The following is a 144,179-nucleotide window of genomic DNA, read 5'->3' as shown; positions in this document are numbered from 1 at the left end:
ATCATCGCTCATGTTTGTTTACAGCCCGACGACTGACATTTCACTCACTCCAGGGCTTAATAAAACCACGCACGTGCACATGTATAGTGCTCATGAAAACAAATTTAAAAATATACACTAAAACATGAAAACACACACACACCGCACACGCTTATTATACAGTAAATCCAGTACTTGTGTGATAAATGGCTTCCCCATTACAATAAAGGAATCAGCTCTAACAAGCCTTAAGCGAACAAACCCAGCAGACACACGCACTGATAAAAGCCTCACATTACAACACAATCAAAGTGACACACACAAATACACACACGGCCTGTGATAATCGACATTTCTATTAAAAAAAAACAACAGCTTCTCCTCAGCTGGAGATATGATGCACTGCAGTTTCCTGGATGTGTTGGATGTGTTTGACCCTGACGACCACGCAGAACACGGAGGGCTATTTACATTTTTGTTTACACGGGTTATCAACACAATCATGCTCTATTATCACATCTTCCTCATCTCATGTGTGCCAAATCTGACACACTTACCATGTAAGGCTGGGTGATATGATCGTATGTGAACATTGGGGTGTATAGTTTTATCAATGCTGATGATACCAGTTCTTATTCATACTGCTACTCTTGATAATTTAATCAACCAACCACTGCCTTTTAGGATATTTTATGATCATATATTCTAAAGTTCTAACTTAAGACTTTTAAGGATACATAGGAACTTTCATATTTTGCCAGCTGATGTACGAGCTTCATCTAATTTGATTTTATGCAAATCTGCTGATCCAGCATTTGTCATGATGACAATTTCTGGTATAGTAAAACATAGGCAACATCTGTGGCCTGTGCTGACGGCATCACATTGCTAATTCAACTTGTGTTCAATTAGTGATCACCGCTGTAATGATGTAATCAACATCGTATGCTTGTCCTTGGAGCCCCCAGTGTCTCTGCTGAGCTGAGGGTAACATGAGGTCGTTAGAGGTGGGACAGGGGAACGTTTTGTTCGTTTACCAGAAAGTCCACGTATCTTTTTAGGGGAAGAAAGATTAAAGTGGAATCGAGACCTAAATACAGATATGATGGGTGATGCTGCACCACTCAGTCAAAAGTCACGAAAGAAAGTAAATAAATTGAATAAATGTAATCGGAACAAAACACTTAATGATTGTTGTTCTGCAGGTATCAATAGTTTATAATCTCTCTCTAGTAATTACATCAAGGTTTTGGACAAGGGCGTATTGATACTGGGGAGTTCTAACCTGAAGGGGAGTCTCCCAGGAGGCCTTTCCCCAGTGGAATGAGACCTGGAGGTCGCAGAGAGAGAGCTTTCTGCATCAGCAGCCTGGATGGGTCTCCAAGCAGGCTGGAGGCCTGAGGAGGAAAGAAAGGATGAGAAAGACAACAAAACAGAGGGAAAATCTTATCAGACCCTCCTTCCCATTTTATGACCAGCAGCTTAGTAGATTTAGTGTAATCCGGCCAACAGACCTGCAGCACCAGAACCATCATCTAATAAGGAAGAGAACAGTCAGTTCTAATCCATACTGGCCTATGGAGTACAACCAAGAAGTCAGAAATAAACTCTGACTGGAAGAGATGTTTAAATGAATGGAATCAATAACGCTAAATGCTCTTTTTTTGGATACAGAACTGTATATTGCATGAATATATTAGAGAAGCCAGACAGAAAAAGATGAGGATATATGCAAAGACAGATATAATTTTATTTACCTGCTTTTGGAATCTCAACAGTTAACATCCAGTTTGAAAGACAACATAAAATATCCCAGAACATCAGCCAACACTTAGCTTTAACTGTAACTTCACCATAAAAGAAAACACTTGAGATGTTTTAAATGAAAAAAAAATGAAAATCAAAAGGAAGCAGGAGAAACCTGAAGGCCCTCCTTTCAACAGAGAATCATCTTTTAGATCACATGATTGAAGGTTGTTGGATTTCACAAGTGCTTAAAATGAATATGTAAGAGCAATTAAGCACGTGCACAACACTATGTTTTACTCTCACCACTAACCCATACAAATACCCCCCTACACACACACACACACACACACACACACATACACTTACGCTGTTGATACGTTTGTCTTTGATGTGTAGAAGCTGTTGCTGGGCGAGCTGCATGTGTAAGAGGTTCTGAAGAACCAGTCCATTACCAAGCATAGCGCTCTGCAAGGGAAAGGAAGACCCCATGTTTTAAAGCTCACATCAACACACACACACACACACAAATTGGTAGGGTTGTGACCTGGTGGGCTTTTCCAAGTGTGAGCAGAGCCGTGGTGAGTGGAGGTCTGAAGAATGGCAGGTTGGTGTGACGGCCGTACTTCCCTAAGACACAAACAATGAGGACAACATTTACAGGTGCATCTAGTTGGATTTTCTATTTTTTGTTTATAAATTTCCACAACATTGTCTCAGCTGGCATTTAGTCATTTTTCGCACCTTTTACACGCACGCACACACACACACACACACACACACACACACACACACACACACACACACGTGTGAGCGCAGAAGTAAACTAATACCAAGATACAATTTCCCCACAACACGAATGCCCTCCCTCGTATAAACATCCACCAGTTTTTCAGACACAGTTCAAAAGATGCATAATCATACCAACAAACAAAGAAAAAATAATCAAGACAAGCAGCATCCGTGCTTTCAGAGTAGCGGGAGTCTCAGGACTTCAACATGTTTCAGTTCCACAGAGTACACACAGTAAAATACATCTATCTAGTAGTACAGCCTCATGTTACGTTTTCCCAAATGAATTTAGAAATATTCATACAGAATCTTGCAGGTCACTTAAATACATTTGTTGGTTCTATTCCTTCCTTCCACACTAAGAATGAAATACAGATTCTGATCATCACGATCGTTTGAATGCTGGTTGGAAAAAATATCAACACAGCAGATAATTTATTATGTATTTTAAATAAAAACGTGCCAACATTTTTCTCTCTTGAAAGTATGGCTATGATTATCAGGTTTCCTCTATTATTCACTCGTGACTCTATTGATGGCAGCCTGACACATTAACAAATACTCTGTATTCCATACATACTCTGTGTCATTGTGTCAAGGACTCAATAAAGTGAAAATTCAGAGAAAGAGTCTATTTATCTGCCTGAGTGCCATTTTTTTCAATGTGTGATGTATATTTACAAAAAGTGCTCCCACGGCTTCACGTCTCACCTTCAGTCCAGAGCCAACATAGGCCTCAACAAACCAAGTACACACCTCCTTTCTTTGGTTTTGTGTGTTCCTGTTACTTCTCGGAATCATGAGACCACATCATAATAAATGCCAGTGTCAATGCTAATAGTAGCTTCCTCCAGAATAGGTAGAGAAAGTTTAACATTTAATCAAGGCCCTAATTTTAGACTTTAATTGTGTGTGCTTTCTTTAAGAGAGCTCCCCCATCTCCCATCCTCTCTCCTTCCTGCTCTCATTTGTTCCACCGATGTCACACGATTTCATTTTAATACCTGATTAGCCATTAATCAAATAATGAAGCCGTCAAGGAGGTGATTGCAGAGGATTGGAGGGCCTAACAGGCATGGATTCTCAGCCAGAGGAACTTTTATTACATCCAAGCACCTCAAAGCAAAGATACCGCTCCAAGATTTCTGGCAGTTAAGAGAACACTGATGTTCCTTCAAGTTCCTCTCCAGACAGAAAAGTTTTTTTCTTTGTACCTTCTTGAATGTTTGAGTTTCACTCTGTGGAAGGAAGCATGCAGAGCGTAACACACCAGAAGGCTGTTTTTGTTCACTGATAAAAGTGAGCATTCCTCTGTGCTCACTGAAAATGTAAATATTGAGGAAGCTGATCATGGACCAATATTGAGCCGCCACATGTCTGATATGGAAACCAGAGGATTTCTAGAGTACAATCATTCATAATTAAACTCATGTCCAGCACATGGAAGAAGAAGTACGAGCCTTTGTTGTGTTGACGGTGAAGTCACGCATCTGTGGCTTGGTTTATTTATACACTGCTGACTTTTAACTTGTAGAACTTTCATTTTTATTCACAAATCATAAAAGGGATGTTTATCTTTCTAACAGAGATGAATATTTTCTGCAACAATCCACAGTATAAATCTCACTGGCTTTTGGTTGAGGGAACCCATAGAGATGCTAACTTGCTATTCCTGCAGTACAATCCTAAAGCATCTATTAGACTATCTTTGTAAAATTCATACATCTTTTGAAGGGATCTGAAAAATGTTGAAAATAAGTCTAACATCTAAACAAACAAAAAGCTAAAAAGACATCAGCTTTGGTCAAAATACGTCAGTTTTGAATACTGCGGTTTTTATTTATTGTATTTACAATAAATAAAAATAAAAAAGAGGTTCTTAAGTTTGACAAAGAAAGTCTTAACTCACAAGTCGACCTACTGGTTTCATTTGCCTGCAGTCCTCTGACTCCTTCTGGGAATGTATTGGTCATATTCAACCACTAATATCATCATGTACTTCCAGTTTTAATTGGATACATTTCTATATTCTTGATTATCAACAGTTTTGTTACATGATATTTTGATGGGAAAAATTTGAGACATTTGTTCATTACACATCAAGTGTGTGTTTGTGTAGTTTTACCATCATTGTGGGAGTGTGTCGAGAGTATCATGATGGACTACAGCATTACAGCGAGGCAGAGGGGTGGTTGCCAACGTTGCCTGTACTTATCATTGCAGCCTTTTTACCATCCTGCTGTTGCCATCTCCGTAGTTTGGGAGACTTTCTGCTCTCTTAGTCACACCTTCACCTTCAAGCAGGTGTGTGACATCTCCCTTCGAGCCCGCTGATCTGTATCAACACATCTCTAGTGCACTCTGATCTGTTTATGCCCCCGGTCATACAGTATGAAATGACCACGTCATTGTAATTGATCCCCCCAAGCCCATAGTCATCAATGTGCTCCTGGAAGGCTTCATGCATGTTGCTGGTGGATAAGAGAAGCAACGGAAAGAATATTGGGAATATTTCAAATTCAGTTTGTGTCAAAAATAATGACTGTGTGTCTGAACATTGAGCTATACGACATTCAGCCTGAAGCATCACTTGTCACTATGGCTCACAGTCTCACCTCCTCTCTTCCCAGTGTGGTACGGTCTCATGAGGATCTGCAGGGCTGCAGGGTTTGTCATACTGGTCAACAGCTGGGCCAGATTTGGTTCTGGTAGCAGCCCTTTCCTATTGCTCAGAATCTGGAGGAGAGAGAGAACACAGATACAAACACACACACGGAAGTTGGAGTAAGTCTGTGCATCGTATATGTTTTGATCTTTTCATTAGGAGCTCCTGGTGGCTGTTGTAACGATTACATCAGTTTACATCACCAGGATGTGTCAGCAGAGAGAGGGGAGTTGATCTGAGAGACAAAAAGAAAGAAAGGACCGAGCAGTTTGAAAAATGAAAAAAAAGGAACAGAAGGGGGGGGGGGGATGTGAAAAAAACGAGACAAAAGAGAAAGCCGGGAGGAAAAGGTGATGTGCGTTTTGGGCAGCAGTCAGAATTTCAATCAGAATTTGACTTCAAATTGGTGGATTCTTACATCTTTCAAGTCTGATTAATCCAAACCTACAAAGTCAAGAACCAGAATGAACTAGAAATGAAGAGAGAAGAGATTACCCTGCCAAGGTCAATGCAATACTTCTTGAAACATAAATAAACATGTCAACAATTTTATTTTTATGAGAACTTCTATCATCTTGACCCACTATTTGCCAATATTAGTGACAGGTGTTCTAATCTTAATCAATATAATCAGTGAATCTATTTGGTTTTATTTTACCTGTTCTCACAACAACACAGTTCTCCAAGCGGATATATTAACAGAAATCCCACGGAACTTTGAAACAAAAAAAAACACCTCAATTGCTCAACTGAAGATGAAATTCACATGTTTGCTTAATAATCTCGTCTTTGCTGATATTCTCCTCCCTCTCCATTTGTCTCTTTCTCTTTCTATGTCATTCCTCAACTGCTCTTCCTGCTGAAGGCTCTCCTTCGTTCTGCCTCGTCTCGTCTTTCCAGACAAATTGGTCTGATTGGTTATCTAGTCATGACTCATTTGTTTGGATGAGTGAACTGAAATTAGCATTTACAATGAACACCGCATTGAGTCAAAGGCAACATGAGGAAGAAGTCCAAGGTTGTGTGTAGTGAGATGAAGAGATCAATCAAATCGATTTCTAGAAGTGATCTGACATTAATATTTCATATGGAGCTGCTGATCGTGAGTGTGGAAAACACAGCAGGATCCTGCTTGAATCTCCTCAAGAAACAAGCCTGGGAGCCCGCAGCCCCGCAGCACAAACGGAGGAGGCAAAAACACCCCGGTGTAATTTAGGAGTTTGCTTAATATACAGAAGGAAGGATTCCCAAAACTTTCTGGTAAAATGCTGCCCCCTACTGAATGGGAGTGACGTGCTAGCTTGCTGACATCAGTTACTAATGGCATCTCTAATGAGTCTTGGAAATGTAGCGTGTTGCGTTCGTGCAAACAGTAAAACTGACATTTGCTGTGACGTGAGCAGAAAGTCTGGGAACATAATCATTCTCTGCTGTCTAGCACTTAACTGAAAGACACACTGCAAGGCACATTCCTAAATAAAAATTCAATCACTCATTATCTTGCGGAAATTTAATTCAACAGACTCAACTGAAATCCTATTGAATTAGTCTGCGTCAAACGGCATGGAGCAGCCCTTGCTCTGGTGGATCCTCGTCAGCAGTGACAGTGTGGTGTCAGTACTGGCTGGCTGGCTAGAAGACACTGCTATTTAAAACAACATTAGCAGGATGGTGATATTTCCTTCCCGTCTGCCCCTGAGCCACACAAGGACTTGAGCTCAACCTTGTTTCCTCCCTGTCACATCCTGAAGAGAGAGCATTACTGATGGGGATGGAATGGGTTTGACTCTAGCCTGTCAGCCAGAGAGGAAAAGCAGAGTGTAGTGCAGATTGTGCGTGTGTGTGTGTGAGTGAGACAGAGAGAAACACTAGCGTTGAACAATGCTGGTTGTGGCTGACAGTGTCTTTCAAGGGAAAAGAGTAGAGGTGGAGGAGGAGGAGGAGGAGGAGGAGGAGAGCTCTCTCATTTCTTTTCCTTCTGCTGGAGAAAATGTCAGCATGTATTGGTCTGTTTGGCTACTGGCACAAAATCCAGCTACACACCCACACACTGACACACAAACCCTCACATGCCAGGGAGGTAAGAAAGCTGCAAAGAAGGGAAGGCGAGAAGTATCGCGTAAGTAGAAAGAGAAAGAAGGATGGAGGGAGAAGAGGGGAGGAGGGAGCCATCTGGTCCTCTGCGTTCACATTCACCAAGTCCAGAAATGAGAGAGTTGCCTCGAGAAGAGCGGTAGCAGGGAGCGGATCTTGATCTCTTTTCTGAATGTCTTTTATTAGCGACTCACATTTACTGCAATAATCCTAAAACATCCTGAGGGTGCTAATATAACCTTGTAGTTCTCACAACCTCAAATGTTTTCATCCTTTTCACTGCAGTTCAGAATCTCTGGCCATTCTGGTAGTTAGAAGACTTTTAGGATATGCTAATTTTCTCAAAATATCACAGTTTATGGAACTGCATAATGACTGGAAGAAATGATGTACTATTGGTCCGAAGGATTCATTGTTATCTTATTTTGTAAGTGACACTTAACCCAAAAAATTTGACTGGTTTATCAATTACTCAAAATTCGATTTCATGAATTCAAACCCCCCCCCCCCCCCCCATGACATCTTGGAGAAACCATCATTCGGAAAACAGAATGATACTTGCCGCTAGAAGCTAAAGGAGTTAATGATTAACAACAGCAAAATTGTAAGAAATGTCGGTTTGCAAACTCTCAACTGTATCGTCTGGTATAATCACACTTTTCATTATACACTTGAAACTTTACATACACTTCAATTTTAGCTGAACATGTAAACATCCCATCCCAAACATCACCACTGGCATTTCCAAATATGACTCTTTGAGCTGTTCCTTTCCCGTAGCGGTACTTCCACCTCCATTTGGAGTTGATGTAAATACAAATGAGAGTTCCAATCACTTGTTGGAAAAAGCCATCACTTGTTAACCTTCAAGGGTACATGGATTATATATAACCTGCTACTCACAGGCGCTGTTCTTAGATACAAATGTAGCCGGCAGTCCAAGTTTCACGGCTTTTGCAATCAAAGTCAATCACACAGTGAAGTTTGAGTGTGTACGTATCGAACTGAGGCAGAAAGATTTGTGGCAAGAGTGAGCACACAAGGTGCTTCATCAGCAATGTCTCTCAACCTTTCCAGTTTCTTTGTGCTTGTGGAAAATATCTAGGACGGCACATCTGGAAATACCTGCCAGCCCCAAATGGTCTCTCTCTATTCCACACGTACAAATCTCTCAAAACCTTGTGCTTGACAAGCAAGAGCTTTGAAAATTGGACAGCAGTCTACTTTTGTATGGAAACCCTGACACCAGTGAGTCCCAGGTTATATATGAATCCATGAACCTTCATTTGTATTTACATCTTTTGTGTGTGTGTGTGTGTGTGTGTGTGTGTGTGTGTGTGTGTGTGTGTGTGTGTGTTTGTGCGTGTGCGTCTGCTGGTGTGCCTCTACTTGAAAGTTTGTGTGTAAGCGTCTCATACTGCGTGGTGGGCTGTGACTGTGGATGATTCCAGGCAGCAGGAGACAGTGGAGGAGCCTAATCAGACGATTGAACTATAATTATCATGTCAGCGCCTCTCTGCCACCAAGTTGTGTAGGAGGGAATACCACAGCTACAAGTACTATTTCTGCCACAGGGGTTTCATGCATGTGCAACATTGTCAAACCTCACTACACCTCAGAGCATTGAATGCGCAAAGACTAGTTGGCAATGGCTTGAAAAATAAATGCACATGAAAGCTTATGAAGTGTGTGTACAGTTAATAAACTGCTGCCCGAACCATAGCGTCTACAGCCCTGTCCACGGGTGGTATTGACAAGCCTCCTGCTGGAAATTAACAGCGGAAGAGAAAGAAATCAAAATAATGCAAGGTTGGTTTGTATTCCTGACAAAGCCACGCCAGATGTTTGATGTACCTTTAACGTATTATCAGCTCAGACGTTGTGATAAAAAGCCCCCTTCCCAGCATTCATCAGTGGTATTTCTGCTTTAACAAAGGAGAAAAGCTGATGAGGTGGTCCTTCAGTGTAGCCCAGGAAGCATTTGCATACACGTTAATAAGAGAATTTAGCCCAGACGACCTCTGAATGTATTCAACAGTGATCTGACCTCAGGATCCACTCGATCACAGTGGATCTTACCCGGTCTGAATAGGGCCAGACACCAGGTTCCGAGGTGTTCTGGACCACCATTTACAGCAGTTGTCTGTGTAAGTGGGAATTCAGTCATTTCAAATGCTGTTGGATTTAGATGAAGAAAGAATATCAACAAAGACAACAGAAGGCGATCCTAATTTCTACTTGAGCTCTAATGACTGCACTCACTCAGTCTTTTAACATTGATTTCAACACAATTTCTTCTCTCCAGCATCTATGGGTTTGCATTTTCTTTGGATTTAATTTCTGTATGAAGGTCAAACCAGACTGTAACATAAAATGGTCTGTGCTTTCCGTGTGTGCGTCATACTCACCATACCCTGGGCAGCGATGAGCGCAGCCAGGGTGCTTCTCCCTGAGGTGCCGGGGGTACAGAGTGACAGACGGACCTCCTGTCCTCCCACCAGTGTCCGGTCCATCTCTATAAGCACTGCCTCAGCCTGTTCGGCACTCTCATACTCCACCACACCGAAACCTCGCACTGGGCTGCCCTCATCCTGAGCCAGCTGCAAGACAGGTGAGAAAAAAAATTTGCATTCAGTAATGACAAATTATTTTTTAAGTCATTTTAATTCTTACATTATCAGGGGAGATCATAACTTAAGTACTAAGCTGCAGAGTGTGGAATCCTGTAGCCACGGAGTATGTTGTATGGATGGAACGAGAGCTCTACAGCTGACAGTTCAGTGGCTTGACAAAGGAAACGTTCCTTTAGTAATCTGAGCAGGGTGGTACCATCTAATGCCAGATTCATTCCTGCTTGCCTGAACTGTCCGAACACCATCTATGGTGGTAATGGAGTCTAGGATAGCTTCCCTGCAGTTGTGTTTCTCAACAACATCACGCTCATGGAAGTCCTGACCTGTAAAGTTCCTCCTCTACATTATCAGTGTCCTCATAAAGTCTGTGGACATGCTCGTTATTTTGGTCGTCATGATAGAAAGCTTCAGTGTGACTGGCTGTGTCACCGCTTGATTTTCTTCCCCTCTATGAGATCTGTAGCTTGAAATTTGACACTGTTGAAGACAACGATAGTCTCATTATCATGAGGTTGACTTACACAAGCTCGTTATACATCCTGTTTACATGTTTGATTGGAATAAAAAGCCTGTCTCTAAAACACAGAATAATTAGCTATTCCCGGTATTCTGAACCAGTTTGTTCCAACTGGCAACAATTAGGGAGGAACCAGATGTCCCTGCCTCATCCAAAATAAACTAAATAATGACTCCAGATGAACCAAAGCATTTACACTACCAGTGATTTTAAATAAATATAATGCTGCTTTGAATTCTCAGCCATGCTCAAAATCCTATGCACCACTACCTTTATTCTATCCTCAAAGAAATCCTCAGCACAAGCAGAAATGTGTCTATTTTTGATGTCTGCCCCAAGTTCATGGCTTCATCCTTGAACGGTAATAAACTGATAAATTCATTTTATATGTTTGTATGAAATAACCATCCACCCAACAGCAAACCTTCCAAACAGTCAAAACATATATATCATACTGATGTGCTCCAAAAGTCCCCATCAAGAAGAACTTACAGACAAAACTGAGGTCAAAAATGTTACAAGAACCAAGACCTTTCTACTTGGAAGTTTGTGTCTGTGTGTCTAGCAGACAGTAGTTGATAATGTTGTTATGGTGGCAGTAAAAGAAGCTTATCTCAGTTTCTTTTGTCAAAAGGGATAGATCGAAACTGACAGGATACAGGAGATACATCCTACTGCACTTCCTGCTCTGCCCCAGGGAGAAGCTCCACCACACATAAGAGGCTTCTGCTGGTAAGTATCAAAAAATGGTGACATATCTGAACTTAGCTATACTGAATCTTCCACCGATTCAACAGCAACATACAGTGAGTCCTCTTGCCTTGTGAGAACAATGTTGGCGCATTTTCTTGATGGTTACTGATCAAGAAGCGGGTCTCTCTGGGCCAGCAGTTACTTCTGACCAGTCGCATCGCTTCAGAGGAAGATTGCTTTATCTGTCATGAACATTCAGTCATTTCCAGTTTGTATGGAGCAGCTAAATAATGCAAGCGGACTAATAGCTTGTAGCTGATGGATCATATTAGGTACTGACAATTGCTAAGAGCTAATGGCTTATGGTGGGTGGCCCAGTGATGCCACAGTTAGAACTGTCGCCTCACAGTGAAAAGACCCCTGGCCAACTTTATGTGCACAATCTGTGTAGATTTTCTCCAGGTATTCTGGCTTCTACCCACTGACAAAAAAACATACGCACTAAAGGCACCAGCAATGTACTCATTCTGACCATCCATGAAGCCATGGACGCTTGACTCCCATGAACGGCAGGTAGGTGAGTGAGGTGGTAACAAGCCCACAAGAGGTTAAATATCTGAGAATCAGTCAGTCAGTGGCTGGCTTCATGCGGCTACCGGAAATCGGGTTTCCTACTGTGTGAATGCTTCCTGTGCACAATACATTATACCAGCCACAAAAAGCACCATGTTTCAGAAGATTTGTGATCGCAATTACACGTTAATTAACATGTAACAACTTACAAAAGGCAATCATATCGGATGTTTTTTTTGCAGAAATCAACAGAATACAAATTGGTACAAGACAAATGTGCTGAGGCTGAGCACTGACGCCTGTTACCATCAGCGTTCAATCAAGTGGCCCTCCAATTCTTTCCTCCACTCATTTGTCTGCTGTTACCTCCGGTCTGAGTAGAGGATGGCTGGAGAGAATGAGGGAGGAAAATGGATATATGTGTGGAGGAGTGGGTCGATAGGCTATTATCATCAGCATACATTAAGCAAACTGTATGGAAATGACCACTCTACCACTTCAGGAATGGATGGATGGATGGATGGATGGATGAAAAGGAGAGAGTGTGGAGGCCAGAAGGGAGAGGGGGGGAAAAACACCAGTGATTGACTGACTGATGGGTGCAGAGAATCAGGGAGGTTGATGATGGAGGATATTAACCAGAAAAGACAAGACAAACAAAACCTTGCAAATGATGTTTAACTTCAACAGAGAAGACTTTTGTGAAATTTGGTATTCTGAAAAATATATTTATTCTATATTACAATGGATTCACAAGCTATCATCAGCTTTGTGTGTGTGTGTGTGTGTGTGTGTGTGTGTGTGTGTGTGTGTGTGTGTGTGTGTGTGTGTGTGTGTGTGTGTGTGTGTGTGATTACCCATACAAATCCTTCTGCAGCTGCACTCACACTTTAGGAAAAATTCCATCTCCATTCAGACCCACACCAACAATCTTAATCAGGCAGGGACCCATATCAGCAACTGCTGATTGAACATAAAACATTCAAGGAGATTCAGTGCGCCATGAAGGAACAGTGTGACATAATGGACCTGGTTTGAGGACTGTGCTGTTCTTTAAGTGGACTGAGACGGACACATCGCAATAGATAAATTGTAGCAAAATGATTACAGGAATTAGGAATGGTAGATGCCACTTTCATGCAAATATGCAAGTAATACCACAGCCTTGAGTAGATGATGATATGACAGCGATCCGTTCCTCTGCAATTATGTGTTTTTTTTGTTTTTTTTTAAATGTGTTCATAAAAATTTAAGAAAATTCATGTTGGTTGTATCATCAAAATCAGGCCTGTCATAAAAAATATGTCATAATTTATGTAAAGAGGGAAAAAAGTAATTACTGAATAAAACAAAAAGGTGCTGTATATATTTTGGCTGTCAATACATGGACTTAACTTGAGCATCCTTGCCTGCCAGACAGCACAGATGGATCCCAGTCTATTTATGGCCTGTTTTACTGCAGGCTTTCTACTGCTAACCCTGAAGTTACTCTTCTTTTTAATTCAAAGCCACCAGACATCCATTCATTCAGATAAGTCTGAATGCTTTTGACCTACCAGAAAATGAAAATCAAACATCAGGGATTTTGAAGGTCACATCTCAATGTTTCAATAGATCAAAAGGAACAAGCCTCTCCTGGCCCCTCTACTGAGGCTGCAAAAGCGTCCCACATCCCTGACAACACCCCTACCCTGGCCCAGGTCTGGATCTATTCCACAACCATTGTTGTGCAAGGCCCACCACCTGGCTCTGACTGCTGCTTGTGTATAAACACTCAGCAGCAGATTACAGTGCAGCCCCATTCTTGCAGTGGAAGACAGAATACTTTCAGGTCTCCGAAAGCAAGCGGGGAGCCGGCAGCTTTAATGTTTGCTGAACCAGAAGCCTGGGTGTGGGAGGACTTTGGGAAGGTCATGGAAAAAGAGTCTCAGGAGGTCCCTGAGAGGTTCTGGGAAAACCATCAGACATTTTAGTTAAGTGGAAGCAAACTTGATCCAGGCTTGTTTTCAGCAGGGCAGGAGAACTACTGACCCTGACTGGGGGTCATATTGTGCCATGGTCAGTGGAACACTTGACCCAGTCATGGCACCATATCCCTGATGGAGGTCTCTGAGGTGGTGTTGAAGGCTGACAAGCTCTCTCAATGTTGCATGGTGATTTGGGACAGTGGCCTGTGGACTGGCACACCAGAATGATGTGGTACTTTTGGCTTCATAAGATTGACCTCCAGCATTTGCTGGGGCATGGGGGTGTAACACTGTGAAGCAGTCCAGTCTGTGCCTCCAAATCTGAGGCCATGGCTTTGGGTTGCACTGTGGTGATTGTGGAGCTGAGCTGGAAAGTACAGCTCTGGATTTATGTTAGGTAGGTAGGTATGGAAAGAATAAGACAGCAGAAATAAGTCGGAAAAAATATGTCTAGACTCAACCACATACAGTTACAAGATAAACAATTTCATAATAAACGCTTAGTTTCCCCCCCAAATGCCTGCGTGTGGATGAATGCAGAAACCAAAGCCGTTAAACTGGAAACCAGAGTGTCTGACAGCTCCTGACCTCCAGTCAGCCATGAAATGCTGACTAAAACACTGATGGGACTGAGACGCAAAGGAACACCCCTGTCAGTCTGTGTGTGTATGTGAGGAAAGAGGAAAGTTTAAACGGTCATGTCATTTTTTTTTTCTGAACCGAGTGATGAGGTCACGTCATACATGTCACAGCTGTCTATGAAGAAAGGTACAAGACGCAGTGACGACTTGAACAGAAAAGCCCCTAATGAAGAGTGGTGAACGAGTGGGAAAGAGCAGGTGTGTTTATGAAGGAGAAGAAGACTGAGGGGTGGAGCATGTTATATTATATTTTCTATTGGTCTTAATTTGAGAGGGTGTTTTTGCTCTCTGTCATCATTACAACATTAATTGTTGCAAATATGAAACACTTTAAATCCTGGTCACCATTTCACCCCAACTCTCCTTTCCCATCTCTCTCAGTCTGTCTCCGTGTTAGACCTGACCCCTGTCATAATTATCAGAAAAACAACTCCATCCTTTTTTTCTTTTCTTTCTTTTTTTAAAGGTCTGGCATTCTCAGCTCCATCCTTTGTCCTCCCCTTCATCACATCTTAGCTTACCGCCTCCATCCGGATGTCCTTCCCTCTAATATGGTTGACATTTTTACCCTCTCCTCCCTCCACCTTCCCTGGCTGACTCAAGCTAAAGAGCTGCCTGGAGGGCCCTTTCATGGGTAGCCGATTTATAGCTCTCAGGGCCAAGACTACAGGTTAAGTGCACTTTGAACAGAGGTAAAGTGACAACAAGGCTGCCAACATGCATGGTTGAAGACAAAGGTTTATGTAAGAGAGGCCAGCATCAACAACAGCAAATCATAAGTAATGGCCCAGGACAAATGAGCATGCAGACCAAGTGGACCAGCTTCTTTTAAATATAATGGAAACATATAACCAGGCTCCTAAAGGATCTACATATCAAGAAATGGAAATATTAGCATGGGTCCATGATGAAAATAAAAAGACCATAAAAAGATCCTCCAGAGTCCCTCATCCTTTACTCATCTCCTGAGGTCTCAATATTGACATTTCAGTATTTTACAGCTGAGTAGTGACAGCGCACTGTGGTTCCTTGCATGTTAAAGCCATCACATCCCAGGAGAATCACACCTGAGAAGCTGGCAAACTGTTGCTGCAGACAAAACACAATCAACTGTTGAGCTTCAAGGGGATGCAAACTTTTCCACAGCAACCCACAATGGCTCTGCTGTGTTTTCTTACACCTCTAGAGTAAGACAACACCAATCCATCCATCCATCCTTGCATGCATCGTCTATACCGCTGGGGACCTATCCCAGCTGTCACTGGGAGAGACCTGGGGTATCCTGGACAGGTCCCCAGTAGCAGGACAAGAATTAATGTAAATACATATATAGATATTCTAAATTAAGCTAAATAATCAATTGTACATTTATGCCAAAGTATGAAAACACAGTTTCTAAATATTTTAAAACAAATGCAGTAGGAAAACACTGGGCCACACACTAGCCGACAATTACCGATTTGTTCCTGAAAAAATGTAATGTAATACAAACAAATTGTATCTTCTATCGACTTACTGGTTCAACTGGTTCATTGCTGCCAGCCTCAGCAGCCTCCCACCCTCAGCTGCTGGGATGTGATTTCATGTTTAGAGACTGTTGAGGTTGAGGTTGACACACCAAACAAAATGCTGCGTCTTCATCTAACGCAGTTCCCAGTGACTGTGGTTAACCGACTGTGCAAGATAACTAAACTCCATCTTTACACAGTATGTAGTAGGGCTTAAAATGACACTGGATAGTCAAAGGGTGAATACGTGGTTACTCATTCAAAAATCACCTTCAACGTTTTACTAGAACTGTCTATAACATTTCTGTGTCTTTTATTAGTGTTGAGGGTTTCATAGGCTTTGTGCGTTAAGTACATGCTGAACTGCAGTAATGCGCGCACACACACACACACACACACACACACACACACACACACAGGCACACACTGTACAGTACATAAAAAAAAACACTGAACCATAGGTCAAAGCCTGCTGGCTCTGCAACAGTGAAGCAACATGAGCTTAACACCCACAAAGCACCACGGGACCAGGATGATGTGGTTGTATTGATTTCTATGTGGGAGAGGGCCGAGGGGTGGAGCTAAAACTGGAAATGCAGGAGATGACAGATACCCTTTGAGTGATGTCTAAATGGGCATGTGGGGGAGGAGTGGATGTAGCAGAGCAGGATGCTATGTAACACTGCTGAACTGAGCAAGTAAGAGAAGAAGAAGGACAAAAAACAAAAGAGTGGAGTTTAAGGGTGGAGCTGGTGTCAGCAGCCACACCTCACCATGGAAACAGTTGCTTAGTGATAGTGAGAGCGTGGCCAATAGGACGATGACCCTTAAATTTTGCATCAGCACCTATCGATGTTCAATTAAACATGAGAGTGAAGAGGGAGGGAATTGTTTCAGTGAGGGATGAATAAAAATTTCCACTGAGATACGAGAGGGAAAATGAAAAGCAGAATTTGAGAAACTAAACTGATCGCCTTGGTTTCCCATCACAGACATGAGATGACCTAAGTCCTCTCCGAGTATCGTCTCATCTTTGTTTTTTGGTTAAGAAGGGAGTTTTTCACTCATGTTTACATCAATGCGTCCGTAGCAGCTGTCCTTTTGGACGGGTCCCCTTCAATCCAACTCACAAGCGGTCAGTTGCCACTCACGAGTCGCTGCCAAACTATGTATCTTCTCATTCACAAAAGTGAGCACTCTGCTTTCATTTAGATTTAATGTTCCCACAGGGAGGAAATGGAATGTAGATTTGAAACTCAGTTGGGTTTATCCTTCCAAACCCTCTGGCTATAATTATGCAGTATTCACAAAAAACAATTAGAGCACTTTTTGGCCAATGTTTGTTCTGTGTGTGTGTGTGTGTGTGTGTGTGTGTGTGTGTGTGTGTGTGTGTGTGTGTGTGTGTGTGTGTGTGTGATCATACGATAAGTTGCTCATGTAACTGTCATGATGGACAATATGAGAAGCAAAGAAGTGCAGCTGTACCTACCTGGCAGAACACCGGTTTATAGGTTTCCGAGAAGAGTTGGGTCATTTCTTCAGAGTCACAGAGGTCCAACGGCAGCCGGTCCACACACAGACACTTAGAGTGCAGGTTCTCCTCCTGGCTAAGCTGGTTGACATCCATCCACTGCACCATCAATGAGCGATCGCCCTGCACAATCAGAGAAATGCGATCAAATCAAGTCATTAGGATCCTAAACTGTTTCCAGAGTCCTTCACCACATCATAAGCCCCAGCGATGCATTAATTGAAGATAAATATGACTTGATCTGCTTGTCTACTCTCAGCTCTGGCAGCCAGCTTGAGCTAGACCTCCATCCATTGCTTCTGTCCGTTTTCACTAATATAAGGTCAGTAAAACTTGACTTCAGCTTGCCTACAGATCCAACAAAGTGTTTTTTTTTTGGCCTTTTTCTTTTTTACACTTCAAACTTTTTTCATGTTCTCACACTAATTTAAAACCATATTTGTACTGATTAAATGCTCTAACCCTAATCAGTGCAGTTGTCCTCCACTCTTTTGATGACTGGACTGTTTTGGGTGTAGACGTGGTTAAATGACAAACAACCATGTCATTTAAAAATATGTAAGTTCATCTTCAGTTATTTGTTCAAATTAAACCAAATGAATCATGTCAAATCTTTCAAAATCCCTTACAGGAGCATTTTCAGGGGTCGGCATATTAATAAAAATAAAATCATAACCCGTTCGAATAAACTCAAATGCTTTTTATCATCCTTCAGCTCCATCTATCTTCTTAAATTACTGTAAATGTAGCAGAACAGCAATAAATACTCAAACAAGTCAAGATTGTTGTAGCTACTCAAACGCACCAGTGGTCGGCCCAGCAACTCAGAACGTGCCCGAGAAGCAGAGTCCTTCTTCATGTATTCAACAAACCCGTATCCTTTGGAGTGGCCCGTCAGTTCGCTGTACACCAGGAAGGAGCGCTCGATGTTTCCGTAGGAGCGTACCAGCTCTTCAAACTGCTGGGCGGTGAAGGTGTGGGGCAGGTTGGTGAGGCAGAGCAGGGAGTCTGTAGGCTGCAGGGTGACGTTGATCAAGCGACCCCGGACAGTGCTGTGATGGAGGGAGCGGATGGCATCCTGAGCCTGGTCCCCGTTCAGCAAAGTCACAAAGGCTGGAGGAGGGGACATTATGGAGACAGCGACAAGGGGAAAAGACAAGACGACAAAAACAAACACAAAAAAAGATATGCACAGACATAAATGGACGGGGACATGTGAGAGACAAACACAAACACACACAAACATACATTTAAAGCAGACATTGAAGAGCATGTAACAGGTAGACAGAAGTTGGTGGAAAATGCAAACACACAGTCAAAGAACATGCACAAAAAAAAAAACCTCACATGGAAAGCAAACCAAAGAAATGACCGGCCGAATGTGGCAAAGTGAAAAAATAAAATACGATGAAAGAAAGTTTTGGACGTGCAAACCAAAATATCAGACAGACAGACAATTACACAGAGAGAAAGACAACACATTAGCTAGAAAGCCAAAAAGGAGCCACTATGTTGGGGGGGGGATGCACCGTGACACACACATACACACCTTATCATTTACATCGCTACCACTGAACCAGCTTGACTGTGATACAGCAGGACCAACCCCAGCCACAGTAATCCTTAATGTTTCATTTCTCATAAAGACGATTCTTTCCAATAAATACCCCTTTTCCTCAAACGCTAACCTTGGGCTTCATTTCAAAAAACAGCCCTGATTATGTTCAAGTTGGACATGGACGTTGCCTCATTATCACTGTGAATACAGAATCTAATTTATAGAAGGTTTCTGGTGAAGAGGCAGAGTGAAAAGATGTGAAAACTCTCCTGTCCTTGTCTTTCATTTCGAACTGATTTCTTGTACAGATTCAAAGGGAAGAGGAAGCCAGGTTCATCTTCTGACCACACCGATTTTTAGCTGTTGTCCTTAGAGGCTATTCATAGACCATATTAAGCCTGTTGCACCCCCAAAAGCAGAAAGCCCACTTTTGATATTTTATTCTACGTTAAAATCAATTTGTCGATCAGTGGAGAGAAGAAATTCCGCAAGGTCGAAAAATAAAACATAGCAAGGCTCCATTAAACGCACTGAGAGCAGTGCTGATAGGTTTGAGTGGAAGGGCAGCACACAAAAAGCCTCAGACATCACGAATGATACTTTGACCTCAAAAGCTCAAGATGATATAAAATTATTCTTCCACCGGCATAATTAAGAATAATGATAAAACATCCCTGGTTTGATTCATTCCAGAACTGTTATTACATGTTTCGCTGGCTCCCTCCATGTTTGCCAAACTATAAAAAGTTGAAAACGACTAAAATGCTGTTTTACCTGCATCAGTATTCACGCAGGTGTCAGCTGAATTGAGGCCATCAAATCCAAATGCACCAGAACAATATCAGCTGTGCAGAGAGCAGCTGTGGAGGCAACTAAAAAAAAACATCTGTAAACCTCCCCTGACCTGTTCACTTCTTTCATCCTACATCAAAGCTTCTGTCTACTTGGCAGCCCCTCAAAACACAGACAGACGGAGTTATCAGACATAATGTACAATAGATCAATGCATGTAGTTCTTGGTTTCAGATAAACTGCACAGCTTCAGTAAACATCGGCATTTATTACTGAGCGTACGTTCATATGAGATGGACAAAAGTTGGGAGTGTTATCAGGGGAAATATTAGCCCCCCCCAAAAAAACAACAACAACAACAATGGGAGCATCTGTTCTACAGGTGTTTGTTGTTTTTTTTTAAGACAGAGAACATCTCTGTAGGCAGACCTGAAGCAAGATCAGGATCAAGCTCGCACAAAGGAAATCCATCCCTGCCTCGCTGTATCTGTGCCATCATCTATTGGCCTGACTGTATTGTCTTTTTTCTCCCTCTCCCCGCAGCCTCTCTACGTATTGATCTCTATGTATTGTCTTTTTATGCCTTTTCTTAACCCTGTATTTCTTCAAATTTATTGGCTCTGGGCTCATCTCTCTCACCGCTTCTCTACTTGGTTTCTCCATTTCAGCGTGCCTCAGATACCGCCTCCACCCAAATCAATTACCTCAAAACGCCATCTATTACTCATGCGCACACACACACACACACACACACACACACACACATGCTGGGTAATGGATCTCTTACACCAAGCTGAGAGCCTAATCTGGTTTTAACAGACGGAATGCACTAACTGACATTACGAGGAGATGGAGTGAATATTGTTTGCGTTCGGGGCTGTAGCGCTCTCACATTCTACCGCCTGTAAAAAGAGTAGCCAGAGATGTGGCGGCTGCAACGACGTGAAATCCCGCTCGGTGTTTCCACCAACAGCGAAAGAGAGAACTCAAAAACTCTTGAATAGCTTAGAAATTAATCGTATTCACGGCTTAACAATCAGAGTTTGTGCTCCAAAGTAAACTTTGCAAAAAAAAAAAAAAAGAAAAGAAAAGAAAAATGGACGAAGCTTTAAAGAAAGAAAAAATTCACAAGAGCGGCAGCATTTTAATTAAGGGTCTGTAATTCTGAGCATGTCGATTATTCCCCATGTTCCTATGAGGAGTGTGTAGGGGCACCGGAACAGAAAAGAAATCTTCTGTCGAAATCACCTCAAGGGCTGCAATTCTGCTGCCATGTTCCCCATTGAAGGAGCTAATTAAAAACAGGGGAGTTGCAAACGACACAGCGGACCCCTGAAACTCGAGGGGCCAGTCCTCACGCTGTGTGCAAGGTGGTCCTGCGTGTTTCATCTGAGCCCCGAGGCCAAGATGAAAGTCTCAGGTGGAGAGGGTTGTTTGACTGAAATAAACAACTAGCTTGGTCTGACTCTAATCCACGTGTGTCATCATCTTCTGATATCGCTGATGACTTGGAATTTCAGGCCGGTGACAGGAAAGCTCGAAAGTAATAATCACGTGAAGTTATTTGATGGAAAATATCGGGTTGAAACCAAAAAACAAACAAACAAACAAAAAAAGTTCCTCATTTTTAGTTTGTAACAAGAAGCAGGTTATTGACAACAGCAATGAAGGAGTGATGAGTTCGTGGTGTGGTTTGAATTATTGTTTATCAAAAAAAATCCCTTGTAGACACAAAACATTGGAACCTTTAGGAGGAGATCACTATTTTCATCATGCGACACGGAGAGTTTATAGAATAAAGTCACAGATGTGAAACTATTCGTCCATCAATGAGTCAATTAATTTTTCCTATTCAGAAAAATGTCAAATGTTTTTTCTTTTTGGCTGAAATACCTGGTCGGTGATGTCACTGTTCACCTTCATGACAATTCATTGGAGCTACTACTCTGACCACAGGAGTCTTGCGAACACTTCTCTATTGATATGTGGCTTCTTTTTCCCTCCACACTCAATGATGCAGCCCACCAGATGCATAAAATTACCAAAAAATTATGCCCTGTATGTATAAAGAATGAGAGCATGATTGCAGTACAGAATGCAGCAACACAATTGTCATTTTATTTTGTTCTATCTTGTCTTCGTGATTGTTGGATGCCACAAATGTAATCGAAAAGTAAAACCTGAATTTATGGTCTTGTCATTTTAGTCAGATAACAGGAAAATACATCTTCCTGGCATTTTCAACCAGTACTAAGCTGGTCTAAGCATAGTCTGACAAGCTGGGAAGGATGAGCTCTCTGCATCTGTTGCTTTGTTTCTATATATCCATTTCTCACGCGTACACGCAAGCAAACACACACGCGCGCGCACACGCACGCACGCACGACACACCCCAGTGAGCATCGCAAGTCTTCTGAATCATCCAAACAATGAAGCCCCCAAGGATGTTCTTATCTGAGATGAAAAATGTATAAATCCTCAGATCACAGCAAACATCCTCTTTGAAGGGATCACAGCTTTGATCTGAGGGGCTACCCAAACATTTACATTGTCTAGAAACATTATAAAAGTAACAACAGAACCAAAGAAGAAGGGCCCCCTTTGACAGCCTGTGCTGAGGCACCGTCGGAGAGTGCGTCAATAAATATAAACCAGAGAAACTGCACTCAATCATCTATGACACGGCCCTGATTGTGCTTCTTAGTTTCTGTCGCAGCGAGAAAAGCCCTCATCCTCCTGCATCTCTGGGGCTCTTCTCCTCCCAGACACTCTCAGCTGCCGTACCTACGCGAGTAAACACTTCAGATGAGCCGCATCCTCTCCTTCTCTCTCCAGTTTGCCCGTCATCCTCAGAGCCTTTTGTCTTCTAACACATCGGACCTCCCACACGCTCCTCTTCATCATCACCACCTCCTCCTCTTGATTCTGTTCACTCTTATCTCTCACTCTTCCCGTCCGCCACTCACCCCACAGGGCCTCAACTTGAATCCGGTTCCATCACACACCTTTGGGATTTTGAGCCGGCATCGTTCTAAAATGTGTACTTCTTCATAAGATATGACTAAGGCTTCATCCTCGCCATGTAGTACCGGCACCTAAGCACACATACTGGTAACAATTACAGCGAAATAACAAAACAAACACAACACAGTGTTAATGCTGATTAACAGTCTGATAACAGACTGTCTCACTTACTATTGCTGATCTACATTCACTGCTGTGTGAGTGACAGAGTGCTGTGGTGAAAGCTCAGCAACATAGTTTAGGAGTTGATGTCCTCAGTAGGAAACGGCAAAGCACTCAGAAAGCGTATTCCTTCACACCGGATCCAGACGCGTTCAAGACGCAACAAGTGTGAATAGAAAATGGCAGTGGAATGAACATTGAAAAACAAAAAACAAAAAAACGGAATGTAAGGAGGCTCCTGAAACCATCACCTTACAGTGCTAATATCGATAAGATTGTAAGAGTTTGTGTGGATCCTGCTGGAAGTTCAACAATGGGCTATTGTCGTTGTTTGCTCTTATCATTAAAGGTGCTGTATTGTGAGGTATAGGGGGATGGTGGGAGGATGTATAGTTGGATGGTGAGATGAAGGGATGAGATACTTAAGAGGCGATGCTGAGTGGATCTAACACTCGGCATCTCCTCAACCATCCTCCCACTCACCCGCCCACAGCCGCATTGTTCACAATGCGCCTGTGCCCCTCTTTCTCTCTCTCTCTCTCTCTCTCTCTCAAACATTTGTCTCTAAAAATGGATGAACAAATTTGAATGTGAGGGTTTTGTTTTTTTTGTGATGGCTAAAATTTAAATGTAATTTCCATACATTTGAATATATGTTGAAACTACCTTCAAATGAAATTCAGGGCAATTATTCCAACAGCCTGTAGTTCGATTAAAGCTCGGTAAATAACAGCGATTATTAATTTAAACTGTGCTTAGAACAATGCTCCTGCTGCCTGCCGGTCACTGAATCAATAATTCATCATTTATTGAACCTTCCAGTACATCTTGCTATCTGTCATACCAGCTGTCCCTCCCTACAACCGTCCAGCCTGTTTAGCATTCGTCATTCATTCTTTCATCTAAACCTTCATCCTCTTTACACCAGTCCTCCACATCTGACCAGCTACATCTTGAAATGTTTGATCTACCACTGCCGTCATCTTTTGCTTACTTGCAGGACTTCTTGTCACCTCTTCACTGAAACCGCCCTCCTCTTCCTGACTGAGTATATATAAAAAAAATAAAAAATACCGTGTGACGCATCCATACGATGCTTAACATCACCTTGTGACCAACCAAGTTCCGTGAACCACCAGGTATGACCACTATCAAAAATAAAAATACGGATTCAGAAATGCTTGTTAAGTGGATATTGTAGGCCTCACCACAACAGCAAACAGAATCGCCTCAACTGAAGAGCGCGTTGCTGTAATTTGTCTACCTGCTTAACTGTCAAGACAAAGATCTGAGCCGCACCGAGGGGGGCCAGGAGAGCTGTTGAGTTCAATAGGTAAGTTACATTTTAGTACCCATAGACCAATATACGTTTTAGTACTCCTGAGAGATACATGTATTAGTTGCTATTTTCTTTTCAAGATCCATGCTATGAATGTACCGCTGCTGGAACATGGATCTTAAGGTCTTTGCTTCCATTTTTCACAACATTGGTCCAAAGGTATAAATCTTTATTGCTGTGAAAAGCCCTTTCGTCTCTTAATGTAAATCACTTTGTGAGCCTATAACTGTAAAAGGTGCAATATAAACTGTACTTACGCACTCACTAACTTACATTAGGGGGATTTTAGAAACCATATATTTATTGTTAGCGTTGTGGTTCATGTTCTCGGTGAGGATAGCCCTTAAAAAAAAAATCTCTCCATTCCAGCTTTGATCCACAAATTGGTAAACCAAGTCTTTCATAAGTGCTTGTGACACTATGTGCAAATGAACACAATACCAACATCTGCCGAATTCAATTTGGTCCTTTTTTAATCTTCAGCTCTGTCACACCTTAATGCACATGACCGCAAATGTCTCACTCGACTGAATTAAAACTTAGATAAACACCTGTGAAACCAGAAGGTTCTCTTTTCTTTCTCGAAAGAAATTCCCCCAGCACACTCACAGCCAAAAGGCGTTTACAGTATTGCGTCAGTGTGTACGATAAATAAAAGCTTTTCTAATGACCAACTGATGATGTTTTCATCCTTTTTCCTTCAAAGAGAGACAGAGTACAAAGTAATGCAGTGCAAAGAATAATAAAATGTCATTTTACATTCAAACTATACACCATGTAGAGGGAAGGTACTGTATACTTCCTCTTTTGAAGAACAGTGAAGTAAAACCAGCTGCATTTGTGTCTTGGCGGTCAGACAGTTCTTGTAAGCTCTCCTTATTTGTTGCGTGTTTATCATAAAAAGTAAGAAAGAAAGCCCTGATAACTAATACTTGACTCAAAGACTCAGACCGCATCAACGCCTGCATGTCTGATGAGTGATTTATGATGTGTGTGTGTGTGTGTGGTTGTGTGTGTGTGTGTTCTAGTGTAGGTTTAAGACTGATTTCTGCATTTTCATGTCCACTAAAAACAAAATGGCTAGTGAAGAGAACCTGGATTAATGTCTCACAGACTCAGCGTCCAACCAAGTTTAAAGTATGGTCACATAGTTCCTTGGGTTCTTGAGTTACAGAGCTTATGATGTCACAATGAGGTTGACCTTTGACATTTTGGAAAGTAAATAATCCCAAATGTCTGAGGGAGCAAAAAATGAAAAATAAAAACAACTTTTCAATGTCATACCACATTCAAACAATTGATTTTAAATGGCAACTACATACCTGCATAGAAGCAAATTCAACACCTACGTAAAAAAACAACAACAACCTAAACATAAAAATATTCAAAGAATATAAAATTGCCAAAAGGTGTCAGTAAGTGAGATGTGTCCACTGAGAGGTTTTGTTGAACTCCATAACAGCTGCTAATATAAGCACACGCTGCCAAACTCTCGTAGCATCCAGCCGGTGTGGTGTCTGGGATGAAGAGGGGGAAGTGTCTGGCCCTGAGGGACTTGGCCCACAATGCACTGCTATATTGGAGTTCTTTAAGTTCCCCACAGGACACACTTAGTGACAGTGACACTGTGCATGTGTGTTGTTACTAACCACTGTGCATTTGAACAATGACCTACAAGTGCATCAGCGGGGATGCCTGCTGGGATATTAGTGCCACAAACTGGCCAATAATCATCTAAATCATTCATTGGTTTCTGCAGCGAAGGCACGGAGTTTTACAGTGAAATGTATTCATTATCAGCCTAGTGTTACTTTTCAGTTTCGATATTTCGATCATGGAGTTTTGATTTTCTGTATTGCTAAATGTTTCCGCTCAGCGTGTCCATGCAGATTCTCCTGTATTATACTTGCTCAACACTATTTTTGTTATTTCCTGCTTTATTTTAAAATCTCTCCTCCCCCGTTCCTTGATTATCTTTATAAATCCTACCTCTGTTTGTTTCCCCGCCTTCTGTGAGTAAGCGCCTCTGTCTCGTCAGGGCAGGCTTCCTTGTCATCCACAGCCCTGTTCGCCGTGTCGCTCATCCTATCAGCTCCCTCCCTGCCCCTTTTGTTCTGTGCAGTGTTCCTTTCTGTCTCAGTCATTTTTTGATCATCAGTGATGCAATATTACACTTACACAATATTCATTTTACATTGATACAGTTACAGCAAAATTGCATTTCGTGTGTTCACGGTGAATTAGAATTTTTATGATGATCATTTCACTTTTGGGAAGAGTCTATCAGTGCGACGCAGAGATTTGGAAATGACGTGGCAACGACCACATCATCAAACACCACCAGTGACCGTCTTTAGGGGGACTCTTTGTCCTGCGGTAGACATTGTAGAATTAATAACAAAGCAGTTAGTTGGTATGACATTACAATCATGCAGAGGTTTACAGGATATGTCACAGGAACGATAAGGCTGCTCCCAGTGTCGTCTATTGTTTCATGTGTACTTCTCAGGTATTACATAATTACAGCCTCAACACAGACAGTGGCCTTGTTATGAGCAAAAAAAAAAAAAAACCCAACCAAAAAACAAAAAAACAAGAAAGAAACAATAAAGTTGATGGGAGCAGTCAAAGGAATGAGAACCATCACAATTATCATCAACATCTCCACTCTCGGAGTCATAATGAGGCTGAGGTGTGTGTTGGGGGATGCTTTCACTTCATTGTATACCCACAGTGAAATGGGCCCCATGAATGCTGTTAGAATTGAGGAAAAAAAATGGATCCACACAGACACAAAAACGAAAGTACACAACTGTGAAACATGACATATTCAGTCTGACAGCAAGAGGTACAGGAACACGGGATGTGTGTGTGTGTGTGTGTGTGTGTGTGTGTGTGTGTAAGAGAGAGAGGGAGAGAGCAAGAGAGACAGAGAGAGATCAAAGATGTCAGCTCCATCACATTTGTGTGGCCTCTGCTCATTTACATTTAGTGATTCATGAGGAGACAGATGGACAGATGATGATAGGGAGAGAGAGAGAGAGAGAGAGGGAGAGAAAGAGAGAGGGGGACAGAGCGGTGACAAGCTGCTGTCCAGGGAAGCAATTAGATCAACTAGACAGACTCTGCCGCTGTCACTTAAGACAGGAAGATGGAGAACAAAAAGAGAAAATAGAAGAAGAGCAGTGTTGAGTCTCATAATGGTTCTGTTAGCTGGTGTTGAGCAGTCCTGGGAGAACAACAAACACACACAGACGCAAACAAAAACTCACAAGTGCCTTCTTCCACTGAAGAGGCAAACCTCAACTCCAATTACTAATGCCCTAATTTGAATAACTGCTCTAAATGTGTGGTGAAACAGAAGTCCTGTCACACGAGTGGGTTGAGATCTCGGAAAGATCCTTTTCAGCGTTTCAGTGCATAATTATGGATGCTGACATGAGTTAATAATAACAATAATGACCTAATCATGTTGTGATGTAAAAAAAGAAAAGAAAAGAGGAAAGGTATTTTTTTTTCAAAACCTTAAAAAAGTCACAGTGATATTTGATATTAAGTAAAGCAGCAGCAAATTATTATTTGCAAACTCTGGAAAACATGTTTTTATGTTTGCTTGAGACAGGATTTGGCAGTTGTCAGAATAGTTATAGATTTTCACAAACTGATTTATCAACCGTTTCTTGCTGCTCTACCAGGAGTATCTAAATTGCAATACGTATGTAAAGGATGTGTCATAATACTTCAACAATAATCCAAGTAGTACATTATTTACTCATAAGAAGTGGGATATTTAAAATGTGAGTTTATGTTGTTCTGCCTAAAGATTCGATGTCTTCCTCAGATTTTTTAGGAGGAAAATAATGTTGATTTTTATATTAAGGACCTCTTATATAATTGTGGCAAAGCATTTCGTGGCTCCTCCCAGTGTAAGAATGAAATGAAGAAATTCAGAACGAACTGGACTATTCCAGATCTCAAAAACAGCAAAGAGACAGAGATTTAGGAACATTATTACCAAAGAAAAACAACAGACCAACAGAAGCACTGGTATGCAAAGACAGAAATATTAATCTTTCAAAAGCGGTGGTGGAAGACAAAGAGAGAATAGCTTATTGATGCACACCTCAGAAAGAGGCGAACAAAAAAGAACAAATAAGAGCTTCATGATGACCCGAGACAAAAAGAAAGCAGAACAATTCTGGACACTGATGTATGGTCCTACCACTCAGTGAGCATCAGCTTTACCATGAGTCCATGCGTGTCGGCCAGTGTGTGTAGTTATACATCACACACACAAACATACACGCACACGCACACACACACACACACACACACACCCAAAGTGACAGTTCAGTGTATTTTTTTGCCTGCATGTGTGTTCGTGTGTTCTTCATCACTGAAGTGCAGCGACAAACACAAAGGGCTCCATTGAAAGGCTGGATTCCCAGCATAACCCTCACCATTGTGTTCCAGATCCCCAGCTCCACAGCACTGTCAAACTAGTACACATACCTCTGGACTTGTGCTGCGCTTGGGACCGGTGGCAAAAAGCCAGGCCCACTATGGCTGGTTGTATAGCTGCGTGGATGGATGGACAGACCGCTGCTGGTTTCTAAAAAAGCTGGCAAACAGCTTTGTCAGCCTGTCTGCGTGTACGTATGTAAACGTGTGCATCTGTGGAGCAGCCTGTCCGCCATCCTGATGGTCAGAGTAGCAGCAGAGATCTGAACGCATGCCTCAAAGTTTACGGTACAATCTCAGATTTATTAACGATCTGGACTCTAAATTGGAGATTGATCAAAAACAGACAGTGATGCTAGTGCAAGAACATTAGCATTAGCAAGTAGTAGCTGCGACCCAGCCACTATGGCCGCTGCTGAAAACAGGGGTTTACAGATATCCAGCAATTCTAAATGATCACTGTATTGTAAGAATATGAATCTATGATACAGAATGATGTGCAAGTGAGTGAGGGGAGGCATTGTATGTGGGCATTGCTCGGCAAAGCTCAGAATCTTAGCTTAGTGCTTAGCGCACGCAGACATACACACATGCACAATAAACAACTCATCAAAATGGCCACAGGATAAATTTGTGTATCATATTGTTTCATTCGAGCAAGTATAGCAATATTTTGTACTATATTTATTTTGTCCCACCCCTAATATATGCCAGTACAAAGTGATCTTCACATAAATCTTTAGCTGAGCCACGCACGTGTCACGAGTGCACAATCAAATATGAATAAGTGACGAGAGAGGAGTTATGATAGCTCCCATCATGTAATCAGTGCTCTACAGAGTTTCTTTACAAACTGGAATCCATCTGCAGCGGCAGCCAAACACAAGAAAAAGACAGCAACATGCCCCCCCCCCCCACGTCAAAACAATCAATATTTTTGTTTTACTTTCTGATGGTTTTCTGAAACTGTCTTGCAAACATTCCTTGAATTACTCCAGCTGGGGATCGCTCCCTGATTCCCTTAGTGCTTTGCATTAAAGGAGAATAAAAAGCTCAGTCAACCCACTCAAGGGCATTTTTTTTTCTTAACTTAAGTGTGTTTAACTTTGTGATTTTCTCCTGTGGATACAATACAAACTCAGAACCTGCTCAGAATCAAGTGTAGCACTGATTTCTGACAATCTCTTGAGTCCTTAATGCTCGCGGCACTGCTGAGTTCCACTATATGATCGCAATGACACTTACAGGACTCAGAAAGTAGATGTGGGCTTGTTCTTCTAACATTTACCTGCTTAAAATCAAACATGCACAGGCTATAATAATGATAAACAGTCCTGCACAATTAATTTACATATTGTCTCAAAATTCCAAATGTTACTTCCAAATGATCGATTTTTTTGGAGCAGGTAAAATGTTTCACAACACAGGAACCACCGGGGTGTTAAAATATGCCCCAGTCTAAAGTTCACCAGGCAAGCGGGAGCATGATTGTTTGGTACAGTTCCTGGCAAAAATGACATCACCAATTTCATATTTTTAAGTGAGGACCAAAGGCTGTCTAACGGTAGAGGGGCTTCAAATTGCTCATGGTGAGAATGACTGAAAGGAAAGAAGTTGGAGTTAGAATGGTGAGAGGACTGGATACCTTTGAACAAGATATCTTGGCTATAAAAAAACTGTTTTGGTTAAACATCAACAGAGCAGGAGACACATAAGGAGAGAAGGACAAACCAGAGTGTGCGTGTGCGTGTGTGTGAGTGTGTGCGTGTTTGTACGTGTGCATGCTAGGAGGATGGGCGTTCAAGGAAATATCATTATTAGCTGAGAAGTCGAAGCAACAGCCTGAAGCAAAGCCACAAATGGAGACAGAGATTCACACAAACACACACGCACATTAACACTGATATGTGCACGGAAGGGCACACTGAAAGACTCCGACACATAAACACTCCCATCAGTATGACCTAATAAGTCCAACAGTGGAGGCTGGCTCAGTGAACTGATATGGTCATGAGGTGCAGAAGCATGTCGACACTGTTCCAAGCAGTACAATTCAATAAGAGCAGAGGTCAGAAACAGGAAGCCAGGAGAGGTTCCACTAACTAGTTACCAGGCTGTCACGTAAGAATAACAACACCCCAGAGTAGAGGACAACAGTCTATCATGGTGGTCTCCTTTACTACACACAGGAAAGGAGGTGAAAATTGAGTACCATGAGTTACTAAAAGGGTTGAGTGTGGCTCACATATTTCTATTAATATGATTATGGACACACTGTGGGTTTTTATTCAGGAATGGGACATTTAACTAAGTTTAATTTTCAACATGGGTTACAATTTGAATGAAAGGAGTCAAAGTCAGAAGGAGGCAAATCCTCCCACTCTTTTAAAACACTCAAGAGACACACACTCACACAAACACATCATGTCCCATTCAAAACTCCCAAGTGCCCAACTCGGGGTTTGAAGAATTGTCCTCTTTTATGCACGCTTGACTGGGCTTTTGTGTCTGCATATGTGATACACTGAGCTCAGGGAATACGTGCGCATTTCACACCAATTATAAAAGTCTCTCTTCACACACAAAAACACAAAGACAATCTCTGCTCCCTCGAGGAATGATGCCGTTTTTGGATATGAACTTGCTTGACAGCAGTGGATTCTTGAATACCAGAGGTGATGTTTGGTGATTAAAATGTAAGATTACTTTGTATCACCTGTGGAGTATTAAGGTCTACTCTATAGTGTAGCCTATTTATACTAGAGGTCTGTAATTACCCTTTGTTTTTAAAAATAAACAATAATACATCATCTATCAATAAGAACAAAGTTTTTCCATGTCAGACCTCATATTCTCTAACGGGGTACTTATCTGTTTCACCCTGAGACATTCTGGAAGATTAATTTGAACTGAAATCAGGAACTGAAACTACTGCATGGAAATCCTTCACAAATTTAACAGAGGCAACTTCAATTCCCTATGTATGATTAATATTTCATTGTGTGAATATTGCAAAGCCCTTGGGCAAATAACAACAGCAGAGCGCTATGTAATACGATATAAAACCCAGTTTTATATTGGGCTAATTTGACTGATAATGCGATAATTCTGCTATATTTCTTCATCACAATGACAAAAACACAGCTTTTATTTCCAAGTATTGCAATAAGAAATGTGCCTGGGGGAATTTTTCTCTATAATCAGAAGAATCCATTTACAAGTGGAGGGGTGGGCATTCTTCAAGTGTTCCCAGTTTTCATTTGAGGAAAGATCTCCTCATGGAACATCACTCTTAGTCAAATAATTCAACTTCATTAAAAATTAAATACTTTAATTCAACCTAGTGGAGAGACGTGACTGACCCCGCTGACCTGCTAATCACCACATCACCGAACTGAACAAATTACATCCAAGCAAGCTACGAGATCTACAGATTACCTGACCAGAAGAAAGCTGATTGTGAGGCAATTCTCTCCCGAAGGCTCAGGGAAGAGACTGAGATTGATTATAGCGAGAATATCTGCCTTCCTTTTTTTTTTTTTTTGTGCCTCCGACCATCCTCATCTCCTGCTCTAAGCTTCTGCTGAGATAACAACAACCCACACCAATCCAACGTTGGCTCCTGATTTGCTCTCAAACCCTTCATGGACCTGAATGTTGACCCAACATTCATCTCCTAATCACATACAGTGTTACTTCAGTGCACAAAGGGTGGGGTGTGTGTGTTTTAGTTTTATTTATTTATTTATTGCATACTAAAAAGAGGGCAGACCTCATCGCTCCGTAAAATATCTTTTATTTCCACAATAGCTTCCAGTAACGGTCTTTCTAGTAAGCAGAGAAGCGTATGTGGGAGTGTATCTCCTTCAGCAGGAAGAACATTTGATGTTGTCAAATATACTGACTTATTGAATCATTACATCTTGAACAAATGTGATTTTAAAAAACAAAACAAAACATCAGCTTTTTTTCAAGCCAATAACCTGTACTTATCATGCCATCCTGGCTGCGCGGCACCACCTACAGACGATCAGCAAGCACGCTAACACAGCGCAAATCTCTGCCCAGCTTCAACTGAGCAAAGATCAAATAGCCTTTAATATTCCAGACTGTCATTTTGTGTCCCTTAATCAACAAGAGGTAAACACACAAATTCGTCTTACTGGATTCTATGAATGAAAGGTTACATTTCAATCTCAAACCCTCCTGTGTAAGCAGAGTCATGTGACACCTACAAGAACCAATGCAGAAACGCTCCCATCCAAGTGTTTTGCAGCAATAAGCTTGAATAATCACACGGATTTTGCTTGCGTGCAGGGGTTTGAAAAGCCTTTAAGAAATCAATGTCACAGAAAAAATAATTACGCTTTTAGAAACTAATACTGTTGGAAATTCTAAAAAATCTAATCTCTTATTATTTCAAACTAAATTGAGTTAATTTTCCTATTGACTTTTTTTTTTCCAATTTTGAGTTACTCTCTTCAATTTTTTAAGGGAAATATTAAAAACAATTTCCAGAGAAAGAAAGAAACAAGCCCTGCCGGTGTCCTTCAAACCACCGCTGCCCTGACAAAAAGGAACAATAATAAAAATAATTGAATAATTTCCTTGTGCGTCACTTAAGGCTCATGCTGACACACATTTGAGTGTTTGAATAACTGTAGATGATCAAAATAAAACCCTTTTTTACTTTTCAGGCATTATCTTCAGTGCCTGGATCTGGATTTTTTTTTTTATGGCATTTTTGGTCATAATTCTTAATTTTGTATTCTTTTTTTCTCTCTCACAATGGACGGTGAGTCTGTAAACACTTCTGGCTCATAAAAACAGAGTCTGTAGGTCTTCATTGATTGCATCTTCTATTTTTGATTCTATGCTAATGAGTGCCCTGAACACTGCAGGAAGTTTGGCCTAGAAATTTAAAATCTGAACTTTTTGACACATTTCATCTCCTCCTCTTAAAACTGTTTCAGCGGTTGCCTTTACTTTCCAAGTGTTTTTGGGACTTGAGGAGAAGAAAGGGACAGAGGAAGGAAGGACGGAGAGAGTTAGTCAGGCTGTGAACAGTTGGTTGGAATGATGTCATCCGGCTGCCATGAAAACTGATCCAATGCCTGCCATGTCTCACACACACAAACACAGACATACTCACGCACGCAAACACACATCCAACGCTACTCTCCAAAACGTGCAGAAACAACTATGAATAGCAATTTTCAGTATGACATTACATAAACACACAGGCAAGTATACATTACCGCAAACACACACTGTGAAAGTGTAAACCTGCAGGACCCGAAGTTGGACACGCGAGTGGGTTTGGTTTAAGAGGGGAGGCGAAAAGCCAGGGGGATACTGGATCAAGGCAAACTATTAAATCCCTCAGCACGCACACACACACATGCACACACACAGCAACAGGCTTGAAATCAATCTTCTCCACCTCTAACTGAAGCAGTCGGGGATCTCCCAACACATGCACATACACACAACCAGACACACCAGAGGGAACCCTGTCTGCCAAGGCTGCATCCCAACCCAACATCCCTTTGGTGCTGATCTCAGAGAGGTGTACTTTTGAGAGTGTCACCGAGTTTAACTCTTGTTCCAGCAGGAGCTCGTCCACATCCAGTCAGACAAGACACACTCCAGCAGTGCTCAGGAATTAAACAAATCCCAAAAAAGGTTTATTGAGTTTCACTTGGTATCTCAGATCACGAGGAACTCCCTGATGGTATGAGCTGAAGTAAAACACACATTTAATTAGAATCCCTTGAGCTTATTTTTTTGTCTTTTTTGAAAACAGAGTTTGGGACTGGAGAAAGGCAGGAAGCTACTTCACCTTTCAGCTTTTATTCTACTTAAGAAAACAAAATGTCAAGGATGTCGCACCTCAGTGTTCCTCCCGGTTGTTTAATTCACCGCTTTTAAAGATCTGATGGAGCGCCACTTGACATAGATGATGAGAAGTCGCTGCAGCACACCGCAGTCACATAGCAGTTTAAATTCTTTACATTTGCCTGTTTTTGTGTGAATCCTAATTTAAATTGGTGGTATTATATGCAACTATGGTTTTAAATCTATTAGCAGACAGTAAAATCATGTTTACAAACATTTTTTGCTGCTTTCCCCCCCTATATTTCTGGTATTATTCCTACTTTAGGTAAGCAACTTTTGCTACTTGACACAACAACCTCACACAATGCCAAACATCTGTGGTAGTGGAGAGACTCAGCTCCTGGCATCCATCTGTATTTCACACCGCAGCAATGCAGAGATGTGACAACATATGCAAATAAGCTATTCCCTTTCAAAAATGTTCAACAATACGCTAAGATCTAGTAGCCATTTGTGTTAAGACTCCACTCACTCAAGATCTAACTAGCAAATTTTGATGAGGGAAGGTATTTCACTGACTTCCTGGTGTTTCTCAGCCTGTTCCTATGGCTACTCCTCCTCCCTGGACACGGATCGGCAGCTCCTATGAAGAGCTAGCGAGCTGTGCCGACTTACAAAGCTTCCTACAGCCACACTCCTGCTGCATCTTCAGAGTCTCGAAGAAAAAAACAACAACTCAGACAATATAACCTGGAAAATTTAATTAAAAGAAAACCCTTTCTGCCTATGTCACTCTCACCTAAGGTCACTGACAAAACTCTTTGAAGATGTTTGTATATTCCTCTGCACCTTAATTTAATGAGCTACTCAGACAAGTCCTTGAAATGAAATGAGAGGTATGTGGCTTGAGTGTAAGGGGACGATGAAAGCGATGGGGAACCCGAAATGAGCAAAGATAACGCAAAGGGGAGACAGCAGCAGAGATCACGACAGTGTCGGGTAGCAGCTTCTCAGGAGGAATGAAAGACAGAGAGATAAAAAAGCATGAATTGAGACAGAAAGCGACAAAAATGTTCGGCATTAGATGCAGAGGAGTGCAGTGATATCACCTGCATCACGAGGGACTAGCATCACAACAATGTATGCTAGTGATACTAGGAATATGAGATTTGTCTTCAATACCTCGTCCAGAGATTGTAAACCTGCTAGTGAGCCATTGCAGGCACCAGAGAGCTGCTTCTCTATGTCACCGTGTGCCATGGTGGATTTTAAATGTTGCTCCTGGCTCGGCGAGCTTACACTGGCATCCAAACAAAACTGGTCCGAAGCATTGCTGTCATGATCGCTCTGAATGGGAATTATGTTAAAGATTTTTTCGTTGGCTGAGATCACATTAATTGCGCTCCCAGCCCTCAGGGGCAAATAGGTTGTGTTGGTTTTGGTCTAGAGCAGGTTTCCCTCGGCCAAACCACTTCTTTGGCTGTCAAAAGTGGTTCAAGAATAAAGCCAGCCCTCAAAGGGTTAAGTAACACACGATCCCTGTCCCAGTCCTCATAACACATCAGAGCTAAACAACTGACACTACCGCAATGGTGTAATTAGCAGAGTACAGTGGTTGCCGGTCCGATGAGGGCCTGTGTTTCATCAGACGCTCATTTGTTCTGAAACACCATTAACCTTTTGGACAGGCTGCTGCTTTGATATCTCAGCCGTTTATGCCTCCCCTCTAACTCTTTTCAAAGCGTTATGTTTCAGGTGCTGACTGCACAGACTAAAAATAGGTGCTATGTAAGATTTCCCTGGAAAGGGACACACTGCAGGGTCAGGGGGTCTACTCTGATTGTGTCTATGTGGTGGCTGGGGGAGTGAGGGCACTTTACTTGTGAGGTTCGACAGCTATGGAGGGACCAAAATGGAACACGTCGCAAATTGAAAGTTAGGCATTCAGTAATGACGGTTGGGGAATACATTCAGTTGCTCGTAACATGTCCAACAACAATAAGGACGAGACAGGGCCAGCTGGCCACAACTGCCGGGGGGGGGTCCTGTCAATCTAACCGCTCTTCCCCACTCACTAGTAAACCCATTCAGTCTCACGGCACACAAAATTATCGAGGTATTTTACAGAGATATTGAGTGAAATCCAACTATCCAATATGGCTGCAACGGGAAATTAATAATAGTCATGAAAAAAAATGACAGGAGTCCAGCTTAGACCACGTAGAACCCTGTGACATTTAATAGGATTTAATGAAACGGGTCTACAGTGCTAACATGAACACCAAAAAACAGGTTTAGTAGTTACAACTACAATATCTAATAAAATAAATAAATCTGAGGATAAAATGTCCTACATAAGGTCAGACCTTTATTTGTGTACCTGGCCACCATCCTAAACCCAACACTACTGGTGCCCTGAAGTCACAGGTTCACTGGATTCAGAGACATCCCCTCTGCAGAACATGCGTTACACTATAACAGTGCAGTTGTAATGGATGTGTGATGCTGCATGTACACATCAAAGAACTGATAAAGCAACGTTAATGTGTGTTTGCTTTAGAGAGAGTTTTACCTGTGCCTTTGTTACGATCCACGAAGCAGTACTTCAGTTCATATTCTTTCAGAATTTCATGGACCTCCTATGAGGAGAGAGGGAGAGAGAGAGAGACAGGGAGGTCTTCAGCCAAGACGCCACCAAAACACAGGATAAATCTCACAGTCAGAGCGAGGAACCAACACCTTCCGAACACTAATGGATTGATTGATTCACATACTGATTCAACTAATTTTTTAACTTGATGACAAACTAGTTGATGGGAGACTTCCCAATTGCACTAATTGTCTGTAATGGGTAATTTTCTTTTTGTTAGGATAAAAAGCTTTCTGCTGTCTCATGCAGCACTCAAGTCCAAATAAGACACACTCACACGCTGCAAGTCAAAGAAACAAACCTGGAATTTGATTTTAAAAACAAAGAATGGAGAAAAATCGTTGTCTTTTAGTGACAGTAAGTGATGAAGTGAGACGTCAGAGAGAGACGAGACAGCGTGGTAAAATGTGCGCCTCCTGTCTGAGCCTTAATAATTCCAACAGACGCTGCTAGCGGTTTGGCAGACACGCACCTGCATTGACAAAAATGTCTATAAGCAAAACAGGTCGAATCTACTGTGAAAACATATTTTAAAGAGGTGCATCGCTCAACACATCGCCACCGTGAACGGATCACTTGGGCGAACAGTAAACCAGTTGTCGTGTCATCACTGAACAGACGCGTTGGACTGGCGTTGTTCTATCCTGAAGCGCAGCCACGCTGAATTCGTCCTGATCAGAGTATTGTGGTTGTATAATCTGCCTTCTTCTAACATGATCTTTTCCACTTCCTCCTACTTCCTCCTACTCTCTCGTTACGTTGCTTTCCAGTGTTGTTCTATGCAAAACCTTTATAGTTTTGTGTTGAGCAAATGAAAAGGTTTCATATGTATTGTGCTTGAATGTGGCAAGAAAAAAAACCCCGATGCATTTGTTCTACATTGTCAGCTAATTTCACAATAATAAAATCTCTTTTATTCACTGTCGGCTGATGCTGGCTATGTTACTGTGCGTCAATTCAATGTTGAAAACAAAGGAATGAACTGTAATGGATTGCATAAAATGATCACATTTTACCCGAGAGTGTTTAGAGGGCCTCGTTGTTCATGACTATGGATGAGTGAGTGGATATTGTTGTATGTATAAATATTTATATTTCTATGGCGTCATTTCAGTCGGAATGTAGGCATAATGAATGGGTCCGATCATGACTAACAGGTCAACTTGATGGTTCTGGTTGCGTGTTCTGGAAACAGGATGAATGGAAAGCTGCGACCAAGGAAGGAGAATGTGAAAGCAACTGAATGGGTGGCCATTTTATGTTGAATATAATGTCTCCTGTGTTGGTGAGTGAGATGCAGTTTAGTGTTGGAGGATATTAAGAAAGTTTCCAGTCATTGACATTGGTGGTGACTAATCGTGGATCAGGAGAACGAAGTTCCAACACTCTTCTACCAACTCCACCGACTGATTAAGAGATTGATTTTACCCTCTTAACAGTATTTCAGTGCAGGCTGTTCTATTAAGACAAAGCAAACCGAATCTACATCAGTCGAGGTGTTTCTAATATGTACACATCTCCCTTTTCCAACTGACTACCCACCGTCCAGCCCCCTCATGTACTCAGGGAGCAGACACGTTCCATATCAGTGAAGGCCATGTAAGGCAGCCCACACAACATCAGCTGGCTAGCCTTTAAAATCACTGAGCTCAGAGAGAGAGAGAGAGAGAGAGAAAGGGGAGGGGGGAGCGAGAGAGTTTTTTCTCCGTCCATTTCTTGGTGAAAGCACATGGTACAGGTTACAGACCTTCAAATTGAAAAAAAAAGAAAAACATGCTGAAACAGACTAGGAAAATCTCAGCTTCATCAAATCTTTTATCTCCAACCTCTTCCTTGAAACCACTTAAAACTGCCAAACCGGGACGAATTTTTTCACGGTTTTTCTACATCATAAATCATTTTACTAAAAAAAAATAAGAACACAAATTTTGAATTTACGTACGAAAAACATTTCTAACAACTTAACTCAAATTTTTTTTTACTCTCAGTAGATTTAAGAAACTATGTATCTAAAAAATAATAATGAAGACTGCAGACAGCTGTCATAAGATCTTTAAAGACAACACTACTAAGGCATATACAAAAGAATGAAGCAGCAATAATGTAGATTAAACCCGGCCTGTGTTGATGATTTATGAACAGAACACAAGGTGATACTGGTAACTCTTCCTAGATATTACTGGTTTCTCCTCCTCTTGAACTGATTTTGAATGTATTTTCCACTTGCCGCTTAACCTTCACCTTGTTTTCTTGCACGGTGAAATAAAAATAAACCTTAAAAAAAAAAAAAGTTTTTCTTTCATATTTTCTGGAATATACATCGCAGAACCACGAATGTTGGAGCTCATCGACTATCCGGTGTGCAGACACTGACAGTGGAGAGAAACTGGACGACCCGCAGACATGCCTCCCTCCTATGACACTGGCGTTCTTTTATTACTTTACCTGTGCTTTCGTGTGGTTGAATTAAGCTAAAAGTTTGTTTTTCACAACACTGGCACTTAACAAGACATTATAAATGCTATTTTTAGGAGTTTAAACAGTCTCTGCCGCACAATTTACCAGATGAGCAAACCACACTGCTTGCTGATGTTTTCTTTTTTAATAATATTCCAGTTTGTTTCGCCCCATTTCCTTTTACATTCCATTTGGTAATGATCTTTTACTTTCACTTCATTCCTTCACGCTGTTCTATTATGTTCTAATTTGTTTCATTGAAATTTCCGCCAAACTACTTGAATAGAATTCTAATTAACACTTCCTAACTGATGTTTGCAGCCACTGGGCTCAGCACACAGACGATCTGGACAACCTGCCAACACCTGAACTGCTTTAGAATGACCATGATTTCAGTAACACACACGCTGACATTTCATCGCATCTTAGTGACGCTGATTCAGCATTTAAGGTTTTGACAGATCATATCATATATCACACGTAGGCGGAAGGATAAGCTGTTGTATTTCCTGTTCAAGGTCGTTTCATTACATCTTCCTACTTGCTACATTGGCATCACTCTGTATGCCATTTCGAGTCCTGTTCTGCTACGCTTTTCCCTCTGTGGGGATGAAAACCCGACTATTCCAGCGAGTCTGATCAGTTTCCCAGCATCAAAGCCCAGGGCCAATTCCTGTGAGGACTACTGCTGTGAGACACACATGCCCTTCAATAAGGCAAACTGCCCTGGGAGAACAAGCCTGATAAGGAATGTGATAGTCTGCCCCTGATAAGAGACACTAGCACATACGCAGCATAGCAGCTTCAGAACAACGACCAAGGTAGCACACTGTCAAAACACCGTTATTCACTGACAAGTGGCTGTACTGAGGGTACAGTCAGCTCAACGTTATTGCATCTGTTTTACTGGTACTGCTAAAAGCTGTCAAAGCTGAAAGCACAGCATTTTATTAACGCCAAACCATCTTTAGGATACACAACACAGCCCGTACAATAAGCGTATAATACAGTGCATCGTCCATACAGCTAAATCCAGAGATGGTTCGAAAATGACACACAGAAACAGGAATTTCTTTAACTTTACTTCCTGAAATGTACTCTGCAGCTACGGCATCATGAGTGTTAGTCACAGTGAGTCTGAGAAAAAAAAACAACCTGTCAAACCAACACAGAGTCATTAGGGGACTTTGGTCAGGGAATATAGACCCAAGAGTGGAAACTAAAAAAAAATGACAGAAACGCAACCAAGAAAAAAGGATTTGGCGTGAATAGCAGCATCATTAACTCATCACATATTTGCCCATCTGTCTAGTAAGTTCATCGGTCTAAAACATTGCAGGACACTTTGCTCCGATGTAGCAACGGAGTGATGAATTAGCTTTCACTTTTTGTCAGTCTAAGTCTTTTGCTTCATTTGCTTGCAGTCATGTAGCAGTAAACACTGTCCTAGAAAAGTCCTTTTTAGTTTGTCACATTTGCGTTGTATGCCATCTCCCCACATTGTTTCACTGGGAAGGACAATTAGGAGTCAGTGTCATGTACGTCACTGACAAAAGGTAAGGAGCATGAGTTTGTGAGCGGCCATGCGCAACAAGCATGCGTTGAGATATCCCAAGGCTTTATCAAGCGAAGATCTGGTACTGGAAGCTAGTGCTGTGAGCTCTGATAGGAATCATACACACAGACTCCCAAAAGGTAGGAGAAACTGCTCAAGAGATCCCCTTCAAACCGGCTCCTCTGTGTCCAACTCTATTTAATCCCATTTGAATCACCCCAGAAGTTTAAATTAAACTTGAAATACTGTACAGTTGTTGGACTACCATCATTTCAATGCACCAGCCAGTACCTGGTACCTGTCCCTGCACTCACAGCTTCTACTGTCACATCCCTGCAAATGAAGAGCAAATGAGACAGTAAATTACTGCTCAGCGACTCTGACAGTTGTTTTCACACCTTGATTTGACAAGATAGCAACACATTAAGACATGGCAGGTGACAATATTTTCATAAACAGGTCAATGGCGAGACTTCGCCTCCATGATGTTGTCTTTTAGACGAGTGCATCCACAAAAATCCACTTACAGACACCAAACTTTCCAGTCTAAACTGGTAATTTCCAACATTCAGATTCTGTCCTGGAAAAGTAAAGAAAGTTGGCACATATTAATCAGAAAGTCCTTCTTTTGCATATTAAAACATACAATTTCAGGAAAGCCCTGCAATATGAAACTAATTGTGTTCATGTCAGTGATTTCCATTGATGGAAAGTTCAACCCTGGTCACCCCTGTTTCTCTGAAAAGTGTTCCTGCTGATGTACTTTGTAAGTCACCCTGTAGTGGCCCACATTCTACTGAGCAGAATACAGAAATGTGAGGTGAGGCAGCCAAACAAAAATGATTATATGCGCTACAAAAGAGAAGTCTGACAGTTCTCATTCATTAGACACACACATTGTCCTTTTCTCTTGCAGTCATAAATGAGATGGCTAACAAACAGACATGAGGCTTTTGGGAGAAGTGAAACAGCTCAGTTCTGGGTGAGTGTGTGTGTGTGTTTATGGAAGAGAGAGAGAGAGAGAGAGAGAGATGGAGGTAAAGGGGGATTAGGGGAGAACCACGCTCTGCATGGCCTCCTTACTGGCAGTAACACTGTCCTTGACCTACTGATGGAGTGATACACTAGAGGGAGAGAACAGGAGATGAAGTCCAGGTCTGCAAGCAAGAACAATGCTATGTTCACACTCATTAGCGCGTCCTTAAGCGTCACTCTGCATATCCAACTAAATTATTATCACTCATTTCACACATTTTCACACCCTGTCAGAGCTTTAATGCCATCATGCTTTTTAGTGGCGCTGTACTTCTACCAGCAGAGAAACATTCTGTGTTTCTGAACAGACTAATCATGCTCAGTTCAAGCTCGACATTTTTAACACGGGACCCTACCTGAGTAAGGCTTGATCTTTCATTGCTCATTTACCCTAAACCGGACCTTTATGCACTCCCTCTTTCCATCTTCTTTCTAAATAAAACAAGCCATTTTGTTTCCAGTTTCAGCAAATGAAGGTCTTCGGTTCCTGAAGCAGATAACCGCATTATCCATGGCAAGCTGACGTCAGGAAAGAAGAAAGATAATTGGAAACTGAGTCTTCAGAGCAGTCTGAAGAGGGAGCTTGTTCTTTTACATTTGTATACTTCAGGATTTGAAACTAATGCCACCTTTACTATGAATATCCGACTATAAATAAACGACACATATAAAAGTCTCTTCCAGACGACACGATTGCTTGTGAGTTTCAAACCCACTAAACCGAAGGAGTCCTGACGTTACAGGGTAATATTGCTTACTTTATTTTAGCAGTTACTCCAGCATATTTGATCATATCCCACTACATGCATTGTGGTATTAAACAAGAATATTTCTCCACTTCCATGTTACTAACACTATCAAACACAGATAAGTGTTTCACAAATGTGCTAATTGCCATCAACTGCGGACAAACATTAAATTACCTGATAAGACATTTTAATCTTTATACAGCCATTACACGCAGTGGAAAGTATGTATAAGTATGACAGATCCCCCTTAACAGTCAAATTACCAAAGCTTGCCAAATACATCCTGGAAAAACTGTCTTCCCTATTTTGGGTGAGCCAGCCAGTGTGTTCACGTGTGTGTTCACACGTGTATGTGTGTGTGTGTGTGTGCGCGCGCTTCTATATGACAGGTGGCTCAAACCGGGCGCAGCACGGATCACTGGCCCATCAAAATCCTGCCAGGGGAGCTTCTTAGAAAGCATGCACACCGGCATACGGCATTGGAGGAGGTATCTATGCAGGAGCGCAGCAGAATACTGTAGACATCTCAGTCTTCTTTTCATTATCAGGCCTGAATGATATGAAAAAAAAGTGTTTTTTTTTCATACAGAACTAGAGAGGAGGAATTTTTGCATTTAATTTTCTCTCAATTTTATGTTGGTTTCATTTATCACTATTCAACTAGTAAGCAAGGTCAACAACTTGTTGAGGATAGGTGCTGCACGTTTTTAAACCAAGTTTTTTTGGGTGGAGGCTGCACGGTGGTGCAGTGGTCAGCACTGTCGCCTCACAGCAAGAAGGTTCCAGGTTCAAGCCCCAGCTCTGCCACGGGATCTTTCTGTGTGGAGTCTCCATGTTCTCCCTGTTTCTGTGTGGGTTCTCTCTGGTACTCCAGCTCCCTCCCACAGTCCAAAGACATCAAGAGGGGACGAGGCTGATTGATACTCTAAATTGACCATAGGCGTGACTGTGAGTGTGAATGGTTGTCTGTCTCTATGTGTTGGTCCTGTGATGGACTGGTGACCTGTCCAGGGTGAACCCCGCCTCTCGCCGTAGACGCTGGGATAGGCTCCAGACCCCCCGCGACCCTTAACAGGAATAAGCGCAAGACAATGGATGGATGGATGGATTTTTTGGGTGCATTTGCACAACTTATGTTTTGGATGGCGGGCAGCACGGTGGTGCAGTGGTCAGCACTGTCAACTCACAGCAAGAAGGTTTCGGGTTCAAGCATCAGCCCGGGGTCTTTCTGTGTTGAGTTGCATGTTCTCCCTGTGCCTGCGTGGGTTCTCTCCACTGGTGACCCCTCAAGGGTTAACCCTGCCTCTGGCCAAAAGGCTGCTGGAATAGGCTCTAGCCGCCCCCCCCCCCCCCCCCCAACCCTTCACAGGCTAAGTGGTAGACAATGGATAGATGGATGGATTTTGAGAAGCTTTAGATGACTACAATCACGGCTGATATCAGGATGAATACATATCAATTGTTGTTGTTTTTCTACAATGACATAAAATAAGTTAGCACAACAGGTGGACTATATCAATGTAAACTGGATCATAATATTTTTTCTGATTTTTTTTTTTTTTTTCATGTACCGGTAATATAAATGGGGATGAAAGAGGACCATGAAAGGTTTTGGTGTGCAGTGTGCAGGCTTGAGTGTCTGTCACGACATTTACCAAAAAAAACAAAACTGAATCAAGTTACCTCTAATTACATTTTTTTTTTCTTATGAGTCACAATATACTGGCGTTCACAGGAATAATCAAAGCTCGACATTTTGGTGTTTTCCATTATTCACATTTTTCTGAGGTCATGTTTTTAAGCCTGGAGCTCAGAGAGCCGTCCATTTGTCATCTTTCAAATACTAAGAGTCAGAAAGCTGAAAGCTGCGAAAAATTGGGGATTGTGGGTGGATCCATGGTGCAATAAATAATCAGCCATCAAGTATGTATAACCCATCAATCAGCAAACACGGCTTCGCATCGATCTCTCCCCCCTGGCAGAAGAGCATCACAGACGTGCGTGCTGCCGCGGCGGCTGCAGCCCGGTCAAACCCAGACTCTGTTCTTCATTTCAAACCACTTATGTCTTTAACAGAGAAGCTTCTTGATCTGATTTCAGTGGGCTGATGGAAGCAGGTGGCTTGCCTAGAGACAGGACTGATACTGCTGTCAGCCACTGTGACCCAGCCCCCCCATCAACACCCAACCATCGCAGCTTGACTTTGGCCCTGAAGGTACGGGGCTCAGAATGGAGGTTATTCTACCCACAGGGGCAACTCCTCCTCACATATCCTGCAAACCTTTGGCCAAAACAACATTTTAGGAATACGCTTTATTTTGGTTTGAGTGACTTTGAGTGGCTTTTAGTACCACGTAGCCGGAATTTGCCATTTAACATGAATGAAAATACTTTGCAGGGGTTAGAAAATAGGAGTGAAGTATTTGAGCTGCATTTATCAGCAGTTCAAATCTGTGTGTGACTCTGACATGTTGAAATACGATACATCCCAAAAGATGAGAAGAGCACTAAAAATTTTTTTTTTTAAATTTATTACTACGAGAGATGTATTGCTGCAATCTCGCCTGTTTTTGACACGTTCCAACATTTTCCAGGATTGCAAATATCACACCTTTCAATCAACACCAGGTACCATTTTAAGTCATGAGGCAGTTTGAGCAGACAGAAGCATCATCATAGCAGCAGTCCGAGATTCGCAGATTGGCAGAGAACCTCCTACAGCTACCCAATGGATCACCAAACACCAGTGCGTCAACAGGCTGGATTTTTTTTGAATAATTACTGATAGAAAAAATAAATAAATAATTTGAAAAAACTATTAAGATCAATAACTAAATAAGCTTCACATTGACAAAATCATAAACCGTATACTAACAAGGTCAGAAATCGACAAACATATTGAACATATTTATTTGATGTACAGTGTAAAAAACATCTGCAATAAATGAAGTTAAATTGCTCCTACCCTACAAATGCGCATGACAATTACAATTCTAATCTTGTAAATAACAAAGTGGCAGGTTAACTTAAAACACAGTTAAGGTACGAATTATTAAAAAAAAAAATTGGCAGTTCTTTGAATTAAACAAGAAGCAAATACTTGTACTTGAACTAATTTGATCATAATATTCAGTTAAAGTACAGCAGTAACAACCAATAATTCAGCAAAATAATGGCAAGATTAAAAGAACAAACCATGTAAAAATAAATCTGCCTGTTCATTTGTCTCAAAGTATCCTCCTTCCTTCCCAGTAACGAACTTCACCAACTATATAATTGGATCGTGTAGATGTTTTCTGCTTGAAGAAGTCGATTAAGATGATAAAGACATTTTGACAAGCAGACTTGATTAATAGATGCAATTTGGGATAAAAGAAAGTTTACTTTTCTTTTTCCAGAAAAGCTTACAGTGATGACATTTTTGTCTTGTTTTGTTTTTTTTTTGTCTCCCTTTGACAGGATGACAGTTGCCATTGTTCATTGTGGGCAGAATAAAACTCCCTGAAGTGATTTATGAAAATAAAATACTGACATGACGATGGATGGGCTCATACTGTTAATTCTGAATCTGCATCAGCATCCTGAGGAGAAACTGAACTTCATTCGTTTGGAGACTCTTTTTCTGACCTGGCGGCGTTTACTGTTGCCTTCTGCTCTCGGCTGGCACTTGGCATGGCTTAGTCATGCAATTCTCATCAGAGCTCCGAACAGAACAGCTTGGGACTGCAGTCTAAGTCGTTGACTGAGTTATGTAGGAGGTAAGTCGTTTCTACCTACACTTCTCAACACCTTTGTCCAACTCTCCAGGCTTGATTGCCCCCACCAAGGAAGTCAGGGGATCTGTGCCATTTGTCCGTCTGTCACTTCGCAGGAATTACCGATGCACCCTGAGAATTACGCTGATCCAGAGAAGAAGTCAGACGGGGTATACTAGGCCCATCTTTTCATGCAATAAATCCTATCGGTGAAATATGCAGAATGCTTGGCCTGCAAAAGATGGAACACCAGAAAGAATGTGGAAAGGGAAACATCTGGAACACACACGCGTGCAATCAACCAGTAAGCAGATGAGGAGATTCTGAAATCCGCCATGGTCAATAGCCGTAGACGAGAGAAACCCACAACATTCAGATCGTTTGAGAGAAAACAACTGATACCACTGTTGGATAAGGGAGGCTGACATCAGGTCCCAAGGAGAGTAAACCTGGATGATGGGGTAAACATATTGCCTGACACCTGGAATGCAGTCCTCTGAGGAAAGCAGGGGGCATTGACATCATACCAGCACAGGTAGAAAGACAAAACCTGTGCCATAAGCTGACAGGACACATCCCAGCAGCATCACATGACTCTTCTGAGGACTTCTCCTGAGATTTTAGAGGTCAAGAAATGTCAATGTAATGTCTATTAAGAAGACTAAATAGGTGTTGGTGGAGGGTACCGCTTGGGCCAAGGAAGAAACGTTTCTTTTTGGTACAGATCCCTTAAACAAGGCAGAGGGGGCTTTTTTTCTTTTTTTTATAACGGGTTTGTTGATAAGAGATACCTCAGGAGAGATATGGGCGCTCTGAGCGCTCTATGGTACGGTGGCCCTGAAGGTAAAAACAAAAAAAACAAAAAAAACACAACAACTTTTCAGAAAACAAATTATTTCAGAAAATACATTATTTCATAAAAGACTTAATCATTTTAAGAAAACATGACATTTGACACGACAATAACGTCAGAAAACACTAATATCTGATAGACGCCAATGACATTTCACCATACACAACATTCCACAAGCCTCAATGATATTCCACAAAAATCTTTATCATTCAGTAAACACGATGAAATTTCTCAAAACACTTAAAAAAAATGAAGAAAACACGACAACATTTCAGAAAAAAAAAAAACAGTATTTCAGATAACGCAACACCATTTCAGATTACAGAAAAGGTCGTGACAACAATTCTTGTCTCTGACTGGACAGAACCCAAGTCGTAGTTTATTCAGTGCATACAGACAGAGGAAGGCTAAAAAAAATACATGGTGCTGTGACTGGTTGTTCCACTGCCGGTCAAGACATGACTCTTTGTGATTGGTCAGCTATGCTACGTGGCTTTATATGTATGTCTTTTATCAAATTCATCAAATTATAACTTAATAATTTCCATCTTATCTTCCATTTTTTTCCAATTTAGCTTAATTTCGTGCCAGGACACAGCTAAGTGTTACGTAGTAGTAACGGGAAATGACACTGCACTGTCAGGTTCTGTGCGATCAAAAAGAAGTTTGTCCCTACGTTTTAAAGAAAATGTTAGAGTGTTTTGTAAAATGTCATTGTGTTTTTCTGAAATGTTGCTGCGTTTTGACAAATGTGTCTTGTAAAATGTCATTGTGTTTTATGAAACGCTAAATGGTTTTGTGCAATGTTGAAGCGTTTTGTGAAAATCTCGTATTTCGTGAATGTGTTTTTTGAAATGTTAGCGTTTGGTGAAATGTTGAAGTGTGCGCAGTTGGATTTTTCTGAAATGTCGTCGAGTGTTTGATCTTCACGACCACCATGCAAGAGCATCCTGATTCTCTGTGCTGCAGCTATCGCCTGAGCGGAGGCTTAAAAAAAAAAAAAAATAGGGAATAGCAATGTCACAAGAATGACAATACTTTGGTTTAAATGGCAAAATTCTGCCTATCCTTCTGAATATTTAGGTCTAATTTGATACTGCAACACTCCAATGGGTCTTTCCTTGGCCTATGCTTCATCCCGAACAAGTTTGTGAAATTCAGCGAAGTATTTTTGGGGGGTAATACTGCTAACAGTCTGACAAAAGGCAGCGAAGGCGTTTGAACAGGTGAGTCTCCGATGCTTGTGGCATAATTCCTCCAGAAACATCTGCAAAACTTCAAGGTGAATAATGCCACAGCTGAACAGCTAAATCCCAACAACACGCGTGCACACAGGCGCATAAATGATGAAGGTGATGAAGGCTGCCCACTGTCAGGAGGGGCGGATTTCATGAGCATCTGTTACTGACATACACTCAGCGTGTAAGACCAGAGGAGGAGGAGGAGGAAGGAGGAGAAGGAAGGTTGGAAAAAAAAAAAAAGTGTTCCAGCTCATGCTGCATTGTTATGAACCTGAACACAGACAGACACAAACGCACACACGCACATGCTGGGTGTTCAAAAAGAAACATAAATAAATGTGTGTACAACATGCATCTTGCACTTTATTCATGGAAACTGAATAATTCAAGAATGTAGCAGAAGTCCTTGAGAGTAATCACCCCCTGTGAACACACACACACACACACACACACGCCACTACCCACATTTATTCTGCCTGCTTGTGGAAGCTACACACATGATTTTACACCGCTTGCATGAATCTATTAAGGAAACAAGGAGGAAAAATTGAAATTCTGCACCAGAACCCAACCCCTAGTACTTCTAGTACTTCCTCCAGCTTGTTAGTTTGTGGTCGGCTTCTGAAGATGAAACTGAGGAAAAAGTAGGTTCCAAAACTCAATTGTAACTCATTTTCTGGCAGTGAAAATACAGAGATTTGTGAAACTCACACCAAACATAACGTATTTTAGCTTGAAAAGCAACAGACAATATATACCATATTTCATATTTTTTGGTTTGAAATTAACCGCAAATTCCACTGATTCACAGATTATATCAGCTCAAAATGTCTGATAACGACAGATGCTGAAATAAAATCTGGCTGTTCAGTTAATGTTCTCTATTCAAGTGTCACACCAACATGTGTCCACAGCTGCAGCCACAACTGACACCTGAAAGCCCACACATTGCTGTGTCATCTGGCCATGGCAATATTACACTCGTCTGCCGAAGTGGCAGTCATCCCAACCCTGCCGCCGCTGCCGCCACAGCGTCATAGCTCCTGTTGCAGTGTTTACCCTGCACCCAGTTGGAGAGAGAGAGAGACAGCAACTACACGGATCAAGCCCTTTAAAACTTGAAGCTGAACTAAAGTAGCAGCAACAACGATATTTCATCATTGATAACAGCCATGGTCCTGATCCAAAAGGAATCATATCAAGACATTCAAAAGATATCCCGGTCAAAAACTAAACATTCTGCCAAAATGCTTTTCTCTACATGCAAAAACTGCCCAACTGTCTCCAAAGGGCAAAGCTCTCCCTTCGTCATCATTTAGCTTTTTGTGTCACGATGAGGCTTTTCTGCTTTCACATCGTTTATTAGTGATCGAATAGACGGCTCACAATGGGGGTTTTTTTCTTCCAAAAACCATTGGATCACCTGTGAAAGGAGGGGTAGGCTCCCCGATTTCTATGTACTTTTTGTTATAATGCCTGAATTTGTCACAGTGTCTCGATGGTAATCAATTAACTATGATGTTTAAACAAGGAAGCATCAAAATAATACATAAGGAGTGCAGCCCCAAATTTACCTCCACCCAATCAAAACCCGCTACCAGTTACAGGAGATTGGTTGGAACCGTATAGCTGTCCATCAACAGCCTGATTGGGCAGCTTCCGTCATACGGCTGAGACCGGGAAGCCTAAAGTGGGTATCAACGCCTTGTTGGATCGGTGTTGGGTAAGCAGCATCAAGGAGGACGAGCATGGATCCAGAAGAAAAAGGTCTTTTATAGAACAAGCGATAGATAAGAGGGAGAAAAATAAAAGGCTCGGTGCAACGCGGGTGATTCTTGGGGATTCATTTGCTCACTGGAGGAGTCTATACGGACACCCAAGTAGCAGCCTTTTGTTTGGACAGGTAAGAAACCCATTTGCCAACTTCGCTGGCTCGCTACAGAGGCTACATTTGCAGTAATTTATTGTCAATTTAGGTTGTGAGCTAGAACAAAACGCTACGTCTGATCTTTTTAGTGCCATATTTTACCGATTTATCATACCTTGTTGCACTGCTGGAAACACCTCCACAGTTATTGACCTTAACATTGCCGTGATACAGGGGAGCTAGTGTTATGTTACGTAGCTTGGTATGCTAGATACGTGTGGTGGAATGGGTTGCTAGAGGAAGGAACACGATCATATATCTGGAGCAATGCCACGGCTTCCTATTCTGGTTCACCAGAGGGTTTTAGGGGGAGGGCGAGTGGGAGCGAGGAGGGAGGGTACATGATTAGAATATGATTCACAAAAAAATGATTCAGAGAGATTTATGCCATGTTGTTTGTATGTCTTGTTTCTTTTGTGAAATTAAAGAAACGAAAATAAAAGAATACTCAAAAAAAGAAAAAAAGACGAGAACAGGCGGCACCACCCCACCTCTAACATTCAATAGGAATTTATGAATTGAATAGGGTTGCCTCTTCTGTGTTAAATGGATCAGACTCACTTGCCAAATATCTTGCAAAAGCCGTTGTGCACTCGACCCATCTGTGATGCCATCCAACTGTTTTTACACCTGTTGCAGAAGCTGCCATGGACGAGGATTGGCGAGGCGCATTCGCGGCACTCATTTTTCCGCGGTTTAGAGGCCTCGGAGGGATGGTGAATCCGCAGCATTAACGCAACTCTGTGACTGTCAGCATCATTCGCTTCATATTAAACTTGACTCAAAATGGCAGGCTGCATAAATAGAACACATTGATAAGAGCAGTCATACTGCAATGTCAACAGCTATATAAAAGCAACGTTTCATCCACATCTATGTCAGCTATAATCCATCCATCCATTTTCTACCACTTTTCTTGTTAAGGGTCGCAAAGGGGGCTGGAGCCTATCCCAGCAGCCTTCGGGCGAGAGGCGGGGTTCACTCTGGACGGGTCCGCCAGTCCATCGCAGGGCCAACACATAGAGACAAACAACCATTCACACTCACAGCCACGCCTACGGTCAATTTAGAGTATCAATCAGCCTCGTCCCCTCTTGATGTCTTTGGACTGTGGAAGGAAGCTGGAGTACCAGCGAGAACCCACACAGGAACAGGGAGAACATGGAGACTCACCCAGAAAGATCCTGTGCTCCAGGCGGGGCTCCAACCCGAACCTTCTTGCTCTGAGGCAACAGCGCTGACCACTGCACCACCGTGCCGCCCCATTGGCAAAATAACCCCCATCAACACGGACCAATTATTGACTTGGACTACTTCCGTTTTGTTTTGTTTTTTTTTTACATCATCACATTGCTCCTTGCTGCTGACTCAACCTCCCATGTTCGCTGCCAGTCAGTGAAGAAACTCCTCCCACCATTCACACGCTTGGATGGTAAGTCTGCGGCCTCCATTTAACAGGATTAGAGCGGAACACCAAACTCGAGTCACTACCTCTACCATTAAGACTGCAGAGGCTGGTGGGAGACTTGGGACTGTATCGGGTCAACATCTGTGACAGTTGGGAGGATCTTCCCTCACGACTGAGAAGCGACCACTGCGTCCGAGTCAACTCCTCATCAATTGGAGAATATCTCCAAATGATGTCACCTAAGGTTGAAGGGATAAAAGATGCAGAAGTCTTCACACTCCACAATGAGCGATGGTGGCAAACCAATGACTGACACCACTCAGGCCATGTCCACACTTTTCTACAGCTTGTCAATCAAGCCGTTTCCCCAATTTGCCTTCCTGCCTTCTCAGCAAACAAAAGCTGATTACAGATCCAAAATGAATTTGTAGAGTTAGACCAATGATGGAAGCTGGTTCAGATTTTGAAGAATTCAGATGCAACCCACACATTGGACAGTGGATTTGTATGTGATGAAGTGCTATTCAACATCACTCTGAACAGCCACTCTGAGAAAATAATGAGACATCAGTGGAAAAATGTCTCCGCCACTGTTTCAATGCCATTCGCTTACTGTCCTCCAACCACTTCTTCTGGTCCCTTTTGTATTCTCATTCTGTTCCATTTGTCTCTCAACCCTCTTCTACCCTTCCCTTCTCCTCCTCTACCAAAACTCTTATGCCTCCCGTCTCTTTCTCATCGCAGTTTTCGATGTCTATTCCCACCCCACCCCCCAATTCTCTTGGAGATGAGGGCTGCCAGCAGGGCTATATATCTGACACAGAGAACCATGAACTCCACACACACACACACACACACACACACACACACGTCCATACACACACGCGCACAAACATCTCTCCAATTTGCAATATGGTGCTCTCTAATGGGGCAGCGGCTGTGAGGGCAATGGTAGATGGAGTCCATCAGACAAGTTATATAAGACGGTGCCGACGTCTTTGCTTCGCCATAAATCTATAACCTTATGGAAGCTACAGTAATATCAACAACTGTGCTATAAATAACACTGGACTCCAGTTCAGGACCAAGCAACAGTGGCAATTGCCTTAAAGCCCTGTGCAATATAAAAAAATATTAACTGGTGTGTTGGTGTGACTACTGCATCTGACAACAGGGCTGCAGCAGCACATGATGTTTATGACTGATTAATCCTGATTGTGCTGGTAAAAGAATGAACAATTTAAGTTATAGGCAGGAAATAAAATACCCATAACCTGAAAGACTTATAGTTACAAAGAGAGAAGCAGCAGATCCAAATTCCTGGGAATGCGTTCATGTTCATATCTAAGGGCTTTCCCGATTCATCAGCTGTCAAGAAAAAAGTGAGAGAGTCCGAGAGTAGAGACGCCGCGTACAGCTGTGCTTGTAATTACTCTTTTAATGCGCTCACAAATCAATTTTGCATTATCTTGAGAAGGCTAAGGTCATTTTATTGCGGAAAACAGGCAAATTTATCCAGATAATTCAAGAAATTTTAATTTTATCCTCTGCGGGCTGCATTATTATTTTTTCTCCTCGATTGTAGCCTCTGTCCAAGCGGTCCTGGTCGCTGCTCCACCCCCTTCGCCTCAGGGTCCACAACCACACGCTTCCTCCGTCAAACGAGGAGTCATCGGCCGCATCTTTCCACCTGACAGCAAGAAGTTTCACCAGGGGGGGACAAAGCACACGGGAGGGGGGAACGGGAGATTTGCTGTTCCCCATAGTTCCTCTCCTCTGAGGAAACACCCCACTTGACCAGAGGAGGCGCTAGTGCAGCAATCACCTCACTACATCTGACGAGAGCACAGATGGGGATTCTTTATCTCAAGAAAACACAAATAATTCAGTTTATTTTGTGGTCTAGAGGCCAGGGCCAATGATTCTTTTCATCATCAATTCATCTACCTATCAATTTTCCTGATTATATATTTAATCGATAAAATGTTGAGAAAATTGCTCAAAATAAGGTTTTTGCTCTTCAGACAGCAAATCTAGATATTTAAGAGTCTGGAGGCAGCAAACCTTTGATGTGTTTTTAAGTTTAATAAAAAAATATTTGATGTGAACATTTTCTTCAATTGAATAATCAATTAATGTTTCAAGGTTGTTGTTTTTTTCCTCCAAAGCCTGAGATGTTGATGTCCGTATGTGATATTTGCATTGCTAACCAATATTTTAACTGCAACTGAAACCATTTCCAGTCACTCAAAAAAAAAAGAAGTGTGTTTTAATATTTTTACTGCTCAAAGCAGACAAGATAATCACCCTGAGGGGGGGAAAAAAATCTAAATAAAAAAAATAACTAAAACAATGAAATTAATATTTGGAGCTCTAAAAACAACTACTTAAAAAAAGAATAATTACAAACATGGCCAAGTGTGGCAGTTCTTGGCTCCCGTACCGGAGCAACACAACCATTTAAAACCACATCAATGGCAACATTTAACCCCCCCCATGCAATAACGTGCGCTTGACGCGGCTTTAAGTGCTGGTGATGTGGTGTGAAATGTTTCCTCCAGGATCTTCTTCTCTCTGAACAGCTGCCAGAAGGCTGAGCTCATATCAGTTCCACAGTATCAACTCGGTCCAAGCAATATCAGAGGGTCTGAACTTCCCCTTTAACTGGACAGATTTATGTGGCACATCCAGCCGGCTCTGCTCAGCCTCACTAAACATATCACACTGGCTCTCAAACATGAATAATGTGGGGGGGAAAGAAAAAAGGAAAGAAAAGGCAGAGAGGGAGAACTTCCACTTCTGTTGGTCCACCTGATCCAAATGACTCTTCAACTCTGTTTTCACATTTCTAACACAAGCTCCTCCACTCTCCCCTGTTCCCCTCACACACAATGATCAAGCCGAGTGCCTGCTGGTGCTGCTGGTGCCGGGTGTCTCCTTGGCACTCAGCCTCTCTAAGAACATTTGGTGCAACGAACCCCGGTAGGAATCAGCACCTCGGACACGCTGCATCTGAAGGCTGCTGACACCCGAGTGATGAACGACACCGAGGAATAATAAACGCACAACCTGCACAGGTGAAGTTCAACCGGGGTTTTTTTTAGGGGGGGGGGGGGAAGAGGAAGTTCCAGTATGTTGATGAGGAGAAAGTCCACACGGTTAAACTAACATTAACACGTTTGGGTGCCGAGTCACGCTGGAAAACAACTATCCGTTGACTCCACAGTTGTTGTTTTGTTTTGGTTTGGTTTTTTTGTAGCGCCTCTCACTCGAAGTGAAAACTGTCAAACTATGGGGAGATGTGATTTAAAAGTATAAGTTTGGCTGCATCGCCCAACAGGTCTCTATTACCGCGGATTTATCCTGACAGTGCGACGGTTAGTGAGTGAAAACTCAACTACGCAGCTTCGCTCTGCAAGCCGAACTTTTACTTTCTGAACTACCTGGTTGGTGGTGTCCGGCGGCAGGTTCTTGATGAGGATTTTCCTCCTGTTGCTCAGCTCCTGGCGAGTTTTGGCGAGCCTCCTTTCGATTTCCTCCGGCTCCAGGTCCGGCAGGTCGCGGAGGCTAATGCCCGGCTCCGAAGGCTGTGACCCCGCTGCCGCCACCGCCGCCGCCGCCGCCGCTTCTTCATCCTCCGGTTGCTGGCTTTCGGGGCTGTCCATCTGCGGGGAAAGTGCGCTCTCCCGGGTAAGAGAAGCGTGAACGCTCGGCGGCTGGATGGATGAGGCTGCCGCCATTTTGGATGGCTGGGAGAAAAGTGTGAGGGGAGAGCGAGAGAGGGAGTGCGAGCGAGCAGGTGGGAGGTGTGGCGGTGCTGGTGGAGAGAAAGAGTAATCATCCCGGGTGGAAGAGAAAATCCAAAAAACACACACACACACACACACACACACAAAAATAGCGGCTTACACAGAAAATGTATTGTTTTATTTCCTTCACTGTAATTGTTACATACATGATCAAAAAAATTAAAATTTTGAACTATTTTTTCTTCCTCTGCTGTCTGAATATCTATATCTATATCTATATCTATATAGATATAGATATAGATATAGATATATAATATATAGATAGATAGATAGATTTTTTTTTCCCTCCCAAAGATGCAAACTTGTAAGCTTGTGGTCCAAGCGGTTCGTGGCTGCACCTCGGACTCCTGGCGACCCCACCTGTCTGATGAATGTATAAAAGCCAATTAAGATTCCTCAACGTGGCCCAGATACGTTCAAACAAATGTTTTTGAGTGGCTGAATGAGATTGCTTTTTTGTCTCTCTCTTTTTTTTTTAAGGAAACTAATTTTAAATCTGCCTGAATCATGTATACACATTTTATCGCAAGACTGTGTGCATGAAGGTGAGGCGGGGGGGGCTGTTCATCAGCTTCTAAACGTATTGTCCCTGGGGGAAAGTTTGTCTTGCAGCCAGGACAAAAGGAAAAATATCAGCACCCAGACATGATAGGTCACTGAATACTTGAATATAAATGCAAAACCCAGAGTAAGACATCTCTGGGACTATCATCACCAGTGCAGAGGATGAAGAAGATCGTCTTCCTCGTCCACATGTTGAATCTAACATGTCATGTGTTGTCTCAACTACCATTTGGACCCCTCAGGACCGGTGAATCTAAAGAACATGAGTACAAAGACAATTAGTTATTTTTGTTCTGTTGCCTATATTTCTTCTTTTGGTCAAAGGGAGAAAGAGAGCTATTCATTGGAGGGTATCTCTGAAGCACCAGAGCTTTCCTCTTCTTCGTGTGCATAATGTGACCATGAATGGCTGTTTGCCGTGTCTCTTTTCTACCCAAGTCATCCAGTGAATGCCAACCCAGCAGCCAACCAAGCCTGCTTGCCTTCCTGCCTGCCTGCCTGCCCACCGTGGGTGGAAAGCTGCTCCTGGCAAACAGAAGGAACAGAGCTCCCTGCCGAGTCCTCACAATGCCTGTGTAGCTTCCGCAGGCTGCATGAGTGGCTGATAGACATACACAATGTATAATCACTCACACTGGATACATTCACACTCATGTAGGCACACTAGCATGTCAGGAAGCACACATCAACCCACTTAGGAAATATTTAGAGTGCGATTATGCTGGGCCCTGTAAGAGACGGCGAAATCAACCCCCATCATCCAACCTCCATGTTCTCTCTCTCGCCATCTGTGTGAAGTGTTTCTTGGCAGATCGGAGTCCAGACAATCACAGTTGTCAGTGGGTGAAAATGATCTCACATTGCCAAGTGGTGGAACCAGTGTGACTGAGACACAAGAACTGTACATGGGCTGTTTGTATGAATGCTTCAATTAACAATGTCCCAGTCCACTCTAGAGAGTTAGGGACAAAGAAAAGGGCATGTATGGGAGAATCTTGACCCGAGGTAATGGAAAGCCAGCATGTTTTTAATCTTTGAAATATACTTTATTGATCAGTTTGGTTATGCGTTGTATTGGATGTGCCGAAAATCTCCTGCAAATCAGAGATGGAAGCAATATTTGACCAAAAACACACTGAAATATTGTAAATTACGTTTTATTCCGTAAAAAAGAATGCAAAATATTTCCTTTTTTCCCCAGACATCTCCAATCTGCGCATTTGTGGCTTTTTCGTTTGTCAGGCGAACAGCGAGTAAACTGTATATCTTCAGGTTTTGTACAAAACAAGATCTTGGCACATGTTGCCACAAGCTCTGGGCCATTACACAGAATCAATATTTGCTATTAAAAAAGGGAAATAAATGAAAGATAAGGTGATAAGTAATGTAAACGCTTAGAGGCAGCCCTAATGAAGCGTTTCTGATAGATTAGCCAGGATCTCTGACTCCTGATCAGCTCGGGGTCATCACGTCACCGCAATTAAATGAGCTGCAAACCAAAGCCGTGAGCCCGTGTGCTCCGGGTGCATGAATCCCACATGCGTGACATGATGTTTCAAGAATAAACCCTTTTGCAATCTGATGAAACAAAGCCTTTTTGAAAGAGCTCCTGATCTAACTACAGCCCATGCAGTTGTCAGTGCCGGCTGACAGATTGGGGGACATGAATCACTGAGCAGTGGTTCACTGACAAGACAGCAAGGAGTTGCCTGTCATTTGTGCAGGCTGATTTTGGAGATGCATGAATCACTCCACTAAGTGCTAAACAGTTTCCATGAGAGAACAATTAATTTGTTCTCACAGTCCCCTGGCAAACAGTCACGCCAGCACCACGTTACCGTCAGAAATACACACATTAACTCCAACGGCCTGCAGCTGCTAAACACGGTTATACACAAACCGTATCTTCAAAGCGTTTCAGCTTCAACCTCATAACGGTGGTCGATGCTTCACAAACCAAGAGAAAAAGAGATGTTAGTCCCTCTCTATTTAAAACACAAGAGCTCTGCTGGTGCTTGAGCGTGTCAGCCAGTGATTCACAGCATTTTGGAGTGGGTGGGAATAGAGAGGAGAAGAAGAAAGCAGGAAAATGTTTGCCGCTGCTCGCTGGGACTGAGAGTGTGAGGGCGTGGGTGGGAGAGTGGCTGAACGGGCAAAGCAGGCACCTGGGATGAGCTCGGTAGGCGTGAGGATGGGATGGGAGGGGAGGGCAGGAGAGGGATGATGAGGGGGGGCTGAACCCTAAATGGCAAAGTGGTTCTTGTGTGGGAGTTGATGGTGAACAGGTACACTCGTGTGTGTGTGTGTGTGTATCCTGTATGGTGCTGCAGCGTGATTATGGACACCTCTCACTCTGCAATTGTGTGTGGAGTGCAGGAGGAGGAGGAAATGGACTGTAAGCTCTTGCTCCTTTTATGAGCCGGTGCTCTGCAGTCATAAATGATCACCGATGCAGCGATCGGTTATGACTTCCTTTTAGCATGAGGAGACGAAGGGACATGTGACCTACTAAAAACAGCTGACCTGGACACATGGGGACAATATTTGCCTGCTCAATTCATGTCCTAATTACTGAGCTCATAAGCATACCGCTGTATTGGTGTGTGTACTTTTACCTGGCCAGCGAGTACGATAAACTTAACTTTTGACTTGAGCGCCCCCCTTTGCTCCCTTTGATAGCACTGCTCCAGTATTGGCACTTAAAATTCGGTTTTTAGGTTAATTTTGTGAGAAGAATAGGAAAGGAATTTAGCTGCAAGCAGAGTTGATTTTATCATCTTGGCAAATTTTGCTGCAGGGTTCAAGTTACATTGTCAGCAGTTGCAAGTGTTTTCCACACATTTTTGGCGAAACCCACACATTAGAATAGAAAGTGCTGCCTGTCAAAGTGCTTTAAATTGCCTGCATGCAAGATTTAAGATGATCTCTCTGCTGAGATGTGTTTAGGAAACCAGGACTCTGGGATGCACCAAAATATGCTGCTAGTGCATGTCTGCTATACTAGTTGGCCGAGACTGACTGACTGACTGACTGATGACCTGAGGCATCTTGGACACAGAGCTCAGTGCTCTATTTCACAGTGTTCGTCTGGCAGGAAGCAGGAGACAGCTTGGTAGAAGGAGGCGAGAGTAGTGGAGTTACGGACGGTACTTTAAAAGAAAGACAGGGCCATGCAGGAGAGGGATGAATGAAGGCTGACAAACGGATGAAGTTCACGGGGGACAGAAACAGGCGGAGAGACGGCTCCTCTCCTTCAGCCCTCGACACTTTTCTGCTGATGTTCAGCAAAGTTACTAAGGAGAAACAACAGAGCTGCACTCCTAAAGTAGAGTTTTCAGGTATCTCAGATAGTATGGATGGTTTCAAAAGATGACATCAAGTCGCTCGAACGTAAAGAAGTCTGACCTCGCCAATTCACAGATGTTCTCTTTTAAACTCTGCCAATTCTTCCATTCCACATGCTACACAGACATATTTGTCTCCCTCTGTAGAAGGAAAAAATGACGACGCTGCTGGTAATGAAATGCAGTGCAGCAGACTCAGGAGCCTAAAAAAAAAAAAAAAAAGCAAGAAAATACGACAGAAATGTGCGTAAAATGAGACAAGTCGAACAAATCTACCCAGTCGTCACCATCAAACGTAACAGGATTCAAACGTAACTGTAACGCAGCAACACATGGCTCAATGTAGCAGCGAATCTGATTAAGACTGAGCCCAGACAATGGCAATTATCAGTGAAACGATGTCACACTGCAGAGGAGTTGAACAGGAGGAACAGAGACACAGGGTCGGACTCGGGAAATGTTTGTACCAATCAGTTTCTTTCGAAGATGTTTTGTTTTTTTTTCTTTTTTAACCTTCCGTGAAGTGGTGGCGACAGGAACCGAGAGAGGAACAAGGAGATGCAAATGTACCGGGATTTGCTTCCTGTTTGCAAAACTAGTTTAAAATAAAATCACGAGTTTTACTTGAGCGCTTCGACTCCAGGCATTCTTCAATTTTTGGTGCCTTAAGACGATGCCGACCCCGAAACTATCCTATTTTTCTTTAAAGTACAAAATGAATAAAACATATAACACCATACCAAACCCCACCCCCCCCCCCACCCCTAAAAGCAGGCTGTTATATTTTGTGTCAGAACCATGTTGCCTTCCCATCTGTGGTTGCTTGTACAGAATGGCCTCATAAATAAGTGATAGGTCTTCCAGGCAGTACGTGTGACCATTTTTCTTCCAACCACAAACTACACAACCGACAACCAATAGCTTGATGAGCGCGTGCACACACACACACACGCGCACACACACACACACACACACACACACACACACACACACACACACACAGTGTTGTGCAGCGTATATTTGGTCTGAAGCACCAGGTTTGTTTCACACAGCAGGAGTCAAGAGTTAATCCTACGTGGTGGTTGGGGTTTTTTTGTTTTTTCATTTTTGCCACCTAGATATCGGTTGTATTCTTTCACGAGAGATTTTTTTTTCCCTTCTTGATTAAAAAAAGAAAAAAAAGAAAAAAAGTGTGCTTCATTGTGTTAATTAAACCCGACATCACATTACAAACCCAGGATGGTGAGCATTGATAAGTGCGGGTTATCGTTCTGAAATACCACATCAGCTCTCCCAGTGTTACACGACAGTATGGAGGTCTGAAGCAGCTCTTCAGAAGAGAAGCTGTTTGGAGTGAATGTCCCTGGATGAACCAGAGAAATGAACACAGGCTCCTCGGCATCACGCAGCTGTGCGGCTGACGAGGAGACCTACCTATATTTATACATAGTGCAAAATTCATCTGGTCCTCATCAGTTTAAATTTTTCAACAGTTCCCGTGTCATGGGAATATTAGACCCCAAATCAGCGCTTGATATCAGCACAAGGTCAGAAGTATGGGGCACACCTCATTTCACTGCCTCCTGTGTTCATGTGACCATGTAAAGCGCTGGACCCACAGTTGTAAACACACCTCCCACTCTGACCAGTCGGTGAGCAGTCGGGTGACTGATCTATGTGCCAAACTCCATCAGCTCCTCGGCCACAAATATTGGATTATTGTCGCCAATCAGTCGCAGGCACAACCCGGCCACCTCCTCGTCTGATGTCAGATATGAGCTTTGAATGGAGGAACATCACTTCTCGTCACTGAACGCCATTTCAATCAGTGACGCCACAGCAGGTGTTTAGGGTTCCTCAACTGAAAACACTCTTTTTTCTTTTTTTTTTTTAAACAACCGCCCGCAGCCACAACAGTGGTGCAGCAGCGCGTTACATGCTCCAGTGTTAACAGACTCATTAAAAAACTGCAACTATCAAACTGAATAAAGCCAGGCAGAGAATTTAAGTGTAAAATGAATTTTATCACATTCACGTTGCAATAAATCTCACTTTTATATGATACATGGGGGGAGGGGGGGGGGTGATGTACATCCTTCAGTACATGAATTAATGCAATTCAGAGTGTTCCATATACACACATATATACTTGTTTACATCAGCTGGTAAATACTGTTTGAAAGCTCTCCAAAAAAACAAAAACAAAAAAAACATCTGATGACAAACTCAAACTGAAGAGAAGCTTTTTGTAGGACAACCAACAGATCGCCCCGCAAAGTCACACTGAACTGAGAGCGTGTGCCATGAGAGGTGGTGAAAACAGGACACCCGAGATGCTTTTTTTGTAGCGTTGCCGATGATTGTGGGTCAGACCTGCATCAGCAACGGCCTGACTGAAATAACGACACTTACTGTGACCCAAGTGGAGTATTTCATCTACGGCAAACAGCGCCGTCTAGTGGGTTTCTTGACTTTTTTTTTTTTCTTCCCCCTCCGGGCGCTTGCAGCTGTTTGATCGACTCACGTTACTTGTGCAAATGTTAATATTCTTCTAAAGTGACGCCCTCACACTACAATGACTGCAAAATGAATGTGGATTTGAGTCTTACACTGCAAAAGAACCGTGACGACGCCGACAGCAGCCAAACCGAATCTACTACTTCATTGTTATTTTGGTCATCACTCTGTTGAAAAGTACCGTTTTTTTTTTTTTATTTAATTTTTTAAATCTAAAATTAGTTTATGGAGAGATACACTTTTTTTTGACGTTTTAAAAACACAATAAATCTTTAAAATCTATACGTCTTAAAAGAGTGTATTAATTATTCCAAGTACTGACTTTCCATCCAATATGGACCTAAAGAAAAGTAAACCTAAAAAAATAAAAAAAATAAAAATAAAAAAAATCCAAGGCATCAAAAATATAGCAAGACACCATGAATTCATTATCAACCCAAAAATCTGAGCATCATTTGAAGCTTACATCATGTCTTACCAACATTAAAAAAAGGAGTGTACACATTAATAGCTATTTGTGATTCTGTATTTACATTTCATAATGAATCTCTGAAAAACAATAGACATTTTTTGTACCCAGAAATAAATGGATGCCACACTAGCATGATTTGACCAACTGAAGAATCAAAAAACAACAACAACAAAAAAAAAACTAAACAAAAAAACCAAAAACCCACTGACGTCTTTTCATCTGAATAAAAATAAGTGGACTCCTCAATCATAATAATTTCACCTATAATCTATAATACTATCTTGAAAAAAAATACAACAATGCATTCAGTGAAAATGTTTCGGGTTTTCTTTCTTCTTTCACGCTCGCTCACACACACACGCACGCACACACCTAGAAAAGACATTTTGAGTGGTTAACTACAGAGGAGCCGACAGATTGTGTAACCTCTGTACAACAACAGCAGCATCGCTCCTTCTTTTTGTGAGAAGGATTCTCCATCGTGGGCACCAACTTGTCTTACACACACTCCACCTTAACACAGTATCTGCAAAGGCAGAGGCAAAAACCTGTAGTAAAACCCTCATTGCGTATTTTTTTTCTACTCAGGCAGCTGAGAGGACATCACTCCGTCTCTGTCAATCTCTCAAGACTTGTGTGAGCGTTCATAATTGTCTGTACTCAGCAAATCCCCGGCAGTGACAGAAGCCAGGGTTTTGTTTTCTTTTTTTGCTGGTGTTCATTTTCTCCAGGAGGCTTATAAAGGCCAGAGAGCATCCAAGTTCTGCCTCGCCAGAGAGGAGACGTAAAAGGTCCAGGATGACGATGTTCAGAACAGCAAGTCTTACCTTGCAGGAATATACAGACTTCAGTGGTTCAGGATTGTGAAAACAGAGTAATGTGCAGCATGTCAAAGACTAAAAGCTCTGACAGTGTGTGATTAAGGCTCATTGTTTTTTTAAAACTAATTTTTTAAAAGAAACATGACAATTCCCCCCCCCCCCCGAAACACGCTTATTATCCATCCTTCCAGAAGCCAAACAAGAAGACAGCTACCCCTCCCTCATCTGCGGGTGCATAAGGCAGCTGAGCCCGACAGAGACCAGCTGACTGCTAGTTAGCTTAGCACCGTGGATGTTATTTGATTGTAGCATTAGCATGGCAAAGGAAAAAGTCGTCACATACACTTTTCTCCAAAGAGGTTTTGCATACATATAATGAGGGTTGTGCATAACATGCATTACATCATTTGATAGGAGGGCTGCTTACACGTAGCACCCACTACCACTCATCGTGCTAAGCTAACTAGCGGTCAGCAGGTGAGAGGGCCCTCTGTCTTGTGGCTCTTGGGTGGTGGTGGGGGGGTTGGCAGAGAAGTCAGAGTCCCTTAAACAAGAAAGCAGAACTGGGCTTCTCTGATGTCCCTGCCCACCTCTCAAATGTGATGAAGTGAGTGCCATCGCCTCATGGAGAGCACAGCTAAGAGTTCCTTAGTCGTGACAAAGACAAGAATGGTTGAACTGCAAACGTCCAATTTGGACTGTTGTACTGATATTCAAAATGAAGTCAAAAAAATAAATGCATAAATACACGGACTTCAGAGGAGAAATACATCTGACGATAGAGAACTCTAGATATGAAGCATTATGGGAAGTCTAGCTGAATATCCCTTGACTAGTCGCAGCTGTTATCTGTCCTGGTATCTAAGCTCTTAAATAAATAGTAGAAAAATAATCTTTTCCTCTTAATAGGGTTTTTTTTGTTTGTTTGTTTGTTTAGATAAGAGAAATATTCTTCTAGTGTGAAGTTCATTGATGTTTACCAAAATGTCCATATAGGTTTCCCAAAGTATCAAGTTGTAATAGATCCCCACATTAGATTCAGGTCTGTGCTGGTCTTTAAACTCTTCATCGGAGACGTCCATCATTTAAGGCGTGTTCGGCTCTCCCCTGCCCCTAAACACAAGTGGGCTCAGTGGGAAACAACCTGTAAGGGGGGAGGATGGAGCCCCAGAGAAAAAGAGGCTCTTGATCGTTATCCGCTGCTCCTATGTAGTGCTTCCTCTGGCCGTCCACATGGAAATGAAGAAGTTTGTTCAAGGGTTTTAGGTTCCAGTCGTGTCCTCTCCTTGATGAAGTCCACTGAACGGGCTCAAGGGTATTATTGGCTTCCAAAAGTGGTTGTACGCTCCTGAATGCTAAATTCCTTCAGAGAACAATTTTAAAAAAACAAAACACATATTTGGTTCTTTTACTGGCTGAGATCATTTTCAGTGAATGTAAAACATGGTGCCCCCGCCAGATTTACGATTGGGTTCTGTTAAAAAGGTTGAGATGACGGCGGAATGAGGCCGATACACACATTCAACATCCATTCCTGGCGGAGATTCCAGCTGCCCAGTGACGATGTGGGTGTGAGTCCAGCTGTGCTGTCTCTCTCCCTCGGTCCATCCTCGCACCACTCTCACCATGTGCTGTCCGATCAAGCACAAAAATAGTCTCTGATAACAGAGAAAGGTCCATCCCTGGCAAGAGGGCAAAGGTCACACCGAGGATCAGCACTCTGCGTCCACGCTGTGAACTGTAACTGCAGCTTGCAGGTGGTGTGTATGCAGCGGGTGGTGGTGTGTGTGCGTATGCCTGTAAGGGTGGAATTTGTGGCTGAGCAACGCAGCCGTCTGAGGTGGCGTGTCCAGGTCCAGGTCATCGTCGTGGTTCCCGACGTCGACGCCTGCTGAAAGCGGGTCGTTGTTGCCTGGTGGATTCTCGCTGTCCTCCTGTGGGCTCATGGTGCTGTAGCCTGGAGAGAGTGAAGATGCAGACACTTGTTATCACCTTTACTACGGAATCAATCTTCAGAGTTCGTAGCCTCGTTACCAGCCTCCTGCGATGGGTTCAGGACCCCCTGCTGGTCTGATAAATAGACGGGCTCAGTTTGCCAGGCAGAATATTCTCGTGTTGGTTTCTATCCTAAGGTTACCTTCACACTTAAGGCATTATCTGCCTTTGATATTGTTGATAGCGTAGAAGTAGTAAATGCTGGGAGAGCCAGGAGAGTTTGACACATGCAAAATAGTGTGTGGGGTAGAATGAGTAACATTCCGACACATCAGAGGCGCTTACAAGTTCTTTTAGTGAAAAGAATTGTGTGAAAAAAAAAACCTACAAACGATGGACCTGCTTTCTCTGTCGAGCTGTGACCCGTTCGGCTCTGAGGTTTGTTATTTATGCAACACATTTATTTATTTTTGTCTTTTCATACCTCAAGGAGGTAAATATTAACTTACCCTGCTTAAGGAAACAGGACATCCAAAAAAACAACAACAAAAAACAAACAAACTGAAGAACCATGCAGAGAAATTGGCATTTTGATTTCAATGCAGTTGATTATGTAAAATGTACAATGCTGTAGGCTTCAATGTGTGGGAGTCTGATGAGATATGACTACTGGTATTCAGCCTTGCAGCAATGTGTGCACATGCGGCTACGATAATAAGAACTCATGAAGATGGAGACTTGACAATGAATATGATTCAGTATGTAATTAGGTCTCCGAACCTGAGTGGGTTGGAGCGACGTATACGAGAGCAGCTCACTGGCCATCAGTGATTCTCTCAATGTTACATAACCTGAGCTGGTGCAGCTCGCGCCCGTGATGTCAGTTCAGCCTGACCACCCAACTCACAGCATAGGGAAAAAAAAAAAGCACTTTAAATGAGTGTAATTGGGTGACAGTCAGTTGCCCATTGGATTACCTACTCGTGTGTCCTGGGGCAGCAGGCACCAATTTACACATGACATTTTAAGAATTTTGGAATCGACTTGGTACTCAAAGCATCGTCTCTCATAACATCGCCAGTAACCATCACAACACATCCTCGACAGCAATCTTTCACCTCAACACTTGAATATAAAACCCGGACATGTTCAGACACATGCAGTTGCTGCTCGTACATCACAGCAACAGCACTCATAAGAACAGAGAAGACATCACACTGGGACACAAGCGAGCAATCCGAGGCTGAGCCCGCTGCCTAAGACATGAAAGACAGGAACAGTCGTGTCAATACGCAGTGGCACACAAAGCCTCTGCAAGCATTACATGCTCCTCGGTGGCACAGTGACAACTGAATGTTCCCATGGGGCAATTTTCCTCTGTATGTTTTCAGCTTTCTTCATACAGTTTGGTAGAAAAGAAACTGCATGCATGTTTAGGATCACGTCCCTACACATACGTTCAGCCTGAGGAGATGAAACATAAGCCAACATGGCAGTTAGGATAGGCTGGTAACTGGGGCAGTGGGAGGAGAGACAAGTGTTTAGTGGGTCAGGGTAGAAGTAAATTATGGACGGAATTTGAAAATATCAAAATGAGATGATAATAGAACACTTATTTGATGCTTAAGGCTAACAGCAACTACCAGATGATGAGAAGTGAGCACCTCTGGGTTTAATCTCAGCATAACCTTTCATCTCCTGAGTCGATTTCATCACGTTTGGGGCAGAAGAATCCATCTGAAATATATTTTTAAAACAAGAGAGCTAATTATAGTGGAAATCCTCTTTCCTTAAGGTTGTGAAATGACACCAGCAAAGCGCCGCTTGATGGGAACATTATTATTACTCCTGAGCATCTCACTGCTAATTATGGAAAAGTTGCTGGCATTTAGGATAAAACATAAATCCTCTTGAGATACTGAACCTAGTGATTTGTTAGGGTGTGTGTGTGTGTGTAGGTGTGTGAGTATGATAGTGTTTGTGGGAGGCTGAAGCAGACACAGCTGAATTAATGTCCCTCGTGTCAAATCTACTTGCTTTTATTATTTTGTATCCCTTAAACATCAAACAGTTAACACTCATTTCTTCCCTCAACAGTCTCACTCCTCTGAGCTTCGGGGTGTCGTAGTGATGCCGTGCAGAACGCTTTTATTTATTTATTTTTTTGTGACAGGGAATCTTCAACAGCTCCAAGATCAAAACCAAACTTCTGTTCAAGTCCACAAATATAACTTGAAATAACAGATAATGTCATTTCGTTCTCCAATCATTTTGAGGTAAAGTACTGCTGTAAAATATAACGACTATGTCCCATGATATGTTGTGAGTGACAATGGTCAATTTATGTCCAAAAATCATAATATGAGAGGAAGGAAATGTCCTGTAGTCGCGTTAAACAGACGTTCTGTTGGGATGTTCTGACGAAGAAAAGGAGAACCAAGACTTCAGGGGTAAGTGACTTCGTGACAATTTCCAACTCCAGCATGAAAAGAAATCAAATCCCACTAATTATCAAGAGATAAAGAGAGATTAGAAATCTGATTCCATAGTTCTTCCACCTTTGAGTTGTCTGAACAGTTAAAAAGAGGGAAAAGAAAGAAGATCGGTCTGACTCCTGGAGATCTGACACCTGTGAGACGAAGCAATTTACCGTGACGTGATTTCTACATAATAGCAAGTATGTGTTTACGTTCTTACAGAGTTCGATGAGAAGCTAAGTATTACACTCATGTGTACCAGCTGATTAGCTTAGCATAAAGAGGCTAAACAGAACCTCAAAAGCTCACTTTTTAACACTCCTCATCTGTGCAAAGGCTTAAATCAAATCAGCTTTACGTTCACGGAGCCAAATCATGAGAGAAAGGTTGCACTGATTAAGTTCTTAAAAAAAAGAAACTATCCATCTCTCTCTCTCTCTCTCTCTGTCAATAATGTCTTCTATAATTATAATCCTAAACTTCATGTATATAATGTATTATTATACACTCACTGGCAGATTGAATGCTCTGATCTGCTCCAGAGAAGCATCTGTGTGTGTGTGTGTGTGTGTGTGTTATCCTTCCCTTCAGCAGTACGAGTGAATGGTATGTGGTAGGAGGGCACCTTTTGACCGAGCTGAGAAGAACAGCAAGTTTGACGTGGCAACTTAATAATGAATTTGTTTTAATCCCTGACGGAGTGAGCGCCCCCTCCTTCCATTATTCCTCACTCTTTTTTCCTCTCTGTCCCTGTCCATTTGGCCTTGCGTTGTGCTCTCGTTTCCCCTCTTTCATCATTTTTGCATCTCGGCGTCTATCCACTTATCCCCCTTTGTTAGTTTTTTTTTCATTCCCAGTTACACAACATGTGACAATGTGTCCTGATCGTCTACACTTACAATGCCCTCTCTTTGTTTATAGTCAAACATTTGATATTTTTGATGTCCTTAAAAATCTTCTAGAGATCAATTTATTTCACACAATGTACCTCTCAACTTAAAATGTAAAGCAGTAATCGTTGCATAAGGGGAGAATATATTATTCCTTGAAGTAGAGAACAAACCATAGCATTGTGTACAAAATTAGAGAACCGGTTTATGGCCAATTCTCGTTGTCTCCCTTTAGCTTCAAAGTTCATCTTGCTGTACTTCCCCAGGGGGGGTTAACAGCTTTATTATACCTATACTGTGCCAATATGCAGCTGACAAGTCCTTACTTGCATTTGCTTCACTTGAGCTCACTCTTTTCGCTTCGTATTAATCACAGTCCTCTATGTCATCATCAGTTATGCAACAAGTAACGGATACACTGTGCCAGCGAGGGAAGTGATGCCTCATGTAGGTGTAAGCGCCCGTGTGGATGAAACCGAGCATCCACATGCTTCCAGTGTCAGACGTTCAAGATACACTAGCAGCTACGGTGAAAATGGGAAACTCTCCCAAAGGTAAAGAGGAGAGAAAACAGGATTTTGAGGTGTGATATAATGAAAAGAACAGATCAGGAGCTGCATCTCCATCCAAGAGAAGTGTATATGTGATACTACAGCATTCACAGGGGAATAAGATTAGTTTTAGAATCCCAAACTTTACATTTTCTGACAGCTAAAACTCATCTTGAGGCGTTTTTTTCCAACAATACTTGTTAGTCTGATTCCAATTTCATAGAACAAAATTCTATGTTATGCGGAAATGTGATGATGCTTATGGGATTAATACTGCAGTTTCAATTGTATTTAGCTGAGCTGCAGCAAATCATCTGCAACACTCCCAGGTGGTTAAAGGATCAGTGCGTAGAGTTTAGCGACATCTAGTGGTGAAGTTGCAAGTTGTAACCAACTGAATACACCGCTCCCTTCCCAAGCATGTGGGGGAACATACAGTGGTGCCCAGGTCACATGACCTATCCAGCAGGTAACAGGAAACTTCAGCTGACCCTCATCAGCGATTTCCACATGTGAACCGCCACTCAAGTTCGACCCCGTTTCCTGAAATGACGAGTCATCAGTTTTGTTCGACACACGACACACACCTTTAACTGATCCTGAAGTGTCACTTTTAGAACTTATGGAATCATTCCTTTTCAAATGAGTTTATGTTAAACTTAACAAAGTGCGACAAAAAGAATGACGTGACAAAACAGGGGCAAGAATCACCACCATGGAGGACTGATGAGGATGATGTTTGAGGGTGGAGAGGAATACGTGCTGCATTTAAGCTCACGGCCAATTATTGGAAATCTCTTTAAACATGAACCAAAAATATTGTTCACTTTTAATAATGGCGGTGACTTTGATTCTTGAGTGAATTTATCTAAAATCGCCGGAAATTAAACAACATTACTGAATAATAGGAGTCTATACTCCATTTTGTTTATGTACAGCAGCAATATTGGCCTTTTGGCGACAACCAACTCATTTCATCTTTCCATTAATGTCATTAAGTTGCATTGGTTGATATCCAAATGGTCTGTGTGCTTTTGTGTAACTACCTGTCAAAAACATATAAAGAACATGTCTCACCATGGTCACTCTCTGTCCCAGATCGTCCCCAGTACCTCCGCCTCCGTTCTGGAGTGTGGGTGTGCCTCTCGATCACAGCAGCGATAAATCGAGTATTACTTACTGGAAGTAGAGGTAAAACAAGGACCTTTATCAACAAGCAAATACTGCTACTGGGGCTACAACAGAATCCTTTGTCAAGTTTAGAATATTATTTATCAGACAGATCTAACAGAACGTACTGATTCCTCGGTCCTCGTGGCTGTCTTCATCCCTCTCATCTCTTTCATTATCCAAGTTGGACATTCTCACCGACATTTCTGATGTAAGACAGAGGGGAAGAGAGTGTGAGAAAATGTTACAACCCAGGATGACTTGCGTGTGTATGTGTGTATTTGCGTTACCTTGAACCACATGTGCTGTTGGTACAAGCTAAAGCTGCAGCAGTGACTAAAGACGCCATAAACATAAACTGAATTTTAGAAGTGCAACTTTACGAGCCACTTCCTTGGCGTAATGTCCCGTGACAACACAGCCTCCGTCTCCACCATCTATTCCAAGTTGTCTACCCAAGTACTGGATTAAAAAAGAAAAAAAGGCATGAGGTGGAGAGTTTTAACGAGGCCGTAAACTTGTGTGATGTTTTTATCAATAATGCCAAGTGATCTAACAAATCACGGAGCAGCAGCTTTTAGTACAACAGCTGACATTGGTATAAAGTACGAAAAAGATTCAGTGCTTTCAGAAATGATAGTCCCTCGTGTTTTGGAGAGCAGTGTTGTAATTTTGTGTCTGATCTATAAATTATGTCCATGCATTCTCTTGCCATTTCATTGAAAACACCAAGATTAAAACTAGCCCTGCAATCAGTCTCCATTAATGAGGATTATGATGGTTAGATTTATGAATCTGGCTCTCATAGTTCCATAAACCCTTGAGTCTTTACCCTGAGCTGCCAACGGTGACATGTGCTGGTGCGATCGCCTGTGGATTTGGTGTCGGTATGCATACACAGCCAGCACCAATACCATGATGCATCCCATGATTCCCCCTGCAACTGGACCCACGGGGGCGCTCTTGATCATATTCAGAGATGCCACCTCCTCGTCTGCAGCAGAAAGAAAAAAGGGCAATGACAGAGTGATCAAACGCTTCTTTGAAGAAGTTACAAAGTGAGCTGATACACAGCACACGCTCAGATCCTGACTCCAGCTGTGATGCTTTTCAGCTTCCTTTTTATTCTCTCATTAGAGTGACCTGCAACAGAAATGTTCTTACTGTAAGCAGACAGACACTTTGTCCTTGCTGGCTGTTTTTGTTTGTTGTGGCTTAAATGTTTCTTCACGCTGCAGCATTGACATTGTGCTCTACATTTAAAAAAAGCTGTTCTCATCACTACTCCTCACATGTGGCTTGCCAGAGATGAAATAACCAAGTAGTTTTTGGTGTGTGTCTGTTTTTTTTGGGGGGGGGGGGGTCTGGTTTCCCATCCCACCCTCACTCACCAAGGAGTCCCATGCTATCCACGTACGGACTCTTTGCACCCACGATGCCCCCGAAACACTCCTTCTGCAGGGCACAGTACGGCTTGTCGAGATGGGTCTTCCCGTCGCTGTCCACCATGCACCACTCGCAGTCCAAAACGCCAAAACAGTCACTGAAACAGCAAACAGTGGAGTGGAAAGTTCAGCTACTGGGTGAAGGCATGAGTGACATTTCATTGGGTTTTTTTTGCAGATATCTGACATGCTGGTGCTTTACAAGTGATTTTGTCTGATAGCTGATATTTCCCGACTTCAATAAAATCGGTGGGAAAAGCTAAGTAGATATCATAATTCACATTTTGTACATGGGGGAAACATTATGAATTCAAAACAGTCACATTTTTCCTTATTTCCTAAACTTTTAGAAAAGCCCACAAATCTTGTATTTACTGCATTTCCTCAAAGTGAAATACTCCAAACTGACAATACATGTTTTGCAAACTGAGGTTTAAGAAACAAGAGTTCTATGTCAACCTCATACTAAAATATACTGCATCATGTGGTTTATTGGTATATATTGTACACATGTACCTGCTGGTGAATCTCTGGCTGCAGCGTGTGTTGATGCACTGGGGCAGTGTGTCATGTAAACTGGGATCAATCACATTCAGGCTGATGGGCTCCTGATGTACCTCACAGCTGGGATTCCTATAAGACACACAGGGTCAGTAAACATAAAGCTTAACATCAGAAATTCAGCAGACAGCATCCCTCTAGATCCTGCAGGGAAACAGCGACTAATGACAAAAGCAAACAAAGTGTCGTCAGAATAACGTGAGCCTTTGGCATGTCAGTTTATGCAAATGAGCTCTTAAAGGACAAAAAAAACACCCATCACTTTTACTTGACACAAAACTAAAACAGTGAAAAATCATAATTGCATGTCTTTTTGAAGTAAGGAGGACCTGGCATTTGAAGCAGTGATGCGCTGTCAGAGGCTGCTGACGGTTGATGAAAGGAAGTGGGAGAAACCAGAGAGAAGTGAGAGACAGAATGATAGACAGAGCGGCAAAAACAGTCAAGGAAAAAAAAAAACAGAGTGAGAGCGAAATTCAAGAGAGGAAACACCCACAGACATTTAAACCGGAGGAAGCAGGTGTCCTGCAGGAAGGAAAACATGTCTACAATGCAAATGACAATAATCTGAATATGAAAGAGACTGGCCAGCTAGACAGATGTTCTGTCATGTAGGGGAGCCAAAGACGTGCTTTGGAAGTGTTCAACCTCACAGTCAATCAGTCAGGATAGATACAAGCACAGAGCTACGGAACAGGAAGTAATCTCGCAAATAGAGACCATATATTATATCAACCCTTCTTAACTGATTTTTCAACAACAGATATCTCTGACTTACAATATCATCAACTTTCAAGGTGCAACGACCTGCAGTTCCTTACAATCGGAGCATTTATGGAGAATCCAGGCAGACGAGGGGAGACCATGTCAACTCCACACTGCAAGGATCTGACATCCAGAGCCTTCTTGATGTGAGGTGACAGTGCAACAACTGCACCAGTCTGCCGCCCCGAAACATTTACAGTGAATTTGGCTTGAAGATAAAATTTTATCCGGGACAGGTTGTTGACAGGTAGGGGAAGCCATACCATAATTTGCTCCTCCTACATCGAGTTGAAAACTGATCAGTAGATCAAGAAGAAGTTGTAGTTATTGTGGATTGTTAACAATTGATATTGTCCTTTATAGCTGCCGAATGCTCCATTATCTTCACCAGCTAGTTTCCAGCTGTGAATGTTGTCTTGCTGAGGTCTGAGCCCGTAGCATAAAAGTGTGTTCAGATCTTTTTCAACTGAAAATAACAGCGGTGACACGAAGCAGTGACTCACATATAACCGTGGCCATAAATGTGGCTCAGATAGACAGTCTTGTCCTCACCTGTTTTCAGCATTGGTGAGGTTGCCGGTACACTCATTGACCTCTAGAGGGCACTCACAAGGACACTCACATTCGTTCTGCTCCATTCTGAAAAACACAGTTGCACCATTGAGTGAGAAGCAAAGAGAAATAAAAGATACTGGACAGGGCAAAAGCAAAAAAGCAAAAGCAAGATGCATACTGTTTTAAGACATTTGATTACTTGAAGTAAGTCAGTCCAACTAAAGGTAAATGTTTACAATGGTGACAAGAATGTAACGTCTGTGTTGTGTATTGGTGATAATACCTGTGGCAGTTGAGACAGAGCCGGTCCACTGTGCTGCAGGCGCAGAACGCCAGAGAGTCACATGTCTCGTTGACGATACCAGCAAAGGCATTGGTACCAGGGATTCGGGTCAGACGGTACTTGGAACAATGGCTACCGTGGACAAGGTTGGTGAGGTCGCCCTAAAAAAACCCAAAAACCCAAAAGTGGCATCGTCAACATTTTATTCTTTTAAGTATTTTGAAATTTTAAACACAGCAGCATTGTCCTGCTTAGGGATTTAGGGAAACTGTAAGATTCACCTTAATAACCTGAAATAAACTAATATGACAATAAAATGGACTTAAAAAACACTGATGTGGCATAACAGAGACTCTAATGACCATACAAGCAGCTGTCTATCAAAGGACAGTGGGCAACAAAAATGGTCCAGTGTTGCACCACCATGAATGACCACAAGATGGCAGTGTTATACTGTCAGATATTCACACATTGTTCAAGAAAGGCCTGCGGGAATGTGTGTGATTATCCTCTCCAGTTTTCTACAGCCATTCGCACATCCACATCTGTGACGCACCAGTATGCTGGTGTTGAACTTGTAGAAGCGCTGCACGGTGCGATCGCTGAAGCTGTTACACAAGTTCTTCTTGACAAAGTTGGGATGGTTCAGGATGTCGTTAGCCACCAGTGGCTCCTGTAAGCCAAACACCGGGATTAACAACAAGAAAGCAGCAGTTTTATTCAAGATTTCCTTTGGTTGTCAGTCCACAGCATCATATCCCCTTGATATTTTATCCACTACTGTGTGTCATTTTGCAACATCGATACAATTAAGAATCGGTGGAGGTTACTGATGTGTGGCTCATGCTACTCTTCATTCTAATGTTCCTGTGATTTTTACGTATTGATGAAGGCTCCTTTACCTTGTGTGTGATGTGCTGTTGCTCTGCAGGGGCGTGACCTTTGGGGTCAATGAGAGTAGGGTGGGCCACCAGGTATCCCCTGTCCTCCATTATGAAGCACCTACACATACACACGAATCTATTATTATCAGTTCAGACAATAAGTGCTACATTCTTAGAGGGTTAACGGCAGAGGAGTGGTCGGTGTGCTCCTTCTCTTCCCCGGAACCTAATTCGGCTCATTTTCCAGCCTAACACTGCTCCATTCGACTTCCCGCCATCCTTTAAACTGCCAGATCTACTGCTGTTCTCTGCTCACAGCCTCTCTGGGATAATCCTGTTTTATGAGGCCTCTGAACACCAACAGAGAGAGCGTGAAAGAAAAAGAGATAGACAGGGGAGGAGGAGAGGCCAAGGAGAGGACAGGGGGAAGGAACGGGGGGGGGGGGGGGATAAAGCCTGCACAGAGTATGTAGGACAGAGGCAGCAGCAACGTCACATCTCCAGCAAGAATACCATGAGATAATAAGCTTATCTCTTCTTCCCTTTCATTTCTCTTCACTGACTTTTTGCAAGTTTATTTCTTGCTGAGTAAAAATTAAATTTAGTCACATCCACTTGGAGGAGAAATTGAAGGAGATAAATGGATGATGGTGCGTGCAATAAGAAAACAAGTCAGCCTTCTACCACCATCTACCCACCTGATCTTGTTGCCTTTGTCCTGGTTGCAGATGGGAAGCAGATCCAGGAGGACTTTGTAGAAGTAGCGCAGGGTGAAGTCTATGCCCATCACTGCCACTGCATAACCAGGGGCCATCTGAGAGCTGGAGAGGACAGAAGCAGACACATGAGGATGTTAAAAGGCCAAGACTCAAGTAAAACCTGCTTTGTTCAACGTGAGCTAATTGTCAGTCAGTCTACAGTTTTAGACCTTAGGAGAAGATAAATATTTACCCACACTCCCAATAATCCTCATTACCAGCAGACTCTGGAAATCTGTGTTTACTGTCTCTTTGGACTGCGCGATGCGCTCACCAAGTCAAAATACAACACGCTAATCCTGATTTACCCGGATTGTTTGTGTGTTTATACTGAGGAAGAGTTCTTACGACACCGCAGCTCGTGGTGTTATGGTTATCACAAATTGCATTTGAAGTTCACTGAACAAGAAACTTTAATCCCAGCTGTGGTTACACGCTTTGTAAAGCCTCCAACTCTCAGCGAAAAGGGGCTGTGGAGGAAAGTTTCTGCAATTGTTTCTACTCGTGCAGCGCTTGATGTTTGTGAGGTTGTAATGTTATTACTACTACACAGGAGGGGTGGGACCAAGGGTTGAGTGATGATGTCACTAAGCAGTTAATCTATCCAGAATCCAGTTACCTCAGTTATTGGGACTTCATCTCAGAATCACAGCAGTTGGGTTTTATGCAACATAATTTGATGAGCATTTTGAAGTTGATGGGAAATTTCCCCCAAACTCTTGGTCATCTCCTAGTGGCATTACATAACCTAATTTTTTTGCAGTACACCTGTTGCAAATTTCCTTTTTTGCAGTACATCCCAAGTTCACTGAAGCTCTTTTAAGTATTTCATGGAAAATCAATTAATGTGACCAAACCGACTCCACATCAAGTTAGACATCGAATGGGTCAGCAGTTGCTGAGATGATTGAGATAAACATACGGTAATGTTTGGAAATCTATGGCCAAGATGTTGACATTAAGATTATTTATGAAAACAAAAAACCTTAAACAAAACTTGATAAAGCAGAGGGACTTCCTGCGGTAATAAAACACACACACGCTCACAGTTTTCTTACCTCGAGGCATGGATGGTGTGGCTGATGGTAACAACATAGCCGGCTCCGCCCACATCCAGGTAAGGCCCGGTGAAGGTGATGAGGCCAGGGTTAGCCACAGCATGCTGGTACCTGCATAACATAGCACACAGTGGGAGGCTGGGTCACTCAGGGGGCAACCATCTGTAGTCAGACCTGGTTTGACATTTGTAGGTCAAAAACACTCATTATGGACTGAACCAGAAAATTAGTTTCAAGAATGTACATCTAAAAGATAAAAACACCCCAGAATACTTGAGCATGACAAAAAAAAAAAAAAAAAAATCTACGTTAATTACTTCAACTTTTTATCTTCACAGTTAAAATTGAGGAAAGAATGGTGCCCTACTGACTTTATAAGAACTCTTCAAAGTAATAAGAAAATCATCACTTGATTTAACTCCGTAATGATTACAGAGCGTTTTAAGCCTCACACCAACAGTGTGTCCTCACACACTTCCCTTTAACTCCTACCTCCCCAAGACTGTCTCTTTTCCTCCACTACCCCCCCCCCCCCCCACACACACACACACACACACAACTTCAATCCTTTCTCCCCCTTCTCTCTGTCCACAAGTAAGCCTCACCATTGTCTACGGGTCGGGTCGAAGGCTTTGTCCATCAATGATCCTGGGTAAATCCGGAGCACCCCACTGGGTGTTGCTATGTAACGCCGCACAATGTAGCAGTTGAGGCTACTCATTTCCATTAGTGTCATCCACTCATCCGTGACGTGACTGGTCGCCATAACCTCATTCCTGACAGAGGACTGCAGAGAGGAAAGATGGAAAAAGAGAGAGAGAGAGAGAGAGAGAGGGATAAAGGAAGATGATGAAGGATAAAGGAGATATAGCAAGAGCATGAGAAACAGATTGAAGGAGTAAAAATGTAAGTTTTTATGTGGGATTTCTGGCTAAAATTTTTGGGGGATGTCTACTTCCAGTCAAACCTCTTGAGTGCAGCTCTGCGGTGTGCAGATCTACTCGTGACTTGCTTTGATCCATCACCCATCCCATACAGTTTTGGGATGTTTTCTTTTATTACTTCTATGAACTTACAATAGCACAAATGATCAGACACATACAAACAGAACTGAAAGTGTGCATCTGATACTTTATGGAGTTAAAAACAAAACAGGAAAAAAAAAACTCTCACACCAGAGCTCTGTTTCAGATTGAAAAGGGTGATGAGGTCACCAGAGGAGGCCTTTAAGACTTGCCTGGGAATCAGAGCTAGAACTGTGGCTTAGAGTTTAAACTCTAACCCCCTGTCCCCCCTCCATCCCCTAGATAGGAATGCACACCGAGTGCCAAAACCGCATGGGGGTTTGTCCCCTTCTTAAAGATGTAGAACTTCATTCAAATATTAGACGCCTTTTAAGTCTACACAAGAGTCATGGAGAAAGTATTTCCCTACAGTCGCATTTTCAGGAGAAAAAGTCCCTTGAGACACTTTCACTGAGTGCGTGCATGAAAAGAGGGATGTGAATATTTGTGTCTGTGACCTGGTGGCAGGGCTGGCTATTCATCAGGTAAACAAAATTAACCCTGCATTGGAGAGTGTGCGTGTCTTGGAGTTAGACACAGCCGTGAGTCGCGTCTGTGTTGACATGTACCTTGAGGCCTGGGTTGGCTATGAGCCTGGTGTTATCGCTCAGGTAGGCGGTGTAGTGCTCCACCATGCGCTTTGTTTCTGGCTGACTGAGGTGCTCGTAGGGAGAAGAGAAACTACCAGCAGCCAACATCACTGTGGGGGACTCTGGGAAAGACACAGCAAAGGGAAAGAGTCTGAGATGCTAATCGATGTTGCAGGCCCGATGACGGATAAAAATAACAGTTTGGCCTTATTTGGAATTCTGTGGAATTTAGCTTTCTCTTACCGACTGTTGCCAGTTGTTTGAAGTGCAGGCAGGAGCTGGGCTGACCCAGAAGGTCTAGACGATGGTACAGGAGCTTTGAGCTGGGAGCGGTGTTGAGGTTTTTCAAATGTTTCACTGGGATCTCTGGCTGCACGTAGACGATGCACAGGATGAATGACGTGTCCTGAACCTACATGACGACACAAACAGGAGCTGATTTCACACTCATCAACTGAATTCCTCAGAATTCAGACAAAACTGTTTATCAATCTTAGTGGTATACGGCCGCCTGTGCTTTCTGATCATTCATTTCTTGGTGGATTTCCCATTTTTATGTGTCTGGAAGATGAATTAAAAAAAAAAAAAACAGAGACAGCCGTCAAAGTCATGGGAAAGGTGATGTGTTAGAACTTCTGTCCCTGTGTGAAAAATAAAAAAATCAGTCCCCAAAGCTTTTCAGGCCAGAAGCGAAACGTCTAAATTAAGTGTGATATTTTTGCTCCTGCCAAAAAAATCCAGATGTCACAAAGCAACATTATTACAGTCTTGCTGCCATTTGTTCCCAAAACATGACACTTGGAGCCTGCGAGGAAAAGCAGATGGGAGGGACAGAAAGTGTCTGGGTGTGGGAGCACTTGGTTTTTATTACTTCAACTAATTAAAAGTAGTGGAGATTTGGTGGAAACACAAAGACAGAAGAGCAAAGATCTCTTCTGCTTTTCAACAGCGATACAGTACGAATGACCACATGTAGACAGAGCCGGAGAGATGAGGAAGAGAATTTTGGACAGTTATTGTCCTTCAACAAAGTCTAGCTAATGCTTCGGTCATATGACAACAGTCTTACTGCTCAAGTTGCGACTGTTTTCAAGGCTTAAGTTTGTTTGCTTGGGTCCAAATCTGTTGTCGAGTTTGTAACTCACTTCAAACCAGAAGAGAACACTGGCTGTGTTTAGTCAGGTGTGCCTGCTGCTGGAGCAAGAGTAAATACAGGAAGAAGGTTCTGTGTTCTGGAAAACTGCAATATTTTTCTACTTTTTTCTTCTTCTAAGCAAACTGCTTCAGTTTGGGTGCTGTGCAGTGTCCCAAAACACCCAGTAACAGGAAATGATTAGGCTCAAACTTGAGGAGTGCACTGGTGGTTTGGTTGTTACAAGGTCGGATCACGTTCACACCACAAACAACCTGCACTGGACCTTTGTTTGGTAGCTGAGACCACCTCTTCAACAAGGTCTCAGCCCGATTGTTTGGTCTGATTTTGGTGTGCACGCAAGTGTGATTGCTGCGTTTCCACCTAGCCAAAGAATGGCATTGAGGGGGAAAACGAACCAGAGTTATTTCAGATCGATCTGGCCAAACCAAACACGGTAAGTGTGAAAGCACTTGTATTCAAATAGGAACAATTGCAATCTTGTAATTTTCCCCAAGCAATACGAGTTCACACGTTTTAAAATCTCATGATAATGACGGAAGTCAGAAAACAGTGAAGTTGTGAATATTAAGTTGATTTGTATGATTGAAGAACAGTTCAGGATGGCCAATATAAACAGAGTCCAATGATCTCCAAAAGTTCCCTCCTTCACCACTGACCCCTGCTCACATGTTACAGAATATTTCTAACGTAGTATTCTGGCAATGTTTGGAGATCTGGAGAGGATGCTTGGGGATCGATTCTTACAACTTTATCATTGCTATTCTGGGTCAACCAAAGGCTTCACTTCCAGTTTTCCATGAATTTTAAATGTAAATGTTCTGTCTTTGTGTTAATTGTTGGAGTAGAACATTTAAATCCAGACTCAGGCTTAAATGGTCACCCACCAGCTTCCAGGCGTAGCTGACGTTGTATGCATCCTTGCTGTTGTCTCGGAGTCTGTTGGTGTGCCAGGACAAAGACGAGTTGACCGGCACAGCGATGACCTGACTGCCCAGAGGGAGGCTGCAAGAAATACACATCACAAAAGACATGAAGGGTAAGAAGATAATTGTTGATTCTAATATCAAAAAGATTCTTGTGTTTCACAACTGCCTCCCTCATCTTCCTCACCTGAGAATATTCTGTCGTACGACGTGGAATCCTGGAATGTTCTCGTAGTGAATGATGTCTGTGTGCAGAGGGGGCTCCGTCATCAGGTAGGGCCGTGTTAGTGATGGGTGCATCAGGGTGTAGCCTGGGAAATCAAACAAACCATTTCACAACAGCCACATCATTTTGATTTGTGCTAACTAGTCATGGCAGCCACCTGAATCTCACTCAGCTGAGCTACAGATGCAACAAAGTCACAGCTTCAGCCGAACCAAATGGGTGACCCTTGTTTTAATACTATCTCCCCTTATTTCAACATGACAGTACTTAAACTGAAGCTGCTGGCGCTGGGTCACAGACAGTTCTGGGCCCAAGCATGGAGCGCTGTAACAACCACGGCTCTTAACAGCAATGCTAATCACTGTGGGAGGAACAAAGTCCTCAGGAAGGATGCATGAGAAAGCTCCTCTGTGTCAGAGGGAGAACATAAACAATACCATGAGCTCTAATGAGTAAGTATAGTTAAAGAGAAACACATGGCTGAGGTGGTGTCTGGTCCCTGTTCTCCCTTACACAAGGCATCTCTGTCCTTATCTGACAGCACAGACAGGTGAGGACATGAAGACAAATCATAAACCAGGAATGCTCCCATTGATGAAATATTTAGCCCTGCATTTAGTCTTACAGACAGGAAAGGAATCCTGATGGCTATTTTCTATCAACTCCTTGCTCCCGAAGTCTGTTGAGTTAAAATGATCCCAGAGAGAGAGAGAGAAACAACACATTATTACCTCCAGCAAATGTTTCAAAATGCAGTTTGTTTGTCTGATTAGGCAAAAACGACACAACTGGTCTGATTCAAACTTGCTGGGGGGATGAGGTACAGACCAAGAACCTGTGAGTTGGTGGACTGAAATAAAAAGTCCTATAAAAGATTTCTTAAACATAGTTTTACATATTTCCATCATTTACTAGGAAGGTACCAGATGTAAAATTATATAAAAATGCAGCCGTGTGTATTACAATGAAACAAAATGAGCAATTTGAAGGACATCTGGATAAAACTGTAGATCTTGTGGATCTAAATAGGATTGTTTTTAAGGGGGTCATTTATGACCATCAACATCAAGGAGGTAATGTTTGTCTGACTTTCAGCAGGATAATCTAAAAATTCTTGGGTGGATTTTGTTGAAATGTGATCGAATGATACAAGTTTAGCAATAATCAGTTTGATTTTGGAATCGATCCCGATCCGATGACATCATGACACCTTCGTGGAGCTATGCAGTCTAGGGGTGCGCTCTAGTTTCTCTAATTGGGAACACCGTCACATCTGGCAGCAGCCATGCAGACTGAATATTCCCAGAACCAGATTAAAAGCCGGTTCTTTAGGTCCAGTGGCCTGTGGCGATGGTGAGTGACCTCCTGAAAGATATCAGACAAGCCACATTGTTTTGCTCTTTTAAACAACACAATATTGTAGTGTTCATTTACTTCGTTTTTTCTATGCTGTGTATTTAATAATAATTATATCATTGCATTATTTCACTGTTTACTTCAATGGCTTTATTCTTACTGTTACGTTCACTAATAATGCCTTTGTTATTTAATCGTCATTTTTTTCGACTGTGCCTTTCTATGTTGAGTGGCGGTGCACATGAGCTGCAAATAGAAATTATCCTCACACACATTCAAACATTTGTCAAATGACTACATGTCTTCCCCCCAAAAATAAAAATAAAGAAGCTTTTTTCCAGGTCAGGAAGCTTCTTGCCAGCAAAATATTTACCTGAACTCTACTTGGCATGGTTACAATGTGAATGCCGGCTAATAACTCTAATGGGACTCATGTTTACCAAGTTGCTGAACTAATAAAGCAGTGTTGTAATTAACTGTAATTTGATGTCATATTTATGGCTAAAACAAATATTTTAGACTCTCAGAACGATGGGACGGACGTGCAGAAGTCCCCCAGCTGCAACCATCACCTGTAATAATTAGGTGTTTTGGTTAAAGATTCTAAGGACAGCCTAGAGACCCATACAAACCATGTAGGCATGGAAAAATCAGCTACTCTACCCATGTTTTATGACTTATTTCATTATGCTACACCCTTCCCACCTTCCAAAATCAGCCCCCTCCCTTCCCTCTCCTCCCTGTGCTTTTCCCACCAACCTGTCACTCCTTCGTCCTTCTGAACTCGGCCCAAACTTACACTACGTTTTCTTTCAACTCCACGCCTTTCAACACTGGGATCCACAAACAATTCCAGTCTGCTTTTTGCTTTGTTTTCTTCCATCTTGTCTCTTCCATCTCTCTTTAACTCTCTTAGTTTTATATTCACATAAAGTTGATGATGAAAACTGAGACACCCTTTCATGCAGGAAGGTGTGAAACTGCCTCGACACACTTTGCAAACTCTAGGCTCCACATTCCTGACATTCCTACTGTCTGTTTGTACTGCTGAGCACCAGTGTGGGCAGCGACAGACGCATGGATGAGCTTTCAGAGAAGAAACAGAGAATGCGACTCGACTCGAGGTCTCAACAACAGCGATGGCAGATGAAATGCTGACAAATAATCTTCCTTCACCTCCCCAACAAGCCGTTCGTCCGAACATGGTGTTAAAGCTTGTCTTCATTAGCTTCATCTTGGATTTCCAATCATGATATATTTATTTAGCAAGAGGATAATGTACCAGTGTGAGTGAGTCAGTCAGTATAGTGCAAGTGTAAGTGAGGGGATAAATCCTAGGCTTTCCATACATTTATTTGAAATAAAACATGAAACAAACTGATCTTCAATTTTTGGAGACGTGCACCCCCATCTCGCGCTCTCTTTGATCTTGTGGCCACATCATCTACACTTGAGGCACTGAGGAGGGCTGGATCTCTATGCATATAGCCATGAAGTTTGTTTAAAACAGCAAAGTCAGTTTTTACCTTTGTTGTCATGACTTTCTTTCTATTTTTTTGTATAATCTCATTGCAAAGCATGATCATCATCTTCAAAATTCCATAAAATAATTATCTCAATTTGTTATTAGCAGTGATCAGCAAACCCCAGAACAGCCTTATAAAGCAAGTCTCTAAGCATTTCTGTGGGGATTTTTAACATTTTATCGCAAAAATTTTTCATTCTGCTGACCACAAGTCACCATTTACAGGACGTAATTTAGAAAACTGCATTTTTTTTTTGCGTCGTAAGTAGTCCTGCCTCCACTAATCAGATGAAGAATGTGGGATTATCAGAATGTGGGAAAGTCAGGCACCCAACAAAAATATTTGCACTGGAGCTGATGACTTGGTCTTGTGGGTGACTGACCTTTGTTGTCGATGAGGAAGGTGTAGGAAGCCAGAGAGTCTTGGTAGTACGTGACGTCCTCCAAGATGTAGGCCAGATTCACATCCACCCCAACCACGCCCAGGAGCAGGTTACCAAAATAACATGGCCGACTCACGGTCATGATAAACCCTTGCGAAAGGGAGAAGGATGTGATTATAATTCTTCAGACTGCTCAGATTTTCCCTTCATTGTCTTGGTTGGTCTAAGAATCAGTTCCCACATCTCAGGTCTGCTGTTGTGCTCATTAAAAGTTGATTGCCCCAGATGTTACAGCAAGAGAAGCAATCAGGATTTTGTAGTTTACAGAGGGAAATTCCCATTAAAAAGTGCAAAAAAAATACTCTGAAACTCATCTAAAAGTTTTTCAACATTCATCAAATCTCAGTCCAGCTGGGTCCGGGTGCTCACCATCTCCCATGGAGTCAGCGTAGGGCAGACTGAAGCGGGCCAGGTCAATCATACGGTTGGGCAGGTTGATATAGAATCGACCCACTGTTGTCTCCAGGTTGCTCAGCTGGTTCAGCACCATCATGCTTCCCTTCACTACTGGCATCACCAGAGCTCCTGCGGATCCAGACGAGGAGGCCACAGAGGCACGGTCTCGATCGGATACTCGATCTACGCCATACTTGACCGAATTCTGCTCAGCGAGGTCCCTCAGGAAGGCCAACTCTTTCAGCCCTGTTACACCCTCTGAAGGAGAAATGGTCGGGTTTAATCAGAATCTGTAACTGCTGACCTGACTGAAGCGCTACTGGAGAAGACAACAGTGGAAACCAAGAGTAAGTGGTTTATAGAAAGTTAAAGAGTTTATCACCAAAGAGCACATGACTCAAATTTCCTCGTAGCTGTAAAAAAAACACAACAAGAACAATTCCTTTAAGGGGTTAGAAAAAAGCAACCGCACTGCTGCCACCAAAACAGGGGCTGAATTCAACAAGATTCTTGTGACAAGTGGTGTATTCTGAGAACAATTAGTCTCATGCCGTTCACATGGTCAAACAGCAAGAGGCTTGCACCAACATCAGAGAGAATTTGATTTACGGTCAGCAGCTCAGAGATATTCTACACATGCAGGCCGTGACTTGTGCTGCTGCATGATCTCTGCAGCTTTATTCATGCAATCCTACACAACTGTCAGGCTCGGAGATCATGACACCAACAAATCCCTCATTATTTTCAAGAAAATATGCTGATGAAATGTGAATGCACGCTTCAGAAATTACATTCAGACTTTATCTTTCCGAGCCTTTAAAGGTCACTCAGAGGAGACGGGATGACTGCGACTGGCCCCTACAGCTGTCACCTGGAACATTTGGCATCCCTCGACCTATTGGGAAGGATAGAGCACAGAATGTCTGCCAGTTTCCAATCATTGACTGGATTACGGCAGAATCCCTTTTTAATGCCAAGGCTCTGCTCTGTTGATCGTCACGCTGGGCTGCTAACAGGAGGCAATGTCGTCACGGGTGGCAATGTCATACCAACACAAAGGAGAAGACTTGCTGACAACACAGGTTTAGCTTCTACTTTTCATTTCTGAGGGAGTACTTTCTTTTTTTTTTTATTCCAGGGTTAATATACTAATCTTCACATAAATTAAGTTTTCAAAGGTTTGACTTGAACAACAAGCACATAAAAAGTGCTATTCAAGTTGGTTTTTGCCAGCTTGCCTACCGCATGCATTTTCTGACACGTGTCACAGCACAGTGCGTCTCAGTTTTGTTTACCGTCTACTTTTCTCTTCTGAGCTCGGGTCAGCACAGACGTGCTCCTCTCTCACGGCGAGGTCAAGCAGTTGGCTATGTAAAAATCAACTTTTCATAAATCTGGCCTCCTGCAACAGATTGGCGATCTGTCCAGGATGAACCTCGCCTCTTGCTCAAAGTCAGCTGGGAGAGGCCCCGCCCCTCCTTGACCCTTAACGGATATGCAGTATAGAAATTGGATGGATGGATAAATCTGGCCTAAATTGACCGCAGATATTCCTCCATTCTTTGGAGTATTCTATTGAAATTGTAGTTGTAGGGTTAAGTTTTCCTCCATCGTCCTCTAATTCTTTTGGTTCTTCTGGCGACGTCAAATTGTGGTTATCTGATTGGCTATTGGATATGTTGCACGCACAAAAAAAACCAAAACTATGTTCGGTATCTTGAGAAATCATCTACTTCTGGCAAATATTTTTCTGTTTTTTTGACAACCTCAAACTCAAAGATACCATAAAAAAACAGGTTTAGACCAAACACAATGAGTAAGCAGATAATGATGAATTTGTAAGGTGGGATCAAACAGGAAAACACAATCCAAGCCACAGGCCAGCAGTTTATTCAGGCAACCATGCAACCAGGCATTATACGGTCAAGGGACTGCTGATCTCCTTGAACAATCAGCACTTCACATTTGGCAGGAGATGTAGGGAATAAGACTCACACACCCACTGTGGGCCCTTTCAGCTGCACGCAACAGCGTCAACAACAAAACAAATGTTTTTTTGGATATGCAATGCTAATAAACTCGGAGGACGATAGATTTCTGTTTCCTTTTCATCACGGAGCTCTTTAAACAGCGAGGTCCTCTGTCAGTCACACACGGAGTGAGCCTAACACCCTTTGAAGTCTCACTCTCTCCCCTCTTAGATGTCCCTCATTTCCATTCTCCGATGCAAAAATTATTTGTATTAATGGTGGACTAATGCATGCACAGCAGAGGTGAGTATGTGTGTTACCGGGGGAGGGGGGGTAAAGGGGCAGATGGATGGACAAGGACAATAAATAGGGAAAAGGAAGCGCACACACAAACAGGCGCATACGCAGAAAACAAAAAGCCTTTGAGGTCTCTGAGCACCTCTCTAACCTTCAGTCTTCTCTTGAGCACATCGTAGCCAAGAACAGAGACAACACACACACGGAGAATCAGCTCCCAGAGAAGCCGAAAGATGAGAGCCAATAACTGTGTGTCTATATGTGGTTTCAGGGCATAGCGTTTTAGTTGGGCTACTAATCTAAAAATGTAACAGTAAACCCAAGTGTGCTACTGTGTTTGAGGTAGTAGAGAAGTCTCTTTTAATACCAGAAACTTTCAAAACATGCAAGAACTTGTGTTTCCACTTGAAAATAAAGCTTTATGCACCCAGCACTGAATAACGTGTTACAAATGCTTCTCCCTCTACTTATTTAGTCACCACTTTTAGTTCTTCATTAAAAACCAAAAAAAACCAAAACAAATAATAATTAAAAAAAACCACCAACCTCAAAACAAGAAAGACCAGCTCGTGTTCATATCCCTCCACTAACCAGGCCAGTTGCCCTTCATTACAATACATTTATTCATTCAATTTGGATGTAACATGTCAAGACTTGGACAGCCAAAAACAATGCCCCCCCCCCCCCCTCCATCCCCCCTTAACTTAATCTGCATCCTTGAGACACTGTTGATGTCTTGCAGAGGGGGAAAAAAAAAAAAAAAAAACTCTTTTACAAGTCCTACCGTTCATTAGGGCATAGGTGAGGATCATGACGGAGTTGTTGAGGTGACGGTTTTCCTCCCGGATCACGCTGAGCGTCGATCTCTTCTCCTGCTCTGATGACTCTCGTGATGTGATGCCAGATGACAGGTAGATGATGACCATGTCCGTGGCTGGTGCTGGACCAGAACACAAATATTACAGAGTAAAAAAGCAGGATTCTTCACATTGTCAACTGAAAAACTGCAGGAGAGCAGATGGGTGTGGACGCCGATGTAAAACAGATGCACCCTCAGAGTTCATTCCCAAAGTACAGAATCTTCCAGTGTTCTTACTGGTGCTCTGCTTGCTGAGGCTGCTGGTGTTTCGGAGCAGCTGGAAGGCCTTCTGGAAGCCCGCCGCGTGCTGGGTGGTACCATCAGAGGCCTTGATGTTGGAGATGAAGGTGCTCATCTTCCTCTTGGTCTCACTGGTGGCAGGAGACAGCAGACTCTTGTAGCACTGGTCCAGAGAACAGGAGCGGATCGTCTCCGCCACGGACAGAATGGAGATCTGGACATGAGGGTTGATGTCAGTAAGTGAGTGGGGCTTTGCTTTTCGAACTGGTTCTCACTAGATGTCTGAATTGAGGTATTTAGGGGTGAAGTCAGAGATGATGGGTGTGTTTCTAACCTTGTCGTGTTCATCTATGGCGTTGAGGATAACCAGTGCCGAATCTCTTGCGATCTGAAGTTGCGTGTCAGTTACTGAGGCTCCGTGGTCCACCATCACCACGATATGTTTAGACTGAGGACGCACGGCAGACACGTACACAGGCCTGCAGGAAATACAAACACACGGTCGGAAATGAGCTGATCCTTAACTCATACCGATGCTAATAAAGCATTTCTACTTTGCTAAAATAAGCTAACAAAGATTGAAGCACCTCACAAACTTCTCTCCATCTGTTTTGGCTTTCACCTTTACCTCATCACCCCAGTCTTTCCTCCATGGCTTTTGTGGGAAGAGTCTTTTCCTTCAGCCTGCACTCAGCTTCGCTTTTCACAAAGGATTCCCTTCCCTTTAATGTTCGTGTTGGTGCAGGTTCAACTCTTCCATAATGTCATTGCTGAGCTATTCCTCCAAAACCATATGTGATTGAGTTCTAATACAAACACTATCCAGGAAACCTTTGAGCCTCAAAGGTTGGAGCAGCCTTCTGACATCTCACTTCTCACCTATGTGTTAATTTCAACTTTCTGGTCATGGTAATGTAAAATACCTAATTAACACCCCCCCAACCCCGTCCCCCAGAATTCCAACGGCACACAGCCATCGTAGTGAGTGCTCGGGGGAAAACAGTGCGATTCTGTGCAGATTAGGAGATAAACTTGCAAAATGCTGTCTCAACTTCAGGAGTCGGGCATTTTCTTTGATGGTCTTGCAATTCAAATCTGACGCTTGCTAACTCGTTTGGTATGCAACACTAATGGTAAATTGGAGGAGCTGTAAAGACACAAACCACCACATTCAATAAATTGATTTCTACAGGGTTTTTGTACACTGAGACAATGACAGTAGTCCAATTAAGCAGAGTAATGGAGACATACCTATACTGCAACTGTCCATAAATGAAGAGCTTGAGTGGCGTGCAACTGAGCTGCTGTTAGCATAAGAATATGTCTTATTTTGAGGTAGTTGCACTAATTCAAAGAGAATGTTCAAAAGATTGAACTGCCATTTTAAAGCTGTATTTTAATTATTTGGTGTGCCATCTCAAGTGTGTGTCACTGCATTCGTTGCGCTATGTGTCCCGGAGACGGGGGGACGAGGGGGACGTCTGCATGTGTGTGGTCTGCAGGACAAAGACACTAGGGGAGGGTAAGGGGAGTAATGTACTCACAAAGCCTCATTCACACTTAAAGCAAGCCAAGTAATTTCTCACATGGATGTACGCCAGCTCGCTGACTCGAACAGCCAGACCCCCCCAAAAAAAACTGAGAAGAAAAAATTCAAAAGAGATGATTAAAAAAAGTTGCAAGCCAATGTGGAACGCTTCAGGGTGCAAGGGTGGGACGGGACGTATTGGGGAGAAAAGACAAGGGAGAAAGAGGCGTCTTTCACTGGTGGTCGCATGAAAACCCACAACACTGGAGGTGTGAAATTCCAGCGGGCTTTAGTGGTACTGAGCCACATTCCTGCCAAGGGCATGTGTGGTCAGGGAGTGAGGGCAGCATGCCATCTACATGCCCTCTGGGCCCCCCACAGCAACTGGCATGGAGATGGTGGGATGAGGAGGAGGAGGAGGAGTAAGGGTGGCAGAGGGGGAGGCTGAAGATGATGGGTGAAGTTGATGCAGTTTTTGCCCCGGTTGGACTTTTTTTTTTATTTTGGTCAACTTTTATATGATTGTTGTCAAATTATACGTGCGGCAGTGTTATAAACTTTATCATACATAAGAGAAGCGAATGACAGGGAAGGCCAGGAAGCTGTTTACCTGCTGCGGTGCTCGTAACTTCCTTTACAGTGGAATTTGTGGGCGGGAAACACAGTGAAGATGCCCTCCTCGGAGCTGAAGTACTGCCATTTTATCCCAGGGTTGGACTTCAGGTTGTCTGCCAACACTGCAAAAGGAGCAGAGAACATTCCAGGTCGTTAGAAATCAGTAAGGTTATTACATCCTATTGATGATTTCAGTATTGATCAAACTGTGCTTTTGATGATGGTGTCTAAACTTTTTTTTTTTTTTTAAACTTTTTTTAAATTTTGTGATAGAACTCAATTACAGGAAAACACCACAAGGAAACCTATTGCTGGCAGATTGTAATACAACCAGCCCTGAAGATATTTATAGATCCAGATTTTTATTTATATTATTTCTATTTATTCTTTTACAAAAGGAAGAGAAATTCTTTCTGACCCTGCAGGACACCAAGTTAACACATCATTTGATCTGTGTTTTGGCAGTCTTTTCCAAAAACAAGTAAAAAAAAACAAAAGACAAGGGTTGTATGATAAATTTGATCAAAATCGCAGTAAAGCCCCAATAATTTAGCTGCAATTTTTTTTTTCTGAGTGTAAAATCTAAGGTATTTGGGTTATTACTCTTGTTTGGTTGAGTCTAATCATAATACTTTTGATTTATTTCTCTAAAACCTATCCAGGCATGAGAGGGAAGTACATTTTCTACTGATGAGAGAAAGTAAACCTGGGGGTGAATTAGTCATTGAAAAATGTACTACAGTAGCTACAGCTACAGGCGTTGCTCAGACACGGAAGAATACAGCATCTCTTTCATTTGGATGCCAGGTTTGGATCGGCGTGTCAGAGCCGTGACTGCAGTCACGCTGGAACTGAAGTCTTAACTACAACCTCAGCAGAGACTTGGAGCCTGGCTGTATTTGTTCAACACTAACAGGCAGATTTTTATTGGGTCACAGAGTCAACAATATTTTCACAGCGAATCCATCACAAAGCAAGCAACTTCCTTTCCGCTCACTGCAACAACAAAACGGCCTCTCACAAAGAGATATGTGTGTGTGTCTGTGTGTGTGTGTGTGTGGGGGGGGCACAATTATACAAACTTTGTGCTCTGAAACAGACAAACGGCTATAAGAGAGAGAGAGAGAAGAGCCTCACCATCAAAGTGAGCTTCATTAAAATGACATGAAATAACTAGAAGTGCAAAGACAGCCCATCAAGTATATCGTGAGAATAATGATAACGTCTAGAGCTGGAGGCAGTACATGTTTATCTTTATGAAAATGCGCCTGAGCCGTGTTGTCCTCACACACATAGTAGATCGGTCCCGTCAGTGGGATGAACATGAGCTGCTTCTTACTCAAATTAATTAAGAGTTCAAATCCTAGTTTGAGTGATGCAAGCCTGACAGAAATCAGAGGAGCAGTCAAATGAACTGAGCTGAAGGGTTCTACTGCACTTATTGGTTGCCATGGCATCAACATCACTTTAATTAACAGGCTTGTCACTTGATGGAGTAGAGAAGAGAAGACCACCTTAAATGTCCGTCCACCTTACGTGGCATGAAATGGCATTTTGTCCCCTGAACCTTGATGGATTTCTACACTCTGGGTACATTTGTAGTTTGGCAACAAAAAAAGAGAGTTAGGAGGTTGAGAATTTGCACCCGGTGTTAAGAGCTGAACCCACCCGCCCCGCTCTCTCTGAGAGTGAACCACATCATTACTACAGCTGCATTATATTAGATATTTTCAGATGGTTATTAACTACATATGTCAACATTTAAAATTAAACATGCTAATCCTTATTCTTGCATGTCAGCTTGTGCTTGGCTTAACATCACCTGCAAAAAAAAGTTTTTCCCACAATTCTACCAGCCAAGGACAAGTCGTTTCTCAGGCAACACACTCAGCTGACACGAGAATCCAACAACACATATAAATAATGTTTCAGTACATGGAAGACAAATAACTGGAATCACCTTTACATTATAATCAAGACCGATATACAACTTTGGCTACACTGACCTGGCAGAGACAGCAGGTTTCTAGCACACCATACAGCGGCCATCGTACATCATCCCTGCCCAGACACTCCATCCATCTCTGAGGCTCATATAAACAGGAACCACTCAGTTGTGTTGACAGTGGAAGAAGGGCTCTATATACATCTGTCAGGCTACAGTTTTACAGTACACCATTGTTTAGCTCTTCTCCAGAAACAGACGGATAAACCCAGAAACACGATCCAAACGACAAAGTTGTTTTGTTTTTTTTTCTCAACTTTGCGGCTCTGCGCTATCCCATACATCTGCTTCAGTGTGTTAACTGAACTGAACGTGCAGCTGTAAGTATCACGTGCCAGGCAGGCGTGGACTCCACGTCGCTCCATGCCGAGTGTAGCGTGCACCTCCATTCTGACCTCCGAGCTTTGTTTGTTATTTGAATCTGGAGAACAGATGTGGCGTTCTTAATCCACTGTATTATCATATTATGAATAGATTAATAACAAACGATCTGAATGATGTTAAGACATGAGCTATTTTCATTTTCTGTAATATCCTTTAATTTAGTTGAAGCAGGGTTCAAGTCGTAGATAGCATTTTTTTTTAGTGGATATGCCAAAGTATTTGGCAAAATATTATATATTCATATCTCATATGTTTGATCCACAATGGAGAGGCACATGATGCGGTACGTCAGCAGCTCATGGCCGCATTAACTGTGTTTGTTCTGCATGCCTTGCTGCGCAAATGGAGTCATCTCAGTTAAGATTTTGTCCTTAAAAACGCCTGGAGGACTGCAACATCATGTGATGAGGGTCAAAAAGAGCTGTGCAAAAAAGACCTGGCGTCGCATGGCGACTCACAAGGTTCACCCATCAACCATGATCAGTGCATCTGCTCCAGTTGATTACTATGATAGGTGACTGAATGACCACTGCTATGCTCGTGTTACACAAGCCTCAAAGCCACATGAGAGAAAATGCTGGCTCCCATTTCCTGTCTCACCAATTAACTTCTTCTGGGTCGACTGTGTCATTTTATTTTGTCAACTTCACGGCCCTCCTCCTCGGTTTGAAGCTTGCATTATATAAACAAGCAGTAGTAGTTAGGGCACATTGTGAGGAGAACAAACGGCAAGTTGTTGCTATTCGTTTGTTCGATCGGTGCTGAAATTTGTGTCAAACCCAACTATTTTAGCAAAGGTGACAAATTTCTTCATATATGTCCTGCAAGTGGTTGGGCGGCATGGCTCGGATGTAGAGTGGCTGTCTAGCAACTGAAGGGTCGCTGGTTCGATCCTCACTTCGTCTCGTGACCACGTCCAAGTATCCTTGAGCAAGATACTGAACCCCAATTGCTCCTGATGGCCCTGCGACGGACTGGCGACCTGTCCAGGGTGAACCCCACCTCTCGCCCAATGTCAGCTGGGATAGGCTCTAACCCCCCACTACCCTTAATGGATAAGCGGTACAGAAAATGGATGGAAGTGGAAGTGGATACATACAGTTAATAATAAAATGATTCTTTCTTTTTCTTTTTTTTTTACAGTTTTTTTCTTTTTTACTACCTAAAATTGCTCTAAAAAAGTATTGAACAGGTGACTTCCGTGTCCACTGTCTTGCTCAGACTGCTCTCACTTCTGAAACACAGTAACGTTGGCATGAACCTCTCTGTGAAAAATAGAGGCTTTGACACCAGCGAGGACTGAGTTCTGCTGAGTGTCGACTACGTTCACTAGATTCTTGGCCTGGGCAGGAGAGACACGGCGAGGTTTTATTTCTAGAGCTTTGCAGTTACCTGCCGAGTGTCTTTTGGGAACCAAATGATGGATGAGGATGAGATGGGACAGACAAGACTGAAGGAACAAAAGCAAAACAAAAAAATGCGTTGTCAAAGAAAAATGTACAAAAAGGCAAAATAAACGGAAGAGTAAAGATGGATAAATACTCATCCTCTAATCACAGCGCGCTCCTGCCCAACTGTCTCTCATCTATCACTCTTTTCACTCCCACCTGCTGCTATCTCTATTCATACATCTCTCCTATCTTCTCCTTACTCAACAAAATGATACAATTACTACATTTCATCAGTTCTCAGCTCTTATTTTTTTTCCTCTTCACTTCATTCATTCATTCATCATTCTCTCCCTCTCAATTATCCCTCAACCGCTCTGTCCCTCCCTCCCCTCTGTAGCTGCTTGTTTAGACTGGGCTGAGACAAATGTGAGAGAATGAATATGTTGGGAGCGTGGGGGTCAAGGAGGGCTGAGTGTGAGGGACAGAGAGAGGAGAGGAGGGGCGTAGCGGTAACTTGAACTCGGCACGACTGGTTCACAAGGAAAATAAAACCCCGGCAATGGTGACGGGTTATGAATGGCTGTCATTATGAATGGTAAGAGAAGAGAGGAGGAGCAGGCTGGAAAAAAATAGGAGGCAAGAGGGCACCAGCAATGGGATGGCCGAGGAGGAACGAGTCGTGTTGAAAGTTTCCTGCAAAACAACGGGACTGGGGAGAGGTAATCACCAAATCTAGTCTGTAGAGGAGAAGTAAAGGGAAACTGTTCCAAATTGACACAGTTGTTATCACAGAGAGATGCAATAAAACCTGTAAAGTGGGACGAAAGAACAAGTTTTCATGCAGTCCCTCCACAAAGGCTTTCACGGTTTTGCACCTCGTCCATGCAAAAATAGCTTCAGAGAGAGGTACAAAACACTGCACATCTTCTGCACCATCTGGTTAAACTCTGTTGGTTTGCCAAAAATGCGGTTCAGAGCTTCAATTTTGGTGTTGGACAGGTGTTTGGGGAAAGGGTTGAAGACAATGGCAACGTTTACATGGATGGCAGCATTCCAATAAAAAAAACTTATTAAGGGGACACTGAATGAGACACTGCCACACAGACAGCTTTTTGTAATGACCTTACCAAGAACATTCATTCATCTGTCTCCAAATCTTCTTCTTTTTCAACTACTACATCTCATCAGTCCATCAGGTCATTGACACAGGAAGCATTAGTTGCATTAGGATGTGAAAGATTTGGAGCTTAGTCGCCATATTTATTTAAACTTGTAGACATGGAAACAACTGAAATGTTTTCTTGTCTAGTATTCAGTCAACTGTCAGGTTATTGCCAGTCTTGTCAATGCAGCAAGTGTTAGACACAGATAAGCACAAGCTTTTCCACCTGTGACATCTTGCTAGTAGGAAGCTTCTGCTAGCTTGGGACTTGAATATGAGTGTCTGACTTTTGTGTCCCTTAAATTCATCTTAATTCGAGAGAAACTGGCTCCTGACGTGATTTAATAATGCCAAGCAGAACCGGGTTTGCAGAGACTAAGTCTTGGTTTGTGTTTGATTTTGTTGCCTGGTTGAATTGTTGAAATGATCTGGTGATTGCACATGAGCAGAGTCCTGCAGGCTGGTGTTTACAACATGCTTTGGGCTGTAACAGGAAGGTTACGAGAAAGAAGGAAAGTGGCGCTGTATTCCAGGAAACACTCGACTAGAGGTGTCATGTATGAGCGTAATATGCAAAAGGTGGAAAGGGAACAGAGAAAAAAAAAAAAACAACTGCAAGGGAAAGTTGACCCCGAGCCAGTTTTAAGCCAATTTGGTCAATTTTTCCCCTGTGAACCTATGAGGTGCAGACACACTTGAGTTTTACAGGGCAATAATCTACAATGTGCTTAAGCAATCTGCAGCCCAAATAAATGTATTGTGAGAGTAGTGGAGATAAATGAGGAAGATTGTGCGTTTACATTTATGTTCTATTACAATATAATAATAATATGAATAATATGAATTTATTTTGATAAAATCTAGTTTGATTTGAAGTGAGTGAGTGCAGAAGCAAGGTGCTGACGAACATCAGGCTGATATTCTGTGTATGTGTGTGTCTGTATGACTAACAAACCTGAGTTGAGGTCTCGTCCCGGGTTGAAGGCGCGGCTGTTGACGGTGGGTGAGAGTCTGTCACAGCAGATGGTCTTGGAGACATTGGTATTGAAGTTTCCATCAAACCTGAACGGACACAAACAGGCAACATTGAAGAATTGATTGTGCCTGTCCAACGCATTTGTTGCTGGAGCAGCTCTGGCTTCTCTCAGCAGCAACACATTTACTGCATCACGTCCAACAAAACCCCGATGTCAGGTTTGCATAAACCTTAAACTTTGGTATCCATGTATTCCATGTCGTGCATTCTAATGCAACTCCCTACTGGGATCTCCATGATGTACATGAATGTACGATGAACTATGAAAAAAGATAATAGAAAGCATCTGTTAAAACTTTTACACCCTGCTTGTTTCATTTGAGCTAAATTGTATCATGTGTTGCCAAGGCCTCATTTTAAAGTTGGAGTAATGACTGGAGTGAGTAACTTTTTCCATGGAAAACCGCCTCAACAAAAAAAAACAACTGGTTTTCCATCAACAAGGCTAATATTCAGTTCCCAGAATACATCTGAATGTGATTGAAGAAAGGCCTCGCGATTAAGTAACTCACATCATCTGTCACACAGAGTCCCGACATGTTTAGAGCTGTCAGAAATGACAGATGGAACGTCTTATTGCATATTGATTATGATATTGTCTGGTTGTTTGTTGGTTGACATTTAAAATGAAAAGACGGCAGAGAGCCAGACACCTCTCTCCCCGTGTCATGTGGCGGCACGCACCTTCAAAATGCAACTGCATGTCACAGCAACACAGACCACAACAGCTGTGACTGATCGCTTCTTAGCATCATTTTGACGAACTTCCACACGCTTATTTCCCCCACCACCTCCTCCACTTCTCTAATCTGAGTGGTTCTCCTTATGCTCTACTTATATCATTAAATCGAACTCTGCTTCAATATCTATTAGCTCTAACCTCAAACTGATTTTCTCAGTTTGAGCTGCCATCATTAGTACTCAAAGAAACTCAACACAAGTGCTTAAAAGCCTCACCACAAACAAATGCTTTGGCAGTCTCACAAGTTCTGATGAAAAAATGAACCCAATTGCAAAGGTGACGTTGCTAGGCTATGTTGCAGGCTCTGCCTGATGCACAAGTATATATACTATACTATAAACCAGCCTTAAGATTAGTGTGAACATGCTAACTGTGCTAATTAGCAAGGCAAATGTTGATGGAAAGGCATTAATTTTGCAAATATTCCTACATAGGCAAAAAAAGAATAATGAGCTTATATGGAAAAAATAACAAAGCTGGATGATCATAATTCCTGGAGTTGCTTACTTGTGCAGCTTCACCAGGGAGACACTGTGACCGGTGTCCTCCAGGAGCACCGGTGTCATTTGTGACCCAACACTATAGAGTTGCCATTAACATAAACACACACGTATGTGTTAAGGAGGTGTCAGATAATAGGACATGCTGCGAACAGCAACATCATCCTAAACACACAGTTTCTGCTTCACACACGACTGAAGTATTTTTGATTAGTGTTAAGCTACAGAATATGTGTGTGTGTGTGTGTGTGTGTGTTGCCAGTGAAGTGTTGTTTCCAGAGTCCATATCTCTGGAGTTAAGAGCTGACAAAAGGGGAGGTATGCAGAGCAGCAGCAGCCAGCTCTGCACTGCACCAAGGCTGCAAGCTTTGATCCTTCCAACACTCCAACCAGTCGCACCCCCCTCCCTCCCCCCAGCAACTCACAGACACACTAAAACACACATACACCCAACCACCACCACCCAAACCACCCACCCATACACACACACACACACACACACACACACACACACACTCACACTCACACTCACAGGTTTCCCTCTGCTTGCCGACCTGGCTCTGGCCTAGTTTGATTGACAGGTGCTGTGATGTACAAGCTGTGTTTGAACTTCACTCATTTAGAGTCCCATAAGGCCAAAGTCATTACTATTCTCCTTCAACCCACTTTGCATAGAAGAAGTGGGCAGGACGCTCAGCAAAATGTGTGCCAGATAAAAAATACATTTGCAGCTGCTTTGAATTCCACATCAAAAAAAAAAAAAAAAAAAAGCACGAGCAAGCAGGGGGGGGGGGGGGTGGAGAGCTTCGATGAAATCTGTTTTGCAAAAAAACAAGGACTCAGAAGCACAAACACACTGAAGCTTACCAAATATAAAACATAATTGTATGAACTCTTGTTAATGAATATTAAAAAAAAAAAACTCTACCCAGTGTTTTAAATAATTCTTTCTTTGAAGGTGCATATTAATGATGTATTGCAGCAATGCCTGCTTGATTAACATACCTCCCCCTAAAGGCAAATGTTCTTTATGCAGTAATTAGAAATAATCCTGAAGACACATTGATAGCCAGTAAGAGGAAAACAGAATATGTTAGAATATATTCTCTGAAACTGACCGGAATCTACACACATCTCCAGTATATACATGAATCTAGGAAGATCCCTTTAGAGACAAGCGTATTTGTGGAATGGCCGTTTGTGCTGAGTACCTAAACCAGTTTGGAGCTGATTCAAATGTGTATGACATGGATGATATGTATACACATGGAGTAAATTCATGTTGGTCCAGATCGTAAAAGTCTAGCTGTAGTCAGACTAGCACAATATTCAAATTGTTTGAAACCAAAGGGGGGGGTGCATCTTCCCCAGTTTGTTGTTAGAATCTCAACAAGGGAAGTGAAGCCTGACTAAAAAGGCTGACACAAGCTTCACCTGCCCCATTCAGCAGTTGTGTACCATCTACTGTTTACACAGTCCATTCTATCAAACTGTAGCCTGCAGCAGGAACCACGTACATCCAAAGAGGAGGCGATCACACACCATTGAAAAAGCCCAAAGAATACAATTACCTGGAAGAGGCTTGCTGTTGGGAGAGCTCCAACGTCAAGACTAACGCCAGTTCTGATGCGTTTACAATCCCAGCATGCCCTGCATCTGGCTTCCACGACATGTCTAACAGACTTGGATGCAGGATGGACTTTGGAATCTTGATTTGGCGTCAAATCAGATGAGCCCGAATGTTCATGAGTTCATACATTCATCTTTCCTCGAGAACAAAAAAATATGCAGCAATACTCTCAACACTGGTAAAGTTAGGAATCTGGTGCTTTGTTCTGTAGCCCAAGCAAATGAAAAAATACGGTCGTATGTCAAATGGGAACAGAGCAAAAACATAAGTGGAACCCGATACGCTTGTATTTTATGAATTACACATTTTTTGATGTGATCACACATCTATCATCTAATAATCTTTAAGATCTTTCTAAAACCTCATACAAAAAGAATTAGGAACCAAACAAGTCCCGTGAATTATGAGCTCAAAGCAGCTGGCACACACTGGACAAGGTCTTCACTGCAAATGTCAGCCACGGGTATAAAACGTAAGTCTGCGTGCAACTTGGAGAGACCTGGTCATCTTTAGGGGCACAGAATTCTTCTCTGACTGACTCGATCCTGATTAGGACCTCAGTTGAAGATGGCCATTTGATTTTAGCCAGCAGCAGCGATGTCGTTGCTCTGTTAAATTAGAGCTCACCACCTGAAACTACTGATGCACTGAGCCCTCCGGAACTGCCAGGGCTGCTTCCCAGCACGCTTCTCACTTTTACAGCCGAGTAATCAGTCAAACTGTTGAAATCAGCACCTGGAGATCATACACTGAAAACACAATCGCGCAAACACACTCTAACTTTATGAGACACATTCATTTGCTATTTTCAGGAATCACGTGGTGTTGAGACATGGCAGTGATTAAAGCATACCGCCGCTACTAAGCACTGCCCCTGATGGCCTCCTGTGAAATGATAGCCTGCTAGCTTGACAGCTAACCGACATGGACACCCTGTGAACCACTTGATCCCCCTCTAAAAAGGCTGACCTCACTGAGACCCTGAGACGCAGCTGATGTCCGAGCCTAATGAAGGACACTGAAGTGAGGAGAGCCCGCCTTGATTCTGGGTAAACAGGTCAACAAACAATGTGATCCAAAAAAACGATTATTTGCAGTTTTGACAGGGCGAGAAGACTGATACCAGCGTAGGGAGGCACTGACTGGGAAATTCTGAGCTAATATCAATATAAAAAAAAAAAAAGAAGAAGAAGAATTTAGCCGATAGTTGAGGCACACTTTTTGCAAGTATTTGCTATCGGGGTCTTTGTTTTATGTTGTTTTTTAAATCGTTATTTGCCACTTTTACCAGGCTAAAAAAATACAAAGAAAAAAACCTTTAGCTTTTTTCACAGCAAATAAAACATTGGCCACCATCCATGGCTTCTGTCTGTGAAAGTGATTGTATTTGTCGATGCAGACCGATACTAGTCAACAAGGTGGACATCAGCCGATAAATCAGTGTTAAATTAGTGTTAAAGGTTATGGAAATTACGGAAACCAACGACTCTGGCTCGCTGCATGATATAAAAATATGTCAGAGAGCACATTTAGAGCTTAGCACAGGTACAAATGTGACTCACTGGGGTGATAGAGTTACAATCCATAACTACAATGAATACTAATTGGTCATCAACTTTGTTACAGTTCAACACATAAGACTTTTAGTCTGAGGCAATACTCCTAAAAAAAAAAAATAGCAAAAACAAACCATATAAGTTGCTTTTGCCAGCTCCTCTGATGTTCAGCTCAGGGAGGAAGAGTAAAGTTATGCTTACCCTAAAAGTATCTCTCGATCCTGCACGAACCCAAAAAACTGAAAGCAGGAAGCTGTGTGCATTTTTCCTCCCCTGAGGAAGAACCTTTGAAGTTCAGGGATCTGTCAGACTCCGCTCCAGTTTGTTATGTCCAACATTCCCCTGCATCATTCCACCCTTCCTACTCAGGTCTTATATAATCTCTTTCGCAGTGATTTTTTTTTTTTAAGTCAATGATGTAAATCCATGACTAAAGAATGGAATGTAACAACATAAACACAGCCTGACATACTACATGTATGTGGAGTATGTCATGTATGTGAGCAGGCTAGAGGTGTCCAGTGGCCCTGAGCCAGGTGGCCTCCTCTCAGCAGGAGAGACGGGTGACCTTGCAGCCTGTAACACTTTAGAGAGCAATAACTGGTCACTGGCTGATAAAGGGACACAAATGGACACGGAGAGAGAGAGAGAGAGAGAGACGTGTGAGGGCGAGAGACAGCTGCTGCTCTGTAGATTAACTGTAGGCAGCTCTCTCTCTCTCTCTCCCTCTCTCTGAGTTTTGCTTTCAACTGGGTTTTCTACACCACTAGAGTTGGTGGAAAAGCTGCATGGTGGGTTGGTGCAATTTTAAAATCTCTCAGCCGAGAACCAACATGTGACATTCGCACACTGTTTGATGGAAATACAACCTCGCCATGTTCACCTGCTGCATGTGCAGAGTAATATTGCTGTATTGTACAATTTGTGCGAGAAATGTTTTTTTATGACATTATTATAAATTCTGAAGAATGTGAGATAATTTTAACCAAGCTATGAATATGGAAGCTATTTTATATAACTATCCGCAAAGCCCCATCTCGCTCTCTCCCCTCATGGTTTATTACAGAAAAACAACACCAACAACAGCTGGCACAACTGTTGATTGCCTGAAAAGGTTCTAAAAATCCTGCCAGCACTCCTCAAAGCGGTCAGGGTTTACACACAGTTATAACGATGTTAAAGAATTATTAAAATGTTCCATCAAAGCTGCAGTGCGTGTGTGTGAGCATTAAATAGAGGCAAGAGTGCTTTAGCAGGTGCTTATCAGCGGGATGCGAGTTTTACACACAGAAAATGAACTTCCTACAGAGATGAGAGTGAGAACGCAGTATATAGAGACGTGTGTGTGTGTGTGTGTGTGTGTGTGTGTGTGTGTGTGTAGGTGAGCGTTACTCACTCCATCATGGACGCTGGTATGGAGCAGCAGTCCTGTATCGCCGTGAGAGGAGAGGTGAGGTGGGCCGTGTACGAGGCCTCCACCACCTGCTTGTTCCTGTTCACCACATCCAGGTAGCGGTTAAACTTCTCCCGAATCTTCTTGGCCAACTGGACAGAGAGAACAAATGAGTCGTGATGTTGATGTTCGTAGCCTTGAGATGAAGCATGAAATTGCAAAAGATGAGCATCTCCTCGGAGTGCAGACACAACTCATTCGGTGCTGACTTCAGTTCAGATGCTCTGCTGTGCGTTTGCCAAAGTGCATGTTAGTGATGCTTCATCAATGCATTTCCATGTATTTTAAAATATTAGTTTTGTTGTCTATTCTCCTTTTACATAAAATAAGATTATTGTTCCCATCTGTCTTAAAATTACAAAAATACAGTGGTGGTGGTGATGGGAATTGAGATCCAGTTCCAAACGGAGCGATCCATCGGAATCATACATCTCCAAACTGGTCAATTCCTGGTATCTAACCTGGCAAAACAGCAATGTGAAACAACAAGGAGTCGTGGGTGCGCACAGGCTTCATTTTAGGAGGAGAGGTGACTGCTAAAGCTGTAATATCTGTCACACTGCAGCAATAAGCTGAAACATCTGCCAGGTTAAAGTCCAGAAACGTTGTGTTATTTGACACTTAAGGCACAATGAGCGCCACTGCTTCCAAACCAAACACCATTTCCTGAAGGTAAATATACAATGTTCTAATAACATTAGCACCACGCAGGCAGGCTTTGCAGATGTCTTCTTTGACCAAGAAAGTCTAGATGAAAACGTACGTAGTACAAATAGTCTCTCATTTCATCTATTTTAGATGACGACAGACGGACTGTTGCTACAGCCAGCTCCACTCTCTCATCGGCTCCATTTCCTCGCAAGAAAGGAAAGGTTGTAATTTATTTAAACATGTTCACCTGTTATTATGCAGACAAACGTCCCTCCTCTGAGTCAATTCACTTCCTACAGTGGACTTTTTACACACCTGAGTCACATGAAGCCTGTTTTCTGTTCGGTTTCTATTAGCTGCTGCACGGGCACAGACAAGCTATGTAGGACTACTATTTTTTATTTTCCCCTCAAGGAAAATTGTAGCAATAAGGGAACTCTAAAATCCTACGCACAACAGACAACGGCACTGCTACTAATTAAATCAGATAGTTTCTTCAGGTAATAATATGTATCAACATGTACTACCCTGCACAATCAATATTCTACACACCTTGGCAGCCATTTGGCTTTATCAAAAAATTGTTTCTCTCAATTAATCTCCTTTAAAATTAATGAGTTTGGAATTCTGTCTTGAGTTGTATTTTCCTCTTTTTTTAATATATATATTTCAAAATAAGAAATGAAATCCAGAGAGCAGGAGGGAGAAAATGCTGCAATGCAAAGGAAAACCAGCTAATTAAATCAGTGTTGGCTGGTTTGTTTAATAAAAGCCCCCGAACACACATCATACTTTCTTTTTGAAGGACTGGCTTCTGGATGAGTGCACGTCCTAGCTGCTTTTATAGACTACTGACCTTCAGCTCTTCAAAACAGGTTGACTTCCTGTTTGCCAAAATGCAAAAGAATGTCATTGCTGATGCATCACATGTCTGTTATGGACGGTCCCTTTTAATTCATCCACTCGTTAATTCAATAGACTGAGGAACTACCTGCTTGTAGTTACTTTTGGAATACTGGTACACAGGGACAAGCACTGACTTTGTCTCTCGAACGTCTTATCAAGTTACAAAAGGCTTGCTGTTTTGGTTGCAATGAAAAAAGGGTAAAATACAGTTAAATGTAATTAAGCAAAGTAAACTGTTGTATCATCTAAAAAAAACAAAAATTATATTATTCATGTCCAAATGGTTAAAACTTAAATAAATAAATAAAATGTATGATTGCAGAAATAGTCGAAAACATTCAGGAGCCCCTGTGAGTTACCTACTCCGCCTTGTTCGACGCATAAAAAAACAGGCTTATTTCCACAGTAACTGGACTCCCTTTGTTCACGTCCCATAATTACCGAGCCTGCAAAAGGGCTGTGATTCAAGCCAGGAACAGGGAAGTGTACCGCGACCCACTGACCGCCTGTACACCTAATCAGCCGGCCGCTATTCCTATTAGAGGTTTAAAAGGGGCCTCAGGCACAGCCCACAATTACTCCTACTATACCACAAAGAACACACACACACACACACATACACACACACACACACACACACACACACACACACACACACACACACACACACACACACACACACACACTCAAACAAAGTTAAACACACAAACCGACACAGTAATGTCCATGCATGGCAATTAGCTGCCATGGACTTTGTATTAAAGAGAGGAAAATGGGCCAGTGTTCAGCCAAGGGGTGTTTCCATAGCTGGGGGAGTTGGGGTGGGGGACACACATATGACTTGACTTTTAACAGAGTGACTTAAGAGAAAGCAGAAATGTGTAGCTGTGCAAGTTAGGTTACAATTTGCCAGAGTTCCAGACAAAGCCACCAGCACTCAACTGATTTACCACATTTTCCAAAGCACAAGACTCTTGACCTGCCCAGCCAGCCTGAAGGGTTTGTTTCAGCCAAAGACAGGAGAGGAGGGACGGGGTTGAACCAACCCTGACGTTTGAAACCTTTAAGTTAATACAGCAAAGAGACAGGCTAAGATGACATCCACATGACTTCAATACTGCAGTCTATGATGCCTACTGGAGCTCATTACCTCATTTTCTACTATACGACAGATGTACTGATAAGAGAACAGAGGTTATGTCTCAGAATTGGGACACTGGCAGGGTCCTTGAGACTAGATCTAAAGGCAGTTAGCTAACGGAATGCTAACGGACAACTGACAATGATATCAGTTTAAAAGGAAAAATTAATAATAAGAGGAAATTTACTGATTCATTTTTATCTCTACCAAGGAGGAAATATATCAACAGATTGTGGTGTGTGTGTGTGTGTGTGTGTGTTTGAGGGATACCTGGAAAAAACTGGCAGATTTCAATAAAATTTTGTGACAAGACCTGTTATGTTACAAAGACCAAGTGAAAAACAATTTTTGAGGCGATTTGGAGGCAAATTGAGATCCTGCATCCCACAAAATGTTGGAGGCCACTGGCAGGATCCAACTATATTGGTACGTCTGGACATGTCACACAAATTTCCATCAAATGCCTTGGCAATGAGTAATCAGGAAAAAACTACGTTTGGTAGAATAGAAGAAAAAGCAGATTTTGATGATACTTTGATTATACTCTGTATCAAAATGGTGTCCTTGGTGGAAGTATGTGCTCCCTGAGTGTTTTCTAGTTGTGGGTTTATTTAACGTCTCCAAATAGACGCTTAAGTTCATGTATTGCCGAGCTTCAAAAAAGGGATTTGAAGGAAAAGAAGCCTGCCCTTGGAAAAGATGGATAGATCTGTGTTGCCATTGTTGACAACTACGAAAATCATTTTAGCAGTTCATCAGCAAAGTACAGCCTGAAGTAAACAATAGAATTCACTGTGTAAAGACAAGAGAAAAAAAAACATTAAGGACACCACGGAAAAGACTACAAAGTGACAGAGCGGCCTGTGCGTCTCTAACCCTGGATAGGGAGAGGGGTGGCCGCTCCCTGCAGTCCTCCTCAGTCATTGGGGGGAGATATATAGAGGAAACAGCATTTGGATAGATGCTGCTTCTAATATAAGCTGTTTTGTTTTGTTTTTTTAACAGCATGACAGGATGATGCTCGAGGCCCCAAAAAAAAGTAAGCAATTTATCCATTGCCAGACTGCAAGAATATGTTGCTTTTAAACTTAGTTTGAAAACATCCATAGCATCACAGCCCCGGGGACAAGCATATGAGGAACACAAGTTCTGCAGAACTGAGACCTCTGTTAGTGACCATGTGACTTAAATGCACATGTCCTATTTCCCAATGGAATCCCTTTACTGAATCAGAAGATTTCCACCAGTTTGAAAACTGGACACATGGTTTCCAGGGATGGTTTGTGTGAAGCAACACTGCCGACTGAGATAATGATCATTGTCACAAAATAAGATGGAAATAATAATAATTTAAAAAAAAAACTCTGGGCAGCTTTTTCATATTGAATCAGAAACAAAAGTCATTGGACCATCTTGAAAAGGAGTATAATTCTACATTGGAGAAATTAACAAAATAAAAGGGGGATCAAATTGCTTGAGGAAAACATAATAATACGCTGACATTTAGATGTCCATGGAAAGATGAGGTTCAGTGCTTGTTCTATGTAGAAATGGAACCATCCATAATCAGCATCTTCGATGAAGGGAGAGGTAAGCAGTAAACCAATGCAAAGCCTGAAAAAACAGCACTGCTGATCTGATAAATGGTGAAATGGTCTAAATCTAAGTTGTGACTTGAATCGAATATTCCTGGTTGTCCTTTTACTTCCATTTCCTAAATGTCACATTGTGGGAGCCGCATCTGTCTGCTGCCGTTACGTCTGTCAGTCACAGGCAAAACACACAACACCACAACTGTCGCACAGCTGCAAATCTGAACACCTTCTGAAGGTGTTAAATCATCGTTCCTGCGCATTTTTGGTTTAACCCTCTTTTATGCTTCGGGGGCAAGTTGAAGTTGTGCTGTATGAGTATAAGTATGCGTTAAGATCTTCGAGTCTTCGTTGATTTCAGGAAAAAATGTACTCACAAGACGACAATTCAATCAAAGACGTAGGACCGCACACACACATATTTTTCCTAAACTACATCGGAGCGGTGATCCAAGGGACTGAGATCAACTGTGATTTGACGATACATTTTGCAGCTTGAGTTAGTTTTAACCTTTGGTTGAGTCTGGCAACTGCTTCTTCCTGCTACAAGCTCAAGTACAGAACATCTGCTTCGTGGCACTTCTAGCTAGTTTGCATTCGTTATATTTTGGAATTCTCCAAAATAATTTACTGCTCTTTCTTTCACACATAACCATTAAACATGTTTGACATGAGATCTGGGAGTCGCCGTTCCAGTCTGGAACATAAAAAAATATGCATTTGAATGCTTCACATTACCAGATCATCTGTTTAAATCAGCCATAAACTGGGAAAAACCCTGCAACGGTCAGGAGGGGCATCTCAGACCCCCTAATCAGTCCGATTATCCTAAAGTTTACGCTCAGCTTCAAAAGAAAAGATCATCTGCAAAGTAGTCAGTTGATTATCTCTTATCATCGTTATTCAGTGTTTGCATACGAAGGAACAATAATGTGCTAGCATAGATGTCCTGACTTGATCTGGTGATTGTTCTTGCTACATTGGACCAGATCTATCCGAGTTTCTCATTGTTGTTATGTTCCGCTGTGAAAACACACCTGCGCGGTCAAAATAATGGAAGAAATTTGCCAGAGCACCGTGTTATAGCATGTGAAATATGACTGGTACAAAAATGTAACTGTCAGTTTTATATCTCGGAGCGGAACGCCTGAGCCAAACAAAGCAAACGGACTTGCGGAGCAAAACAGACTAAAAAAAACTGGACGGTGAGGGATGGGGTTCAGATGTCTACACATCGGACAGAAGAAGGAATTTACAGAGAGGAGTATCTCATCTGAGTAGCTCGTGTGTGTGTGTGTGTGTGTGTGTGTGTGTGTCTCTCTCTCTCTCTCTTCTGCAGATCCAAACTGAATCTCACTTTGGCTAAAGGATCCAGCCTGTCTGCCCAGAGAGGACAAGCACGCCAACTGTGTCAGAGCTGCCATCTGAATGAGCCGGTGCCTCCACCTATATAGGTCAGGATCCATGGGCATGTAGGGCAAACACAAATCAGTCAGTACTTTAAATAAATAGATCATAAAAAATATTCTATACTCCTGTGAATTTCGAGAACAAGAATAAAAAATAAACAAACCCTAAAATCTGCAGTTGTTAACAGGAGGCTAAAAGGGACTAAAAATCACAGAGGTTTCTTACATCATCGCGCCGAAAATAGAAGAAGCGAAAAGTTAGCTGGGCGAAGTCAAATGTCCGCGGTGTGTATTGTTTACGGCGTAATTACACCATTGAACTTCGAATAACTACATTTCCTTCCAAAAATCTTAAACATACTGTTAATTGTGAAGAAGTGGCTAAAAAACAAAAACAAAAAAGGTGAAGTCTCATAAACCTTTGTCGAACACAAATGTACATGTACTTTTTCTGGAACCGCAGCGATGCTAACTTCCTTGTTGGCCTACGTCCCTGCAGCGCAGACAGCAGCCACGTTTAAAACCACAGATGTATATGTAACTGTTGTTAATGTTAGCCTCTGAAAATTGAATTGACGTCTCTATTTTTAGTCACAAACACACGGCCTCGGATCACAGCGTCCCCCATCTCGTTGTTGCATCACACACAGAAAGGAGATAGCCATCGGTCATAGTTGTGGTCAGTGTCTCTGGTAGAGCTCTTGAATGCATGAAGTTGCTCTCATAAAAAAGAAGTTTTTAGGTCAGAAAAAGTCTCATTTAAGTGAGATGTAATCTCTCAAATGTTTGAACAAACTCATAATTGACGTGCGAGTATCATTGTTTACGAAGTAACAATGATACTGAGAATGCTGCAGGGCCTATTTGAGCTGGCACTGGATAAATAAATGTCTGCATGGTGAGCAGCTCTCTCTCTCTCTCACACTCTCACACACACACATACACTGATGCAGATGGATACACTGGTGCACACAAACAAACAGTCACGGGAGAAATGCAAACATCAACCTGTCTGTTCTTGCTGGTGGCTGTTTATCAGTCTGGGTTTTTTTTACTGTCACTCTTCCAGGATTGCAAACACGCATATACACACAATCAGGTTCGGCTACACCGGAAACCAGACATTCTGGGCATCGGTTTATTCTAATCCATCACTGAAATGGCTCACATAATGTCCCTAAAAGACACCATTCTCTCCTTCAAGCCATCATCCTCTGTGTGACAGCAGCTCTGCGCTCATATTGTGAGCAGAGGGAGACAGACAGAGAACTTCAAAGCCAATGAGACATCAGGCGTAGAATTTAAATAACCCCTCTTCCTCTGATGGCTAGTGTGTGTGTATGTGTGTGGTGTGTGTGTATTTATGGCTGCTGAAATGAACTCGACGCAGGAACACAGACTCCATCCACAGCATATGCATGCACAGAGAGCAAAGGGGAAGCCTTTGTTACTCACCTGCTGCACTTCTGTCTCTCCGTTTGATGTCTTCTCGGTGTACACAAACGAGTTGAAAATCCTCTGTGGAGGGACAAAGAGACAGTGAGGTTCGATCAATATTTGGATGAAATAAAAAATATCACCTGAGACAGAATATTGGCAGACTTCCTCTCTGAAAATTTACTCTCTACATTTTGAAAAGACATTAAAAAGAATTCTTTGTGACAAGAGGGAGATGGCAAAAAAAAAAAAAAAGGTTCCAGTAGAATTTCTGACCTGCAGAAAAATGCATTACGATTACGCCGCCACGAAAAACCTTTTCTCCACACACCATGTTTGTAAAGAATCCAGTCAAACCAGGAGTATCAGCGGCCCTTCCTGCCAATTAAGTCTCATGGCTGTAATGAAGCTGTCACCAGGGCTGCTTATTGAACTGCAGTCAGATTTGAAACCTTAATACAGCCAGAATCGCCGTCCAATCCATTTCTTCAATCCAGTTTTCCCCGCGTTTAATGTAACGTTATCTCGTCAATTTTAATCTGCATTTTACTGAGGTTTAAATTTAGCGTTCCCTTCTCTCGCTCTCTTAATAAATCCAAATAAAAACCTGTCACCCATGAGAATTCTCTCTTTTTAATTTCAACTTTTTAACTGGCTGCAACACATGAGGAAGTTAAATGTGTGTAATATAATAAGTTCAAGTCATCGGCGTTGGGCAGCGACGGCGAATGTGCTGTTATGGTATCAGCTGATCCGGCTCTTCCAGCTCTATTTATACCTGCATATTTGTCGCTGAACTTGTTTTTGATTGAAATTTAAAAGCTTTTCTGCTTCGTGTTCTTTTCCTCGGCAGGCCACATGTGACAATGTGCCTTGCTGGCTTACATGTTTTCACAAATTTTAATCGATGTTCAATCAATGCAATGAATCGATAACATAAAAAAAAGATTTATAGTGCTCCTATTCTTAAAATCAGGCAATTGTTTCTTACTGATAATACAACTGCGCTGGCTTAGTGGCACAACAGAGAGCATCATTCATGTGATTACTTACACTTGTGCTTCTCATGTTATGACAAGTCAAAATACAGCGAGAGGATTGAACTACTTTCGCAAACATGCTGTGTGTAATTCCCAACATCCTACTTCCAACACGCTGGCTAGAAACCAGATGATAGCTGAATGTATCTGGAGCATCACTGTGCTTTAGGTGGTGCTGCTTTATCATAATGTTTGTATCATGTAAACTGCAGGTACCAAACAACAGCCAAAGCAGCCGAAAAAGATGGATTTTAGTTGCAAATGAAGGAAGTAATGCACTCTGATTGATCTCTGGTAGGTTTGTGTAAGTGCTCCAGAGAGAAAGAGCAACCTGATTTGGTGCCTAAACAACCAATGGACCCAGACAGTGCGGCTCTGGCTTTTACATCACTTTCTACACAGAGGAGGAAAATGCATCGCATGAATCTGCTGGTCAGCCAGAGACAACACGCAAGGCTTTCAGAAGTCTGAGTCACACGCTGATCTTTCCCAAATCCACTTCCAGGCTCAAACATTTTAATCGTCCCTGGATTTATATTGTTAACCGAGTAGAAAGCAGAACGAACAGGAAAGCACGGGGAAAGAGGTTCTGGTGTGACCTCAGCCTTAACCCGCGAGGAAAAATATTTCAAGAGCTGCCTGGGTATGTCAACACAGACACACACACACACACACAGAAACACACACACCAATAAAAATACATTTATTGAGACAGCCTCCTGGGTCCTATCAACCAGACCTTTACTCCTCGTCATACTTGCGGTAGACACACACACACACACACACACACACACACACAGAACTTCTATGCAGCACCTACAATCAGATGTTTGTGCAGAGGCAGCAGGTAGGCAGGTGTTCCACTATAAGCTGCCCCACTGCACACAAAGCCTTAAATTGCCTGGTTCCACACTGCAGCCGTTTCCTGCTGCCTGTCCACACCTTTTGCTATAGACACATTCCAGAGGGCAACAATTACACAGAATGAACCACATCCGAATGACATGAAACCGACTCCTTTCAGATTGTTATTATCTGGCTGGAGACACACCTTCTCACCTTCCAGCGGATGTCACGAAAGCAAAACAAAACAAAGCAATGGCAAGTGTCAGCAGCTTCCACTGGCTCCTGCAGGGAAGTCTCCATTGGAAAAATAACTTAAAAAGGGACAAATGCGCGCTTGGGCAGGGACAAATACAAATAAACAGATGCGACTCAGAACTAGCCTTACAATTGCCCCGCAATCAAGCCATTCAGCAAACACTCTCAGAGATAAAGCATCAAATGTCATTTCTGAAAATTCAATTATGTCTAATGTGGTCTATAAAGCTATAATAAGCGCAAACACTTTTCAACAGAATGCAAACTAATTGGCCCAGTTAAAATCCTGGTGGTCAACGTGGAGTCAGCAGTTTTTGTTTTGTGCTTATTGCTTTTAGTATTTCAGGAAAGACCCTTTACATACATTACTTTATCATTGCAAACAGCTGCACATTTTACCACTTTATTTATGTTATTTATCAAGTGCAAAAAGCCCAGTGTCTACAGTTCTCCCGCAGCCTTCACAGTGAGGAAAAAAACAGAAGGGCTGGCGAGAAACTGTCAAATAAACAGGAACAAGCAGACACAAACAGAGCTGCCACTTGGAAATGTGCTCTCAAAACACAACACGAACAAAAGAGAAGGAACACGGAGCGAGAAATAAGCAGGGGAATGGAGAAATAGTTTTTTTCCCCCATTAAGACAGCAATCCTTAAAACTTTGGAACAAATTCTTCAGAGAGAAAACTCCTGCAGTTGATTAGCTACAGGTTCGTCGTCTTTCCCCCAGCGCCTCAAGTGTTTGTTGTTGGAGCTGCTTTGCGGTTTTCACAGCTATGGAGCAGCCAGGGAGGAATGTTCGCCTCTGAAACCTGAGAAGCCTGAGGTTGCCTGGGCCACTGTGGGCCCGTGGCCTCTCCTGACCCATAATCAAACTCACACTTGTACATCGACGTTAACCCGCTGATATCGACACACACACACACACAATGTCAGGAGCCCACTTGAACCATCCCTATGAATATCACTGCTCACCTTTGCTGGACAGGTCTGGACAATATGGACAGAAACCAACACAAATACCCGTTGATGCCAAGAAAGTCAGCAACTTTTCAGACTGCATCATATTTTGGTAGAAATGTGACTTTATCAGTGTCACAGCTGATCTTTCACAAATTACGGTAAATTTGATTCCCAAATCTTAAATAAAAAAAAAAACCACACTGTCAATATCTATAAGAATTTAAATTGTGACATTTTGACTTTTTTATGCGTCTTTTTTAAAGGTTCGTAGCACTTCCATCTCCAATTTTGTGCATTTACTCTTTCTGGATAAAGGCAAAACACACCGCAGGCATGCATAAAATCCTTTTGCAAAATATATGTTCCCATGACAACAACGCGACATACATCCGCCTCTAAGAGCGGTGGGAAACAAGAAGATCTTACGCACAAAATCTTAAGCACCAACATTATTAACTCTTGGCCTCATTCATCAAGCACTGCACACACATAAGAAATCCTTTTAAATGATGAATGAACCAAATAAGTCAAAGTTCTTTAAAGGATATATACAAAATCTGATTGGCTCCTAATGCCAAGTGAAAGGAAGCAATTTAAGATCCAAATAGGGCAGCTTTCTCAACACTAAGCCCACAAGAAATGCACTCCAACTCCTCTCCATTGATCAGAAGACCAGCCTTAGTCTCATTAGGCCAGTTTTTAAATCCATCCACCTTGGGGTTAATCCCAATCACAGATGAGTAGTTCACCGGAATGGCTAAAACCTTAGTGGAGGCTTCAACTGCTGAAGATAAATACCCCAATCTATTCAATCCTGTAGTATTTTTGTTGATAAGATGTGGGACTGTTGTCCATCCTCCTGGTGACAATACACAAACACGCTGTTAAACCATGGAAACCAGTCATGTGGCATGCATTTAATTGGGTCTGCCTCTCAGGCTCCTCTGTCAGGCTCTCTTGGGGATGCCATAAACTACCCCAAGAGGCTCTTCTCCTTTTAAGTGACTCTTTTGTTCCTAGCAGGGCAGTGAATAAAACCCAGACAAATGATGGACGATATCAACCTGAAGACCAAGACTCTGAGAATTAGCCGCGTGCGTTTTCAGGGGAAAGCAAAGAGGGAATGAGAAGGAACCATTAGCTAAACAGACACAGACCATGAGGGAAAGGGAGAAGGAAAGGGGGAGGAGGCAAGAAATGGAGGGATGACAGGATAGCAGAAGGAAGGGAGGAAGGAAGGAAAGAAGGAAGCAGGAAGAGGGGGCCGCATGTCGTTGTAGAGCTGAATAGGATAAGTAATTCCCCCATCTTCAAAGGCCAGAGTATAGCTGTGAGCCTTATTAATATGGAATTGGACTGGAGAACAAACACACACATACATAATAATCCTGTCTTTAGGGTTCATTAATCCAGGATCCATGATGATGGTTTATCTGTCAACACACTGGAGGGTTAAAAACGGTGTATGAGTTGGGCGAGGCACATCTCAAACATACGTGTGAGCTGAGTGATGGAGATCATATTATGATACCCGTACTGAAGTATGACATTCAAGAAAAGGTTGATGGAAACTGCAACATTGAGAGGGAAAAAAAAGGTTTTTACGCTCATTTGAGGTGTTTTTTTTTTGCCTGTTGAAAACAGAGCAAACGTACAACATGGGAGACGTAATCATGTTTTTATGACTGACCAACTGTTTCTGCCTGCTGCCTGTGTCTTCCTGGGCAGCATACAACATTTACAACTACCACAACTCGCCTGGTCGAAAGTGATTCCTCAAAATGTCTCAGTTTTTACAGGTTGACTGCTGGATGGCCGAGACAGCAGTCTTTTCTCCTGCTACCCTCTTCAATACGTGTGCAAGATTGCTTAGATATTCTGATGAAAATATGCATTGCACACTTTATGGAAATGTGCCATATTCACACGTGCTTTTCTGTGTAATTTCCAGTGTTTGCTTAAAATTGGCTCGAGAGTTAAAGCAGTGATTCACCCAAAAAAAAGTGTATTTTGTACTCACAGATTGGTGCCTTGAGCTCACAGAGATGTGTTTCCACTGCGGTGTCACCCCTTCATGACACCAGCATGCAGGAGGAGCCAGCCACGTATAAAGAGCTTTGAGGTAACGGTGCCACCAACCACAAAAAACCCAAACCAACTATATCTCTTCTGGTTTGTGACTTGACCCTGGCAGCGACCAGCAGGACTAGTTGGCAGATTCAACTGAACCAACTCGTTAGCACTCATTTGCGGTCACAGAGAACCAGAAGGGTTCTGGTCAGAGTGTTTTGAGCTCAACTCAAAGTACTTGTGCAATACTAAGTATATGGCTGATTGACGTGGATTATACCAGGCTATTTTTAGTGCGTAAATGGATGGGTTTTTTTGGACAGTTTTGCTGTCGATTGTAGTTGTTGCTAATGGGTGCCATTACCTTCAAGCTAAATGTACACCACTGGGTCTTTCTGCATTCTGGAGTCAGAGACAAGTGATGCATCATCCTTGAGAGCTCAAGACACCCATTTGTGAGTAGTTGAAAGGCAAAATACACTTTTTGGGTGGTAACACTTTAGATGGAAATACTACTTGTGAGCAGATGGATTCATGTGTGCCGATTTAGGAAAACAATGCACAGGTGAGACTTAATATATATGCATGTCGCTCATTGACAGCTTTGTTACAGTGTGTCATTGTGACAAAGTTCTCTGAATATCACACACACACACACACACACACACACACACACACACACACACACACACACACACTTCCCATCCTCACGTAAGGCAGCAATGTTTTGGAGCTGTGGGCCTGGGAGATTGGTTTCCATATAACTGACAGATAAAAGCTTAAAACCCAGGAGACAGTAACTGCTGCTTCCTCCATGTTGCTGGCGTGCAGCTCAGCCTCCCCTTCTTCTCTCAGTTCTTCACCCCCCCTTGGCTTTTCCTCTCTCCCTCCTCATCTACCTCCCTCCCTGCCCCCAGCCAACTCTCCGCTCATTGCACTACAAAGGGTTGGAGCAGGGAATGCGGCATCAGAGCTTCGCCTCTGATGTGCATGTGTGGTGTTGTTTTGTTTTTTTTCCTAGACCCTTAACCATGTCTTCTTCCACAACCTCGCCCTCCAATCTTGTTTTCTTTTTCCTTGAAAGCTACAAAGCAGAGTGAGGGAGCTGGCACCAGAGAATAGAAAATGTAGCGAACGAGCAAAAGTTTCTGCTTCTCCCAATTCCACATTATATTAGGGAAAGAAAAAAAACACCTTGAAATAATTGCACCTGCAGTTTACAGCTCCATAACATACATCAGAAGAAGACGAAAAAAACATCTGCATCCATTCATTCCTCTCTAAACCTGGTGTACCCAAACACATCAACAATCTGGAGGGGTAAATTCACCATTGTTAACTTTGCACGTTGTTTCCCACAACACAAACATCTCCGTTCATAAAGTTTGAGGTTCTTGAGAGTTTAAATCGGGGAAACATTAAACTGAGACTTTAGGATTGTAGCAATAAACTGTCATGCAGTATCACTGATCAATCAAAGATTGTACCAAATGGATGTTTTCTTTGTGTGCAGAGTATGAATTTCATCTCTTCGGTATCACAGTTTTAGAATGGTATTTCAATACACAACTGGCCTTCAGCAAATATCGCACCTCCTGTGATTTTGATAGAAATCCATCGATACGTTCAGTCCTCCCGCACAGTGACGTAAACCACTGTCTTAACTCCGACATACGAGAAAAAATATCCAGGAATAAAATCAATCTTCCCTTAAATTATTCAAGCTTCTAAAAGGTTTCGAATGCTAGCTGTCTGCACAAGGCTCTGCAAGCCAACTGTGGGCAACCAAATACTTGAGCTGCGATGAAAAGGATCTTCACTCATCAAGGTTGTGACCATGGCACCATTACCAGGCTGGTAAAAAAAAAAATGTAAAAAAAAAACTAGAAAGAAAGAGGAGAAGCTGTTGAGCAGACGGAGGCATTTCAAATGTGGATCTCTAAATGTCACTATAATGGCCACAGAGAAACGAAACCCTTGGCTAATTAATTGAGTCTCCATTTCAACCCAGCGGAGCAGGTTGACTAATTAAATGACTGGCTGACAGAGTCTGCCAACTGCTTGCTGTTGCATTAAGAAGGTGTTGGAGGTCAATTTAATTTGCTTGAATCTAACTAACGGACAACCTGAGGCAATGGCTGCAAAACGCAAGCCCACACACTGCGTTAGTGTAGGAGGAGGAGGGTTTGTGTGCTGCCTGATAGTCAAAGAACTGGGAAAAGATGGGTCAAGTTTTTCAGGACTTCCCGCACCTTATATATTTGAGTGCTTGTGGGCCTTAACATGCTCTTATAAAGTTGACGAAAATGATTGGTATTGGTGCTAAATGATAATTAAAATATAGCTTAGCGGTCATATGGATGTCACCTAACAGTATAATAGATAAAACAGTTTGATGCAGAACACCAATTGGGCTGCTTGGTTAAAGAAATAATGAATACAGAGATGTTCTGAGCTATCGGGCTAATTGGAGCGTTTTAATGGACCGATGCAAAGCCTCCGCTCTAATGCACGAAGGCATTGCACTTCATATACAGGAAAATTAGTGCATGAATGTGACAAATTGGCACTGGCATTTTGCCGCTTTTGTCAAGTTCTCACAGTTTTCAAGTAGAATTAGAAATTTTGAGGTTAGAACCTCCAACAATCCACATCTACGCAAGTGCAGTTAAAATGCCTAAAATGTGACAAAGCTGGAGCAAATCATACCTCCTCAATATCATTAGTTGTAACCTTAATATCGTTTACTTACACCAGGACCTCCATTTGTAGGACAAAACTGTAACTTCAGTCTGTTAAGAACATATTTTAATCCCCATATGAATAATTGTAAGTATCGTTATCTGTATAGAGGTGTTTTGAATGCAGCTACCAATAATCTTCCTTTAAAGCACAATTTAGCGCTTTCATCTTCTACAAATCATCACAGAACCGCATGTCGAACTATTTCATTCGGTATTTTGTTAAGTTTTTCAATGGACCACATTGTCAGTGTAGTTTTAAGTGTAAACAGGAGGAAAATTATTAAAAGCTTGCAAATTTCCAAAGAATATCTTAAAATCTTAACATGAATGTCCCCAAGAACCCAGCAACCTCTGACGGCACGGTGGTGACTTCAGCCTGTTGTTTCCATTTTTGGTAAAACTGGAACTTGTAGTTAGTTCAACATCCCAGGGCCTTGGACAAATGTTTCCCACTGACTGCACATAATGCTTTTGTAATGTGAAGGAGCTTACAGAGGGGGAAACAAGCAACAACAGTTCTAATTTTCTACTTTCATTTTGAATGAACATTTACTCTTCAGCAACATTTAGTTTAGCAGCATCATCAGCAATAAATCCAACAAGGAATTAAACCTAAACCAAAAAAAAAAAAAAAGTAATCAAATGTTTTCAGAGAATAAACTGTTACCCAACAGAGTAAAAGATCATTTTCATGACATCACTTTTGACACAGCTACCAGGTGAGCCTTAAAGGTCTGTACAAAACACTTGGGGTGAATATTACAAGGTCATGTACCAAGACGAGCTGCTGCTGAGTCCGTCTCGTCTCGAAGCTGCAGTTTCACCACAAATACGTGAGAGGTGATACAGGAAATACTGAGAACCACGCGCGACACTGTATTCTGTTCCTGAAACACAAATGACTGAAAGGATGGAATTTGCAACGAGCCACCGAAAAAGAAGAAAAAGAAAAGAACACAGGTTTAAGGTTGAACCGGGTTGTTCTGGTTTGTTATCTGTATCAGGAGTCACTGCACTTGCATTCTTGAACAATTCACATACAGAGCTTCAGTGCTACTCTGGTAGCAGAGCTCCAAAACCCATTAGTAAGTGGGAAAATGGGCTCTAAAATCACGTATGTAACCAGCCGTTATCAGCAGCTCCCCGGAGAGGCAGTTATAAACACACACGTACAGATGCTACAGTATGCAAAGGGCCCTCCCTGTCAATTCAACCAGGATCTAGTCCAATCCAACATGGTGGGAGGGTGAAGCCTGTCAGCTATCAGATGCTGTGGTTCTGAAATAACAAGAAGGCCTTTTGTCCAAACAGCGTCAGGGCTAGGAGAGAGCTACCAGCATTCACATCCCGACAGCCTCCCTTCAGCCCCCTACACCTACCCGAGAGGCTCTCAGTCTCAGCCGGGGATGTTTGCTCGCCCTCTCCACCAGACAGGATATAATGCTTTCCACATGTGAGAGAAAAAAATAAAAAGAGGAGAGAACGGGGGTGAAGGGAGCAGGAGAAGGGGGGGATAGGAGAACTTTTGGAAAAGTGGGGTTGGGTGAACTGGGAGGAGGAGACAGAAGAGAATGATGGTTTAATAGCAACTTCTACACAAAGCCAGACCTCTTGTTTATTTGAGGTTGCGGCTCTGAGAGCCGATAGGGAGGGACTTAACCGAGAACAACAGAGGTTCCAAAAACAATGAGCCGCCATGTCAGACATTAGAACGAACGTCACATGTACATTTCTTTATGTAACCAAACCGCCGCGCTCCATTTAAAGGGGTCGTTTCATGCCTTTGTTTTCATAATTTGTTCATATTTTCCTTCCATTTGCAATCATTACTTGAAAATTCTGCTCTACAGTCGACTCCCTGGAGACTTTAGCTGTTTAAAGAAACAGAGGTTAATTGACAATCGTCAGAAATGCATACGAGCTCCATTCGCTCCGGTTCACCCTCCTGGCGAAGACTTAATCTAGAAGCTTAGGGGGCAGCCGCTGTGTTTACATGCACTTGAGCACCCTTGATCAGGTTTTTGAAATATCCTGTTTTGGCGTCAAGACCTGTATGTGCCCTTATCCTGTTTATGAGATGGCCAATTCTTAACTGAACTGCTCAGACAGAGGTGGAGAAAGTGTTCCATGTACGCATCCTGTCACATTCTCTGTCTGCTGCTGAATACCTACGTGGGTGCCGCTTTAGCAAAATGATGCAACAGAAACTCAAACCACGGCAGCGGGATCCCACTTCTGGATTAAGAAAATGGTTCCGATTTAAAAATCAAGGAAGCAAAGACAGGGTGCTCTAGATCAGAAGACCAGATTACAGGTTCTGTATCTTTAATGTGCTTTAAATTCAAAAAGGAATGTTTTGAATGTACAAGGTCCTTCTTCATAGCTCAAACTGTGTGTGAGTGTGTGTTAAGGAACAAATATAAGTTCATTTTCTTGGTTTTCCTCAACCAAAGCAAAACTGAGATATCATGGGTAAAGCTTCAGGCAGCCCCGACCCTGTACTGATAATACTTAGCTAATAAAGAAATCCGCACTCATTTTAACTGCATGTATTCACCGAATGCATGAGGAAACCTATGCAGCACACGCCTCTAATGGAAGAATCTGAGTGTCTTGACATTCTGGGCAAACATATTTGGAAAGTAGCAACAAATATAGTATGTGGCGGCAAAAGCGCCATGCCTGCAGTGCATTCTGGGAGTAACAAGTTACTGTTAAAATAGAGCCAATGTGAAAACGTTCCAGAGTCAGATGAAAGCTGCATACCTGAGTGCATCCATTACGCTGATACGATCTAAGAGTGAAGAGAAGATGAAAACAAGACCGCACACGATGGTCAAACGCGTTCGATACTGGGAAGCCAGATAACCAGGAAATCTGGGTTTTCATAGGTGCTTTGAGTGTTTCTCCGGATAAAAACGCCCATAAATGATGGCGTGGGGGTTCCCATATAAGACTGGCCAAAAGATCATTGTAGTTGAGACATTGCAGCAGTCTGAAACCACGACTGTGAACCTATGGAGAAAGTATCTGCTCATATTTCAGCTGCCCTCTACTCTATAATTGATTTATTTCATTTTATTGTTCTTATCCGCTGCATAGCAACCAGATATTCTTGTAACTACGGGTGCAGACTTAAGCTTTCCCCCTTTTTGTTTCTTACGAAATCAATTATTAAAAATAAACTCGGGAAAGAGAAAATACTCAGTTCTGTGCTTTGTCTTTTTTTTTGTTTTTCACATGTGGGAGTTCATTTCATAGTAATCATAATATATTGCCTCTTTTGGAGCCAACAGCTTAGAGGGAAATAACAAACCTCAGGGCTCAAAGCCAGCCTGCCAGCAGCTCTGGCACCACAAGTCCCAGTCACACCCTCGTGACACACACTGCCAAGGCCAAAGCTTCATACTGTTGCTTTTGGCTGAATTAGGAGATGTCAAGAAAGATGCAAAAGAATGTGTGAAAGAAGTCAGACTTATAAACTGTAAGTCAGGGTCAAATGAAAGACGGAGACGCAGCTCCAAGTCCAGCTCCAGTGCATTCACAACTGTCATCAACACTTGCAGCCAAGTGCTACGACAGGACACTGATCCTGGATCTTCTTCATGCTCGCGCTCTGGTCTCATCTGAAAGACTTTGAGCTGCAGAGTGTAAGAGACAACTTTCTCTATAGGGTGCCACATTCCCAATACAAGCAGAGCTGTTTCATCTGTGCCAAAGAACTGCTGTTTTTAAATAAAATTACTGCTTTAGAAAAGACATTTTCATTAAAAAATAATCATTGTAGTTGCATGTTTCACAAGGATCCTTGAAATAAAGGGCTGATACGGCTGACAAATAGAAGGAGGAGAATACAAACCACCGATATTTCCTGAGAAAGTGATTAAAATGCCTCGAGCTGCTGCAAAACATGAGTCCTCTTTTACTTGTGCTACACCCCTCTGACAAGTTTCAAGAAAAATCGGCCCATTACTTTAGTTATAATCCCACTAACAAATCCAACACTAATGAAATGCAGATTTTCAGTACGTTGAAGGAATCTGCTTTGTGAATCAGGTACCGCTGTACCAACAGGTTTCATTAAATTCAGCCTGGTAACGTCTGCATCCTCAGTCTGGATGGCAGGTGTGAACTTAACTTCCTTTGCAAAGGTAATGAAGATTGTAGAGGAGATGAGGGACAGCAGAGCTGCGCGTGTGGTTTGAGCAGTGTTGTCTAGAAAGCCCAGGAGCAGAAGAGCAGAGGGGAGAGACAGGAGGGAGATAAAGAACGGGGGGTGGGTGGGGGGGTGTTCCCGGGGTGGTCTCCATCTCAGGTTTCGGAGCAAGATGTGAGATCATGTCTGCCACTGTTATAAGGTCTCTCTATCGCCGGGGCGCTTTGTTCTACTGCGTGTATTCTTAGGGCAGTTACATGAACTGGTTAATGGAGGCGTGGGTCACCGCAGACAGACTTTCACTGCGTATGATACTGAACTCCCAGCACATCCTCACGCTGCTGACCCTTGTTGACATGGCACATCAGAAATATCTGAAAGCTTTGGAAGTAACATCTCAAATGCTGACTATATCAGGAACAATATTTAGTGCAACTGTAATATTACGGCTAATAAACAGAACTTGAGCCGTAACGGCAGTCTGGTGAAATGGCTCAGGCATATTTTCAGTCTCCCGCACAAACTATAGCTTGTAAGAGAGTGGTTTTTGTTGCATCATTTCAACTGTTGCCTCAGGGATTCAGTCAACTGCAAACAAATTGTGTTTCAATCTGGAAGATTATGCAGTTTAACAGAATAGCTGTATAATCCCCATGCAGCCATGACAGTAGCAAGCTAGAACACGTTGGGGCCAACGCTGATCCTTTCGAAAAAACCACACAAAAAAGTGTTTTTCAGTTTTTGGATCTTATGCACGGCATCGTCACGCCGAACAGTCACACAGTTTTATTTATGATGTCTGAGAAGACCAAAAAAAAAAACCCTTTGTCACTGTGGCTTTCCTGTTTAAAACGATGAAAACAAAACTGAATTGTCTCTGCTTAGACCAAACACCACAGCACTAAACAATGTTGGAAAATATACATTATTCCCTTTCCGGTGCACAAACACACAATAACAGGTTTATCGGGCTCACGGCAGAATGGATGACGTCTCTGTTCAACTCATTTGAAGAGGAGATCAGGTGTGAGTTTTGCCAAGGCATCCATACGGAGGGGAGTTCAATTCTGTCTGCCGTTGAGGAAATCGCTACAGAGAAAGTGGTGGGCACTCTTAAAGTTTTTAAATGGAGTATTCTATACATGGATCCACATCTGTTCCAAAATATAACTGATGGTTCCTCAACCTAACTTATTTCCATCCATCCGTCCATCCATTTTCTACTGCTTTTCCTGTTAAGGGTCGCAGGGGGTGGAGCCTATCCCAGCAGCCTTCAGGCGTGAGGCAGGGTTCACCCTGGACAGGTCACCAGTCCATTGCTGGGCCAACACATAGAGACAGACAACCATTCACACTCACAGTCACACCTACGGTCAATTTAGAGTATCAATCAGCCTCGTCCCCTCTTGATGTCTTTGGACTGTGGGAGGAAGCCGGAGTACCAGAGAGAACCCACACAGGAACAGGGAGAACATGGAGACTCCACAAAGAACGAACCCATGCTCGAGCCGGGGCTGGAACCCAGAACCTTCTTGCTGTGAGGCCACAGTGCTGACCACTGCACCACCGTGCTGCCCCCAATTTATTTCATTCTAGCAAAAATCCATCTCCAACGTTACTCCGCTAAGACAAAACCATCAGCAGTGATCACACTGACTCCTCAGCACAGGTGACAATATTAAGCAGGATAACACAGAACTACTCTCAGCAGTTTTCGTTGCACCCATCTTTCATAAGATGATCGTCCAGGATTTTTTTTTTATTATTCGCCTGCAGTTTACCCGCACCTGTCCAATAAAAAACAAAAATCCATAATCCCTAAAAACACAACGAGGACAAGAGGAACTTACTGTGACACATAAACGGCAACATAAGTCACGGCTGTGTAAAGTAACGTGTCGTAGTGTAACACAGACCAGTGCAGCGTAGCATTAATCCTCCTGACATGAGATGATTAACTGGACCCAGGATTTGTGTTGGCTGCTCAGTGTGCCGAGGGAGGCAACCTGGGAGCTGTGGTGAGGAAGGAAAACATCAGCCCGTAGTTGGCGAAATTACAGAAACACATATTCAAGTGCCTGTTGGACTTTCACAGAAAGATGATGCATTCATACTAAATGCATCCGAGCTACATCGTTTTAAAATATTTTTTTTTTAAAAAATACTGGAGTAAATTTATATTTTGATTTGACATCTGACCTGTCGGTGTAGCCGGCGCTCAACACACACTCGCGGTAGCCAATTAAAAGGGAGGAGAGTTTATGAGTCGTGACCCGAACATGCAGCAGGAAACCAAAACGCCAAATTAAACACATAAAAATACATGCACGACACAAATCTTTCTCCTCTGTGCTATTGTGCACTTTTCCCCAACACACTCACTCAGACGCACATGAAAGAGACGAAACATGGAAAGATGATAAAAATAGAAGGAGTCCAGGTTAAAGACTGGAATGGGAAGATAAAGAAGTGACGCGCTGCAAAGACTGAAATATTTCCCTTGAAAACAATCAATGGCGATGACGACGACCGAACAGTTTCATAAATTAGGTTACCTTTTTAGTCCAAACTTCTAAAGCACACGCCTAAGGAGTTACGTTTTAGAACAAGTCGAGAGGCAACTGTTGGTTTTGGCTCAGGTGAAGCTCGGGCAGCATTCCCAGAATCTCACACATAAAACGTTCACTAGGAACCAAATCAACAGAAAGAGCGGCGATAGATAAAAAAGGCTGTCAGACAATCTCCCCATAATAACCCATCACAGCTGAGCAGGGAGCCGACAGTAGGCACCAATATAAACAGTTGTATTAATCAGAGTTGGAGGAAAAACCACTACATTTAAACCACACCAGCTGGAACTGGGAGTCACACGGGAGCATATAGGCGAATGTTTACATGGTAGAAAAGGTTGATTTATTGTGTTAGTCCCACTAAAACTGTGCATTTAAAATACTTGTAGAAATGCTAGTCTAACTGATATTGAATTAAGGGGATTTTTTCAAAGGGCGGAACGGTGGTGCAGTGGTCAGCACTGTCACCTCACAGCAAGAAGGTTCTGGGTTCCAGCCCCGGCTCCAGCACGGGTCTTTCTGTGTGGAGTCTCCATGTTCTCCCTGTTCCTGTGTGGGTTCTCTCTGGTACTCCAGCTTCCTCCCACAGTCCAAAGACATCAAGAGGGGACGAGGTTAATTGATACTCTACATTGATCATAGGTGTGGCTGTGAGTGTGAATGGTTGTCTGTCTCTATGTGTTGGCCCTGCGATGGACCGATGACCTGTTCAGGGTGAACCCCGCCTCACACCCGAAAGCTTCTGGGATAGGCTCCAGCCCCCCATGACCCTTCACAGGATAAACAGTAGAAAATGGATGGATGGATCTTTTCAAAGTCCAAGAGCTAACACACAAACCACACTCCAGTTGACCTAAAAGTGTCCAAGAAGTTCTGCACAAGCTCTGTAGCCCCTGTTGCTGTATTTAACGCCCAGGTCAAACAGTAGAGTCGTATTAGGGGGCTCCATCATGGTGGGTCTAGGAGGGAACGCAACATTTCTGCATTATTTTAATAATCAGTTTCACCGACAGACAGACCTGCAGTCAAGAATATCAAGAAGGAGCCACGGTGTGACTTCAGCGTCATTATCCCTCCCTCATTAAAGACAGCAGCCGCCAAGACAGGTCTTCACTTCCTGGTAGCACTGCACATTGCTGTGTGTACTATAAATTCCTACGGATTTAGTGACACAATAAAGTTGGTTATTATTTATGACACGACACAAACTCAGTCACTGTAATTCGACACATGAAGCTCTCAGACAGGAGACAGTGAGTGAGAGTGTGTGTGAGTGAGAGTGTGTGTGTGTGTGCGCGCATGTGTGTGTTTGTGTGTGTGCATGTGTGTGTGTGTGCATGAGTGTGTGTGCACGCGCATGTGGGTCCGCTGAATGTATGCTGCAGGAGTTGATCATTGCTGTGTGCAGAAGCTCAAGTGTGCGAGCTTCCAAGAGACAGAGAGAGTTCCCCAAAGACGTTCACCAGTTTCTGGTATGTAAATGATGAGGGGCTTTGCTAGTGTGGGGGGTGGGGAGTGGATTGCAGATGACAGCTCCTCCCATAGTACAGTTTTCTTTTCAGCTCTCCTGCTTACTCATAATGCCTGATGTGGGATCTCAATAAACACCAAATGATATCCACATAATATGGGGGTGGTACGATTGCATATGTCATCTATTGTGTCCATGTGGATATACAGCGGGGTTGGGCCACCGCATACAGAATTAAATTTCAGTTGTTTATCAGCTGCTGAACATGATAACCCTTCATTATCACAAACAATGGCTGTACCTGCCGGAGCCTGTCGGCGAGACCTTCATCATCCCCGCGGTGCGTCCATTAGCTCAGCTAGAAGCTAGCATGCAAGGCTACCATCACCACAGCGTGAGCGATGGACAGCCACTGGGAGTTCATACTCACTTCATACACAAAACAAGTCCAGTGGAGAACTTTTCTTTTTTTTTTTACTTTCTACAGCATTTTTTCCTCTACAGTTTGATTCCAAACTAAAATCCACATTTCTGATTCCACATTCGCTTATTTGACAGTTAAACACAACCTGTGGAGAAGATGGGCCTCTGGTGATAGTGACTCTGTCCCCGACGGGTCAAATATGGGACGATTAAAGATGCATGACAATAAAACTATCTCACCAAAAAAAAAAACTAGCCACATGAACTGCTCCTGATTAATCTTCAGCTATTCAGGAAAACTGGAGTGAATAAAGTTCAAAGATGCCCCACCCTAACCCCTTTATGTTCTGACACACACATTTTTTTTTAATGGGAATTCAATCAAGAGAAGATTGATACAAATGAAAATAATCAAGGCCTCGTGTCACTCAAACAACCGGACAATATTAAGACAATACTTATGTCTCTCAAGTCCAGTTTAAATGCAAAACTCCACCATAACCGAAACAGCTGTTAGTATTTGTACATGTTATTGTCCATCAGCAACCCCCCCCCCCCCACACACACACACACACACACACATACACTATTGCAGTATAAGTGTAGCTCTACGCAGCTACTGTAGAGTTTTGGAGGGCTGATTGGGGAAGGGGGTCAAGATGGTGTCTTCCACTGTTCAATCTTAAGCATCAAATCTGTGCTTTGTGTTGATATTACAATTTGGTCGCTAAGCACGGAAACACTGAGGACACAGAGACTGAATTTATACTGAAGGCAGACAAACTTCCTCATTCAGCCCGTCCACGGTTTATATTGTTGCTCCACTTGACAACTTCTTATTGTCTTAAGATCACTTATCTCCATCCCACACGCACACAAGGAATGTAAACCAACACGTTACATGTATGCGCGCACGCACACACACACACACACACACACACACACACACACACACACACACAGGCATGCATGTAAGCAGCTGAAGAAGGAAAGAAAAATGCTACCTCACACACACACACACACACACACACACACACACACACACACACACTTCCTCCTGCCTTCCCACAGAGCTCAGTATCAGTGAAAACAGCCTTTTCACACATAGACTGAGTAACACCGACAGATCAACATTTCCAGAGCAGGTAAGAGATCTGGCCTGTTCACTCGATCACCCGAAGCCCTCCTCTGACTGGCAGCTTAAAGAACAGAGCCTGGATGGCCGAGGAGGACAAATACCACACTTCATGACCCCAACGCTGAGTCAGCAACATCAGAGCGCTGCATCAGAATCCTACTGATTGTAGCTGTAGCAGCTAATCATTCATATATTGATTTGTGATGGAGGACAGCAGGAAAACACTGAACTTGTTGATCTTTATGAGGCTTGATGGGGGGGGGGGGGGGTTACTGTGGGCCCAGGCAGAACCAGGACCCTCGAACGAACCAAGCCACTCGTATCAGCACGGTAACTCTAGAACGGTTACAACAAACCCTATGAAACCTTTCACTATTGGTCCAAGAGAGATTGGTAACATTTAAGGGTTAACTTTTGCTAATTTGGCAGCCACAATGGATTATTGATTTTTAAACAATTATAAATAAATATTCCCTGTATGTCTTGATTGATTCGCTCCGTGTGTGAGTCAGAAATTCGATGAGAAGAATGCTTCGATTGAGGAACGTCATTTCTCTTCACTGTTTCATTTTTTTGTTCAAATTTTGTTTCATTAATTTGTCAGGAACCACAGTGGGGGTCTCAGACTTCACTTCTAGCTAACAACTGACTTTGTTTTGACAGAAAATGTACTCCCTCAGGACAACAGTGAATTCCCGTGTCTGATAAACGTGTGTAAATCGCACCGATGTTGCTATATGTCACGTACCAAGCACTGACACACTGACTCAACGCAAGACTTTACACAGGAGCCAGGTTTTTTTCCTGACATGTCAAAACAGGTGTAACTGATTACAGTTAATTAAGGCTCATCCTGTTTAGTGTAAGAGAATTCTAGCAGACCAGCATACACAGCAGAGCCCTGGCACACCTGAATAGAAAAGGACATTATTGAGCAGGAGAGACCGGCGGGGACGCTTAAAGTAGATGTGGCGCAAAGGCGAGGATTCGTGTGTGCGTATCAAGAGCACACGTTGGGTAGATGTTGATACGTCAATGCATCTATTCACATAAGATACAAAAACTTGTGTGGACGAGGTTTGTGTCGTGTTCACAGCTGCCAGGAGAGATGCCAGCAGACACCCCGGCAGGCTGGTGGTGCCAACGCCTGGGCTAGACAGACAGAAATATTTGGCATGGCACCAGCCAGCCAGACCTGGCAACCAGCGGGCCCTTCTGGAAGGAGAGAAGTCTGGGAGAAAGAAGGTTGGAAAGATAGCAGCGTAGATGAGCCTAAAATGAGGCTTGTACCCTGGATGGGCTGTTTATTCAATGTATTGTGTTATACTTCATTCTAAAAATAAAAATGATTGCTTAAGTATTGCAAACGCCGCCACTGGCTCAGCATTTGACCTCTCAAGTTAAACCGCCACTACTCATGTCAGACACGAACAAAAATGCAGAGTGACAGTTTGGTTTCTTTTTAAGAGACGGTCTTTCCCTTAAGTACCGTCTTCTGTATTGAGGCTGCACAAGAAAAACATCAGGGGTGATATTCAACACCAAGTCAAAAGGGAAGCCACCATTAAAATGATTAAACTGTTAAATGTGGTTCTCCGTGTTTTGGGAAGACATTTCTGCGCTTCAGTCCTTTCAGACCGACACAGCAGTGCAGGTTGAACTTGTGTCAGGAGGCAACTCGCCGCATTCCCACTGACCTCATATCCTGATGTGGACGTATTACATGTATCTTGTATTTGTACGGCACATCTGTGGGCTGCATATTTGCTGGGGTGCCATTAGGGGATTGGGGTTGATGACAAACCAAAACCTGTCACCTGGTCACGATGCATGTACACAGATACCTGCGTGTGTGTGTGTATTCAGCTCTTGCTGAAAACCAGGTCCTGCTGTATTCTAAACTATCGATCCTGCTGTCAGTCAAATAAAAACCTCTTTCTGGTTTGAACAGCCTGTAAATCAATTAACAAAGAGAAAACGATTATAACTGAATGATTATTTCTTCTTCTTTTTTTAACAGTAATGTCAAACAGTTGCTGCTTGCGGCTTCTCAGATGTGTTGATTCGAAGCTTCTCTGTGTCATCCATGATAATGAACTGAATATATTTGGATTTTCTACTGTTGATCAGACAAAAACAAAACATTTGAAGATCTCCCCCGAGGGCTCCAGGAAATTAAAATGAGCAGTTTCACTCTATTCTGACAATTTTGCAGACAAAATGATTCATCTAGAAAACAGTCAGCAGATAAATGTTGATACATTCTCTCACAAAAAAAATAAATGAATAAATAAAACAAAAATTAAGGATGCGGGGTGTGTGTCTTCCACTGCAGCTCTTGGAAATATGGAACGGATCAATGAAAAAAGCCCTAATGTAAGGTTTTAAAAATGCATATCACATACAGACAAGATATTTTTTCAACCTTTTCAAACAATGAATTGGTTTTATCTCTTAGCAAATTGATGAAAAGCAGCCAGTCCACAATAAGGAACCGACATGGAGGCGGTTAATAAAGGAAAAAAGGTTCCTTGAGGAGTTCTTATGATGTCAAATGGGCTGCAAAAGGATTTCGAGATGGTCTCTGTACAATAATAGCAATATGCTTTCATGAGTCTGGGACCCCGGCGCGAGAGCCAGTGGATATCAGTTGTACTGAACGAACAGAAAACTTGCGGGCTCCGTTCTTACGTTGAAACTAAATGAGTTCACAATCTGCTCAAATGTTGTGGGTTAATAATCCAACGGGGTTGAGGTCAACAGTCATACTCCAGACTGAAAACATAACACGTCAAATTCTCATTCTGCAAAAATCAAAACCCCTTTTTCCACAAATCTGTGTTAAAGCAGTGCTCGAACGTCCTTCAGCCTCAGTTGATTTGGTCTGAAAGTGTATAAAAATCCACAGAAACCGACATTACCTAAGTTTTAAAAAAGCCTGCATGTAGGAGGGAATGTGCCGTAGCAAAATGTTAAAAGACAGAGAGTTAACTTTCAGGCAGGAAGACAGTTTTCATTCCACGATTCTTCTGTGATACGGTAACACCAAAACGCCAGCAGGAGAAAAATTCCATTCCAGTGTTGAACATCAAAACCAGTTTGGCTTTTCATTTACTTGTGAGTCATTCCAGATCAAATAAACGTCTTGTTTGGAAGCACAGAAACTCTGATAGCTAAACACAGCAGCCGCTCCATGTGTGTAGCTTTATATGAGTTTATGAGGGAAGCGCGTGTGTGTTTGTGTGTCTCTTGAGAGTGTACAAGTGTGACTTTAGGTGTTAACGTGTTTGGAAAATTGAAAAGCGGCTGAGGCAGTCTACCCATGCTTCATCTCACACTCAAAGCCCTGACACTCCTCCTTGCCTCCTAATTAGGGAACTGGATCACATTTTTTTCCCCCTCCCGTACCGTTTCCCCAGCAGAAGAAACACGCTGCCATCTCTTTTCATCTTCCAACCAGCCCTAATGTACAGAGAGACCGAGGCAGAAAGTTCAAAGTTCAACTCATTAGCCCAGGTCACTTCCTGACTCATCTTCAAAGGAAGCCGACCAGGGGAAGACAAAAGGTGCGGGACACACGGCTTCACACAGTACACCAGCCAGCGATGGAATTCAAACACAGGACGAGGAGAAGATGAAGCTGGACATGAAAAATGAAAGGCTGTCAAACAGACAGCGGCTTGTCGGGGAAAAGAAAAGTAGACGGAGAAAGATTGATGATTTTTTTTAAGCATCCTTACTGTCCGATTCATTTCAATATGAAAGCATCAGATCATCTTGGTTTGCAAGAAAAACAAGCGCCCTGCCTGTGATTGGGTAATAAACTGACAGTCACAGCCTGATCTGTGTGGGATGCAATCATTTATTATGTCACGGAGATGGATGACACATTGCTACGTGTATTATTTTTAAGTCATCAGATTCATCACGGTGTTCAATTTTCCCCACAAATGGTTTGTATGCAGAAAAAAAGTAATGTAACATTTTATTGACACAACATTGAACTGACAAAAAAAGTACCATTCAAAGTACAACTCAACCCGACGTCTCCTGTCAAAACATATCGATGAAAGCTGAAAGTGGCTGGAGCCAAACCTTAGCACTGCAACACTGGCTTAACCCAGTCTAGGCACGACTCGGTGGGCAAGTCAGCCAGCTGGCGCTGCACTCTCCTCCACCACTCCACGTGTTCTAGTTCTGGCCCAGCATCTCCAGTATTTCTGCCGACATCACGAAACAAAGTACCAGCACAATTTCTAGATGTTGCCATTGATATAAATTCTTGTGACATCTAAATACCAAATAATCAATAAGGGACTTTAAAACCACTGCCAATTCTCCTTCGGATCGTCTCTGGAAACAGTTGCCGTGTCACGTTTCTGAATGTTTCCTGGGCGGAGAGATGTTAAACCAACTGGGTTGACCTCTTAGACTCAGTGACCTCAGAGTTTGCGAATCGTAACTCCTCCGCAGCGACACTGACGAGGCTTTGTGCGAGTGCATGTATGCCACACCACAAAATGGGAGGGCGCGATTCCCCAACGCAATCTTCTTTTCTTTGATTCCCCAACCGTCAAACTATTCTAGCGTCTGCTGCGCTCGACAGCTCTCTGCATCCAGGAAGAAAACACATGACGACACGTGTGATCTTCACCTAGGACTTGAACCCATCCAAATGAGAAAAAAAAAATACTGAAAGGACAAAAGAAAAAAAAAAAAAACACTGATGGAAATTTGAGACAGCTACAGAAAAAAACCTCTTCCCAACAACTGTCAAGTTTGGGTTTACTGCAGGGTTTTGTATGCAGCACATACCCCAGGGAGAGAGGCATAAACTTAGTGAGAACGAAAGAGAAGAGAGGCATGAAAAACAGTCTGATCTGCCTCTCCACAGTGGGAGCTCCAACTCTCTCCTCATCGAGAATGCAAAGCCTCTTCTGCAGGAGTGAGCGTGTGTGTGTGTGTGTGTGTGTATACAGAGGAGAGGTGGGGGGGGGGGGGGGGCAGGGATTGGGGTCCTAAAAATGCACTATGTCTGGGGGAGGGAACTGGTCCCTCTACTCCGCTTGCCCTCCAAATGTGGTATTTTGCTCACTGCCCTCTTGCCCTCATCACAAGCCCCACGCCCTTCCCCTCTTTACTTTCTTTCAGGGAGAGTTCATTTTGAGTCTTGGCCATTGTGGAGAGTGAAGGGGCCGACTTGCTAAGGGGTGGCCTTGGGTCCCTTTGGTCACACTGCCAGGTCAGTCCTGGTGGAGCTAAGTAAGTGACACTGGCAGGAATCTGGGAGAAACAAAGCCTGGATCACCAATAAAGATCCCTTTCTTTCTCCCCCATTGAAGGCATTTGTTATGGCTTTGTGTGTGTGTGTGGAGGGTGTGTGAGAGAGGGAGTGTGAGGAAAAGGCAAGGATGAGTGGCTGATGTAGAAAAGGAGTATCATTAGAAATTGAGAACGAGCTGATTAAAACGCAGTCGGTAAATTAGTTCTCCTCTCCTCCGCAGAGGAAAGAGTTAAATACTGTCTCAACAGATTTCAAGAAAGTCAGCTCACAGTTGATAAACCTGTTGACCTCAAATTAAAAATCAGCCATGTTTCCAAAATGTACGTACCAAGACGATTAATTTCTTTGATCTCGCTCTAAATTTTAAGACTGTGCTCACGGAATTACAACAATATATAGCATTGTTTAAAAAAAAAAAAAAAAAAAGCTAATACACCGTCTTCATTTGTGAGCACAAATTTTCATGCCTGTTATTCTTCTTCACACCGGGAGGTCTCTGTTCCAATCGCAGAGAATCAAAACTTTTTTCTTTATTTTTGGGTAAATTTGAATGTTTATTTTCCATTCAGGTCACCAATGTCCCCATGCGACTCCATGCTTCCCTCCAGGTCTGGTCACTTGGTGCTTAACCACCAGTCACAATACACAGATACAACAAGTAGGCATGCTGGTGCTGATACAAGCTGCATCCTGATTCTCAGTCAAAACATACGAAGAGGATGTTTCTCATTTTCACCGTGCTATTTGGCTTTGAGTAAGACAGCAGCCAAGGAAATATTCATCGTAGATTCTTAACAGGATCTTGGCATCTGAGGGCAAGCCGGTGCGAGATACCAGCGGGGAGAGAGAGACAGAGAGCAGGCTGAAGCAGACACAAAAAAGGCGAAGGAGCCTGCAAAAACACTGCAAAACCAATTTCTGTCAAGGCCAAACAGAGAGAGGCCTTCTTCCACTGAGCAATGTGGGGAAGAGATCAAAAAGCGGTCAGATAAATGGTCTGTCCATGATGGTACAGACAGATTTAAACCGCAACAGCTGGTGCAGAAGGGGAAGAACATCAGTTTCATGCTCTGACCCGACCGCAGTCCAGCAGGAGCCAAGACGGAGCGCACTAGGCTCTACTTACTCTGGCGAAAAAATTAAAGGGATTTGATTGAAATGAAAAGGAGTCTTGTTGTCCAAAAGCCCTGGCGGGAAAACACACATACGCACGCACACACACAACATTGAAAAAAAGTCCCCCCCCCCCCCCATATCTTTCTCCCTGCAGGCATCTATCACAAAGTTAATCAAAGCAAAAGGCTCCAGGTAGATTGGAAGGCACACGGAGGAAGATTTAAAACGATAAATGATATCTGTTCAGGTCTATTTGGAGGCGATTTGGCAAAGTTTGAAAGCAGTTACAGTTAAGTCAAAAGAGAAAAAAAAACTAAGCAAAATAGGAAATGTGGCAAGATGAACTGTGCCCAAAAGACACCAACACATTCGACTACAACGAAAGACCAAAAAAACAACCGTCATATTTCTCACGATTGTGATGTTTTCTTTCCACGTGATAACCAAATTCATTCAGCCATTTGTTGAGAAAATGCGTCCATAAATCTTTGGCGAAGTTCCCAGGACTCAGAAACAAACTCAAAAACACAGCGGTTGTCTTTACCTAAACACTCCAACTAATCCATCAGAAAGCAGCAATTCCAGTGCCAAAGCCCTTTCCTACTGTATTCCAAGTAGTAGTGCAACCTGGGGTATTATGGGATGTACAAACAATGCAGAATAGATTAGTAATGAATCCTTCACCTGGACACCAAAGCCCATGAAACCAAAAAATGGACCTGTTGGATGAATTTAGAAATTTAAGAGAAAAAGCAAGTTCCCACGGCATGTATTAATAAGGCACGTGTGTGTGTGTGTGTGTGTGTGTGTGTGTGTGTGTGTGTGTGTGTGTGTGTCTCGCATTTTTTGGACAACCAGCAACTCATCCATTACAGGTCAAAATCAGTACTGCGGTCCCAGGCATGTCCAGATTTTCGTCGTTTGGATGAGTGATTCTTACATTTTGGCTAAAATGTGTGTGTGTGGGTTTTTTGGGTTTTTTTTTTTTGTCTCAACTGTCCCTGAATGAGGATAAAGGGGTGGAGCCTGTCGTCAAAATAAACACCAACTTTGAACTAATTTGTTTCTTTCTGATAGCACACTGGGCCACGTTAGAAATCATCAAGTTTTGGTGCCAACACTTTTCCAAAAAGGATTGAGCCAAACTTGTCACCAACACACACACACACACACACAGTTATCAGTATACACTACAAAATTAAAATCCATGTTTTTTGGGGGAGTTCAATACAACGATTCCACACACCAATCTGCTACACGTGTGGAACACATCAAGTAGAGTAAAAACAAGTACAAAGCAGCCGTGGTGTCCGCAGCTGTCCGCGTACTCGTCCATTTGGGAGTATAATCCAGCCCTTTGGGTTAGACAAGTATTGGCTAGGAATAGGGGGAAGTCTCCAGGAAATGAAACCAAGTCAGTGCAATGTCCTGTGAAGTGATAGAATCGTGGCTGTGTGTGTGTGTGTGTGTGTGTGTGCGCGCGTTCACTTTGGAGGATGGTCGCACTGCACTGTGAGGCAGTCAAACACAAGGGGCGCCTGAGCCTCTCAGTGCCTGGATTCAGGCCAAAGCATACAATCAGCCGAACATTTAATGAAACCGTGGCCCTCTGCTCTTGTCTCTCCTGCATTGTTACTGGAAGATAAAGGTAACAGTCTGCAGAACTGGGCCGGTTCCCCGGGTCCTAGACAGGCCAAGAATTCTTAAGACTGTTATGGAAGTCATTCAGAGTTTTAAAACACAGCAGATGCCGCAGCGGGACTTTGCAGCTGTTGGCAGAAAGCCCTAATTTTACCCAAGGAGAGGAGAAAAAAAAGTTTTTTGTTTTTTTTTTTTAAATTTCATAGCAATTTCTCAACTGAAGTAAAGTTTAGCTTGGAAATAAGTTTGTGTCAGCCAAACAGCTTATCACATTACCATGCTCATTTCCAATTCAGCTAGATAAAAAAAAAAGAGAGAGAGACAAAAAGGCTAAAACACACAAACAGTATATCTTGCATATACATTATTCATGCATCAGCAGTAAAAGGCGACCATGAATCCATTAACTGTAGATAACAGCAAAGAAGTCTAAAAAAAACAATAAATAAATAAATAACTGCAGTACTGAAATAGAATGAGAACAGAGGTGCAGATGGTTCAGCTCAGCCGCAAAGGGCCCATAAACCACTGGGACACATCAGAATTTACGGTCAGGCCAAGACAGGAGTTGTGTCATCATAATGCAATGCATAACACTTAGTAATGCAGCGCACCTGTAGCTCTGACAACCCTGAACCCCCTCCCCTACACCCCCTCCATCTGCAGGCTGCTCACATGGGCCGTCATTTGAAACCTGTTTATGTTTTACCAGCTTGGTGCGGGGGGGGGGGGGGGGCTCTTATCCTTAAGTCTCTTAATTTACTTTTTACTTTACTTTTTTGGTCCTGAAGATGGGGGAGGGGGGGGGCTATTAATGGGGTTAATGTATATTTGCCACTTATACTTCATTTACCCTTGAATGTGTGGAAGTGTTGAGAAGTGTTACAGTATACAGTAATCTCATCAAGCCTGGTTTATTTTAGAAGTGTGTGTGTGTGTGTGGGTGAGGGGGGGGGGTACAACCCACTCTTGGATGCATCTCTCTTGGAAGAGTATTTCCCCCCTCATCCATCATGGCCCTCATCATTCACGACCTGTCACTGAAACAACTCGCACAACATGACGTACGACTTCACGTCATTACTAACTGTCACTTGTCAAGACTTGGACACCACAAAGCCTTGAAAAAAATAAAACCAAAACAAAAACAAAAAAAAAAACAGAAACCAGCAGAGACCGAGGGACTCCAACCTGACAAAGCATCTCCACGACAAACACGTTGATCCGTTCAAAACCTGACAGATGACGAATTACATCACGCTCAAACATACGAGCCAAATAAGTGAGGTTTATTTTTGTGGGGTTTTTTACATCTTAAAAGTGTATTTTGCCTTTCAAATACTCACAAGTGGGTGTCTTGAGCTGATTACAACGTTTCTCTCCTCTCCTAAATTATTAATTTGTGACTCTATCAGTCATGAGAAGACAGCCGTGTGTATTTAGAGCGAGGAGTGCAACCAGCCGAGCATTCAGTTGAACCGACTCACTCGCGCTCATCTGGGCTCGTTGGCAGTCACACCAGAGTTTTGATGGCGGAGATGCGCCAGTAAACATGCTATCATTGAATCGTGGCTGAACTAGGATCAAATCTTATTCGGCTTAGCATGGAGTGGAGTAGGCGAGGGGTGTTCCAAGACTGGACCGAGACGCAAACTCATACGAACGTTGTGTCTCGAATAATAAATAAATGAAATGTAGGAACATAAAAAACAAACAAACAAACAAAACAAGGATCCATGGAGACGGAATGTTGAAGTTCACACCCCACTGACCCGGCGGCGGAGGTGCAGAGGAGCAGCTCGCTCAAGATACTGACAGTGTTGTTTTTACAACAGCGCCAGTGTGCTGCGGTCCCTCATATACTGGGGCGCCGCCACTCTGTGTAAACGTAGCCTGGGACGCTGCGCTGCAGACTAAGAGACAAAAACAAATATTGCATTCTTTTCGTCAAATATGAAACAAAGAGATTTTTTTAATATCATCAGCGATGCGGCTATGAGGGGTGCGTTTGGAAAGTGACATCAAGTTCCCTGAAGCGCAGCCTTTCAACAAGATATCGCACTCTATGTTGTGATACGATCATTTTAAAATTGAAGTCAATATCAATATAATATCAATACATGGCCCAGAGCTCCTGCGGTGGGAATCCTGCACCCTCAAACCCTTCTGCTGCCCCAGCAGCAGCTTCCTATAAAGTTTGGTGGACGAGAGAAGCGGCAGACAAAAGAAACGGGGAGACAGGAATGAAAAAGATTAAAGCTAAAACAGGCAAAAACAAAGACACCGCAGAGAGCTGTCGAACGCCAAGTGATTCAAGTACGTAAAAACAGCCCTACAACAAATGTCTTCTCCATCTGGCGAACCCAACGCAGGGACGGGGGGCTCTCTGATGTGTGACCCTCAACTGGTGTTGCCCTTGGACCAAACCCCAACTCAGAAAAATCACAGCTTAATGACAGCGCCAGAGCTACCTCAATTTTCTCTTTTCCAGCACAAACCTCCACTGCCCTCAAATTACTATCAATCTGCAACCGGGGAGGCTGGCGATAGTGGAAGCGCCAGCCTCAATAACAAACCGCAGCTCTCTGAGGATTAGGGCCCTTAAAACTAACACTGAGCAATTTCCTTTGTAAATAATCAGGCAATAAGGCAAAAATATTTTCCTGGTAGAAGCAGTCGGGTCTCAGTGTTGCCTCAAAGGGGTGAGTGATCTCTTTTATTTTTATTATTATTATTATTATGGTCTCATAATACCCAACGATTTTTTTTGCGCTTTATCCAGGTTTCTGAGAGAGTGAGGAAACACACGTGTGGCTGGAGCATCCACCCTGATCCTGGCTGCGTTCTGAACTCTTAAGCTCCATGTTTGATAACATCGGCAAGGGAAAGGAGCCTAATTACATATTTAGACTTGAGACTTCATCCAAATATAAAACCGTCTTCTTTGGGCTGCAGAAAATCCGACATAAAACCCTCATTAGTTACGTCAATCAGAGACGACTCGTCTCAACCACTGGGAGCAGCGCACGGCAGAAACCACCACCATTAATCATTCTGAGTGATAGAAAATCTGGCTTGGCTATTTTTTTTTTTTTTTTAACATCCATTTGCCTTTTTCACCTATTTTTTTTTACATAGCCAACTCACCCTTCAAAGCTCTCCTGGCTGTCACACATGGGAGGATCCCTCTACGACTGCTCTTAAATTTGATAATCATGCACAAAAAAACTCAACAGCAGCAGCGTATGAGAGACCGGTTGGCGCCAGGTGTGCGTTTCGAAGCCAAAAATACACACTTAAAAGTGATATTTACTCACTCAACTACAGCATCGAATCAGAATGTTCATTTCTATGACTTCAACTGCAAAAAAAAAAGGACATAAGGGGGAAAGTTAGGAAGGCAGAGGCGAGCTCAAGTCGCCGGTAATATGGCGAATAACGGCTGTGTTTCCATTTCCTGTCACATGATCCTGTAAGAAGCACGTGGCTCTCACTCGCCTACTGCTGCTCAGTGAAAGCCACCCAGAGACGCTTTAGGAAACGGAGGTAGAATCCCTCGCATACGACCGCTGTTACCATCAGACTTTTTGTTTGTTTGTTTGTTCAGAACCTCAAAATTATCTATTGATACATGAATCTGTTCATCCACACAAAATGTCCAGCGAACCATTTGTAAGGTATACAAAATAGTTTTGGTAATTCTTCAAATAATTACAAAAAAAAAAAAACAACAGTCGGTATTTGCTGCCTGGCGCCAGGGCTACACGGCAGTATCGGCGGACATCGGCATCTTTTGAACATTTCGGTGTATTTGACCTGACCCGGTTTGCTGGAGTCGCCTCTTCTTCGCTCGTTATCAGTAATGAGGAAACTAAGCTGTGAACACGGGATTTGTGGGCTTTTTTTGAAATGGGGGTTCAAAATGATTCGTTATGTTTGAAAACGTGAAGATCACATGAGCTGGTTTTGTACGGCAAACACTGGCATTGGTAAATACCTGCTGCAGGACACGTCAGTTGTAGAACAGCAGCAAAAACTCCACTATCGTGCATCCAAATTGGACCTTTAGTTCTACAAAACCAACACGGAGTCGTCTTGACTCCCCCCCCCGCAGCCTCAAGTAATACTTGACTTGAGTCAAAGTCAAGTCGCTACTGAATTGATTGCACAAGATAAAACGCCCCACAATGCAGAGCAGCTTCGGAGACGTTGACCTGTCACCGATTGTGTCGTCTGCGCACCTTGGCGTCTCCTGGTAATCCAGTAATTCAATGACAGATTGAAGGAAGTTGACCCGGTGACTCAGAGGCATCGACAAAGCTCGCTTCGAATTTCACAACTGCCAGAGAATGAGGGGTGGAGCGGGCGAGGGTAGAGTTACCGTTTTAAATGCACGGACACTCGCTTGATAACAAAGCCTTTAGATCTTGTCGGAGAGCGATGATGCGGCTGAAGAAGAAGGAAAAAAATGCCACAAATACATAAATCTACGACTCGGTAATGTGAATTTAATTTCATCAGAATGTGGAAAACTCACTGGCAGCTTCTACCCTGCTTGGGGGAAATGCAGAAGGGAGAGAGAGACGCTGTCTGACCACCTGCAGAGTGGCAGTGGAGCCACATCTGAGCACCGGAGCAGGTGCCCCCGCTGCCGGGACGCCTTGACGGGTTCCTGCAGCGGTTTTCACAGCCAGAGGATAATTTTGGTTTTCTAATCTGGATGTACATTTATTAAAGAGGTGGATAACCTTTCAGAGAAATTCACTCAAAGTGTTCCTGTTGTTCCTTTATAGAAAAAAAGATAAGACCGGCAAGGTCGTATACAGTTGAAAGGAGCAGTGGGAAATTAAATGGTGGACCGATTACATTCACAAAGTGCGTTCACGTTTATCTGATGTCTGGCTGCTTCATCCGGAGGACTTCAGAATCACGTTCAAGGACACGGCCTCTAAAGGAGCCCGGCATGAAAACAGGAAGCTCCTCCGCGGCTTTATCACCCGCCCCGTAAAACCCAATTCACAGAATTTTATTCCCCACATTTATCAAACTGCCAAAATAAGAGCATGGAGCCAAACAAAAAACCGAGTGGATGACGGAGGAATACACGAGCAACAGCAGCGGCAGCTAACAAGAACGCTGAAAAGCCAGAAGAGACAGCAACGAAAAGAGGTGAAATAATGGGAGGAACAGAAATTAGAGCACAAACTGGAGCTCGGGGAGTGATGAGCGGTGACAAAGGCGGATCCAGGGGGATCAGAGGAGGCCCTCAAAGCTGACTCCCACAGCCGGGATGAAGGCAGCTCAGTGTGAAAGCAGAGGAGATGAAACACCATTTGGGGCCGGGGCTCCCCCACTGCCTCGCCTCTGTGTTCAGGGCCTGTGAGCTGCTCAGCCTCTGAAGTGCTTGACACCCCCTCGCAGCACCCCAGCCTGCACCTCCTGCCATTTGGTGCCTCAGCTCAGCTCCGCTCACATGGCAAAGAATCATTTTTTTGCCACATAGAAGCCACAAATGAAGGTGTCTGCAATTTGATACAGGCGTTTAAAAAAAAATGTCTCTCGCAATACAGAAAAAAATGACACGAACTGTCTCCCATCATTTGCAAGACGTGTCCTGACAACCAAAAAACAGGGCTTAATTAACCTTATCATACAAAATCAGTCCTCCAAATAGTTGCAAACAGCGCTTTTTCTCTCATCAATGAATCAAGAAATGATTTCAGGAATTCTTTGCAGACCGAAGCTGCAGATGTGAGAAGCTCCACTGAACTATTCTGAGACATTGTTCCAGCTGATCGATTCTGACCCGGTCTCAGCTGAGACGTTTGTCTCCCTACCCAACGTGATGGGCTTGTTTCAAGACTTTGAAGCTGCAAAAGCAAAAAAAAAAAAAGAAGAAAAGGAGATGAATTTCTCCAAAGTGACCATCAAAATAAAACAAAATCTCTCCCGTAACCGTCCAACAGAATGGAGGATTTAACGCAGGGCTGCTGAAAATAGAGCCTCTCAGACAAATGTGTCCATCCTCATAACCTGCCATTAATCTTTGAACATGCAAAACAAACACACACACGCACGCACGCACGCACGCGCACACACACGCAGAAGTTTCAATGTGTTTTGTAGCTGCTTTGTAGGTCTTTTTTTTTATCTCAGGGACACACAAACATTAAAACTTTGATCTTCCCAGAAATGCACTCAACTTGGATCCAGGAGGTGAAACACACGTAGCCGCCCAGAACACCAAACCTCCGGCGTGTTCGCGTCCCACATGAACGCGTCCTGAGAACTTCAAAGCTGCTGGCAACCGATTGTTTCCTAACATTTCTGTCAACAGTTCCACTGTGTGATTGCAATAGTAAAGTGTGAAGATTTAAACCTGTTAAATCGAACAGTTTAAACCCCCCCCCCCCAAATTTAAAATATAATAAATAAAGCCAACAAACGCATTCACCTGCATGGTAAAGACCCCCAGCTCCTGAGAGGACAGCTTCTTCATCTGCTCGGACAGAACTTGCGCTTCTTCCAGGATTGAAAACTCCGTCTCAGCTCTGCCATATCCACAAGAAGAAAGAACCGAGCAGATTAAAACGAAGCTCCACGAAAAGAACGGGTGAAGCCGAAGCTGCGGATCCCGGAAAGCAGCCCGCGTCTTCGGCATTGAAGCCGGAGTTCTTCTCTCCCTCGTCCGCCTCGCCATGATGGCTGGCCGCGGGGTCGACAGGCTGGACGAACACGGAGTCTGAGCTGGTGGCGGAAAACAACTCAAAAAGGGGGAAAGTACTTTTACAACTTTGCGGTATGAAGTACTACGTGTGCCCTTCCTCTCCTGCAAGAGTCTCCAAAATCCCCAGCCGCGCAAATCATTGCACTTCCTTGAAAGCTGGCAAGGGAAGAGAAGAGATCCATGCGTGAAAGAGCTCGTATATTGGGCTGTTTTTTTGAACGATGTCGGCGTTCCGTTCTTCCACCGGTCGCTCCAACTCCTGGAAGTCTGGCAAAGTGTGTGTGAGCGGAGATTCACCACAATGGGGGGTGAAAGTAGGAGGCGTGGAAACCCGGAGAGTCCTGCCGTCGCCCGGATCTCTGGATCAATGGATCAGGCTCATGTGACGCCTTCAACTGCTGCTGGGAAATACTGCAGGACGTGATACTTGGCTTTCATTTTATGTTTAACGGTTCAAATGTAGAAACAAATTTGATCTCCACATTGATGAGGACACAACACCCCCTCCTCCCTTCCCTTCCCCTCCCCCACCCTCCTTCCCCAGGCTCCCCCTCTCTTTTTGTTGTCATGCAGGCGAGGGTCATCAAAACTTCACTCTAGTCACGGTATTGCAACTTAATATAAAAAAACAACAACTTAGCAGCCACAGATAAATAAAAAGTGTGGGGAAAATGTAAAAGCCATTGCCACAAATGAATCAACTGCTTGCAAGTGTTTCATTTGCCAATGAATTCAATAAAACATGGGAAACACTCGCTTATCTTGTAGCTACATAGCATTCAAAGCCTGGGAAGAAGTTATTTCTGTTACCCTCCTGCCACAAATTCATCAAAGCAGTAAAACAAGTTAGATCTCGTGGCCACAAATGAATCAGACAGTATCATCGCGAAACACTTCATCAATTCTATCAAACACACTTAGAAGTGTTGGGGTTTGGTTTTTTTTATGTCATTCCATTCAAATGTTAGACCTCTCGGCCTTCATCAGCTAGGAATCTGCCAAATAAATCGCTGAACGGAGAAGATGTTACAGTGTTGTAGCTCCCATCAGACATCCGGGGATCAGGTGAGAACTACCTGTGCATCACCGACCTCATAGGTGAGCAACTGCTAAGCGTCTCAGCTTTTTAAGAGGCCAATTACTGATACTTTTATATAGCATCTTCCTTTCTTGTCACTCCAAAGGAATCAGCCTAAGATACATGTAAATCTGTCTACAAATAAACAGACACACACACACACTGGGGGAGTAACAAGTGGATGCCGTGAGAGCCAGTACGCAGCCTCCCAGTAGTTTAGCTCATGATTGTGTAAGTAAGATGGAAGACGGGCCTCTCTCTGGTTTTTGCCTGGGGCCTCCAATCACTGACACCACCCCTCAGTCAACCGCATCCAGGTCTCCTCAATCACCCAAAGGCATGCTTGACGTTCACAAATTGTCTTCCTGAGAACGTCTCCGATGACTCATTTAGGCTAATTGCTTATTAGATACATGTGTGTCCTCCTACTCCTTCTTGACCCCAAGTAGATGTCTATGTTTGATACTTTTTGTTACTAGAGCACAGCGAGGAAATATTGACTCTTTTACTTGTTTACTGTACACTCAAAGTACATCAAAGGGAACTGTCCCCTCTACGGTCTTAGTTTGAGTCCGCCCGGATCTCCATCTTTCTGTAATCACCACCCACCTGCGATCTGATAAAGGCTAACATGCTTGAAACACAAATGAAGAAGCTGCGTTTAGATAAGATGAATTCAAAAGTCCAAGAACCGTGTTTGTTTCACGTTAAAGCCTCGGATTGTGGAAATAAATGAATCAGAAGACGCGTCTGCCAAGTGCACAGGAACTTTTCCTTCTCCTAAATATTTACCGTCCAGTTGGACTGATTTATCTATCCAAAACATGCCTTTTTCACATTTCAGCTCTTCATTTTTTTGTCATAATTTTTGCCATATTGTGGCGCAATACCAAAGGACCGAGGGAAAGCGCTTTTAAATCGAATTATGAAACGATATTCGCAGTTTTATAAGGAAGCGAATTGTGACCTAAAACGTGGACCTCAATTCCTCCAGCAGGGACCTAAACGTTCCTGCAAACACCGGCACCTCAGGGGGACTTAAACAAATAACTGTTGAAAATAAAATGAAATACAATTAAATGATGTAGATATTTAACCATTGAAAAGTTTGTTAAAAAAAAACAACTACTCAGCAGGGGGAAAAACATGGCGTAAATACAGCACTAGGAAAACAGTTGCAGTAAGTCTGAGAAAATGTACTACACTCAAGCTTTTACAGTCCAGATAAAGGAAGTGCAAGCTCTGTAATATTGCCTTTTTTAATTTCTTTGGGTCATCAAGGTCTTGGCAACTCTTCAGTGCTGTGTTGGAGGCAAAAGAGTTGAAAAACAACTGAATTTAAATGTTAAATTGCGTCTCACCCAGGCTTCAACAGAAAAAGGGACGTGCATTCTTAGCGCACATTTTTTATAAATAGCAGTTTAACGTGTGGGGAAAAGGGGTTTGCATGCGTGAACTGTACATCGGGCCCCA

General features: G+C 42.7%; 2 protein-coding genes across 3 annotated transcripts in view; both read right to left on the bottom strand.

Annotated features, from left to right (window-relative positions):
• The window catches only part of raver2 (ribonucleoprotein, PTB-binding 2), a 66,337-nt gene extending 10,386 nt beyond the window's left edge, over positions 1-55,951 (bottom strand). The window contains exons 1-9 of the mRNA XM_086225077.1: positions 55,587-55,951; positions 37,086-37,152; positions 18,145-18,452; positions 17,298-17,462; positions 9,685-9,876; positions 5,133-5,253; positions 2,273-2,355; positions 2,095-2,193; positions 1,265-1,376 (exon numbers count right to left, since the gene is read on the bottom strand). Of these exons, the coding sequence (XP_086081203.1) occupies positions 1,265-1,376; positions 2,095-2,193; positions 2,273-2,355; positions 5,133-5,253; positions 9,685-9,876; positions 17,298-17,462; positions 18,145-18,452; positions 37,086-37,152; positions 55,587-55,883 (1,444 nt within the window). The 5' untranslated portion in view covers positions 55,884-55,951. The remainder of the gene's footprint in view (positions 1-1,264; positions 1,377-2,094; positions 2,194-2,272; positions 2,356-5,132; positions 5,254-9,684; positions 9,877-17,297; positions 17,463-18,144; positions 18,453-37,085; positions 37,153-55,586) is intronic.
• Positions 55,952-62,551: 6,600 nt separating this feature from the next.
• Positions 62,552-141,986, bottom strand: cachd1 (cache domain containing 1). 2 transcript variants are annotated; one of them, XM_086224191.1, is made up of 27 exons: positions 141,356-141,986; positions 109,204-109,266; positions 101,993-102,141; positions 96,088-96,194; positions 90,186-90,312; positions 88,382-88,526; positions 88,045-88,261; positions 87,733-87,888; positions 84,655-84,939; positions 84,226-84,375; positions 80,923-81,046; positions 80,697-80,814; positions 78,900-79,068; positions 78,636-78,778; positions 77,608-77,789; positions 77,003-77,113; positions 75,885-76,007; positions 75,205-75,304; positions 74,859-74,975; positions 74,303-74,463; positions 74,017-74,103; positions 72,655-72,771; positions 72,085-72,236; positions 71,526-71,687; positions 70,822-70,899; positions 70,601-70,702; positions 62,552-65,627 (listed from the first exon to the last, which is right to left on the bottom strand). In XM_086224191.1, the coding sequence occupies exons 1-27, from the start codon at positions 141,599-141,601 to the stop codon at positions 65,383-65,385; spliced, it is 3,936 nt and encodes a 1,311-aa protein (XP_086080317.1). In that variant the 5' UTR covers positions 141,602-141,986; the 3' UTR covers positions 62,552-65,382. The 2 variants fall into 2 exon arrangements, with proteins under 2 accessions (XP_086080317.1, XP_086080318.1); XM_086224192.1 differs by lacking the exon at positions 141,356-141,986 and adding an exon at positions 138,049-138,338.
• Between the last annotated feature and the right edge of the window lie 2,193 nt (positions 141,987-144,179).

This window comes from Aulostomus chinensis, chromosome 14 (genome assembly GCF_037954235.1).
Source record: "Aulostomus chinensis isolate RoL2024-O1b breed Wild chromosome 14, RoL_Achi_v1.0, whole genome shotgun sequence".
Lineage (NCBI taxonomy): Eukaryota > Metazoa > Chordata > Actinopteri > Syngnathiformes > Aulostomidae > Aulostomus > Aulostomus chinensis.
The sequence above is the reverse complement of the archived record's forward strand: the minus strand, read 5'-3'. Positions and strand labels throughout refer to the sequence as shown.

Bases quoted from the DNA above. Each gene is read 5' to 3' on its own strand.
- cachd1 (XM_086224191.1), bottom strand. From the start codon at position 141,601: ATGGCGAGGCGGACGAGGGAGAGAAGAACTCCGGCTTCAATGCCGAAG. The intron at 71,688-72,084 runs GTGAGTGAGGGT...TTTCTGCTGCAG, and splicing joins GGATAGCATGGGACTCCTTG to ACGAGGAGGTGGCATCTCTG. The intron at 70,900-71,525 runs GTAAAGACTCAA...GTCTTACATCAG, and splicing joins GTCACCGTTGGCAGCTCAGG to AAATGTCGGTGAGAATGTCC.